Consider the following 144,179-nt stretch of genomic DNA (forward strand, 5'->3'; position numbering starts at 1 on the left):
TAATGCAGGTAACTTTGGTTTTGAAGGGACAGTTAATTAACTTCAAGAGAAGCTGCTGTATGTTAATATTTTGGAAGGTAAATGACAGCAGGCAGAGATCAGGTCATGAATGAGAAAGGCAGTCTAAAAAGGTAAAAAGAGTTACCAGGGAGTGAAGGTGAAACTAGAGAACTGAAAAGAATTAACATAGCTTTCAAAGTGCTGTATCTTGATGGCAAAAACCTCTCTTATTCCATTTCTTTAATCTTCTTCATTTCTTTCAACTCTCCCACATTCTTTCTTACTTCCTGTGGATATGAGGCACAGCTGCTGTCTTCTCTCTTCTGTTCTGGCTCCTCTTTTGGAAGATTATCCCCATCTGTGTTGCAGACAATCCTTTCCCTCCTAATTCCTATCTCATTTCCCCATAAGCTCATTTCCCCTATCTCATTTCCCCCCACTTCCCTATGAGATATCTTCAATGACTACATTTACTTCCTCTGCAGTAACCCCAGCACACAGTTCTTTGTGGCCATGCAGTGGAAAGGGGAGGAACATAGCACAACACTACAGGAGAGGCTTGGTTGGTGAAAGATCTATGGGAGCAAAGCTTTCTCTCTATCTCACTAAGGCTTAGGAGAGGTGGAGGGGATGTAAGGCCACATGGCCTTAATTCTCTCTTAAATTGAAAAAGAAGAGAAAACTCTGAGAAAGGGCTCTGCTCCTCTGATAGAACATGTTGGTTACCTAGCCTATATCTCATAGGGAACAGGATTAAAAATTAGCAGTTTCCTGTCCTGTGTGACTTTAGCTGTCGTACTTTTAGAACTGACTTTTTTGCAAATGCTTTTATGACAGTTAATATTGAGCTTTTCTGTTAGACATGCATGAAAAATCATGTTGTTGTGTTACAAGGAAATTACTAAATCCTGTTCAAATATATTAAAATTTGCTATGATTTGTTTTTTTCACTTGTTCTGTTTCATTTGTGTGCCCTTGTGGCTAAGAAGGCCAATGGCATCCTGGGGTGCATAAGAAAGGGGGTGGTTAGTAGGTCAAAAGAGGTTCTCCTCCCCCTCTATTCTGCCCTGGTGAGGCCGCATCTGGACTATTGTGTCCAGTTCTGGGCCCCTCAGTTCAGGAAGGACAGGGAAGTGCTTGAAAGAGTCCAGCGCAGAGCCACAAAGATGATGGAGTGGAACATCTCCCTTATGAGGAAAGGCTGAGGGAGCTGGGTCTCTTTAGTTTGGAGAAAAGGAGACTGAGGGGTGACCTCATCAATGTTTACAAATACGTAAAGGGTGAGTGTCAAGAAGATGGAGTTAAGCTTTTTTCAGTGATGACCAGTGATAGGACAAGGAGTAATGGATACAAATTGGAGCATAGGAGGTTTAAGGTGAATATCAGAATTTTTTTTTTTACTGAGAGAGTGACAGAGCACTGGAACAGGCTGCCCAGAGAGGTTGTGGAGTCTTCTTCACTGGAGACATTCAAGACCCGCCTGGACGCCTTCCTGTGTGATGTACTCTAGGTGACCCTGCTCTGGCACGGGGGTTGGACTAGATGATCTTTCGAGGTCCCTTCCAACCCCTATGATTCTATGATTCTATGATTCTATGATTAATTTCTATAATGCTCTAGAGTACTTGTGAAGAAATGTTGAATTTGAAAATAGTGCCATTTAAATAACGTTGCATAGGAATAAGCAAAATGAGAACTGGACAATAAAGATATTATATTGCTTAATCAGTAGTAAAGCAGTTTTTTCACTTGAGTGTTACATGTACTATCAAGATAAAAAGCAGCTACATCAGTGTTATCACTAATTTACAGCTCACTCCTTTCTCCCTCCATACATATTTTTTGTGCTGTGTCTGCCCTGAGAAACCATAATTTCACTGGCATTGTGCCTACTTTTTAATGGGGATGTGACTAATAACAATTATCTCTCCATAGAAGTGCAAAAGCAATGCTTAAAATTAGGTTTTCTTAATATTTTTCATCATTAAAGTTACTTAACACCAAATACCATAGACAACAGAAGTTTAAAAGATGAGTTTATCAGAAGGAAACCCATGAACAAGTACTCATTACAAAGTCACTATCTCTGTGAACTGCAAATTGTTGAAAGGTAATCAAATACTCAAGAATATTACTCCTGTGTTTTTTACTCATTATTAAATACTTTCCTTGAAATCTGTCTTGGGCATTTTAGGAGGCAGGATAATAGTTGAGCTAGACCTTCCTCCTAACCCAGTAGGGTTGTTATGTTCATGTTATGTCTCTATTTTAGTGGTGTTTTTCCCATGTGTGTATGCTTTCTTTTGCAGGAGGGAAGGTAGACCCAGCATCTGCTGTGTTTACAGCAAGCCTCTAAATCTTTGTATCCCCTGTGGTAAAGAAATACTTCTTTGCTACTTGTGAGTATGGTTTATCTGCATAAGATAATATTTTAAATTATTTTTCACCTTGACTTTATTGCTTAAAGCAATGTTTTGTTTTTATTTCCATAAAATCAGTTATCCAATAGTAGGCTGAAACAAATAAAATCTAGGGGATTCCAGATTTACAATAACTTGTGCAACATAAATTAGGCTGCAGAATACCCTTAACTATCTTTGTCTTTAGTTATATAACATATCATGTATTTCTGGTGTTCCTTTTTGTCATGTAATGCAACAACTGGCTTTCCAGTCAGTTGCAGATTTGCCTAAATAGCTACATATATGAACATAATTTAGGTGATTTGCAGCATTGTAGGCAGCACACTACATGTCAGAAACCTCCCTCAGTGAATAGTAGAGAGATAGGATCCTCCAGGGTGCCTTGCAAGGCACATATGCTAAAAGTAACATAGGAAGGCTTATTTGACTTATTTGACATGTGAAAAAGACATCTAAGAAAATTGCCTTGGTTCTCATTGTAGTCAGTGACTATAGAGGAGTAAAGTCTTCTCACTTAAATCTGGAATTAAGTGAAACGTGTCTGAATTTTTGTTTACACTTCAGTACTAACTTCTTCACTTTCATAGAATCATCCTGGTTGGAAGGGAACTTGAAGATCATCAAGTCCAACCATAAACTTTGCCCAACACAATTATTTTTCTTTGTGAATCTGCAGAATGGAATTCTGATTTGAAATTACTAGACTCCCTTTACAGTGGAGAAGCAGAGATTTCTCTGGTGTAATTCAACTATTTAAATGTGGAAGCCAAAAACATTACCCTGAGCTAACCAAAACAGGAGTCTGCAGAGTCTCCTGCACTTCTAGGTGTTTAGATTGCAATTACTAAAAAGTTATGCAACGTTAATTTCACTCTGAATACAAGATCAAAAATTTGTCTTAATTCCTCCCACTGGAGAATATTAGACTCAGTCTTTGACAGCATGATCCTACCATTAATATGAAATTTGACAAATGTGATACTGCAGAAACATATGCCTGGATCTTATTAAATTATAATATGTCTACATTTGTGAAAACCCAGCAAGAACTGAAGCTTGGTCAGTCCAGATTTGGCAAAAAGTTACAGAAAAGTTTATATGAAATGCAGCACTAAGAAAATGCTAAAATGATTCTAAATAACATACTGGATAAATGAAGAAAAGGAAAGGGAGGGGAAGGGAGGGGAAGGGAAGGAATAATTTGTTTCATTAAAATAGTCCACTGATGTGTAGTAATAGTTTGCCTACTCAAGCAGGATAGAGTTTTCTTTATCTCTTGCACTCAGATAATGTATTTTCAGATATTCTGATTAGACTGCTGACATGGCACTTGAAAGCCTCCCTCTGTGCCTTAGTTCTAGGCCTGTTGCTGCTCCCACCAGCTGTGCAGCAAAGAGCTTAGATTAAAACGTAGAAAGTTCTCATAATAACAGAGAACAGGCTATTCTTCCCTCCAGGAGCAGCTTGGCTATAGAGATGAATCTATTTTTCTAGAAGAAAAAGAGTAGTATTCTTTGTCCTTTCCCTTGAACAGAAGCCGGTAACTATAGTCTTAAAATCTTTGTGCAAGGATTATAACTATGTATCACAAATGCCATATAGCAGTCAGTTAATGGGAATACTTTAGCCGAGGTGGGAGCCGGTGAGTCTGGACTAGGACCAGCTTGACTGCTTCAACATTATTTACATAACTATCTGCATAGCCAACGAATAACACTGTCTGAGAACAAAACATATATAACCAGGTAGAATTCTGGCCTCAGTCTCTCAATGCCTTTTCTGCATTGTGAGGGAAAACAAGGTCTTACAGAGCAGATGGATTTTTTCACAACAGACAGGGACTGTAGGATGATATTGAATCAACATAAGCACATAGAAACCTAACAGGAGAGAGAGACAGTGTATTCTGTAGAACCCTGAGAGAAGGAGTATGTGTGTTGAACATATTTTCTCCCAGATATACTCAGCTGAATTTAGTGTCAGCTCAGTTCGGCTGAAAACTTTGAACCTTATCAGGGTCTCCTTTCTAAATGACAGTAATGTCATTAGGCAAATATTTTTCTATGTTTAAACTACAACATTATAATGTGTTACAAGAATGGAAGTTAGGTTTTTTGGCTCTTATTTTGGTTGCTTTTTAAACAAAGAAATAAACCCAATACAAATATGGAGAAATTTCCATGTTGCAGTATTTTTCTTCAAGCAAAACACCTGGTTCATCTTCCAATGAAAATGTTCTGCAAAATTATATGTTTATGTACTCTTGGTACTAAAAGCCTTATATATTTGTATTGTCTAAACCATGCTTTGTCCCTGAGGAATGTTCATGTGCCAGGATAATTCTGCATATGTGCTCCCAGTATTTTTCAGCTAAGTGTTCAGAGTTTTAGTCAGGTGATTCAATTTTTCAATTTTTTTTCTTTTTTTTTCTTATATTTTCTTTGTATTATTTTTTAAATTACTTTTGTTCCAAAATTATTCATATAAAGAACGGGAAGTTCCAATTGTCATGTATTTAAGCGACCCTGGGTTTTCTTTCTTTTTTAAAAAAATTAGTTTAATTTTTTTTTCTTTCTTAAAAAAGTAAACTTTCCAACATCCCAAATATTTTAACATTTGATTTAGGGAAACTATTTCTAGATGTGAAAATATCTTTAAAATGAACATTCTTAATAAATAAATTATATATAAATATACTTTATTCCTGCTCCTGCCGTAGTGCCTCAGTATGGCTCTTGACATGGAACTTACTTTGATAGTTTTGAGCTAGTCTGCTGCTGCAGATTCCTCTCATAGTCCTATTGCAGTGTGAGTCACTGGAGAGTCATTTACAGCTGGACAGACCTTTACATATTATAATGAAGTCTATTGGAGATGTACCTCTGTTTAAGGCAAGCACCTAAAGTCACAAGGCAAACACTCATTTCAAAATGATCATGTTTGCCTGCTTGCTTCAAAATGCTTATAGAAACAATTTTTTTTTAAGTTTAAAAAAATGTTAAGGTATTTACATACCCAGGGAAATAGCTGGAGATTTACCAAGTTAAAAGTATAAGACCACAACTGTTTTGAAGTAGTAACAATATATGAAGCACGTGGAAAAACATTATCTAAATTAATCACAAATAAAAATAACAATAAAATTATAGACAACACATTATGTTTAGATGAAGAAACTGAGAAAGTTGCCTGGTGAATCCTTCAACTGGGATGACTGCCAGTTTGTTAGGGACATGAATTTTCTCTGTATTTAGCCTCAGGTTTACTGCTCACTGGGCTAACATAAACAGGAGGCATTGCAAGGTGACCTTTTCAGTCTCTTGCAGTTTGCATCATTCTTGAGCAATTTGTGAAGGAGCAGCATTATCATTGGCCTCATCTCTCTTCATCAGGAAAGATGAAACAGTTCTACTTCTCCTCCCAGGTGAAGAAGATGTGGCTCTTTTTGTGCCTAATATCAGTATGATATCTGATGTATGAGATACCATTTCCTACCACCTTATGCACCTTATGTTTCTGATAGATCAGAAATCTTGAAAGGAATCTGACTAGGCTGCAAAAGGCCTGCTGCTTTCTCCTGATTGAAGATACCATTGATCAGCTTCTTAACGATAACTGCAAGATTCCCAGGAGAAAAGAAAGCCTTCAAATGCCCATACAGGAGGCTAACAAAGAAGTTCCAATTTCATTTGAGAAAAAATCTGGCAATGAAAGTTAATGGAAATAATTCTGGGACAGATTTTATAGGAAAGTAAGCAGATAAGTTATGTGCCAGCACAGTGTAAATAGAAGAGCATAAATGGTGACATGAATTAATGATATATAATGAAGTGCTAAGCACTGCCATTATCGCTCCTTCCCAGCATGTCTCAAGCAGCTGCAGCTGCTGCTGAAACGACTTGCAATAGGTCTTTTTTTAAGAGTTTACTAGAAATTGCACAGGATTTTACAATAAACTGACAGTTTATAAATTCTATTTCAATTCACCCATTATACAATATATACTCTTCATTTTACTGTTTGACGGCACATGTTCAATGAACGAAACCTCCCAGGATAAATAACCCACGGTGTGCTCATGTCATAGTTCTGTATCAAGGAATAAATCACTGTGCTTTGAAGCCATGTTGAATGAATAGGCAGTACCTGACTGAAAATTATCTTCACACCAAAATAAACCCAGAGCTCTGAGAGTCTAAATTGTTATAGTCCCATTTATGTTCAGATGATGAGAGATGAATTCACACTGATAATATTAGTGTGATGTATTATTGAAAAAAAATAAAAAAGGAAAAAAGATCGTTTTGGACTGCTACACAGTGTGATAGGAAGAAAGGCTTCTTTCACCATGAACAGCTATTTGATCAGATTTACAAGGAAACAGAAACCAAACCTGCACTTCTACCCGCTATGATGTACCGGAATGGCTGCTTATTGTTTTCTGATTAGCTAATGCTTAGAAACTATTAAAAAGAAAAAGAAAAAAAAAAAAAAGAGTAAAAATATTCTTTGTTTTTAAGCTCTAAGGGTAATGTAGGTCATTTTGAATACCTGCATACCAATTATGTAGTTGGAATGAAGTTAGCATCATTCTCTATAAATGTTTCCAAATATCTGAGCATTTTGATTACCTGCTGGATAATGTGATTAGTCTAAAATAGCATGGGAGAATGAAGATTTGGATCCAGGAATTAATAAATCAAAGAAATAAGCACGTAAGAAGAAAAAAAAGACTTGCACTATGCGTTAGGAAAAATAGTTCAGAGTATATGTTTATCCATTTCTGTAATCTGCTTTCCAATTTGCACAATTTTAACAACACAGTGGCTATAGGCTAACAAATCTGAATAAAGATGCTGATCATACAAAACTGTATTTTATTTCTCTATGTTTGAAGTTTTATACTTATCCAATGCAATTCCATAAATTATTCATTCTTCCTGACTTTTAACTGTCTAATCAAAGAGACTGAATATAAACAGCTAAAAAGTTCTCAGAAGTTTTCTAAAATGTGCATTGTGGCTTGTATTAAACATGCAGAATACATTTATATATCAAAAAAAAAGATAAATTATCTGTTGTACCTCCAAGTAAAAATCTAGATTTTTTAGGTATGAATTAAAAAAAAATAAAAATAAAATTGTTCAATTTAAAAATACAATAGTATGTTTCAGCTCTTGCTAATAATAGTTTTAAAAGTAATTTCAATGCAAAGAAACATAATTACTAAGTGAAAATTAACTGGCTTTTTTTTAATATAAATAATATTTTCCCTGTAAATAAATTATTGTTTTGATGAAAAAAATGTATTCAGCTGTAGAGTGAGGACATGTTGTCAGGTTTTGGTACTCAGTTCTCTTCAGACACATTAACTGATACTAAGTGCTGGTATACTGAACTGTCTGTGCTGATGATACTGCAGCAGCCCATCATCTTTGAGCATAAGTTTCAAGCAGAGTGTAAATCTACCAGTATACTACCTCAGCTTTGGTTTTATGTAACTTCCATAATTTTGGAAATAGTGCAATGAAATGTGTTTTTTTATGGACAAAGACAACTATTACTTACCAGCTTCAGAATGTAAAAGGCTAATGTACTATTGCCTGAATATTTTTTATTTTTTTTTTTTTAAAGCCTACTTCTTAATAGTTACAGGGTTTTCAACTTTTCTAAGTAACATTGGAAATCTCAAGCAAAGATTTCTGTGAAAACCTCTAGGTAATATCACTTCCTTGCACAAGAAAAATCTATAAACTGAACTCTTGACACAATATTTGTATTTCTGTGAGCCGGGTTCTCAGATTAAGTATCTAATTAAAAGCTCAGTCAGAAGCACTGATTTGTTGTATTATATATTTAAGACAGTGTAATATGCTAGGTTCAGAGATATAAGAACAATACAGTTACTCAGAATATAGTATTTTGAAACCTGTCTTACCCTAATACATGTATTTTATCCTTTGATCACCACACTTTTTTATCTAAAGCAAAATAAATTTTCAGTAGTTCTGTGGGTAGGGAAGTAGTCTGGAAATTATGAAATCACATATTTTTTTCATCACCTGAATAAAACTGCATTTTTAAATGTTGCTCTTCTGGTGGTAAATGCAAATCTAATACAGACTACTTTACATACAGAAGTCATATACATTATCCAGAACAATCATGCTGAGATTCCAGCTAGTGCGCTATTACCAGAGTACTGTCACAAGACAGCTCTCCCTCGTTCTCTCCTTCTCTCTCTCTCTCTCTCTCTCTCTCTCTCTCTTTCTCTCTCTCTCTCGAACTCCCCCTCTCTCCCTCCCTCCCTTCCTCCCTCCTTCCCTGCCCTTCACTTAATTCCTGTCATTCTTGCCTTGCTATGATGTTGGTACTGCTTGCATCTTGTGTTTAGCACTGAAGTCCTGTGAAAGGCAGGAAATGCTTATTCATAATTACATTTTCCTTACAACAGACTATCCTAGATTAAATGAAGAAGATGAGTAAAAGACAACTGATGGCTCTCATTTTCTATGGTGTACTGTTTAGTGTAGCCAGCTGCAATTTAATATTTATTCTTTCAACATGCTTATCACTGGAGTATGTAAGTACATCCCAGAAAGATGATTGACATATGTCATACATGGTGTGTTTTCACAATTTGTAGTGAAAGGGAAGCAGCTGAGCAGAGTTCTTTGTTTTGGTATGAGTCTGTGGACATTTGTTTGGAGTTTCCTTGTTCAGGAGTGTTCAACATTCACATTGCTGTTAAGTTATATCACAGGCTGCAAAGCCTTTAGAATGTGTACTTAAAGGGGAAGGTTGTAATGTTTCGTTTTTTAAGAGTACTTTTCACAAGCTTAGGTCACTGTGTGAAAAGGACAAGAATGACCTTTATGTCAAAGGGTCCATCTTAGGCTCTGTGATCCTAAAAGAGTGTAGCAAAAAGGAAAGTTCTCCAACTTGCTTTCTTCAGGCAGAGTCCCATTTACAGCATTATGCCTCCGTGCTTCACCAATGTGACAAGCCTGGGCTTGCAGTTCAAACCAGCTCTTCCTGCCAGTCCTTCTGATCAAGACACAGTCTCAGCACTTGTTTCTTGTTCAGAGCAATCCTCCTCTTCCTGGTTCTTGCCTGATTATCCTGTCAGATTTCAACTGCAGTTAGAGCAAGTAAAAAACTTCCCTCAATTACTTTCCTTCAGGAAATAGAATTTAATAAAAAAAAACAGATGCTGGAGCTGCCTTGACAAACTTTCAACATGTCTAGTCCTCTAGTCAGTGCTGAACTATTTCTTTTGGTGTCCCAGAAAATATGTAAGATATACAACAAGGAGGAAGAATATCAACACATTTTCAGATTCTTATTGTATTTCAGGGTGATGTTTAATTTTACAAGGTTCTGTTCTACTTTTTTTCATCAATAGAAATGCCTTGAAAAATAACTTTTTTTTCCCTTTTTTTTTTTAGCCTTGGGACCATATATTATTTTATCAGTTAGACAAATATAAGATTTTTTTTTTTTTTTAATGTAAGATTGAATTGTTTTCTGCCACTGTGTACTTAACAAATTTCATTTGTTTGGTTCCAGTTTCTACCAGAGAGGATAAAGAACTAGGCAACACAGAAGAGAAAGTAAAGAACCGCCTGTTCTTTCCATAGTTTGCTGACACTTTCTGCAGTCAATATAATTCAGAATTAGCCCTGGAATCTCCTGATTCAGTTAAATACTCAGAAAACTGTAGCTTTAATGTAAACAACAGGAATATCAGTAACCAGAAAATATTTTGAGAAAGGAAACAGGCCAGTGTGGATGATGCATATGTTTAACTTCCCTCCTTTCTTTATGAAATATTGTCTTTAACTGTAATTCCAGGTAACTTCAATATAACTGCAGAGAGTGAGATCTGAGGTTCTCCTAACCAGACTCTGTATGTTGAGAATCAGCAGCAATGTCCAGGAATATGCAAACTTATTTTCTGCAAAAAATTACTTACATAAAAATACAAAAAAGGATTTAAGACTTTGAGTAACAAAAGTCTATTTACTATAGAGGGTAAGACAAATTGTTGGGTTATTTTTAGAAGATTTCACCTGTAAGATATTTTGATTTATTTTGAGAATCACATAAAAAATGGGGAAACTTGTCAAAGAGTTCTTAATATTGATAAATTCAATTAAATTTAAAATTTAACTATGACTCAAGAAAATTAAATTATCTTGAGGACTTCTTATGTGGATTCATCTATATATTGTCATGCCTCTTCACAGTATAAAACTATTGTTCTGCCTTCACAGAATCACGGAATCACATAATTGTTTCCAATCCATTGCCCCTCGTCCTATCACAGGGCACAAGTGAAAAGAGCTTGCCCTTACCTTCTTTTGCCTTGTGTAAAATATTTAAATTACTGTGAAAAATTTTGCAGAAGGGAAGGGAAAGGTATTCAAAGATGGGAAGGGAAAGATATTAAACTGCATATGTGTCAACAATGCATATCAGATGACGCTGATTCACATAGCTGTATTTATTGTGAAATTATGTTCTAGTTCTTGTTTACCCTTAAAGCTTATCTTGTTATAGTGATGTACACATAAATTTAAAAATCTGTTCATTTAAAAATTAGCTGAATTAGTGTTTCAGTGATTCAGTGTCTTGGCACTGAGTTTTTCCTTGTTCAGAAGGTTTCTTTTATATGAAGGTGTGGCAAATGTGACTTCTAGGTCCTCTTTTTTAAGTATCTAATTTGTTTATTCTTGTCACAGATGCATAGGGTCTCCAGCTAGCATTTTGATACAAAGTACTTTCAAAGGTGAAATATCCAAGGACAGGAAAACATATTTTTTCTATGCGAACACTACCTGTTAAAAAATTCCAATCAAAGATAAGCTGGTTTTGATGTATGGAATGAGATTCAAAATGTATCTGTCACAAGGATTCTGTTTGAAAGTCCCATAAATATTTTTCCCATGAATACAGAAATAATAAGTCTTTGACTAATATGTCAATAGTATGAAGCATTTGTAGTCCTTTCCAAACACCACAGGAAACAGAGGACTTTTAAGATACACTCGCTCTTAACATTACTGATGCTCCGTCCTATATTTTAAACACCTTCAGTCCTTTTATTAGAAGAAACTTACCGACTTCTGTGCAAGTTTCTAGCATGTGGAGAAGTGTTTCCACCTCACTTTTAAACATTTATTTGTATCTGATGTGAAAATAGCATTGTTCTTCAGTTTATTTTTCTGGTTCTGTCTGCTAGTATAATGTTGACAGTTCTGATCTTAAACTGTTACTTTCTGTATGTGTTTTAAAACATAGCTCATATCAGAATACTTTTTTATTTTGTTCTGGTTTAATTTATTAATTTATGGGTTTTTTTCTTCAGTGCAGTGACTGTATGAGCAAAGTAAGTATTTTAGAGCACCCACTGTTGATTAAAATGTTCTGTATCATACCTTGCCTGTATCAGTGTCCATTAGAAGATGCTACTGGCTACAGGGTAGCAGACTGAACTATTCAATCTCTCAGGGTTTTCCTGAGCTGGATATTTTTTCTTTTTTATTGTGTAGCTCTCTTTCTTTCTTTCTTTCTTTCTTTCTTTCTTTCTTTCTTTCTTTCTTTCTTTCTTTCTTTCTTTCTTTCTTTCTTTCTTTCTTTCTTTCTTTCTTTCTTTCTTTCTTTCTTTCTTTCTTTCTTTCTTTCTTTCTTTCTTTCTTTCTTTCTTTCTTTCTTTCTTTCTTTCTTTCTTTCTTTCTTTCTTTCTTTCTCTCTTTCTCTCTTTCTCTCTTTCTCTCTTTCTCTCTTTCTCTCTTTCTCTCTCTCTCTTTCTCTCTCTCTCTTTCTCTTTCTCTCTCTCTCTCTCTTTCTCTCTTTCTCTCTTTCTTTCTCTATTCCATGGATTCGTTTTGCACTTTCAGAACCATACTACAACTGCAGCAGGTTATGACACACAACATCATAACATGACAGAATATGATATTCAGTGTGACTAAATACTCAGATCTCCCCCTTTATTCCAGCACCTAAATTCATACCTGCTATGTTATAGCTGCAGCATTTTCCACTAGGGAACGGGAGAGAAAAGAGGTATTGTGAGATATCTAAAACTGCAATTTGTTTGGAGGCTCCCTCTTGTTCACAGACATTAACTTCTAAAATTCTACAAGAAATAATCATTGAACAATTTACTTCAAAGTCTCCAGGTGCAATAGCAACTTTTCTTGTTATAGCAGCTCTTATATTTTCTTCAGTATTTCTGCTGTGAGCAACACAGCAGGTATCTTTTTTTTGTTTTCCGAAAGACACAAATGCCTACTCATTGGCAGAGAAATGAAACTAAAATCACAATTAACCCATTTGTGTTCATTTTAAAGGAAATAAAATTATTGGTACTAGATATTTCTGTAGAAATCCAGGGAAATAAAAGCTCAAAACAGTAATTTAGAAGAAACACTAGGCATATTTAGTACAAAAGGAAGTGTAGTATACCTTAATCAAATCTACCCAGAAGAAGACTAGATCATGAGAAACAGAAAACTTCAGCTAGTTTTCAATGCATGGGGCAGACAGAATTTTCTGGAGAACCTGAATCTGTGACTACTACAGACAGCTAAACGATATTTGGAAGTCACAAAAAATTCTGTCCTTAACTATGCTTTATAGTAATGGGTGTAAAAGGCTTTACAATGCACTTTTGAAAGGTTCAGTCTAGACATAGATTTTACATTCCTTTTTTTTTTTTTTTTTTTTTAATACTAATTTTCCTCTTATGCTATTCCTATATACCAATTTATTCCTCTACCCATGTGTCTCTACTCAAGGTTTCATGACAACTTTGACTATCCTCCTAGACCCAAAGTTGCTTCTGATTTTCTTAGGTTGTAGGATTTCCGTTGAAAAAACCCAGTTGAAGCATAGCTTTGGACGATACTGTTTCCAAATATCTGGGTACCTATAGATGCTTCAAGTTCTTCAAATGTATTTCAACCATTTACTGTTCTTAGTGCTGGCACTTGCTTTTTCTAAGTTCATCTTTTCCCATAAAATGCATGTTTAATGGCTTAATGCTTATCATTCACTCCATATCCCTTTTCAAAGCTCATGATCCTGCTTATAATCAAGTGGATCATAAAATATGGTTTGAAAGGGATCTAGATCTGAATTCAGACATTTTCATGCATACAAAAAAGTTGGTCTTCAGGTAGCCTCTTGTTTAACACAATGAGCAGATCTAATATTTTTATTAGAAAATAAAGCTGACTACAGTTATTACATATCAGACTTTAAAACTCCTGGTCTTTTGAAGCTTCTCCATTACCCAGTCATTCCTAAAGTTCTGTCTATGAGGAAGTATTAATAATTATCAATAGTTTACATTCACTACTAGTATATATGTGGTATATATTATTTAGACTATTTTGCTAATGTGCAATCCCCTCTCACTCTTTAGATTTTAATGTTGTAAAGCATGGTCTTCATGGCCCATAAGATGCAGCAATCCACTTCTGGCTGCATCCTGCTTCTGGTTGTGTTACCGTAGGATTGCATTTCTAGTTTGATTGTGAAGAATTTATCTGTGTATTCTTGAGATTGAGTCTTGAACTGAAATATCAATTTCTTGAAGAAAGTACATGCAATGTTTTCACATATTTTTCATTTAACATTCAGACAGCGGTTTGCATTCATCTCTTCCTAATCACTGTGTGTGAAAAAAACCCACACAACTTTGTATAGAATCAGTAGATACAGAGGTCCTAGTGACAATTTTGGAATTTAAGTAGACCCAGGTAGCCTTCAGTAAGACACAGAGAGAAGGACCATGCTGGCATACGTGAAGGAAATGATTTTTTTCTGAGTTTGATGACTCCTTTGTATATCCGATACTTTTTCATGATAGATGGCCATAACATAGAACCTTGTTTTTAGGGCACGACTCCAGATACTTGCACAAGCAATATGTTATCACGACAACATGTGATGATGAACCGTGTGGCCAGAATTTCCAGTGGGAGAAAAACTGTGAGTGATAGGTGATGTTTGCTTTGACATTTGGACCATCAAGATTACAGAGGACAACCAGTATCTAGAAGCATGTTCACAGTGATTTTTGAAAACTCTAATTCCAGATTTTTGTCAATTAGTTTTAGATTGAAAATCTATTATTGCAGAGAGAGTTATTCAGATTTTCAAAGGAATTAATATAGCACTATATTTTTTCCTGGGATATTAGACCAACAAATACTAATAAGTTACTGCAGAATTTGCATTTATGATCCTTCCAAATTGCTATAACAGTTTAAATTGCCACAGTTACACTGTTATCTGCCAGTAGCTCTGAAAATAACAGCTTTCTTGATGCTGTACCTAAGTAACACAGTATAGTCACAGAAATGAATGAGTGTATTATCAAATGGAAAAAATAATAATAAATGATTGAGCATGATATTAAAGCTTGGTGTAAAGACAGGATATTATGCAATTGTCATCACTTGCTTTGCATGCAAGACAAATTACCCATAATTATGACCTCTTTTTTAACTTCTGTTCTTCAAATTAATTTCGAGAGTCAGCTTTCTGATTTAAATTAAAAAAGAATAGGGAAAAAACTATCCTTCAGCATAACTGTAGATAGCACTTCATCGACTGCATTTCATAAATGAAAAATTCCTTTGTATCTGTAATTATTTTGAATGGACTAGTAAGGGAGTAATTTGAGATTATGAGCTGAGGATTCTAATTAAATGTGTAGACATAAAGATTCTTTAATTGAAATTGATTCTAAGTCCTATTAGCTTCATTTTTAATAAAGCAGGAGAGATACAGCGCTTTTAAGGATTATATACTCTTGCATTAATCACAAACTGTACAGCAATTAGGTTTCTTCTTGCTGAACTGAATTACGGAATCTTCTTTAACAGCATGAATTTCCCCCCTCACCTTAAGTCTTCATTTAACAACCATACCTACAAACAACTTCTCTGAACTATTCAGCAAAATATTCATGGTCAAAACATTACAACATTGGACAGAACTATTTCATATCCTGAAAATATAGTCTTCTTTTAACAGTAGTTTTAGAATAATATTATTTCAGTTGGCTTTTTAAGCAATGAAATTGCAGGAAAGGCCAAAATAAAAGTATCTTTTTTGTTTGTGTACATGTGAGACTTACACACATAATTATATTAATGACTGAATAGATAGCTTTACCAATACTTCCCTGAGCATAGCCACGGAGACAGCCACATACCTAGTAAAACTGTTTAAACCAGTAAAAGTGGGAAACCTTTTTCTTGAATTATTATCTCAGTTCATTGAGCTGTAAGGTTGGTGATAGAGAGATTTAATAGCCTGCAGAAATGCTGGCCCTCAAATATCCATAGATAAATGTGTGAGATTTTTGTTGTTGCAATGTGAAGGGACAAGGGTCGATGTGTGTGACAATTTCCCACTTCTGTTTGTATTGTGATGATTTTTTGTCCATGGTGTGTATAACTCATACTGATACAAGTGGAGTTTATGATGCAATATGTGCTATGACGGATATTCCTATCATCACTACGTAAAATATTTGGGTTCCCAGAGATGCAAGCCAAGGCTTAATTTTAGCCATTTGCTGTATAAGTTCTCATAGTGGAATTCTCTGATGAAAATGTGTCTTTACTCATATCATGGTTCTGGAGATACATAACACATTGAATGGAAAATTAGTAACAGTATAGTATGTACAGGCACTCTCTGTGTGTGGTAATACATTTAGAGATGTTTTCCAGTTAAAGTAGATTTTTCAGATAACAAGCTTCTACTTTCCCCACCTCTCCCTCCCCCTAGGTTTGTTACTCATAACATATCTGTATATTTGAAAAAAGGCAGCCAGTTTACTATAGCAAATTTGGAAGTAATGCTGTTGCCTCCTTCAGTATCTTTCCTGTTTCCATTCCAGGCTGAGAAATCAAGATTAATTTTCACTATGATCTATTGATTTATTGTAGACTACTGTAGCTTACTGAGAATGCTGAGAGGAGTGAATTCTCTAAATGTTGTTCCATGAAATTAAAGGAGATTGAAGGAGGCTTGCACATAGACTAAAATGAGCAAAACCTACCAAACACAAAATAACAAAAATGCACGGTTAGTTTCTCAGATTCCACTGAAAACAAGGAAAGCCAATGAAATAGTGGGGGAAACACTCCATCTGAATCAGGCAGTCTCAATGCCAGGATTCTGCTAGCAAGTGGAAAGCTCAGGCTATGATATATTCATTGTGGCATAGATGTTAGATTCTTGTGATGCATATGTGTTTGTGTATTATTTAATTAACTTCAGCCATATAATCTGAAAGGTTACCTACTGTAGGAAGAAACTCGTATTTCTCCTGTACAATTTGGATATACTTGCAGAGTTTTTGCCTTTTATTAAGAATATCATGCCTTGTGATAGATTAAAAAGTCTCCTGATTATAATTTACTAGGTTTGTGTATATTTCATTGATTGGAGAAAGCAATTTTTACAGCAGAAAAAAAAGAGTGTTCTCAGAACCAGAAGAAAACCCAGCAAAACAAACAGCTCCTCCTCCATGAGTCAATATTTTGCACAATAGGAACTTAGTGTGAGGTATTTCAGTTCAAGATGATATTATCTATTATCTATATCTTTCCAGACACCATAATATTCTCTAGTTGATAGGATTTTTTAAATGTTTGTTCCAGTTTTGACATGAGAAAAGCACATGTAGTTGGTAAAGAGAAATCCTTGAAGAGAAGAAAGAGCAATAGCTATCTCAAAGCACTAATATTGTAGTAGACACGCATTTAGCCTCAAGAACATTCAGAAAGTGAGAGTAAAAGGAGGGGGAGAGAAAGAGGAAATTTATTATTTCACAGACTTAGTAACTGTTTATGTTTTTCTGTTCATTCTTCCTGGCCTGAGGATTTCCCCAGTGATGATCAACCCACACCCCGCAGACTGAACAGCATTCCTATTTTCAGTATTTGTGAATTTCTGCAAGTAATACTTGAAGTAGCAAACGATTCCTGTCTAGTTTCTTTCTGCAGACTTTTGTCTTCCATTTTAAATAAACTTCTTTAGTATCTAAGCTAACATGTTTCATAACTTCAGTTATTTTGGTAATTCCTCTTTAGATTCCTAACATACAGAATGCAGATGATTTGGGGGTTAAGAAGATTGAAATAAAAATTAAAAATCAATTCAGATGTGTTTGTTGTTTGTTTTTTTTCTTGGTGAAAAAAGTCCTTGATTTTCCATTAAACCAGAGGAATCTTTAAGTATTCTAGGTTAAATCAGAATTTTTATCTGTCATCCTCTGTCACTATTGAAATTGTCCCTGCTGGAACTAGTATTATTGTTGCTCTGTCACTATTGAAATCACTATTGAAAAGTCCTACTTTGATACCAACCACTTTTGCTACACGCATGCAAAACACCCTCCTTTCTTTTCTTACATTGCATTATAGTTGCTTAATGCATTGAAAACATGCTGAAAATGACGTTCAGGCAGCTGTTTTATCATTACTTTACTGAACAAATATCAGCTATCCTTTTATTTTGGTATTTTACCTGCTAAGACTCCAGTGAAAATTTGCACAAAATGCTTCCAAAAGCATCTAAATGCTTTTAGAAACAGTGTGGATGCCTGTTGAAAAGGTTTTGTAGATTCCATCAGTAGACCAGGTAGTGTCTAAATTAGAGAAAGGAACTTGTAGGATTATTCAATTATCCTTAAAAGATTCTGCATACCTTTAATGTGAGCCCTAGGAAAGGGGTTTAATGTAAAACGGTCTTCCATGTTAAAGATTCAAGTATAGTGATCAATATGAATTTCAGATGCATTTTAAATTCAGTTCTATCATGGGAGATTCAGCTGCAAAATGCACAGAAGACAACAGAAGTAGAATTGACAACAACAGAATCTCATATGTGATCTCTGCAGGCACTGATGCTACAAGTGACTCAAATGCTACTTGTGTTCTTCTGTCCTAAGCTACAGTTTTACCATATTTATGAAACAATTAGAAAAAGATTTAGTTAGCAACAAAGAAGGACACATACTGATATTTTGGATATATTGACCTCCCTACTGTATGCTGTGTGGAATTCCAAAGAAAAAAATACCTTATTATGTGACAAGTCTGCTGAATCTTTTTGTTTCTGTTCCTGCAACAATGTTCTAGATTGACTGGAGTTTAATAGATGTATAGATCATCTTAGTGTATTTCAAACTGAAAATTTATAAGATCATGATTACTAAATCTGTTTGTGAAAAACAAATATGAAGAACCACTTTCATTCCTCAAGTCTTAGCATCATTCGTATGAGATTATTTCTTATATTTGTAGAGTTACAATTCTGACTTTCTGTGCAGGATCTCTATTAATTACAGGAACTCAGCTTCACCCAAGTCCACAAGTGAAATAAATCCTCCAGTGAGCAACAAGAATTTTAACAATTGACCTTAATTAAATGCTAACATCACTTAGTCACTGACAAACTTTTTTTGTGCTAGCAAAACCATGAAATATATAGGATTTTTAAATTACAAAAGGAAAAAACCTGAAATAGTTGTCAGATTTCTAATTAGCTGTCTCAATGGAAATAGTTTTTTAAAAGATCCTAATGAAGAGAGATGTGGTATATTATGATTTTGAAGCCAAAGAGTAAAATTAAATTTGAAAATTAATACTGCATAGTAACAATGCAAGGAGGTCACATCATTCTTCTGACATCTCTACTGTGATGCTGAAAGTAGAACAAATAAATCTTAGTACACTGATGTACATCCAAGAGGGTCTGCTGTTTTCTCACTACATGTTTGGCTGGTAAAACATGGAAAATTTCATAAAATATCAGGAACGCTTTTGTCTACAAAATTACATAAAATTCTCCATGTGCCATCTCTAGACATTATTGCAGAGAGATCTTGTGAATTAGATTCTTTTTGTAAGAAATTAAACCAGAATGAGTAACAGACCATAGGAAGAGGCTGCCCAGACAAGTTGTGGAAGCTCCTTCACTTGAGACATCCAAAACCTTCCTGGACGCGTTCCTGTGTGATGTGCTCTAGGTGACCCTGCTCTGGCCAAGGGGGTTGGACTAGATGATCTTTCAAGGTCCCTTCCAACCCCTAAGATTCTGTGATTCTGTGAAAAGATGTTTCTCAGCAATGCACCTTATGCACACTAGATTGTCATGAGCATTCAGATCACACTATACCAGATCAGACTAAAGCAAAATTCATAAGACGACAAAAATTATTATTCCATACCTTCAGCAGGAATTTTCACTGTATAAATCTTCTCCTCTTGAGCCAGATTACTTGATAATGTAGGAACAGTCAATGAAAACACGGGACATCTAGTAGAGATGTGGGCATCTTTATTTGTAAGGAATCTCTCCAGCTACCTCTGAGATATATTTACAGACATATCTACTAACTAAAGAGAGAAGAAATAAATCTTCATCTTGCTGTTAGTGTCTTTGCTAATGGTTTCTTTCTGTTTCTTACAGAGATGGCAAAATTAGATTAAATGCTAGGAGTCAAATTAGCATAAGATGATGTTTTAATTATGTTCCCAGGAACCTTTTCAAAATATCTTCCTCGCATTTCTGAAGGGTTGCTGAAAATCCATCTCATTCTTTCTTTTTTTTTTTTTCCTCTAAGTAGGTATTATTATGAAGCCATTCTTACCACCACTTACTAATCTTTATCTCTGTGAGTGTTTGGGTTTCTTTCTGTATTCTTACTGTAAGCATTCACAAAAACTTGTGTGTATAATAGGCAAACACAGGGTATTAGTCATTTCCTGGGCAGTGAAGTCTGGAAAAAAGAAACAGAAAGATTTCTGCTCTCCTGTTAGAAATTACCTGAGTGCCAGGGAGAAAGGAGCAGAGCAGTTAGTGAGAACTAGGATAAATCGTTCAGTTCTGTGATGCATACCACATACATCAACCTTACATAAAATTCTGTGATTGCTAGAAGTGTTTAACATAAATAATTCTCAGATGCTCATTTTGGTAGATTAGATGTTTCCTGCATTCTTCAGGAACAGAACTTGCTTTTCCCACTGATGTCAGTTTTAAGCGTAGCTGGCTATAAGAATGCTACAGCTGCATTTTCCAAGTGGTAACTGACTGCTAGTAGCAAATGATTACACAATACCTTTCCAAAAAAGATACGTCAAAGTCCACTGCTCGTATTTGAAAAAACGTGAAAATATTTTATGACACTTGTAACACTGAAGAATTGTTTTTTCAAACAGAAATTCATTATTGAAAATGAGGGGCACTACAGCTCCACTCAATCATATAGGCCACTGTTAAATGAATTTCCACTAATATGTCTGTTTTCAAAGGTCAAGATACGCCTCATCTTTTCCAATAGCATTATACAGTGTGGTATTATTTAAGTGGTGCTATACTTGTTCATTCTGCTGTATTGCATAGGCATTTCCCATGTGACATGTTAAACTGTGATTTTTTTCATAAAGGAGGCAAATCTGAGACTATGTTAAATACTGTAAACTGCTGTATGCCAGGGCACTTATTTTTATATATACTCCATCAAGGAAATAAGTGTAACGAAATAGTATCTTTATATTTGTACAATTAAATGGTTAGGATGTGGAAGATTCACTTACAATAACATTATCCAGTTAGCTGTAAAGGAGTTGCAGTACATGTGTAAGTACTGGACATTTAATTTTCATGCTGTTTTGAACTTTAATATTCCCTTTTTGCCTTCTTCCCAAAATGTTTGGGATGCCAGTTCTAAAACAGGGGAAAAACTACTTTTCATGTTAAATTGGCTAAACTCCAAATAAAGTTTGCTCTGTGGAGCCAACAGAAGTCTTCTGTACAGAAACATGAGCATTTGTTTTGAAAGAGGGTCTTATCTAACTCAAGTATTTGTATGTATAACATTTAAAAAATGCATACACATTCATATATATTAAAGTTCTAAGTTTTATATGCCACTTTTTTACTACCAGTAAAGTTGGCTTTTTAGGCTAGAAAATTGGGCCAAACATTGTCATTAAACTTTCATATTATTTGTTTGAATCCTTCATTCGATGTTGAAGAGAACATTTACATGGACTGATCATCTCAAAACCCACATAAATTCTACAATTCTTTAAAATGTCTGAGAATTGTAAAGGAGGGACAGAGCTTTTGGGGTAAGGAATTTTTTAAATTAAAAAGAAACAGCTCTGTAATTAGAATTTTGCATATTGAAGACAGAAGCTCTGAGGTGCTCTCAGATCATGAACATGTTGTCTGCGTTCAATGTTGTAGACATGTCTATTCTCTTTATTTAATATATTTTTTCAGGCTTTTTTAGTCTTTGAATTATGAATGGACTTTGTCACCCTTTAAGCTAAGGAATAGTTTTTCCTGATGAGTAAACCATTTAATTCAAATTAAATACAGTGGAATTGCAGATGATATAATGGAATAAAAGACCAGCTTATTGTTCCTATTTGTTTATTTATTTATTCACTAAACTACATTAAGTAACAGAAAATAAGTGGAAAAAATGTGAATGACTAAGTGGAAAGGCCTATTGAGCCCTTCCATAAGGGCTCAGCAAACTGGACCCATGCACAAATCTTTCTGATTCTATTACTTTCTGATTCTTTACATGGCTATTAAATACTGCAGTATTTAACAGTATTATTTTCAGAATAATGTCCTTAAAAACCTGAGAAGTTTTCCTGAGGAGGTATGCTAAGTTTCCACTGGTGTCCAGAACAAAATGAAAAATTATTTTCATTTGTAGAGTAGACGTATTTGAATATGGCTCTTGACATTTTTTTTTCTGATTTTCTTTGTGGTTTGTGAGTTATGATTTATGATTCACGCCTTCATGATTTTATTTTACAATAATTCATACAAGAAAAAAACACTTGACAAATTAGGGTATTTGATAACACTTTAACCGTATTTAAAGCTATTGCCTTCAACAACAGAGAACATACAAGAGAAGAGTTTTTTGTTGTTGTTTTCAATAGCAAAAAAAAATTTTTTTGAGAGGAATATTTGAATTTCTTTTCTGATTTTCTTGTCATCATGAAATGACAAAAAGTCAGTGTCATGTGCTGATTTCCCAGTGATTTTCTCTTAATTACGCATGCAGTTGTTAGGAACAAATTATTCCTCCCCTGCCCACCTGTGATAGTAGTTTCTTGTGAATTGCAACCAGAAAAAAACCACAACAAACTTAATGTTCATTTCTGCACAATGTGAGTATAAGTGTCATGATCTGGCTCACCTAAAGCATTTGCAATGTCACCAATTAATTTTTTTTTTAAACCTTTCTAAGGACAACTGCAAAACAGGAGCTTCATTTTTATATGTTTAGAAATAATCTTGATAAAATAGCAGAATTCCTTCTGATCAGGGCTCAGTACAAGTGCTCATTGCAACGTGGAAAAATTACAAACACGGTAGAGGGGAAAAAGAGAGCGGGGAGAGAGGATAATTTGGTATTTTTCCAAAGCCATTGACCTTTCAGCTACATTACAAAACATAACAAGTACAATAAAAACACAAAACAAAACCAAAAACCCCCACAACCAAAACCACCTCACTCTCCAACTGTAAGTATAAAACTACCCTCATTTCCTGCTTATAAAAACTAATTTTCTCTACCCCTTTGTGCTGAAGTTTAGGTGGAATACTTCTGTTTTCCTTCCAGTCCTCAAAGTTTCAACAGTTTTAACAATTACAAGTGCCCTGCCTATAAGGACAGGAGAGTGAAAACGTACCACTATCATCCAGAATCCCTATTTTTATTTGTCATAAGTGATTATTAACATGCTTTTGTTGGCACTGACTGTCCAATTTACTTATCTGCAGCTTCCAGCATCCTTTAATTAGGAACCTTTTGAGTATGTTTTCTTAATTCTTGTGTTCTGATGATTCAGATCTCTGATGTGCAATTGATGTATTAGTTAAACTTCTCCTTAACGTTTTTGTTGTTGTTGGCTTGTTTGTTGGTTTTGGTTTGTTTTTATTGTAAACACTATTGATTCTAAGCAAAATTCTATATAAAATGCAATTGGTAACACACTGAAGATTCAAAATATTGCTAACTTTCATATCCAGTTTGTAATTCTTAATTACTGTATTCAGGTTACCTTGAGGAACATACTTAATATTCTCCATTATTAGTTATGATTAGAAGTGTCTTAATCATTAGTGAGACGAAAAGCTAAAGACAACTTCCTCTGTATTGATTACACTTTTCTGATATCAGATTCTTCCAAACAGATAAGTTTTACCTAATTTAGATATGTTTAAGGCAGAGTACTTAACGATTTTAGCAACCATTCTAGTCAATTCAGAGATGGGCTTTTGTGGCTTACGTTTCTTTGACATAATACAGATGAAAAACAGATAATTACTCTCAAATCATATAGGAGAAATAATTATTTTTTCTCATTAATGGAGGGGGGAGGAGGGCAGGTGAGCTAGTTTATACATATACATAGTCGTTACTGAGGCTTCTCCTAGAGTCATTAGTATGATGTTCAAGCTTCTTCAGAACATGCTGGGAACAATCCTGTTTTAGATGGGGAGCAGAGGATCTTGTATACTTTTTGCAAAACAGTGTCAAATATAGGAGTCTAACTAAGGAGATTTACTTTGTGCTTGATGGCTTGCCAGATTTCCTAAGACTGTTGAATGTGTTGAGCAATAGGACTTTTTACCCAACCTATTAACTCCCTGTTTCTCAGCCATCACTGCAGCTCAGGCTTCCAAAGAGGTTAAGTTAACCACTTGCTAGCAGTGGGTCTCTAGAAAGAATTAAGTGTCTTACAGAGTTCTGTGCTTGTTTAGTTTGGTGGGTTTTTTGGTAGTGGGGGAAGGGCTCCAGGAGTGACTCCAGTAAGAAGCTGGGAAGCTTCCCCTGCTCCAAAACCCAGCCAAGGAGCCATTAGAGGGACAACAGATGTGCTTCTGCAATTAACATACGAAAGAACTGAAATAAAACCTGAGCGGAGCAGCACTTACAGAAAAAGAAGAGCTGTGCTGAAGAAGCAGAGCAGTGCTGGTGGTTGGTGAGGAAGAAGGGGAAGAAGGTGCCCAAGCAGAAGTTTCCCTGCAACCCATGGCGAGGTGGCAAATGTCCCCTTGCACTCGTAGAGGAACGTGGTGGAACAATCCCTGAAGGCACCAGGAGGGGTGAGCTTGGCCAATAGACTTGGATTTTGTGGACAGTAGATTTGTTGCCAGTGGACTCTGATTACGGAATTTTGGAAGACCCCGGCACCAGGGGAATTGGCAGTTCCCGAAGGAGCCCGTGACTCTGTGGGAAGCCCACGCTGGAGCAGCTCTGGACCTCGTGGGAAGGGCTAATGAAGAGGTTCATGGAGGACTCTCTGTCTCCCATGGGAGGGACCCCGTGGAGCAGCAGGGAAGAACTGTAAGGAATCGTTCCTGAGCAGGATGGCGCGGCAAGAACCACCAGCCTGTGAACTGACTCTAAACACCATCCTCTGTTCCCCTGTGCCGCTGAAGCCCCTTGACAACAGAATGCTGTTGTCCCCCCTGACACTGGGGGAAAGGAGGGAGAGAAACCGGGAACAAAGTAATTTGGACCTGGGAAGAAGGGAGGGGTGGGGTAACTTATGCAAGCACTTCTCTCTGTGTGGTCTGTGTCCTCTGTGTATGTTTGATTAGTGTGTTTGTTTATTGTTGTTTGTTGTTTTTTTTTCCCCCCAAGTTGAGTCTGTTTTGCCCGGGACTTTAATCGGTGAAGAACCTTCCTTGCCCTTTGTCTCTACCCATGAGCTTTGTCCTCCTTATCCCCGACTCTGTGTGTGTGCGGGGGGGAGTTGAGTGAGCGGCCATGGAGCTGCACCTTTGTTGTCATGTTGGGCCCAAACCACATTATTGGCGAGCCAGGCAGGAGAGAGACAAGGAACCACAAATTCCTCTTGACTGCAGGTCTCTAGCTGTCTCTTTGGGCATAGTTATTTATTTTCTTTAGGAATTATTTTATTTCACAAACAAAACCTTATTTTCCAGAATAGTTCCAGGATGCCACTCACAAAATGCTGCTCTGCACCATGGGGAGGTAATTTTTCAACCATCACTAAGCAGAGCACACAAGCCACTAATGAATTAAATGTACTGTCCTTCAGTTTCACTTAACACAAACTCATGGCACTTCTAAAATCTGATCCTAAATCTGCACTTACAAAAAATATGGAGTTAATGGCATAAAGAAAGAATTATTATGGTCCTGGCTGCAGCTAATGCAGTCAATTAACATTTTGCTGGTAGGAGCAGAGGATGGCTCCGAATCTGTGAAGTACCCTGCTTACTTGTATAACAAAACAAAAAAAATAATAATCTAGTATTTCAATGAAGCATGACACCAGTTCTCAAGTTGTTTTATGTTATAACTTTATTAAACACTGCTATGTTGTGAGACTTTACATATTTTTTTAAATGTCTTGTGAAATGAAGAATAATCAGCCTTTGGGAAACCAAATATTACATAGATTCTGCTGTGTCATTTGTATTCAGATGTGGGGATGCCAAAAAGCTCTGTAAGAAGTTCAGACATGAAAGCAGCTTTTTAATTCACATGCTGTGTTAGTAATAACCTCGGAGTTCTTGTACAATGTCACAATGAATACCTCAAATGGAGAAATAACCCTTAGAAAGAAGAGGCACCTATAAAAGTCAGAGGAACTTACTGTTTTTGAAAAGAGGACAGAAATAGAATGTGCCTTGTAAGCAAGATTATTTGTAGTATCCACAAGAAGGAATTATGATGGTAGGGTTCAATAATTTCTGTACATCTGTAGCATGGGTATTTCCCCAACAGAATTGAGTTTGCTTCTGTGACCAGAGTACTTCTGAGAAAAAATTAAGATACTTCTGAGGAATCTACTTCATTTATCTTTACATGCTGAAAATCTAAATGTCTCCATATGAGCAAGGCGTTTTATTCTTGTATAAAATGAAAAATTTGTTCTGCCCTATAATTTTTCAATGATATTAATTTCTGGCCCATTTTTGTGACCAGGAAATAATGCAGTAACAGATACATATGAAATTCTGACAAATGGATTTATTTTAAAGAACATTGTTATTTATATTGGTATCCCTGAAGGCAGATTTTTTTTTTTTTTTTTAATTCAACATTCAGTTTTGTAGTGAGAGCTGCCTGCAAAATGTTAAGACTACACAAATGCATTGAGTTTAGGATATTAGGAATTTGAAATGCAGGAAATATAAAATTTGAAGAAGCTTAAAATATAGGACTGAACAGTCAACAAATTTGCATTTTTTACTCTTTTTAGTATATTTAGTATTTATTGGTCTATTCCATATAAACATGTTAAACACTCCATTACTGTTGAGTTTCCTATTATTAACCTATTGTATTTATCCAGTTTTTGGAATCTTTCAAAATTCTGAAGTTCAAGCACATATCTTCCTTCTTTTACTTGATAGTTACAGTCTAAATATCTGAATTATAAGGTATGACATTTGAAGGCACGATTAATTAATAAATTAAAGGTTAAAGAACTTCCAATTTGTCTCCAGTTTACTTATGTTTATCAAATTGATGCTTGTTCTGGCAGCTGAAGTCTTTGCATGCCACTAAAAGCTCCTAGTTTTAAATGTGCTTTAATCATCAGTGCGCTTCCTCTCACAATCCAGAGGGGGTGATGAAATAAAATGCCTTTGTATAATGCTAAATCTGTTTTACTTCATATACATGCATATATATAAAGATCCATAGGAGTTATTAAGGATGTTTTCTTTAAAATGAGAGAAGATTAAAGAATGAGTATAAATAAACTCAGGCAGTAAATATCCACATTTATTTTTATTTAGGGAATTCAGATCAAAGCGAGTCACCTGAGAGATTAAGTACATTATTAACTAACTATACTTATTTCTATGTTGTTAACTTACATGTACTGAAAGTTACTTAATACTGAAAGTAACTGGTAAAATAAATAACAGAACACTATCCTTGGGGCAAAAGAGAGAGTATCACTCCTATCCATCATGAAAGCTCTGATATTAATGAGATTTAGGAGCTCCCATAGGTCATGTGTTTAGGGCAAAGAGACAGAAAGCTGAAGGGGAAAATAATTATAACCAAATAGACCTAATTCTTTATTTTCCTCAGAGATATTTAAAATGGAAGATTTCTATGACAATCTTAATAGATTAAGTACAGATAAAATCTTAAGCTTTTGCTGAATATTCTGAATGTAGTCTTACTAAATGCATCAAATTGTAGTGTTAAGTGAACCATTTGATGATAGACATTGAAGTATTGTAGGATTAAGAGTGACTAATTCTTGATCCTGCTGTGATATGGCAACATACTCCTGCTTGTGCTGAAAAGGTTGCATATATTTACCATATTTATTATCAGTAATTATTTAACTCTCTTTATTTCAAAGTACTTCAGGAATGTCAATCTAACCGTGCTGGTATAAACTAGATTAAGAAACAGTACCACATTTTGAGAAAAAAATGTTCGTGAACAGATTCTTACTCAGTGAAGACTCTGATATTTGATTAAACTATGGATGTCAGTGGTACATAAGCAGAGACTACCATTAAAATATTAATTTTGTTACTGCAATGGGATCTCTAATGCAAACAATGTACAGTGCATATCTGATAAAGAACGAGAAACATCAGTCTAAGTCAGCATATTAAAGAATCATTTAGATTAGACAATGATTATGCCTTTTGAGGCAGAACCTACAGGGGCAGTAACCACTGAATAAAGCTGATATTAGGAGTTCAATAATACTATTCACTATGTTAAGATAGTTCAAATTATGCCTGAGTTATACATCTGAGACTTTAACCTTGAATATTCTCTGTGATAGTATGAATCCTCTTCTTCATTCTTCCTCAGTATAATTTATTAAAATGTAATTTCAGATTATTTTTTCCTTTAATATCAAATTAATGGTTCCTACTTCTCCCTCTAAGTATTACTTTTTCTTTTGTTATTTCTAACAAAATAAAAGAATGTATTCCCATCTTCACAGTTCTCCTTCATGGATTTTTTTGTGAGATCCCATGTCTCTTTCCTCAAAAAATAACAAAGGAATGGTTCAAAACCAGTATTCCTAGCGTGTAGCTTTCTTCAAGTTTTTGTATAATTTCTCTTTTTTTCTTTTAATTCCCTGAGGGTTTATCCTTTTATTTGCTTCATTGCCTACCCCCCACCCCATTTTTTTTTTTCCAGATGTACTTCACTGTATTTTTCACAGTTGTTTTATTCTTTACAGAAACATCTGACCAACTGTTTCATTTTCAGTGAACTATAGATGTCTCTGGTTTTCATGGAATCATAGAATGGTTTGGGTTAGAAGGAACCTTAAAGATCATCTAGTTCCAACCCGCTTGCATGGGTGGAGACACCTTCCATTAGACCAGGTTGCACAAAGCCCCATCCAACCTGCCCCTGAACACTTCTAGGAAGGGGGCATCCACAATGTCCCTCAGCAACCCATTCCAGTGTCTCACCACCCTCACATTAAAAAAATGTCTTCCTAATGTCTGACCTAAATCTACCCTCTTCCACTTAAAACCATTACCCTCTTTCCTAACACTACATGCCATTGTAAAAAAGTCCCTCCTCAGCTCTCCTGCAGGCCCCCTTCCGATACTGGAAGGCTGCCAGAAGGTCTCCCTAGAGCCTTCATTTCTGCAGGCTGAACTGCCCCAACTCTCTTAGCCTGTCTTCATAGGAGAGGTGCTCCAGCCTTTGGATCATCTTTGTAACCCTCTTCTGGACTCTCTCCAAGACCTCCATATCCTTGTGCTGGGGGCTGCGAACTGAACACAGTACTCCAGGTGAGGTTGCACAAGAGGCAAGTAAAGGGGAAGAATCACCTCTCCTGATGTCCTGGCCAAGTTCCTTTTGATGCAGCCCAGGATACAGTAGGCTTTCTGAACTGCAAGCACACATTGCAGGCTCATGTTGGGCTTTTCATCAACCAGCACCCCCAAGTCCCTTTCCGCAGGGCTGTTCTCAATCTATTCTCTCCCTAGCCTGTAATTGTGTTTGGGATTGCCCCAGCCATTTCCTCCTATTGCTTGATAATAGAAGAGAATGACTTTATGTCATGACTAGCTTTGGCAGTGCCAAAATCAGGTGGGTGGTGCAGTTAAGACTCAAACCAGTTACCACTCTTACCTTACTATCATATCTTCTTGACAAATCCTCTCTCACAACTCTCTTCCTTGCCAGTGTCTTTGCTTATTCATCCACTTGTGAACATATGAGGCAGGCACACATGCACTACAAAACCCTTGTGCAGGCTAAGTACTTCTGCCTCTGAGTTATAAGGAGTTGAAACTAGATCTTTGAGGTCCCTTCAAAGAAGGTCAAGTAACTCAAATGGCAGAAAGTTTTCATGCTTAGTTATTTGTATTCAATAGCTTAATTTATTACCGTGGAAGCTTAGACTCATCCCTCACTTATAGAGACATTCAGGCAGATACATTTAAATATCTTAATCTGAATTGGAATTCCACTTATGATTTCTATTCCATTTGGCTGAAATAAATCCATTCTTATTGAATTCCTTTTTCTTAATAAAGTTACATTTCTGGCAGGGAACTCCAAACTTGAGGTAATTTGACCATCATTAGCTTTCAAAAGCTTCAGACATGTTATGAAAGAGACAGAACAGTAACCCTCATTTATTTCCTCTATCCCATCAAATATTTCATATTCTTCATACTATAGTCCTACCACCTCTCTTCCTTCTTTTTCAAAGGGAAGCAATTTCATTCTTTTAGGCTTTTGTATATTAAAATCTTCTCTGTTCCCAGTAGTGAATCTCTTAATGGGTTTTCTGTCAGATTTTTTAAGGTCTCAGTAGATTGTTTCACATAGATTTCAAGGTCTGAACATTATTTTGTCTTTAGAGTTTTCCTTTTCTCTCTTCCCATCTCAACTTTAAGTCCTTCACTCTTCTGGCACCAGATGAACACCAAACACATTCTTCAATGGGTTATCTGGGGCATCTCTTTCCTAAATTGATACAGTAGATAAAAAACACACAAAAATACATAAATACTCAAGTTTTTCCTTCATGGTTGTAGTTTAAATACATTTTACTTGAGAAAATGCCAGAACTGCAGAAATCACCTATTGATAATTTGTCTGTATGTGGAACATACACTTCCTATTTATGAGGAATGCAATTACTTTTCAAAAACTTACAATTGGCAATAAAAATATCATTTCAGGGAAATTAAAGCTTCTCCTGTAGTGTTTCGAGTTTAAACTTGATTTCTAATTTACCTTTCCTATATTCTTTTAAAACACAAACAATATATCACTAGTTAATTGTAGAACAACTACTGTGCACTATGGGGTATATTAGAATTAGACAGTTAAAGCAGACTCCCTAACAGCATGAACTAGGTCAGAATTAAGAAAATTATTATTCTTTCCTTTTAATCAACCAATTTAAAGGTGTAAGAGCTACAATAACATCAGGAATAGCAAAACGCTGGAAGAGGGAGAACTGGTTATAGAAGATAAAAATTCCAGCATACAATTTTTTCAAAACGTCAATTTTTTATGGCTGATACATAACTTACAAGGAAAGAAACATTTAACAGGAAACAAAGTTTAAACTTGACAAGTAGAATTTTCATCAATAACTATATGGTTAAAGTCGCATAATAAGATTATTAGTTGATTTTCTAGCCAACTGAGGAGTCTGTATAATATAAGAGATTAAGAGAAAAAAGTAGGAGCAGAGTTTCGTGATAGTGAATAAAATTTTAGTTAAGAGTCTAGTTTGGATAATGTCTGGGATGAAAAGGTGCTGGAAAGCTGGGGGACAGGAAAGAATCAATCATGTATAGAGATAAAAAATGAACAATTCCTGCAACAAAAACAAAGCTCTTATGAAAAATCAAACTGGCGGAGATATTGGTATTGGCAGGACAAAGAACAGAGAACTAGAGAAGATGAGAGCAAGAAGAGATTAATTTTGTTTTTTAAGAAGATTTTGAAAAATTGCACTGAGGAAGAGAGAAAAAAAAAAAATAGGAGTCAGAAGCAGAATAGGTTGGAGCTGATTTTGCAGAAAAGCTGGGAAAACTAGAAAATTTGAATAACCAGGACTGCAATGAGAGTTCTGTTCATCTTATGTAATTTTAGCTGTCTGTAATGAACATATCAATAGTTGAGCTACATAAACTACATTTCCCTAACAGATAAAGGTAAAAAAAATCTTTCATCAAAGGGATTCTCAGTGCCTTCATTACAACTGTATAGCTAACTATAACACACAAGAATGACAAAAATATCAGCCAAGGAGGACTCTGAATAAGAAAAAAACCCCCGCAACCAGAACCAACCAACCAAACCCTGAAACTAATGGCAATGCCTTTTCTTGAACAGAAAGAACTTAGGCCAAGGGAAAAGACTTTCTATTAAACTGTAGATGGAAATCTAATATTCAATCACTGTTCTTCAGCTAAAAGCCTCTGAATTCTTTTCCCTCTGGAAAAAAATGTCTTTTGTGTGTGTGTGCTGGTTTTCATCTCCTACCAGATATAAATCATAGTCATCCCTTAGCTTCACTGGGTTCATGCTTTGCAGTGACTGGTAAAGAATGCAGGATAATTGTGCAGAAAATGGTAAATAATTTGCTTGTATTGTTATAACTATTTTAAATTTAAGAATTCTGTAGTTCAGAAATACCTATGGAAAGATTTACTCCTTATCTATAATTAATTAACTCCTTTATACATTCTCAGCTAGTTTGCAATTATATTGCTGAATTTTATTGAAAATAGTTGTTGCTTTGCTCTTCTCAAAAAGAAAGAATTGTATAATGTGGTGTCAGTCATCTGGAAACTATTTAGGAACACAAAAATTTGAATCAGATTAAAAGAAACATGGTCTCCTGTTTTTTTTTTGTTGTGTTTTTTTTTTTTGTATTTTTTTTTGGGGGGGGGAGTAATTTTTTTTTGTTTGGTTGTTTTTTTCTCTCTTTCAGAAGAAACAACCAAAATCTAGTTGAGGTAGAATTCAGAAGACTTCCAGGGGATGAGCGACAACATGAAATTGTGGTGAACTAGCAATGACTGTGACAATATGCTTTTTATCCAGTAGCTTAATGGATAAATTTGATATCCAAGTTGTGGAAAAAGAAATGTAAAACACATACACACATATATATTTATAGATGTATTTTGTAAGCTGAATACTATTTGAATAATTTCTGAATTTATAGAGCTACTTGATTTGACAAACTCACCTCCAGCATTTACTCAAATGTTGTAAATATTTACCGTGGTGAGATACGTTATTACGCAGTATAAACAATTCCATAGCTAAAATTATTATTTGATGTAAATTAAAAATGTGACTTTGTAGGGGAACTGTATTTCATTAATAGCTTGCCCTATATTCATAAAGTAACATGCAACTAGCCTGTATTAAGTACTGTTACATGTCACTGAGCAATGAGAAACAGTTGAAGAGAGTGTGGTTTGCAAAAAAAGAGGAGAATATGAATTCTGTTTTTAAAAAGGGACAAAAGGAGCAAGACAGAAATTTTCCTACTGGAGAAAATTATAGGTAGATTTTTTTTATTCCTTTGTATTTGAAATTATAAATAGAATCTGAGAGTTAAACATCCATGACATGCATGTGTTTCAAGCATATATTTTGTGTTGTTTTATATTAAACAACATAAATGACAATATTGTAAAAAATAAACTGGAGGAAGCTTTATTTCAGGCTGTATGTGTTCACTGGAAGTCTAAGATTTTTATTCATGTGATTGACCTATGTTGAAATCTGTAGTGGGATATTTCAGAGGTATGTTTTATGTAGTTTTTATTGCTAGGCTACAGTTGGATTGTGCATTTGAATCAATGCTGCAAAGGCGAGACAACCTTAAAATACAAATCAGATAAATTAACAGCTTAACTAGCAATTGTGCCAATGTTTTGCTTTCTGTAGAAATCACCAGAGAACTACTAATATGGATTCAATACCTTCTGTTTTTTTTCCTTATTTTCCAAGATATTTCAAAGATAAAGTCCAACAGTGCATAAAGAAAAATAGAAAAAGCCACTAGTATTTTATTTTTCCTTTGAAATTCTTGAAAAAAACCACAAATTCCTGCCATAGTCCCACATAACATCTGTTTCATATTGTAGATTTAGTTTAAAACAATTTATTGGCTAATATGTCTCATTTAAACATTTGTCTTTTAAATCTTCAGCTAAAACAATAGTGTGCTGGGTTGGAAATGGTGGATGTATTTCTTAAATTCATACTGTGAAAGGAATTTAAAAGTATATTTCTTGTGACGTTTCAAATAAAAATTAAAAGTGTTTGTTTAAAGCATTCCAGATTTTATAACATAAAACTTGAAATCTCCATATAGAAAACTGGAAATCTCCATGTGGGTAATTTAGGAAGTTTTAACTGTATTCAGTGAAATTTAAACCTGTGGAAAAGACTAGTTGAAACTCACTTTTACCCTTTTGGAATGAAGAAAGGTGAAAAATGAATAAATTAATAAAACTGTCAGTAGCAGAATAAGTCTGGGATTAGTTGATGGCTGTAATCTAGTTTAATTCTTACATAAACAAATATTTTAGATGCTCTTGCCATCTGTGTGCCAAATCATAACAAATCTCCTTTTCTAGGTTACACTGAGTGTTGGACAATCTATTTGAAGAACACATTTGGAAAAAAGGCTTTCGTATGAGTAGTTCTGTAATAGCTCTTGATAGCTGTGGGTTAACTTTAATCTTCATTTTTTTCTGCAGTATTAAGGATTAAGAGAAGACACAAGATATACTTGATAAATAATTCACTCTCTGCTTCCTCCTCTTCCTGCCCTTCCCTTAAATCTGGAAATTTTTTCCTGAGTTTGCTTATTAACTGCCAAGGCAGATGCAAGCTCGTCTTCTCCATAGTAGTCCCACCACATTCAGTCATTATGTTTTTAAGTTAAGGTGGCATATAAAATGGGAGCAAAGAGTTATATTCATCACAGCACAAACATTTATAACAAAGGATAAATCTTGGTTTTTTTACAAAATGTTTATATCATCAGTCTAGGCAGCTCAGAGGAAAGCAATGAAGAAATGAAACCTAGGATGAAAATATTTAAGTTGGCACTACAGAAAATCGGGTAGTTTTAAATGAGAAAGGGCTTCTGGAGATCAGGAATGCAGGACTAAGTTCAGAGGTACATCAGTCAGGCTGAAGGCCTTAAATGGCTTTTATCATTAATGTTTTCCAATAATGAAAATTTTATTACCACTCTGGGCCCAACCATTTTCTTATTCTAATAATTAATCAGAATTTCTTTTGTATCCATTTTTTCTTGCACTGAATGCACCTGTGAGAAAAATTTGGCCCCGCCTCTCTTTTAACATCCCTCAATGTTCTGAAAGGAAACAAATCCTTCCCTGTGTCATTTTCAGGCTAAACAAACCCATCTCCTTCAGTCTCTCTTTGTATATTTTGTGCTCCAGGCCCTCTAAGTAGCACTCTTAAAACGCCTTTTTTCATTTTGTTGCCACTTCTCTGGCCTGGAAATATCAAATTTGGGCATATATGGCCACTGTCCAGGGAGAAGAATTACTCACTTCAGCCTGCTCTTGCTAGGGCCACACTTTATATCTGGAGGCACACTCCAATCATGTTCAAACTAACGTTTTTACTCACCCATTAACCCCAGGTGCTTCCTGCAAAATTTAGAAAGCCTTTCGTTCCCACTAAAACTAAGCCACTGTCCATATGTAGCTGACTGTATGACCTGGTCTACTTAGATTTAGCATTTATTCTCCCTACTTGGTTGGTAAGCATGAAATAAACCACTAGAATCTGATCACTAAATCTTACGAGGATATCTGTGTGAATAGCTTGCACAAATGAAAAGGAACAACAACTACCTCTAGCTCTGATGTAAAAATATAAACACTTAACAGAAGAGAGCTACCATCAAAGCACTGAAAATTAGCTCCCTGTAGATTTGAGAAATTTCTTAAATACATGTCATGTTGGGCCCAAAACAAGAATTTCTTCACTGAAAGGGTTATAAGGCACTTGAGCAGGCTGCCCAGGGCAGTGGTGGAGTCATCATCCCTAGAGGTAATTATGACTCGACATAGTACTTAAGTGTATGGTTTAGTTAAGAACTTGTCAGTGTTATGTTGGTGGTTGGACTTGGTGATCTTTAAGGTCTTTTCCAACCAAAATAATTCTGTGATTCTGTAATTTATGTAAAAAAAATTAAAAATTGAAACTCTTTCCTCTAATGCCAAATTAAGGTATATATAGGTAAAATTTCAGTATATGTGCCCCCAAACTTCCTATGTATTATACACCCGAATGCACATTTTTCTGAATTGTACGTACAACTGTCATTCAGATTTATAGAAATCCTATCACAGATTAACTTCTGTCTTAAGCTTAGGTAAACAAAAAGTTATTTTTGCCTTCTTAACCTGTCTAAGTCATTGGAAGAAAATAGATTAATAAGATCCCATGCCTGAATTGATTATGAACTAAGTAGAGAATGGTTAAATCTGTGCTAACACGTGTCATGGTTTGGGCTCAACACAACAACAAAGGAAACAGCCCCATGGCCACTCACTCAGCTCTCCCTCACACACACACACACACTCTGGGATGAGGAGGACAAAGCTTATGGGTCGAGAGAAAGGGCTAGGAAGGTTCTTCACTGATTAAAGTCTCGGGCAAAACAGACTCAACTTGGGGAAAAATTAATAATTTAATTTCACAATAATCAAACACACACAGGACACAGACAACACAAAGAGCAGTGCTTGCATGTTTTATCCCATCCCTCTCTTCTCCCCAGGCCCAAATCACTTTTTCCCAATTTCTCTCTGTCCTTCCCCCCAGCTGCACAGGGGGACAGGGGATGGGGCTTAGAGTCAGTTCACAGGCTGGTGGTTCTTGCCGCATCATCCTCCTCAGAAAGAAGGATTCTTTGCAGTGCTCCCCTCCTTCCCCACAGGTCCCTCCCATGGGAGAGTCCTCCATGAACTTCTCCTTCATGAGTCCTTCCCACAAGGTCCAGAGATGCTCCAGCATGGGCTTCTCACGGAGTCATGGGTTCCTTCGGGAACAAATTCCCCTAGCTCCAAGGTCTTCCAAAGCTGCGCAGTCACAGTCCACTGGCACCAAATCCACTGGCCACAAAATCGAAGTCCAGTGGCCAAGTTCACCCCTCCTGGCACCTTCAGGGAATGTTCCACCAAGTTCCTCCATGAGGGTAGGGGGACAGCCTGCCATCTGGCCTTGGCTTGCAGGGAAATTTCTGCTTGGACACTTTCTTCCCCTTCTTCCTCACCAACTACCAGCACTGCTCTCCTACCCCGGCACAGCTCTCCTCCAGCACAATTCTTCTCCCCCCAAGTGCCTCTCTGCTCAGGTATTATAGCCTTTCTTTCATATGTTAATCCCTGAGGCTCATCTGTTGTCCCTCTAATAGATCTCTGGCTGGGTTTTGGAGCAGGGTGAGCTTCTCAGCTTCTTACCGGAGCCACTCCTGGCACCCTTCCCTCATTACCAAAAAACCCACCAAACCAAACCAGAACATCTACGTTAAAAACCAACCAAACAGCTAACTCTGCTCCCCCAGCCACTCATAAGATGTGTTCCAAACCCTTCCTCTGCTTTGCTGCTCTTCTTCAGACATAACCTAATAGCTCAATGTCCTTTCTGTAGTGAGGGGGCCAAAACTGAACACAGTACTCAAGGTGCAGCCTCCCCAGTGCCGAGTTTAGGGGGTAAGACCACCTCCCTGGCCCTGCTGACCACAGTATTCCTTATGTAGGCCAGGAAGCCAATGGCCCTCTTGCCTGCCTTGGCACACTTGTGGCTCATGTTCAGCTGGCTGCCAATCAACACACCCAAGTCCCTCTCTGCTGGGCAACTCTCTAGCCACTCCTCCCCATGCCTGTAGTGCTGCGGGGGGTTGTTGTGGCTGAAGTGCAGTACCCTACATTTGGGTCTAGATCCCTCTGTAAAGCTGCCCTGCCCTCAGGCAGATCAACACTTCCACCCAGCTTAGTGTCATCCACAAATTTACCAGGTGTGTACTCTAAACCCTTGTGTAGAACATTGATAAAAATGTTAAACAGGAGTGGTCCCAGCACTGAGCCCTGGGGAACATCACTAGATGCCAACAGGATTTAATTCCATTCACCACAACTCTTTAGGCCCAGACATCCAACCAGTTTTTAGTGCAGAGAAGCCATAAGCAGCCATTTTCTCTAGGAGAATGCTGTGGGAAATTATGTTAAATGCTTTACTAAAGTCAAGACAGACAATATCCACAGTCTTTCCCTCATCCTCATCCCTGTCATAAAAGGAGATCAGATTTGTTAAACAGGACCTGCCTTTCATAAACCGATGCTGAGTGGGCCTGGTCACCTGCTTATCCTGCATGTGCTACATAACAGCACTCAAGATGATCTGCTCCATGACCTTCCCCAGCACAGAGGTCAGATTGGCAGGCCTGTGGTTCCCAATTTTTATTTCAATTTTATAAATGAACAGGGTAAAATAAAAAAGATCCTCAAAAACAACATTTATGATGTGTGGGTAATGATGACATGCAGCAAATACTAAGAATTTTCTCAGTTACATTACATAATAGCAGTAAGAAATTCTGTATATTGGCTGCATGAACACTGTAAGCTCATCTGCAAGGCTGAAAATTCTATTATCAGCTTCTAGCAGAAATGTTTTCCTATGAAAGATTATAGTCCTGAAGCAGCAGATGAAGATTCTCTTGAGAAAGGACATTCATCATCTAAAGGAGGCCAACCTTTTGTTTACAGATAATTTTTGGAAACTATTACTTGTAAATGATTCAGCTGTTTTGTGCTAACTACGGCATACTACAGAACTAGTGCTGTTAAAGTCAGTTAATTTTCAGAGAAAGTCATCAGTGGAAAAATTGATGTGCATTAGCTTTTCTGCTTGCTAGACTTATTTTACATGCCTACTACAAAGTTAGAAGCTACAATCTTAATGTCAGCTTTTCTTCTCCCTTTCTTTAACCTAAATACAGACTAGCACCTTGCTTCACTCACTGACTTTTGATTAGGAGCTATGAAGTAATTCCATTTTGTTCTCAGATCAAATGTTCCTCAGCTTAACTCTGCACTGAAACAGTACTGAAATTTTTCAAGTCCATATTTTTATTTTTTTCCCATTTAAATTCAAGTGCTAAGGGAAAGGAAATTATTCACAGACACTCAGTTCAAAGTGTGTAGCCGTATACAGAAGTAACCTTGGGGACAAAAAGAAAAAGGTTACATTATTATCTTACAACGATTTTAAAGTAATCCCCTGTATATGACTTGTTATAGATTTACACTCTGCTAGGGTTTATGTTACAACACTCTTACAATATTTTAATATTTTACATTTTTACAATATTTTTAGATTGTTATGGTTGGAAATATAATTTGTCTCAATAGTTATATATTTTTTTCCATTAAAGAAGTATGGACATAAATGTTAAGAACAACAAGAAAAGTTTCTACAGGTATGTCAATGGTAAGAGGAAGATGAGGGAAAATGTGGGCCAACTTCAGAAGGAAAGTGGAGACCTGGTCATGAAGGACATAGAGAAGGCTGAGGTACTCAATGACTACTTTGTCTCAGTCTTCAATGGCAAAGGCTTTGGTCACACCATCTAATTTAAAAAAAGACATGGATTGGAAAAAGGAACAGGAAAAGAGCAGGTTCGTGACCATCTGAAGGTGCACAAGTCCATGGGACCTTACGGGATTCAATCACAGCTCCTGAAGGAACTGAAGGATGAAGCTGCAAAGTCTCTGGCCATCACATATGAAAATCCTTGGCAGTCTGGCAAAGTTTCTACTGTCTAGAAAAGGGGAAACATAACCCCCATTTTCAAAAAAGGAAAAGAAGAAGACTCAGGGAACTATAGACCCATCAGTCTCACCTCTATGCCTGGCAAGATCATGGAGCAGAACTTCCCAAAGGCTCTCCTAAAGCATGTGGAAAAGGGGTGATTGGTGACAGCCAACATGGCTTCACCAAGGGCAAATTCTGCCTGACTAATTTGGTGGCTTTCTAAAATTCTGCCACGGCATTGTTGGACAAAGGAACAGCAACCAACATCATCTGTCTGGACCTGTGCAAAGCTTTTGACACTGTCCCACATGGCATCCTGGTACTGAAAGTAGAACAGTACATATTCAATGGATGGACCACTCATTGATTAAGGAGATGACCGGATGGTCACACTCAAAGAGTTGTGATCAACGACCTGATGTCCAGATGGAGACCTGTGATGAGTGGTGTTCCCCAAAGGTCAGTATTCACAGAATCACAGAATTGCCAGAATATTAGGGGTTGGAAGGGCTCTCAAAAGATCATCTAGTCCAACCCTTCTGCCAGAGCAGGATCACCTAGAGCACATCACACAGGAATGCGTCCAAGCGGGTTTTGAATGTCTCCAGTGAAGGAGACTCCACAACCTCTCTGGGCAGCCTGTTCCAGTGCTCTGTCACTCTCACAGTAAAGAAGTTTTTCTGATGTTTTTGTGTAACCTCCTATGTGCCAGTTTTCACCCATTGCCTTGTCCTATCACTGGACATCACTGTAAAAATCCCGACTTCATCCTCCAGACACTTGCCCTTAATGTATTTATAAACATTGATGAGGTTGCGCCTCAGTCTCCCTTTCTCTAAGCAAAAGAGGCCCAACTCCCTCAGCCTTTCCTCATAAGGGAGATGTTCCACTCCCTTAATCACCTTTGTGGCTCTGTGCTGGTCTCTTTCAAGCAGTTACTTGTCCTTCTTGAACTGAGCGGTCCAGAATTGGACACAATATTCCACATGCGGCCTCACCAAGGCAGAATAGAGGGGGAGGAGAACCTCCCTTGACCTACTAATCACACCCTTTCTAATACACCCCAGGATGTCATTGGCCTTCTTGGCTACAAGGGCACATTGCTGGCTCATGGTCATTCTCCTGTCCACCAGGACCCCCAGGTCCCTTTCTCCTACACTGCTCTCCAGCAGGTCAGCCCCCAGCCTGTACTGGTACATGGGGTTGTTCTTCCACAGATGCAAGAATCTACACTTGCCCGTATTGAATTTCATCAAGTTTCTCCCCACCCAACTCTCCAGCCTGTCCAGGTCTCCCTGAATGGCAGCACAGTCTTCTGGTGTGTCAGCCACTCCTCCCAGCTTGGTGTCATCAGCAAACTTGCTGAGGGCACACTCTGTTCCTTCATCCAGGCCGTTGATGAAAATATTGAATGGTTCCAGTCCTAGTACTGGCCCCTGAGGGACTCCACTAGTCACAGACCTCTAGCTTGATTCTATCCCATTGACCACAACTCTCTGGCTTCTTCCTTTCAACCAGTTCATGATCCACCTCACTACCTGACCGTCAAGAGCACACTTCCTCAATTTATCTATGAGGATGCTGTGGGAGACAGTGTCAAATGTTTTACTGAAATACAGATAAACCATGTCTACTGTCCTACCATCATCTATCCACCTAGTTACTTCCTCGTAATGTTTAACCTAAATCTCCCTTCTTCCAGTTTTGATCCATTACCCCTTGTCCTATCACTATATGCCCTTGTAAAAAGTCATTCCCCTGCTTTCCTGTAGGTCCTCTTGAGGTACTGAAATGCTTCTATGAGGTCTCTCAGGAGCCTCCCCTTCTCCGGGCTGAACAACCCAAAATCTTTTAGTATGACTTTGCAGAAGAGGTGCTCCAGCCCTCTGATCATCTTCATGACCCTTCTCTGGACTTTCCCCCGGGAGCTCCATGTCCTTCTTATGTTCTGGACTCCAGAACTGGTCAGTACTCCAGGTGGGGTCTCACAAGAACCAAGTAAAGGGTGAGAATCACCTTCCTTGGTCTGCCAAGGTCCCTCTGGGTGGTTTCCCTTCCCTCCAGCATGTTGACCTCACCACACACTTTGGTGTTGTCAGTAAACTTGCTGAGGGTGCACTCAACATCACTGTCCAGGTCGCTGACAAATAGCACCGGTCATGATCTATAGGACACTGTAAGTGCTGTTTTAAAGTAATATGACTGGATTTTTTGTCTTTTTTAAGAGGAAAAAAAAATCTAAAATATTCTAAAGGAGTAGATGCCTGAAGTTATGTGGAGCTGATTTTTTTCCTTATGTATGGCAGCATAAGCATAGTGTAAAAAGGAAGAACTTCCCCACAGCAGCAGTGCAGACAAAGAGATTTCTGCTGAGATTTCTGAGCATGTGGGTGGTGAGGAGAACAATGTGTGTGTCAGATATGGCTGGCATGACAGAAGTACAGTGCTTCGCACACAGTTTATAACCAGATTTTTCCTGTCATGTTGAAAATCAGTAATGTTGGCAAGATAGCTATTAAGAGACTTTGGTGTGCTTACAGGTGACATGTCTTCTATTCCAGTTCTAGGAAACGTGCATTTATTTATTTTTACCAAAGAAGAGGAAAGAGTAGATAAATATGTGTTAGACCAAGTACTTTGACTGCTATGAAGTTAGTTTTCAGTTATGTTCTTATTGCTACTAAATTGAATTCTAAACATAAATTTAAACACAATAAAATAAGGTATGGGAAGTGTGAAAACACTTTTCCCACTTTGCACAACTAGACATGTTACTTTTTTAGAATGGTTTTAACTTTTTTGAAAAATCTTCCATGAGAAGCAAGATTATAGATCAACAAAGGCCCATGTATTTTGCCAGTCCCAATATAGTTTTTGATAATCTATGTATGGATGAAGATCTCTTTTAGAGACCCTTTGTACTCTCCACAAAATAGTATATATTCATGCCCAGATTCCACAACAGAGTCATTTGTGATGACATTTTTCAGTTCTGTATTAATGGAATGCCTTTAATGAGCTTGCTGCATCCATTGAAAAAAGTGTAAATCAAATCATCATGCTACAGTTTTTAAAATTTTGTCTTGTAATTTGAAAAAAATAATACATATAAATCTTCATAAATTTTCAAAATAATAGAGTAACTCAGGGGATAAAATACTCTGCATGTGTATAACTGGTATGATTCTGTTTTTGCAGCCTCCACCCTAATCTCCCCCATGGCAAAAGTTCATACAGATTATCTGTCTGTCCTCTTTTGTGATGACTGAACTAATTCTGATGCAGTTGATAAGCATTCATCCTCTTCTAAACAAGCTTATTTTTCTATTCTCCTTCAAGCAGCAAGCTGCTACTTGAAAACTTTACTGAGAATAACCTTACTAGGGTCTTTTTGTTTGTTTGTTTGTTTTTTTATTTTGGAAATAACAAAGCACTTTTTTCTTGCCTTTTTTTTCCTAGCAAGAAAACAAAGATTTTTATAAAACCATTTATCTTTGTTTTCAAAACTTTAGGTTTTTCTTAAAATAGTGTTGGCTGCTCTCTCTTTAAAACATTCCTGACTCTCTCAAAGTAGATTAAATGAAATTATTAACCCATAGTAGATCCCAAATATGAAATAGAAAGTTCAAAGACAGATCGCTTTTTGAGAACCCGTTGTACTCCTGTATCCACCTATGGCTTAAAGGTTAAGAATTGTTTACTTTGCAAGCTTTTTCATGTTTTGTGGGTAAAAAATATATATAAAAGTCTTCAAGAAAACACCCTCACATTTTACTGATTTGTGATAAGAATTACATCCTTTGACACAATATTTTATTTCAAAAGTCAACTCATAGCAAAATGTTACTTTGATTTTAATCAAAAAGAAACAACTATGTCTTTTGTTAGTGTCATGATTTTCCTAATATTTTCTTACATTACTTAATATTTTGCAAGATTTTATTTTAAATTTTATATCAGTGACAGCAATATTAGACTATGCACTGTAGTTTTTTAGAACACATATTTGAATTTCAATATGTTACCTATATGCACTGAAATTCTTCATTTGACCAAAATTAGGTATCTATTTTGGGCAAACTGAATAACTTCCCAAATTCCTTTGCAAAATTTCAACTATAACTTAATTAAACTTGGTGGAGCTTAGCTATCCAGCTACCATAAAGATACATCATTCTAGACACACACACATAAATACATTCTACACTATGAAACAGAATCTAGGCTTTGGTGTGTGTTTTTCTGAAAAGCTTTCCTTTTGCAAACTGGAAATGTTCACTCTTTTTTACTTCAAAACCTCTTTCTGTTATGATAAAAATCTTGCTAAAAATCTTATGTGGCACTGTTATTGCAAGCAATAACATGACTCAAGTAAAAAATTTATGAAAAATGTAAGAAGGGTCAGATTTTGCAGTAATCTATGCTTTGTGTGGCATTTTCATCTATCATTATACTGATATCAAAGGGATTAGCACTAACAGATGTGGTTTTGTATACTTTACGGAGTCGGCTTGAAAAAACACAGTAGTCATCTTTCCTCCTATGCACACAGCAAAATAATTGTGATGAGCACCTTTGAAAAATGTTGTTAAATGATGATGCTGAGGACAGCTATTTTTCTCTGAAAGTTACTAGAAGTTACTACTTTGAAACAAAAATAGACTTCAAATATAGATTTAGATTTGCATTATGAAAGGATGAACCAGTTCCATTGCTGTTAAGTCATATGTAATTTCTTTCAGTATCACAGAATTTGAATTTTGTTGTAGGAGAATGACCCTATTGAGAAAATAATTGTGGGCTTGTAGTTTTTTGTGGTTTGGTTTTGTTTGTGTTTTTTTTTTTTTTCCTTTTTCCTTTTTCTGCTTCACTGTCTTTTTTTCTTCCAAGTTTAGGTCGAATGTGTTTAAAATACCATGTACAGGCTAACAAAAATATGTATCAAAAAGAAAGATGCTAACAAAAATACTTATTTTAAAATACAGAAGATGAAAATAATGAAATCACTTAAGTGTTTATAGACAAAAATAAAAAATGTGTTCATAAATTAGTACAAATCTCCCTCAGATTTTGTGTAAACATGCACATACCTGAACACTGAAATACATTGATTTTTCAAGTGTAGAATGATAATGAGTTCATCAGCAAATATGTCAAAATACTGATGTAAATGTTCCCCAAAACAATCCTAAAACATTGGAGTTGTGCCACAATATGATGTAATGAAAAATACATGCTATGCAACATGCAATTTTTCAGATGAGCGCAGTCTTATTTGATGAGTAAAAAGAAATAAAGAAAGGCTTTGTCAGATTTTATGAGATGGTGAAAATCATGGGTTTGGTCACATAAGTAAGAATGTCTCTTAATTCCATTGCTGTATCTCATAGTTTTTGACTAAGATGATGAGGAATATCAACAGAAATTTAGCTTTTTCTAAACGTTATAAATGGCAACTTTAGCATTTAAATACAACATGAAGATTTTGATAGAATAAACTCTAATTTAAGTGGGGTTTGGCTGAAGTTACTGTTCAGGAGACAGGTCTCCTTAGTATTATTTGAAAACTATATGCGTATGCTCGTTATTTCCTACAATGTCTGTGAACTTTTCAGTTGTTACTCTATTACACGATTCATGTGATGACAATATCCCTGACACTGTCTAGACAAATAAATCTAACTTTTCCAATGCTTATGGAAAAGTAAGATTTTTTTTTAATTCATAGCCAGAAAGGTATCAAATACATTTCTATATTTGTTTATTAAACACATCAACCTTAACTACTGATGTATTAGAATTAATGTTTACAAAACCAAATGAAATGCTCTTAAAGAGTCTGTTTTCAACCTAGGATATGTTTATATGATCTCCAAAGTCTTCCACTTCAAAGGCTAAATGAGTTCTTTGTAAATGGTATACTAAGGCAGGCAAATCATTTCATTATCTGGCTATTACATCACGACATCGGGATTCCTTCTGAATGCAGCCTGTTGATAATTTTCCTGTCTTCTTTCCAGATGGCAGTTTTCTGGCACTTCAGAGAATGTACCGTTCATAATAACCCCAACAATAGTGTCCATTCATAAGTTTACACTTTGAAAATCTTTCATATAGTGTAGGCCTAAATGCCATACATAAAAACAAATTCTCTCTACTAGGGTTCAAATAATATTTTTGACTGCTCACTAAGGGAGTTGTAATATGTTGTGTATTTACAATGCTTATCACATGTTAATTTTTTTTTCTTATTTACAGTATATACATCCAATCATGTATTCTATATAAAAATATTTTTTAAAGTATCATTTGATATAAATGTTTGGTATAAATTATTCATGCCTGATCATGCATAAGTTTCTGAGCTTCCTGAATTTCTTTACATTTTTCTTTGAGCTTACCTAATTTCTTCACATTTTTCTTCCTTTCTTTCTTTTATTCAGAAGACAAAATGCATGTTCTGTTATCTTCCAAACTTCACAATGTGGTATTTGGCTTGTGGCTGTTTCAAGTTCTATCTAAGCTGGAATATGTTTCTGCTGTGTGGTGACACTTGGCAAAACATGTAAAATGAAAGCCTGACCTGGCTGTGTCCCTCTTTCCTTGACAGATTCCCAGAGGCAGGACATCTGAGCAGCAACTTCTTTTTAAGCCAGCTTTCTAATTTTCTCTCGATGCCAAAGTTAAGGTCTTGAAGAAGATTCATCCAAACAACTATCTTGAATGTCTTCCCTGAAGGCTGTCTGCTGTAGTATCAGTTTTTAAGAGGCAGAGTTGATGAACTCTGCATTTTAAAAACCAATTATGTCATTATTTATAATGGAAAAAAGGGATTAATTGTAACAAGTGATGTTGTTTTGTTTTTTTTGTTTCTTCCCCTTCCCCCCCAAATTATTAAACTGTCTTTTAACACATACATCTTGCTTTAAACAAGTATTGTTCATTGCGCAGTATCTGATGATAATACCAGGAGTTTCCAGTATCTGAATGGTGCCTACAGGAAAGCAGGGGAGAGACTTTTTACAAGGGCTTGCATTGTAGCAAGAGGACAAGGGGTAATGGATTAAAACTGGAAGAGTGGAGATTTAGGTTAGACATTAGGAGGAAATGGTGAGACACTGGAACAGGTTGCCCAAGGAAGTTGTGGAAGCCCCATCCTTGGAAGTGTCCAAGGCCAGGTTAAATGGGACTCTGAGCAACCTCATCTAGTGGAAGGTGTCCCTGCCAATGCAGGAGTATTGAAACTTGGTGATATTTAAGGTCCCTTCCTACCCAAACCATTCTAGCATTCTATGATGATATGAAATTACTGGAAAAAAATTAATAGATTTCTGGGTTGGGTGTTTAGTGGGGACATGCACTTCAAAAGTACCTGTGTTTTCACTTACTGCTCATTTGGTATTTTACAGTTCAGAGTTAGAAATATAAATACTGGCAAAAGCATGAAAATTGGAAAATATAAGAGGAACTTGTACCCTATAATAATGAGAAAAGAATTTTAAAACACAGGAGTTACTAACAGTAAAAATACTGAGCATGACCTATTAGACACAGTTACATAAAACAGGCAGAGAACAGCATCAAAGTAAGAGGAAATTATTATGGTTACAGTCCCATAACCTCAGCTTTTAGGGAAATTGTTGTGTTGTTAGCTTCTAGGTTTTATCCCAGCCCATGGATTTGTCCCTGAAGAATATTTTTCCCAAAATTCAGTCCACTCTTTATCACTGGACTGCATATTACTTGGAAGAAAATATTTCCTAGAAAGACATATTTCTATATATTATTATATTATTAGATATTCTATATATGTATATTGTATGTTATTATCTTTGGAAAAGAGTAACTCTTACATCTTTTATGTAAGTAGATATATGGAGTTAAGAAAACATTTTACTCTTAAATTGTTGGAGATTCACAGAGTCACAGAATGGTTGAGTTTTGAAGGCATCTGCTCAAGCAGGATCACCTAGACCCAATTGCACAGGGCCGTGTCCAGACAGACTTTGAATTTGTACAAGGAAGTAGATTTCACAAACTCCCTGGACAACTTGTGTCAGTGCTCAGTCACACTCACAGTAAAGAAGTATTTCCTGATGCTCAGACAGACCTTCCTGTGTTCACTTTATGCCAATTTCCTGTCCTGTCACTGGGCACTACTGTAGAGAGCCTGGCTCTATCCTCTTTATATCCTTCCTCCAGATATTTGTATACACTGATGAGATCCCCCAAGACTTCTCCAGGCTGAACAGTCCCAGCCTTTCCTAACAGGAGAGATGTTCTGGTTCCTTAACCATCTTTGTGGCCCTAGTTGAATTCTCTCTGTCCAGTATGTCTATGTCTGTTTTATACTGGGGAGTCCAGAACTGACACAGGACTCAGGGTGTGGCCTAAACAGTGCTGAGAAGAGGGGATGAATCACCACCTTCCAAGTTTGGTGTCACTTGCAAACTCATTGAGGGTACACTCTGTCCTGTCATCCAGATGATGGGTCTTCTGGGCTTAGCCATTCATCCAGTTTTCCATCCATCTCATTGTCTGGTCATTAAGCCCATGCATCAATAGTTTATCTAGGAAGTGGGAAACAATGTCAAAGCCCTACTGGAGTTCAGGTGGACAATATCTACTGCTCTCCCTTCATCTACCAGAGCAGTCATTTCATCATAGAAGTTTATCAAGTTGCTCAAGCATGGCTTCTCCTTGATAAAGCTATGTAAACTAGTTTTGATTATTTTGGTGTCATTCATGCACCTGTAATCCAGAATTAGCTCTTCTTTCACCCCTTCATGCTACGGGCAATCTACATTTCTTCCTCTATGCTTGTTCTGTCAAATAAAGCTGAGTTTTTCCCTGTTATGCTAATTAAAAAAAAAAAAAAAAAAAAAAAAAAAAAAGACTAAGAAGCATTTAAAAAGTCAGTTATGAGTAATTCACATAATTTCAGAAAGATATACCGTGTTGGGAAAGATACAGCATACAATGCAAAATGGTGTAGAAGTACCTGAGGGAAAGTCCTAAGCTAACATAAGAACCCTGGGATGTGAAGTTGTATCAAAACCAGAAGAGCTAGTGGGAGATGTAGTGGTCAGAGTCTGTCTTGGGCTTAGCAATCACAAAATGGTTAATTTTTCAGTTCTTAGTGATGTAAGGAGAGGGGTTAGCAAAACCTCCACTGTGGACTTCTAGAGGGTAGACTTTGACCTGTTCAGGACACTAGTTAAAAAGAGTCCCTTGGGAGACAGTTCTGAAGGGTAAAGGAGTCCAGAAAGGCTGGACACGCTTCAAGAAGAAAATCTTAAAGGCCCAGGAACAGTCTATCCCCATGTGTTTCAAGATCAAAGGGTGGGGAAGATATATATACTGAAGGAGTGGTCAGGTGCTGGAGCAGCCTGCCCAAGGAGGAAGTTGAGCCACCATCCTTGGAGGTATTCACGAAGTGTGGCACTTCAGGGCATGCTCTAGTGGCCATGGTGGGCTTTCTTTGTGTATATTCTGCTTCTTGAACTTTTATGGTCCTGCATTATGTGGTATAGATTCAACATTTTTTGCAGAATTGGTTTGATGTTCCACTGGGCTGAGTACATATTTTACTGCAGACTAGCCATGTCCATACTAGACAAAACTTGTCCCTACCTCTTCTATGAATATTTTATTGTGCCTCTTGAGTGTAAGATCTTGTAATTTGGTATCTTTTTTATAGGTTAGTGCTTGTTATACATTTGCTTAGATATTTTGTATGTATACTTCAAAGGCATATATGTGGGATTTCAAAGGCAACAAAAAAAGCTTCTGTAAATAAACAAATAAATTAATAAATAAATGACAAAAGGAATACTAGAGAAAATGGAAACACATTGCTCAACTAGGCAGGGAGCCAAATTACATGGGACATGGAGAAGGAGGAGGTATTGAAAGACTTACTTGCTTCAACAAGACTAGCCTTTAAAAATCTCAGATCCCAAAGACCAGTGACAAAAGTTGAAGCAAGGAAGATCTATGACCTAACATCACCACAGTGGCTAGACCATGGCACTAAGTGCCACATCCAGTCTTTTCTTAAACACTTCCAGGGATGGTGACTCCACCACTTCCCTGGGCAGTCCATTCCAATGTCTGAACACCCTTTCCATGAGGAAATGCTTCCTAATATCCAACTTAAACCTCCCTTTGGTGCAGCTTCAGGCCATGTCTTCTTGTCCTGTCACTAGTTTCCTGGGAGAAGAGCCCGACTCCCACCTGACTACAGCCTCCCTTCAGGTAGTTGTAGAGGGTGATAAGGTCCCCCCTGAGTTTCCTCTTCTCCAGGCTAAACAACCCCAGCTCCCTCAGCCTCTCCTCATAAGACTTTCCCTCCAGTGCCTTCATCAGCCTTGTTGCTCTCCTCTGGACCTGCTCCAGCACCTCAATATCTTTCTTGAAGTGAGTGGCCCAGAACTGGACTCAGCAATTGAGGTGCGGCCTCATCAGTGCTGAGTACAGAGGCAGAATCACATCCCTAGTCCTGTTACTAGGACTACATTACTACTGCATTACTTCTCTTATAAATCTTTTCAACAAAACATCACTTCATTATTTTCCATCCCCCCCCAATGGAAACTCATAATAATAATAAAAATGTCTAATAAAAATTCTCACTATCATGCTAAGCCGTCTTTTTGTTTAAAAATTACAATTCAGCAACTTCCTCAATTTTTCTAAGACCCTTTCCAGCAGAGTATGAATGTAACTCCCTTCATTAGGAAGAATCATAGAATCATAGAATCATAGAATCATAGGGGTTGGAAGGGACCTCGAAAGATCATCTAGTCCAACCCCCCTGCCAGAGCAGGGTCACCTAGAGTACATCACACAGGAATGTGTCCAGGTGGGTTTTGAATGTCTCCAGTGAAGGAGACTCCACAACCTCTCTGGGCAGCCTGTTCCAGTGCTCTGTCACTCTCACAGTAAAAAAAAATAATTCTGATATTCACCTTAAACCTCCTATGCTCCAGTTTGCATCCATTACTCCTTGTCCTATGACTGGTCATCACTGAAAAAAGCCTGACTCCATCTTCTTGACACTCACCCTTTACGTATTTGTAAACATTGATGAGGTCACCCCTCAGTCTCCTTTTCTCCAAACTAAAGAGACCCAGCTCCCTCAGCCTTTCCTCATAAGGAGATGTTCCCTTAATCATCTTTGTGGCTCTGCGACTCCCTTAATCATCTTTCTCCATTCCATTTCACTTTATACCTTTGTGGTAATAACTGAAAAGTGTTTACTGAGGGAAAACAAAATAATTGAGCTGTATGTTTTGCTTAGAACATGGTGATGTTCGAGGACATTCTTACCAGATTTGTAAATTCCTTAATCATGTTTCCATTCCTGTTGGGTATGTGTTCTTTTTCTTAGAAGTCTGATGATGTGTAGTTATCAAGTGGACTGAAGACTGCAAAAAGAGAAGAAAAAAAAAATCAGTTAGCTAATTTGTCAGTCTCATGGAGGGCTTTGAAGTACAGGTGGAAATACTGAATAGAACTAAACATTAAATGTGAAAGCACTAGAAAGTGCTTAAGGCCCTGGAGACCTTAGTTTCTCTGAAATCAAGCTTCTAAAGCATGTGCAAATTTGAGGGGAAACTTTGGGTGTTTTGCTTTTCTAGTACATCATTTTACTTTCAGAGAAGATAAAAATAAGTCTGAAAATCATAAATATGCAAATCATTACAGCTCACACTGAGTCTTCACAGATGATCAAATCTTCCAGTCATTCACAGATCATACAGGACTGTTGATGAGGCTTGATGGCCCCCTCAGCACTTAAACCTCAATTGCTACAGGAGAAGATTTTTCTTCAAGTATTCCCATTTCTCCAGTGCTCTCAGCTTTGTAGCGGTAGCTAATTCCTTTTCATGAAGGATCTAATTCAGTGACATTCTCCAAAGAATGCATTGAAATAGTTGTGAAGCTGTAATAAATTTCAGATTCACTAGTCTTCCAGACAGGGAGCTCAAAAGACAACCTCAAAAATGGCTGTAGTACCTACGCCAGTAATACTGTTTAGCTGTGTTCACTCACTGCTTTGTTGCAAAGAAACCTTCAGATTGAAAAAATAGGGTAATTCAGAGCATGCTGTGCCTACAGCCTCTCTGAAACAGTAATCAAAATAGTTTAGACCTAGTCAGTTAAGTGCTGAATGAGATGAGTTCGTGTGGTTAACATTACATTTGTCTGCAAGAAGATGAGGAGCTAAACATCATTATCTTCATGCAGATGAAGTTTCATAACTGCTAAGTCAGTAATAGCTAGCAATATTGCTTAGAATTAAAGTGTTATTGGAACCATAAAACAATGTGGTTAGTAATATCTTAATTGCATTATTGCATTATTTAATTATCTCTGATGGGTAGAAGTCTTAAATTTTAAGTGACTTAAATTTGAATTCCAGTTGAGTCTCTTGATCTTCAAAAACCTAAAACAAGAAAAAACATTGTGTTATGTATAGATTTATATAACTAAGTATATATATATATATATAAAAGGCTAGGAAGTGTAGCCTATTGGCAACAAACACAGATGAAAAGTCTCCAGCTGTCAACACATCTAATTCAGTTAGATAGCTTGAAAAATGTCTTGTTACAGCATTACTTCATTATATTAGAGAAAGTTCCTTTTATTTTTCCTGTCTAAGGAGCCAGAATGTGGTGTCTTCTAAAATATTTCAACAGTATATTTGTACCTTTTTTTTTTTTTTTTTTACAAAGGAAAAATACAGCCTCCAACAGCTTACCTGATTTGTAATTTTGCCTCTTATTAAAGCCAATTAAACTGAAAAATCTTTAGTTCTTTAGAATAATTCTGCAATATGCTTATCTGTGGAAATTAAAGCCAGATTGAACCATTTTTATTTGCAGTAATTTATTTTTATTGCAGTATCTCACACAAACATCAACTAATGGTAGTATTTTGCAAACATAAAAGAAGTCTTGGACATATGCAGGGATGGATTTAATTTATATCACCATAAACAAACACAACATAACTGGAAGAATTTACAATTACCAAAAGTGATGCAATTATTTGAAGTATAACCAGCACGAATAAAAAACCACAAAGTACTTAATTTAAATTGTTTACATTTCACATATATACTTCAGGGTATGAAAAATAACAATGGCTAAGGAATTACTACTGTTATCTTCCTTTGGAAGATGACTTCTGTGGGAAAAAAAAAATCAACAAACCAAACAAAAAACAAAACACAAAACTTTCAGGAACTTGTATATAGATAAACAATCTGGGTTTTGATTTATGGATTTTGGTCAATGAAAAGTATGAATTGTATTTATAGCAATGCCTTTCCTGTTTACAAAGTATCCTTCTTTATTGCTATTTCCAAATGTACAGTGTTTTAAATTCTGAACCAGATGTTACTTTTTATTCTCAGGGAGATGACTCGTGGCTGTAAATAGCTACATTTGTATCAAAAAAAACTTAAGGGCTTTATTTAGATTTAAAAAAAAAAAAAAAAAAGAAGAAGAAAAAAAAAATACTGTGTGTATTTGCTTTTCCCCCTAAAGTAAAATGTACCATTATAACAACTTTTTAGTAGCTTGGCAATCTTCATGTGAGCAAAAGACCCAGCACAAGTACTATGTGCTTTTAAACCTAGTTAATTGTTACAATTTCATCCTGCTTTTTCATAAACATAGAGATTCAGATTAACTATTACAGACATTTGTTTGACATTTTGTTATTTTAGCAAAAATTTTATCTGGTTTATAGTGTTGCATAACTTCAGGTTTCTGGTTAATGTATCAGTTGGGAGACAGGACAACTAGAGTTTCCAGAAATCTTCCTTTGCTTTATTTTTATCCAACAACAATTACATGCAGCTGCTATCCAAAAGATTAGCATATCTCTAACTGTACTCTGCTATATCAGGAGGACATCATCCTTAAGGAATGGCAAGAAAAGCTTGATTTTGAGTGGTTGTAAAAAATGGAAAGATATAGAAGAGTTATAACTAGTTGTTTTCCAAAGTAATAATTTCATCATGCAGTGGCAGCCAGAAAAGTGAATAAGGTGCTCAGAACTAACTGGAAGGATATTAAGATGAAGACAGAAAACATAATTAGCTACCAAATAAAACACCAGCACCCTGAGAGCTGTGTTTAGTTTTAGTCTCTCCATCTCAAGAACTTTCTGATGGGTGTAGAGAAGGTATTGAGAAGGACAGTAATGCAATGATGATCAAGATGCAGTAGGAGCTGACTTAAAAGAAAGTCCTGGAACCCTTGGAAAAGAGCAGACTGAGAAGGAACACAGGATAATGGAAACAGCAGTTATGCTGAGCATGAATTGCTGTTCACTAAGGGGCAGTCAGTGTAACTTGAAGGACATGAGTTTCAGATACATAAAGCAGGTACTTTTTTAAATAGCAGTTAGGGAATATCACACGCACACTGCAGAGAAGAGAGTGGAGGTAGATATGGGCTATGAAAAGATACATCCAAAAGGGATTATACATCTTCTTCGAGAATAACTCCAAAACCAAGTTCCAAGCAGATTTTATTTGGCTTACATGGCAAAGTTTTGATAGCAGTGGAGCTGCAGAGGTGGTGAGACAGCTCCAGTCAGCTGCAAGACAGACACACTGCTGGCCAAAGTTGAGCCAGTCAGCAATTCTGGCAGCACTTCTGTGAGTACGTAGTAAAAAAGAGAAAAAAATTCTGAGCTGTAGCTATTTGAGAGAGGAGTGAGAAAAAAAGAGAGACCAGAATAAGGTACTTTCGGAGATGAACTGAAAATTTTTAAATTATGGAGAAAAATATGTTATTCACCTTCATTATTATAGGATGATAGGACAAAAGTTTGTAGTACTCTTATGTATCTATCATACATATTTAAATTTTAAAACTGATTTTAAATTTTATTTGTCTGCATACTATAATATAACTTAATATCTCATAGTTCTTGTAAAGAAAGGAAAAGTGAAACAATCCCATATACATAGACTGCATTCTATTCTGGCTAGATCTGCCAACACACTATCTTCTTTGGTACCAAACCAAAACCAATAAAAATGAAAAACCTAATATTTTGGGACCAAATAAACTTTCTGGGGTAAGAATTTGAGAGAAATTATTCACACACACTAAAGTTTTTTAATTGTCCCACAACTAAACAGTAGAGAAAAACCTTATATCTTGCTGTCTTTTATTTAATTTGGAAGTTGTTGTTTGTTTGTTTTTTTCTATACTATTTAAAATTCACAAGATTTACAGTCCTGAGAAATTAGGGAATTGAAAAGCTGATAGTTTGGATGTAGCAAGTAAATTTGCTCAAGGTAACACAGAGGGTGACTTTTAGTTAATCAGATTAATATATTTGCACTAAACAGCTCTCACTAATCTTTTAAAGATAATGAAGATAAAACTTTTTAGGGTACAGTTCATGTCATCCTTATGCAGGTGTCTACATTTTATCAAATTAATTGCACCCTAATAATGCTTCTTTCTCTATCACTGTTTATAAAGGGAGACTGGAGTGTCTACTTTAGTCATAAATATATATACCAGAGACCTCTAAGAATGATGATTCTTGTCACCGAGTCCTTTCTAGACTGATCAGTTATGTAATCATACTCTTAACAGGTCCAGTGTATGTCAGATAAATCTATACTTTTAAGGCTTGTGATAAGCCCAAATCTTCTATAAAATATTCAGATTTAGTCTAAATGGCATTACATCACAAAAACAAAGAACTGTGCAGTATCATTAGCCTTAAGTATAGGTTTAGAATCAGATGACTAGTATGTCCTGTCTGCTTATATTCATGCAGACTATCAGAAATTAAATATCTGAATGGAGCTGCTCTTGGCTGAAAGGTATAACAGACAGTGGAAGTTTAATGTATTACAGTAAATCTGGGGAACTTGTTGGCCTGGAAAACATATTCTGCATTCCTGTTAGAAATGTTATCACCTTACTGTGATTGCAATGCTCTGTTATATACAAAATTCCATAAGTTGAGTGAATGATGCAAACTTAGCTTTATTTTAGAGGATTTTCTTAACTTGCTCTTTTCATATTGGTTGACATATTTCCCTTCTTTTTTTATACTGAAAACCCCTGTGAATTTCTATCTTTTCACTTTCATAATTTGATTTTTTTTTTTTCTCCTGGAATGGTCTGTTTTATGAGTGTATACTCCTTCAGAAATTCAACCTAAAAAAATAATATTTAAGATGAAAGAAAGTTGATCATATCAAACTTTTCTATCAGAAAATGGTATATGGAGTAATTAATGTTCATCTCTGAAACCAGTCAGATCCTGAGCTGAAACATTTTAGAGTTACACTTTGAAGTAAAGCAATTAACATAAATTTGGAGATTTGGTTCATTTTTTTAAATGAAGTCGTGAACAAAGCATACATAACATTTTTTAAGGCTATTAAATGCCAAAGGGTGTGCAAAGAACTTGCATTTCCTCTAAAATTATTTATTATGGGTGCACTCTAACATTACCAACATCAGTCTTGTATGACAAGACAGAAGAAGATTCAATGCAAGCAAACTAAATAAAATAAGTTTCCTGACAAAATGGAAGTTCTTTCTCTAAGTTGCCCCTCTCAGCATTGTCAAAATCAAGCATAAATTAGTTACTATTTAAAGGTTATTTCAGAAGTTAACTCAGTATGTAAGAAATACTTGTGTATAAGTTATTTCTAAGAAGATTTTGTTTTCTTTTTCTGGCCTTTAGATAACTTTTTAAATTATTATTACCCTTTTGTGTAAATAACAGAGGAACAAGATAAATTTGAGTACAGCTACTAAAGAATACTTTTCTAAAAGAGCTATGCAGCTATGCTCAAAACATTGATGTCTACTGTACATGCTTATGGTGTAGTTATATTTAGAGGAAACTTCAGTATCAGTGATCTTCTGTGCTATGATGACAACTACAGCTCTACTGAGAACTACTACACTTTTAAAAACATTCACTATTAAATGGACTCCACCACTGCTAAAATGAAATTTTTATAGAATAGTATCTTCCTCTCTCCATTTTTCTTTGCAAAGTATAAAATCTTCTTATGGACTATATTAACCTTCTGAGAAAAGACAAAATCAATGACACAACAGTCTGTGCTGGTGACCTAATTCAACACTGCTTTCAAGGAATTACTTCTTCAGTACCATTGTGATAGGATTTCTGTAAAAGTGCTAATCCTTCCAGAATTATATTTTTAACAGAAGAAAAACCTGTGACCTCTGTGGTACTAATATGCAATAACATACTGCATTATCTCTGTGAAGATAACTCTCAGTCATGCATTTTAAAAAATTGGAATGTGTTCATTGATATTGAATGATCTGCTGAGGCTTTTTTCCACTGCATTCAGATAATAAGCTGAGGAACTTTCATGTGTTTCTGCAGTCAGTCTTTACAGTCTTTACAATTTATAGTTCTCAAAGAAACAATATATATGTGAGAGAATAAATTAAGATGAATCTTATGCAAAAACATTAAATAACTTACCAAGCCATTTTGCATTCTTTGGTTAATCCTTACTTTTACTTTAGACACTTAAAGCAACAGCTAATGAAAAAAAAAAAACACAAAACCCTTTTCTTATATAAGCTAAGTTTTGGCTGATCATAAGCTATTATGCAAGGAACTGGGAAAAAAAGAAGTTTTAAAAAAGATTGTCTGTACTATTCTTAAAGGTAAGAAAATTAACAGATTCTCACTTCTTGAGCAGTGGACAAGTAGTGTGACAATGAAATGTTTTGTCTTCTGACCTTTCATATAATTAAAATAAGTATTAAACCTAAGAACATATCCATCTGCTTTCTTATTAGATGTGCAATAAATAAACTTACAAATGTGTACCCTGATATAAGTTTAAGTATCCATATTCTTTCCTACTTTACTAAACACCTGTGTTTAAAAGAATTTCCACAATGTTTGTCGAATTAAGAATGTTCAGCATAATTCTGACTTGATTTCTTAAGGGTGAAAAAAGGGAAAATAACAAGAAAGGCTAAACAGCTTAAGGAGATGAAAAAATAACCAGAAATTAGTATGAATAATGATGATATAAGGATTAGAAGAGAAATTATGTAGTAACTAGTGACTTCTGAAAGGTTTTAGGATAATCTGCTTTTTTATTATACTGCTTTTAGGTAGAGGCCCAAACTGAAAATGAACAAGAGCAATTGGAGCAAGTGTTCAGGAATCCAGGACTACATCCACAGTTAAATGTCCTTGAATTTCAGAGGAATTCAAGTGAAGGTTTGAATTCTCTGCTGCAAGACACATTAGTGTCTGTGTCTCCCTACATCTTACCTCCAAGCATGATAGCTTCTTTCAGTCTCTTCTCTGGCATCCAGACAAGTTAATTGGTTCTCCACAGTCATTTGAACTCAACCAGCACAAAATTGAGCTTTCTTTTAGTATAAAACTTCTCAGGCATACTCATGGATCTCTTAGTGTTATCCTTGAATTCTTGGGCCAGTTCTGCAGCAATGTTCATCCAACTTGCACATCAGTTAGAAGTTTCCTGAATATATATTTTTGTGTTAGTGAAAGAAGGAACACTTTCTGCAAGGCATTAACTGAGACATCAAGTGGAATGTAAGGAGGTGAGATTTTTTTAATTATTATTTTGGACAATACTAAGTAGGAATTAAGTGGCTGATTGTCAGAAAGAATAGAGGAAACCTAAGTATTGATGTACTTTGTTCAACTTCTGTACCCAAAAAAATTTCCACTATTAATTTAACTTAAATATTTTTTCACAAAGCAGGTATTGTTAGCTAAATGTGTAAAGATCCTTTTCAATACGGTTAAAAGATGGCACTCATACTTAATTTTTAAGATGAAGAATTCATGTAAAACTTAGAAAAAAATCCCATACACCTCATACTGAAAATCAGCTGTCAGGTTCCAAGTCTTTCATAAAGCTTTATTTAGCCTTGGTTATCTAGCATAATGCAGCTCAAGATAGTAATCTAATCCACTGCCTTTCCTTCCTTTCTAAACTGGAAATTACAGACCACAGTTCAGTTGGATCTGATATTCTTGTATCTCATTGGAGAGGATAAAGAAAGTAGGTCATCCATAACAGTTTACAGTAACAAAGCACAGAAAAGAAAGCATAAATTGTCCAGGTATTTCAGCTAAATGGCTCAACCTGTTATCTTGCAGGAGGGCTGGGTTTTGAGTATTTCCTCTATTGGTTGACAAACAGAACTACATTATTATAGAGGTGAGCTGTCGACAGCTGCACTCACTTTGAAGGAGGAGAGAAAGATGGGAATAAAACAAGGAAATAAGCATGGCCTTCCAAATAAAAAGTAAATTTCTGCTGTATTTCAGAGGAAGACCAAGCCATAATACTTCTAAAATCTGGCAAATTTCAATGACATATTTTGTACCATATGTATAACCATTCTTTTCAAACTAGACACAATACAATTGGCAGCAATGTAGCTGAAAAACACAATTTGTTTTTCAATCAGAATTTTGAAGCTTGCTGGAGATTAAGCATGTCATTTAGATACAGCTCAATAGAAAAAGTATTGCAGAACTTCACTAGACTTGATCAGTATCCCACAGGTTTCTGCCCGGAGGGGATAGTTTTTTCTGGAGTCTCAAAGTATACAGCTGGTTGGTGAACAAAAAGGTCAGAGTAATTGTTGTCTTTTTCTTTTTTCACATGTCTATTTGCATTCACGAGTAGGGTGTAGAGTATAATAAAGAGATATATAGCTCCCTAAATATAGGCATCTGTAAACATTTGAAATGCCTTTGGGTATTCTACATATTCTAGATCTCACAGCTGCTTCTCCATAAGGACATAGAATCCCTGTAAAACTTGTATTTAGTAGCCTCCCTCCCTACCTTCCTCCCTTCCCTTCCTTTCATACTTCCTTCCCTTCCTACTCTTGTTCTAATCCACTCTGTTCTATCCTCTACACTATTTTGGTGGATTTAATACCTGCCACAATTTCAAACATCTGAATCCATAATTTCCATCCTATCTAGACATATGTGATTTTTGTTTGTACTTTCCTGCTGTGCTATTTTTGTATTCAACTGAAAACTTAATTCAGATGGCCATAGGCCAAACATCTATTGATATTTAACATGGCCTAATGCATTTCACATGACCTCCATGTGACCTTGAATAGACTAGAGATCCTGTGTCAGATATGTAAAGGGTTTCCATTGCTTTTATACACTTCATTATGGGCAAATAACTAGATCTTATATGACTGTGAATAAAAATTAGTTAGACGTTTATCTGACCTGCAACATCTGTGATATGAACAGAAGCTACCTTTTAATCTAAGGACAGTTGGAAACAAAGGGGAAAGGCTTTGCCTGTTGAATGCATAGAAGAATTCATATGAAATGTTCCATAATTCTTGCACAGCTATGCTGTTATAAAAGGGATTCACATGGTTTTATGTAAGAAGTGAAAACTTTGTAGTTAATATTTAGAGTGCAAATGTACCTAGATAGAAGTATCTGAATGAATCTAATATATATTAAAGAACAAAACAAAACAAAACATGCATTTTTTCTCTTTTTTTTTTTTTTTTTTTAATTTTCACACTCAACTGCATGTTTGAACAAACAGACTTCTTTTTTTTCCAATGTATATATATTGATTTTTTTATTAAAAAAGGTTTGTAAGGCCACCTACAAAAATGCTATTGTTTCTGACTTCAATTTAATTCTTCTTCAGGGATCTGGTTTGTGTTTCAGAAGCTTATAGAGGCAAGGAGTTCTTTCTAACTCACTGGCAACAGTCATCAGGCAAAAACTTATTAGTTTGTCATCTGGAACTGATTTTACCTGAATCAAAGCATAATCAGAAAACATTCCTGTATAAGACTCATCTCTGTTTTTCGTGTTTTGGTTTGGTTTGGCCTGGTTTATTGTGGGGGGGTTTCTTTTTTTTTTTTTTTTTTTTTTTTTTTTTCTTTCTTTCTTTTTTGTTTACCTCTACACAGCGTAGTGGGAACACTAAATTTTATTTACTTGGAGAGAGGGAAAAGAAACACAGGAGTTGAACCAAATTTCTAGGTGAGTTGAAGACATTCATTTATATGTGCAAGCTGAGCTATGTGAATTTTGAGATCAACAGAAAAAACAAACAAACAAACAAACAAAATTATTGATATCCAAAAAAACCACACACTGCAAATACTTGGGAAAATTTAAACCAGTAAAAAAAATAAATTAGACTCCATTCAGCTGCCATAATATACATGTCCAGTGTCTTTGGAGATATTCTGTGGTAAACAGGTTCTCTGTATATGGCTGATACAACATTAAGCTAAGAAAGACTGAAGCTGCCTCAGGTTCTTTGCTTAGCTTCAATCAGATTCCTTGAAGCAAGCTAACCACAGATTCACATATTTTATATGTACCTAACTTCATGCTTGATTTGCCATGGTTGAGGTCTACTCAAGGGGGAAAAATAAAGTTAAAAAATGGCTTACATTTCTTTTCACAACAGAATTTGAACATCTTCTGCTATTTGTGGCAGACTATTTAAATATTTCCATTTTTTCCCCCAGATTCTCATATTCCAGTATCTATCTCTTCCTACAAGGTTTGCAAAAAGTAATTGATTTATACATGACTGAATATTTATTGAACCTCCTGCATGATTCCTCCCTTAGGAGCTGTGTACACTGCACAGGGACACCAAGTTTGCTCAGCTTAGAGTGATGCTGCAGTGCCCACACAGAGAAACCCTCAGAATTGCTGGTTTACACCTGAAAGCAATGTAACAATGGGGGGAAGGCACAGGATCTCCTAATCCCCATATTACAGTGATGTCTACTGATAGGACTAGGGGCAATGGGTACAAACTGGAACATAGGAGGTTCCACAAAAACATCAGAAAAAACTTCTTTACTGTGAGAGTGACAGAGCACTGGAACAGGCTGCCCAGAGAGGTTGTGGAGTCTCCTTCTCTGGAGACATTCAAAACCCGCCTGGACAAGTCCCTGTGTGATGTGCTCTAGGTGACCCTGCCTGGCAGGGGGGTTGGACTAGATGATCTTTCGAGGTCCCTTCCAACCCCTAAGATTCTGTGATTCTGTGATTCTGTGATATTGAGATCTCTATTGGCTTTACTCCTTTCATTTTGAGTTTTACCTCTGGGAGACCTAGCAAATTCTTACTAAACATACATCTGTACCAAAAAGTTTCAACTGCTGTAGAGTTCAGAGACTGTATTTTCTAGTAGACAATTGGTTTCATAGCAAGACCCTCCCTACTTTTTCAGTTCAATGTTTTTACCATAATGTTTATTCTAATCATATGGTGAAGCTGCCTCACTAAGATTAATATTTCACATTTTTCTTGTACACAGAATTTCCACTTTTTTTATTCTTACTTTTTAATTACTTTCATATCAGAAAAAAAAAAAAAATAAAAAGGATTTTATTTTCATATTAAAAAAATATTGGGTTTGCATAGCAAGGTTTTGGTAGTGAGGGGGCTACAGAGGAGTTTTCTATCAAAAGATGCTGGAAGCTACTCCTATATCTAATAGAGATAACACCAGCCAGCTTCAGGAAAGACCCACTGCTGGTCAAGGCCAAGTCCACCAGAGATGTTGGTAGCACCTCTGTGATGACATATTTAAGAAAAAACTGCAATTGTTGCTAGAGAGAGGTGTGAGAATCTGACAGAAACAACTCTGTAGACACCAAGGTCGGTGAAGAAGGAGAAGGAGGAAGTGCTCCAGGAGCTGGAGCAGATTTTCCTGCAGCCTGTGGTGAATACCATGGTAGAGGCAGGCTGTGCTGCAGCAGTCCATGGAGGTTAATAGTGGAGCAGCTATCTTCCTGCAACCTGTGGAGCAGCCCCATGCCAAAGCAGGGGAATGCCTGAAGGAGGCTGTAACCCTGGGGAGAGCCTGCACTAGAGCAGGGTCCTGGCAGGACCTGTGGACGCATGGGAAGAGAGGAAGGAAGTTTGCTGGCAGGTGACTATGTCAATACCCATACTGAAAGGAGAATTTCATTCCGTGCTTATTAATTATGGTTTGGGTATTTTTGTGGGGTTATTTTTTGTTGCTTTGAGTTTGTTTTGTTTGGTTTGGTTTTGTTTCTTTCCTGTGGTGGTAGAGGGGATTAATATGGCTTTTAAAGACTATTAGTCCTTAGTGGAAGCCAGGCTATGCCCTTGAGATCAGTGTAATAATTGCTGTACAGGCTCATGGTCTTTCTCTGGTCCTCTCTATTCTGAGTTATTTGCTACTAAGGGGCTCAAAGGATAAGGAAGCCAGCTTTTTTCAGCTTCTTTTTCCACATTTTCTCCCAAAATACTTTCCCCAGAAATTACAGATTTCTGTTTCAGTTCTGTCAATCTAGGAGTCAAAATACATCTAACCATCTGCAGAAATGCTTTAGCAAGTTTATGTAAATAACACCGGCAATATTACTGTAAGTATACATTACAAGCCCATAAGCTTTATAATTAGATCAAGGTTTATTGAAGGAGATTCTGTAAACCTTTGTCATATATCTGTTTGCGTGAGCAGTGTTATCAATTCAGGATGGATGTTACTAATGTCTTGGCTTCCTTAGTGAGAAGTAGAAGGATAACACAATGAAAACCTTGCCAGGCTACAACTTTATTTTGTCTTTCCCTGTGGTTTTAGAACTGCATGTTTTAAAGCACTTTCATTATTTCAGACATAGAGTGGCATTCATCTTACCTAACATTAACTATTCTGTAGACATCTGCACCAGATCTGGTTGGCCAGACTTTGTAATTAATAGAAAAATAAGGGACTTCTTGAACTTAATTAACCCAAATTATTTTACAGATCTGTTTTAAGATGAATCACTCAGATATGCAGATCTACATATATACCACTCTTGTTTACTCATGTCAGTTCTCCTAAGTACTTAATCTTTTTTTTGCAAGACAGAAGCTCAGTGGGGTTATTTCATCACAACCTAAGACAAGTCAACTGAGATATAAATCAGATTTCTGTGTCCTTTTGTCACAATATCACAGAAGCTTCAGATGCATGGCCACTAGTCCTGGCACCATCTTGTCTGACTCCTCCCCTGCTGATCTGAAATTATGGGTGTCTGACTGGTGTCTATGACAACATGGGTCATGTCAGAAACAAATAATAACCAATACTTGAATCTTTCTGGTAGATTAAATTTCTAGCTTTAAAATACAACTCTGCCACTACAATTGTTTTCATAGAATCACAGAAACATAGAAACATTCAGGTTGGAAAAGACTCCAGGGATGACCAAGTCCAACTGTCATCCCTAGTCTACAAAGTTCTCCCTTAAACCATATCCACCAACACCACATCCAAACAACCCTTAAACACATCCAGGGATGGTGACTCAACCACCTCCCTGGGCAGCCTATTCCAGTGTCTAACCACTTTTTCTGTGAAAAAAGTTTTCCTATTGCCCAGTCTAAACCCACCCTGTTGCAGCTTGAAGCCATTCCCTCTTGTTCTGTCGCTAATTACCTGTGAAAAGAGATCAGCACCAACCTCTCTACAATGTCCTTTCAGGTAGTTGTAGAGACTGATGAGGTCTCCTCTTAGCCTTCTCTTCCTCAGACTAAATATTCCCAGCTCCTTCAAGTGTTCTTCACAAGATTTATTCTCTAGGCCCTTCACCAGCTTTGTTGCTCTCCTCTGTACTCGCTCCAGCACCTCGATATCTCTCTTGAATTGAGGGGCCCAAAACTGCATGAAATACTCCAGGTGTGGCCTCACCAGTGCTGAGTACAAGGGGGACAATCACCTCTCTACTTCTGCTGGTCACACTACTTCTAATACAGGCCAGGATGCCATTGGCTTTCCTGGCCACCTGGGCACCTGCTGGTTCATATTCAGCTGCTCGTCAATTAGAATCCCCAGGTCCTTTTCTGCCAGGCAGCTTTCCAGCCACACTTCCCCAAGCCTGTAGCGTTGCATGGGGTTGTTTTGCTGAATTACATACAATTTCAACAGTTCTTCTGTGAAGTCAAGTACCCTTATAGCTGTTATTGTGATGATAAAGTTATCAACCATCTGGGACTTTTATTTCCTGCAGTCAGTCTTAATGTAAGAGGCAGGGACAAAGGTAAGGATAAGAACTGGCAGTATGTGATAAGGAAAGTAAATTGATAAAATATTTCTTGATCCTAGAGGCCTGGATGTTAGATATCTTGAGTAGGCAATTGATGGGAAAATGAAATTAATTTTATAAACAGAAGTGTTTGACTACTATCTACTATTTTGACCTAGGGGTACTAAGCCTTGAATGTGATGGAACTCTCAGCCACTGGTCACTGAAGCCACTGTATATGCGCCTTCACTTTTTGATTTTTAATTTAAAACCTTTTTTGTTGACAGTCATATAAATACCTTGTAGGTTATAATTAAAAATTACCTTTCATTTGTATTCATGGCACTTTTCTTGCTGAGCTTTAAAAAATCTCATGATAGCCTTTAATATAATTATGGGTTACTGTAAATAAACCCTTGTGGTGTTCTTTGGTTTCTCCAAATTTAACTTAACGTGCAGCTACAGAGTTTTTGGGGTTGGAAGGGACCTCCAAAGATCACCAAGTTCAACCCCCAAAATAAAATGTCAAGACAGCTGGCATAGGGAGAACCTCAATGGGGTGTATAGGTAGGAGTGCTAAATCATCTGAGGAGCACAAAGATAGATTGCGAGAACAGTTACATCCACAAGCTCAGCAGAATATTCCAAGACATTATGATAACAAAAATCATGTTAATCTTATCTTGATAGCATTTATTCTTTGTCGGCTATCTGTGGTAAGACAGACACAAAGATTACTTCTGATTTAAGAGGCTCTAATTTTTCAGACTGTTAGGACCTAATAGAAAATATTTAACAGTATTACTCTAAATCCATTCCATTATTCTGCTCTTTCCTGGGCATTTGCTGTTGGATCCTGTCAGAAGTAGACCCTGATGGAATCTTGTCTAAACTACTATGTCTGGTCTTTGTAATTCATATAGAACAGACTACTGAGGAGGTCAATTCTACAGCAGTATGTTCCATCAAGGGCATTAAGAAAAGAGCAAACAGCAGCTCTGTCGCTCTCCCCTCTACAGCATGACCAACAATATCTAACCTCTGAGAGGAATCGATGTCTAAAACAATGAACAATGATTTATAGAATTGTTCTTGATGTTTTTGACCTAGTTTGTGAGTATCCTCTTCCTTACACAAAGCAACACAGAGTCTGCCAGGTGGCAAAAGAAAATAAAAAATGACAGCAGTAAATCCAGCACACACTAATTATATCTGTATCAATTTTAAAATCAGGTCATCTATCCAAACTCCAAAGGTACGCTGAGCAGCTTGTATCAGCAGTTACAAAACCTTGGCATTGCTATACTGAAGCTAAAGCCTGAAGAATAAAGGCTGAATTTAACACAGAAAAAAGTAAAGAAACAAATGTGAAAATTAATGAAAACAACAGTATGGTGAGAAATTACAGTGCAAACTGAGGAACAGATTTCAGACCCTGTTGGAAGTGACGAGAGGTGAGACATAGCATGGACATGAAGGAAAGTGATTGCTAACTGCTAGTGTGAGTCAACCTGTATCTTTCACAGTTGGATACTGACACAGATTAAGAACTGAAGAAGCCAAGAAATGCCACAATGATTAAAAAACTCCAACAAAAAACCAACCAACCAACCAAAAAACAACCACTGAAAGGAGAATCCCTAAATTCTAAGTCCAGTAAAACTGTAGGACATAAATTTGTAAGGAAAAACAGAAAAACAAAAGCTAAATATCAAATCAGAGAAACCATTAAAAAGGAAAAAAAATAAAAGGAAAATCACTATTAACAAACCAAACCAGTCTTTATATTAGAAATAATAAAAAATTATCATGGGTTATGGATGATCTCTGTGGCAATTTGTGCAAATTAAATTGGTTGAACAGAAGGTTATTTGTTAAAAGGACTACAGCTGTGTTAAAACAGATGGACAGAGGACCTCAAAAGTCTGTAATGTGCTTTACCTTGTCTCGGCATCATATTTAAGCAAAGTGTGAACTAGAAAAAATCTCACATTAACAGGAATGCCATAAAGCTTTTTTAAAAAAAATCTGCAGTCAAGATACTAAAAAACAAGGTGACTAGAACAATCAGATTGTAGTGAGCATCCTGAAAGCATCTTCTGCTTTTCTTCACTCCCAAATAATACATGAAAAAGGGCCAGAGTAACAAGCCTGGACACAGGGAACTGTGACTCTTTAACTCAGTAAATATCACACTGTTAGTGCTAGTAACAGGCTGGTCTTTGTACTAATTCTGTGAGGCCTGAGGACTAAGCTTAGGTAAACTTTCGGTGTCTGGGTTCGCTTTGGTGTTTTCTGGGTCTTCTTTTTACCTTGTTTGGCTGTAACAGCAATTGCCTATCAACCAGATGATTATTACCAAACTATTTAAATACAGCCTTATGTGTGTGATGGTGACATACTGTTAAAAATTTTTGGGGGGTCTATAACTAATAAGCAGTTATTATGTGTAAAATAAATTCTGCATAGCCCTCCAATTAAAAGACAACTCACAGAAGTGCAGACTTGGGATGTCAGCAAAGGCCTTGAAAGTGTGGGTACAATGCCAGAAGTCCCAGGATTATAAACAACCCGCTAATGGCCACTTATTTGTCATTAAAGGAATGTAACTTTGGAAGCCAAGCAAAATCCTATTTTAGCAGTAAAGAATGAACAAATTAACAAGTATCCAAAGTAAGTAAAACACAACATTTATAGTAAATACCTAAATAGTGAGGAATTGTGTAGCAATGATGAAACATCAAGGTATATGGAGTGTTAGAAAATGTATAGAAGTAACCTCAAATGGACTTACGGGGTTTGTTGTTTTTTGTTTGTTTGTTTGTTTGTTTGTTTCAAATCTATTTGAATTGCTTATTTTAATCTAATAATTGTACCTGAATTTAAAACAAATTGTTGAGTTATTAGTTAGATTAAACATTAATTCTTGGCTTTGAATGTAAGATATATTTATTTGGTCCACAAAAAATTGACAAGTTGCAGTGCAATAAATTGGTGGAGAATGCATGCATCCAAAGCTATCATTCAGATGCAATATGTCACAAACATAACCACAATGGGATCACATAGGGAATGCTACAATAACTTAGACTTTCTTTATCAGATTATACTGCAAAGCTAACCCTTTAAACGTTACTTCAATAGTAGAGTAGTGATTCTGAAAAGCATTAAAACATTGACACAATGCAGCAAGACTCTAGCAGAAGAAAGCAGCACACTAAAATATCTGAGTGGGCATGAAAGTCTTAAAGAAGAGAAAGTTAAAATAGGTCAGCTGCATCATGAGTAGGTATTGAAGACACTGAGTTAATACCTAACAGAAAAATCACTTTCACTGCTACCTTTCTGACCTCAGTTCTGTGAGTGGTACAGAAAAAAAAACAACACAACAACAACAACAAGAAGCTTCTAATTCTGTTGTTTTTCTCTACAGATTTTATTTTCTTTTATTGTTTTTGGGAAGAGACAAAATCAAACTTTTAGCAAAATATTTGTCTTTCAGTGCCCAGTTACCTACCAGAATTGAAATACCAGTACTAGTACTATACTGGTTTTGGCTGTTAAAGAGTTAATTTTTGTCATAGTAACTTGTATAGTACTGTGTTTCAGATTTGTAGCCAAATAATATTGATAATAAGGGGATGCCTTACCTGTTGCTGAATTGTGTTAAAACAGTCAAGGCTTCTTCCCCTTCTCACACCACTGCACCAGCAAGTAGCCCATGGGTGCATAAGAAGTTGGGAGGGGCATGGCTGGGACAACAGACCCCAACTCACCAAAGAGATACTCCATAACATATGATGTCATGCTCAGCAAGAAAAGGTGGGGAAAAAGAAGGAGGAAGTAGAGGCTGTTCAGGGTTATGGTGTTTGTCTTTCCACATAATTTATGCATGTTGGAGGCCTGATATCCTGGCGATGTGTCACAGTTTAAGACAGCTCAAATACAAACAAGATGTCTAAACAACTTTATTCTAATGTTAAGTAATTAATGAACTCCACATTTTGCTTTTCTTGCAAGTGCAGCTTTATCTATTAAACTCTTTTTATGTCAGCCCACAAGATTTCGCACTTTTGCCCCTCCAATTCTTTCCCCCATTACCCAGCTTAGGTGTGAGCAACGACTGTGTGGGGTACAGTTACCTACTGGCAAGCCACAACAGTTTAATGTTTGTGGGCCAAACACTTCAATTTTTCATGTGATAGCTATAGACCATCCAGTTCCACTGAGATCTGAAAGATGAAGGTTAAACTATACTGAAATCCACGTAATTTTGCAGTATTCAACTTGGAACTTTTAACACCACAACACACACACACACCCCTATTAGTCTTCAAGTGGTCATGTAAAAAACCTCACAATTTAAAAATACTGTTGTCATTTGGTGTCCCTTTAGTTATCCTTCTGAATAACACTATACACTGTGAGTCAGAAAGACAGGAATTATGTCAAACTTCAATCAACTTCATACATAGGAAGGACACAAATCCTTCATGAGAGCTAAGCTCTTTTAGCAACATGCATTTTCTTCGTGCTTATCTCTGAGAATTTAAAGCATTATAATATCATGTTCAGAAGGAAGTTTGGAAGAAATTGTGATGTTTTTTTAAGTAGAAAGACTCAATAGACTCCTTCTCCTCTCTTCATATTACAAACATCTTTTGTTCAGTGCACCTGGCTTTGAGTATTATTAGCCACTGAGGAATCCAAATAATATTTGTTAGGTAAATATTTGCTAAGTGAATATGAATAGCATTAGCATTGATTCACCTGACAATAACAATACATCACAAAACGCACTTTTACTGGGTTTGTGTTTGCTAACTTACCCCTTTGTAAATATGATAAAAGGCTAGGAGAACCTTTTATGTTTAAGTATTAATGGTGGAGAATGAAATATAAAGTTGGTCTCTAGTGTCTGCTTCTATTGCTCATAGACACAGCTAAGTGCATTAAAGAGTATCTCCACTGAAGGACCACTAAGAGACTGTGAACAGAACACACCCATTTATATCTAAACTACAAAATACAAGTGACTAAGGCCAACTGACACGATATAGCTCATGTCAATCCAGTTCCTTCTCTTTACTTCCCCAAACAGGATGGTCTTATCCACACCAACAGTCAAGAAGAACCCTTGACCCATATTTTGTTCCCAACAGCATGATGTTGTCTTAGAGAATGAACACAGACCAAGACTATACAAAGGAGTATGTTAACATTGTGTATTGTATATTTCATGCTGATGCTCAAACCTAATTGAGCTGCTCTTCCTTTTTAACTTTTAACAGCTTGGGAAGCTGGAATAAATTCCAGAGATTGTATCAACTAATAGGGCTTTTTAACTGTAACCTACCCATGCCTGTCTTGTACAATTTGAGATGCCTTAAGATACAATAGTTGTCACTCTGGTACCACACGAATAAGGTTTCCAACAGGTTATATGTCAGATTTGAAGTAGTGATATCTCTTAGATGTCTCAGCTACCTCCATGCTTAGGTAGACTAATTAAGCCTCTTGCCTGCATTGACTATGGTGGGAATTCAAACATCTAACTCATGAGTAAACTCTAGCATGTAGGCACTTACATTTGGTTGTTTAACCACAAACTGAATTCCAGCCATAGTTTGAATTTCTTTTCTGCCAAGTCATTCAAACCCATATGCCTCATGAAACTTCTCCTCCCATCAGATACTAACCTTGATATTATAGTTTATCAGTCACTTGGAACCTACAGTGTTGATATAATTGCTTTTACGTGTGCATTTTATTAATTTATTGATTTTGCAATATAGACTTCAATGACCTGATTATACTTCTCTTTCTTTTAGTTGGAGAACAGATGGTAATTTAATGATTTCCTTTGACTACGGATTGTTATTCTACTTGTTGTTTAATTTAAAATCTCTCAGTTTACTCATATATGAATATTGCCATGAAGAGAGAATTATAGAGTAATGTACCACCAAAGCACTGCATTGTCTAAACTAGTTTATATTTGCAACACTGGTAGAAGAAAAATCATACTGTTCCCTTTTCATAAAGGAAAAACTGAAGTTCCAATATTTTAGGTCAATCTGCCAGTTTTGAATGACCAATTAAAAATTAAATGCTCTGATGGTTTCTGGAGCACATAACATGAGGTATTAACTCTGTGTAGCACCTCATTCCTTCAAATCTTAGCTCCTATTGTTTTTTCAGTTACAGTTAAAGTATTCAGCAGTTCTGTAGCTCATATCAGTAAGTCAAATGGTGGATCCAGTAATGAGAAGCACCATTATTAACAGGTTCTTAAATGTCTTTTAGATAAATTAATTTCTATCAAATAGTAAGCAAAGCACAGACACAAAATATCTGAACTGGGACAAAAGCAGAATTTAGCTGTGTAAATCCCCCAAACATCTCAGACCACCCATTGCAAACTTCTAAGAACCTAGATACACGATAAAAGTAAAAATAGTAAAACAAATAATGGATTTGATTCTGACTCATTGAAGAAGTACTAGCTGAGGAGTTTGTGCTTTCAAAGAAAGGAGACAGAAAAAAGAAGTACTGTATAGAGCTGCACTGGGAGCTGGCCTTTCTCTGTTTAGGTTTGTCGAAGTTTTGGGAAATATAAATCATACACAGTTATACAGAACAAAACAGAGAACTAAAATCCAAAGCAAAAAGAAAGGACAGGTTTTCTTTCTCTAACTCATGGGAATGTGACATTATTTGCAATAGAAGGAACAGATCCTATGGCTCAGGAAAGTAGAAACTTTTTATTACAGTTGACCTAAATTTCACTACAGATACTCAGATGGAGAGAGAAAGGATATGTTACAGTCACATTGATATGTCAATTGGACAAAAGCTACTTAAGGTGCTTCTAGTGCTAAGTTGTATTGTGAACAGCCTAATAATAACAACTTCATAAAATATTTATTTTATTGACTTTTCAACAGAAAAAAAATATATATGCAAAGTATTAGAAAATAAACAGTTTTGGGCTTGACACTTGAAAAGATTTATTAATACAGGAATACAAATAAATTGCAAATTTATTTGACTTGGAATTTTGCCATTTCTGAAATTTCTAAGGTGTTAATATCTGGAGTCTGTTGCTCAAAAATGAAACTGAAGAGTGATATCTTGTAACAACAATCCTATTACTGAACCTTCAAAGAAAGCACATTATATCACTGGAAAGGTCATTCGCAAGAGAAGGGAAGACATGAGTAGCATCAGGGTAAAGGGTGGGATACCAACCTCTCAATATAAAAAGTAGTTAGAACCTATAATATTCAGTCTTATTACAGCTAGATATAGAATCTGACTCAGATTTTTTTAATTTGTTTTTATTATGCTGATCTATGTGTCAATCAAGCTAAACATCAATACAACAGATAACAGTATCTTGTCTTAAAATATTTAATTATTGGCATTTAAGCAAAACGTTTCAGAAAATAATGCAATAAGACTGATTTGTATAGTTCTACACACAATAAATGTTAAAGAGCTAGACTTTATCGAAGAGTTAGAACTCTCAGGTCTTTTCATTAAATTCTGATTAACCTGTATTGTTGCTCTGTATATAAAGAGGAGATTGAGTCATTAGGTGTATTAAAGGGTGAACTATTTTTGGACCCATAGCCATAAGAAGAACTGTACTATCATCCATTATGTTATTTTTTAAAGCAAGAAAACACTAGCAACTGCAGAATTAAAAAGTATCTAGTAACTCAGCATTAGAAATAACACAAATTCTGAACTATTCCATTAAGCCAATAGAGCGACATAAAAAAAAAAAAAAAATAAAAAATCACTTCAGCTACAATAGCAAGGTAAAACCAAATTAACTGGAATTTTCAGTAAATCCTAGTTGTGCACACATTTTTCTTTCTGCATCTTTGAATAAAATTAATATTATTCATATTAATATTGTGATGATTCTACAAAGATAAAACTTATTTTCTTTTCCCACTTCCTATACTCAGCAGCTGTGAAAGCAACTTCATCTCTGAAATGAAGCTGAAAAATAAAGCAGCAGGTGTAGGGTACCCATGTCCCACATCTGATCACATAGCCTTTTTTTTTTTTCCTTTCTCCAAGGTAGGTCTATGAGGGAGAGCAGTCAGCTTGCCATATGTCATTTTGTGCCAGGGGAGCAGGATAGAGTTTAGGTCTTGATTCACTGGCCTCTGTAATTGCTGGTAGTCATTTCACTGACCTTGGTTGGTGCAGGGCTGAACCTTTGAGTTATGTTCCATCAGTTAAGGCTAATGACCTAAATGGATTATCAGCAACAGTAAAACTTATGCACCTGCTTTCATAGACTACATGCCTGAATGTAGATCTCCAGCTACCCTTCTACTTAATATGTATGTTTAAATTTAGGTTTAGGGATGGTGATTTTTCTAAATCTATTGTACTCTTATCCTAGATATATCTCCTAACAAGAAATGTCAATCTACCCTGGTGAGGATTACCTGCAAAAGGTAGGTAATCAGTACTTCAGTAATTTACTGTAAGAAGTCCATATCTTACAATATTTCATATATGACTTAAATTATTTAGAGATAAACTTTTAGTTATCCTTGATAAAAATACATTTCTGACTAAGTATGTACAACATTCAGCTTGCAAGATTAGAAATTTCCTGCTGCACTGCCTGATCCAGCCTCACTAGAAGGAACAGACAAAGAGTAATTCAAAGCCATGAAATTCAGCTGTGCACACCTTCCCCAGACTCAAAACCTTCCTTTTGTCTATAACATACCAGTAGTGATGAGTCTGGGCTGCCACTGCCCGCTGCCAACATTATTCTGTGTACAAGAAAAATAGTACACTTGCACATCTTGTATGAACTGCGTATTGCTCCATTGCCTCCTGGCAAACAAATATTTTATTTTGTCAACTATTTTAATAGTTTATGTCCCTTAGGAAAACTCTCTCTCTTTGAGACAGTCTGCCTGTTTTCTTTCTAAATAGAAAATGTGTCACATATGCCTCAAACGCTAAGACAGATGACATTTAGTCTTGTTGAAGTGTCTTGATGAGAACAACCTTCTCAGAAGGATGAAATTGCAAATGAAGAGGACATGACATAGCTCTCTTCTAGCACACATTTTAGTGATTTAGTCAGGCTTTCGAGAAATGTGAAATGGAACTATAAAAGCCATATTTATGCTTGTTTATAAATAATAATAAAATCACTAGAGTTATGGGGTTTTTTCCCCTGAACTTTTGCAAGGGTTGAGTTGAATGTATGCTATTCACTGTTGGTACTGACATCCTTCTAGTTGTGTATGGATTTCAATAACTATTGTTTTCATGAAAGCTTATTTTTTATAACAGAATTTTTCCAGAGCTGATCGGATAAATCTCATCAATTGTATTGATATGATTTTTATCTTGCGTATTTTCACTTAATCTTTCAGTGCTCATTTACACATATTTGAAACTGTCAAAGGAAAATAATATTATTTTCCCAGATAGCATAATTTTAAAAGAGATAGAATAAACCACTTCAATGTCATGATTTTTAAAATATATATATTGATCTTTTCAAAAATTAATATAGGATCTTACATATTTTTTCAAAATTAATGAAACTCAACATAGAAGGATTCTTCTTTCCCCCTAAAAGTAACAAAAATTTATTTTTGATACTTCAGTGTTTTTAAATTATGTTATTCATATTTCTTTGTAATTAATAGATTTTGTACAAATAATGAACATATATGGATTCTTTTGTCAAAGTCTGTCTCTGAGTTAGACATCAATTTATATATAGTATAGCCTAAATATTAATAGTATATCTAGCAATCCTGGCTAAAAATATAAGATTATACTTGGTTATGTATTCCAAGATGAGTAGCATATAACAAAAGCAAAGTTTATATGTATGGGAGGTTTTGTGATATTATTTGGTGGAGCTCAATGTATAGAGCCAACATATATACTAGCTGGTTCTGCAGTGCAATAGGAGGGAATCTGCGAAGAGAAATGGTTCTGCCAAAGACTTAATGTCAACACTGTACAGGTTTTGAGGCCCCACTTATAACGAGCTGTAATCTTGTCACATGGACTGGACCATAATTCATCTGAACTAAAACCCTAATGAAGGTACTTATCGAGTACACCCGATGACAGCCTCACATCTACTACTGACTTCCTTGGTAACCTTATTTGAGTAATTTTATACCCTTATACTTCCTTTTAAACTCGAAAATAGAGGTAAGAATACAAACAGGGGGAGTATTACCAGTATTACGAGATCTCTGATGGTAATGATAGTTGAAGAGTGGAATGGTAGTATTCTCTATGTGTAGGAGAAAAAAAGGCAAACCAGGAACAGATTTTTACTCACCTCTGGTTTACTTTTTCAGTGGAAGTATATTAGTAATGAATCTGGCAAGTCTAGCATTTGTTGAAAGCTTTTCCATGTGGGAGAATGGCACCTTGCTATTCAGCCTTTTAAAATAAGTCAAAGATTGTAACTTTTCAATAAAGAGAAAAAAATAGACAAATGAAAGAGCAAGACTGCAAACTTTATCAGAAGAAAATTCTGCAGGAATCCCTTCACCAGGCAACTAATTCTTCCCTCCTCTGCTTAAGAGAGGAAGATCTTATTCTCTTTATAATCTTAATCAAATTTGTGGGAAAAGTCATGGCTCTGTTCCATGATATTAAGGGTTACAGAGTCACAGGCTTTGGAAGGTCAGAGTATTTTTTTTCTTGAAGGTGTTACTTCCTCCACGATGCTTCCATGGAGCTCATGCATCCCAACAGAGGGAACAAGGAATAGTAGGATGTATAGCAGCTCATCTTGCTGGTAACACTTTTGCTGTCATGCAGCCAGTCATGAGTGATCCCATGACAGTGGCAAGAGGCATGTGAAAACCAGATCCCGTCTGTCATTCACAGTTTAAATCTGGTAATAGTCAGGTTAAACGCAGCTGCCTCTTGTTTATAAAAAAAGTCAGCTCTAATTCTGCTTCAGTTCTGTGTGTTCTGTGGGGTTTTTTGTTTGTTTGTTTGTTTGTTTTTTGTTGGTGGTCTTATTATTATCTTCATTTATTTATTTATTTATTTAAGCTGTGCCTGTGCATATGGGATGCCTGCTGCTTTGTTCCTTCTGTAACTTGTAGTATGGATACTATGTATGTAGTAGCAGTAGTATGTAGTAGTATGGATAACCTGCATTCTGTTGGTCTCTGTAACCTCAAAACTATGGTAACAGCCAGCCATCTTTTTGTATCATACAGACAAACCCACTGATTTCCAGTGTATTGGTATTCTGCATGTTTATGGAAAACATATAAGCCTGACAATTTCCTTTTCCTTATTTTTGCACAGGCAAAAAAGGCAAAATAGTCACTTAAGGAAAATTTTGCACTGAGGAAATGGGCTGAGTAGTTTAGAAACATAATAATTTATCAGAAACTCCTTCATGGAGATGTAAACTTCAGTTTTGTTTTCTTCTAATTTCAAGTGTATTGACAGAAACTGGAGAAAAAAAAATAAATGATATTGTTTTTATGTTGAGTGACAACAGGATCCTTGCATAATAATTTTCTCTACAGTCAAAGAATGTCAAGTGATTGACCTTTTTGAGTCTGCAACCAGTTTACAAAATTTACACAAAAAACCCCAAGGAGATTTTGCCACAGGCAGAAGAGAATTTGCCTGGTAAGCCTGCTTTGCACAAATTAAATTTGAATATTTGGGAAATCCTATTAAATGCCTTGAAAGCACTGAGTTCAAAGCTTTTAAACTGTTCGTGTACCCCCAGGGAAATGTATCTACCCTTATTCATAGATAGAAAGAAAAGGTAAACAAAAATATAATTAAAACTCAACAACACAGTAGTATTTTGGTTTTTTTGCATAGGGTTATTAGTTATGTTTCTAGATCTGAAGCTTACTAGTGTATGTTTCTGACAATGTAAACATTCTGCAAGATATATTACAATTAACTTGAAATATGAGTTAATTATATTTGAAAATAAAATTATTCTCCAATTATCTTTGCAATCTGGTTACAAAAGGTCTGCATATAGCCTAATCAACCAAAATAACAATAGACATTTTTAAATTTTGTTTGAAAATCTTTGTATTTGTAAGCAGGTCATACAGCCTATATATAAAATATATATTTGCTAATATGCATAGAAACAGCGTCAAATGTCTAAAAACATGAAGTGAAACTGTCAGATGCTTATGTAATAACAGTGTTTGCCAGTTATCAAAGCAAAAACTAAACAAAAAGGAAATCCAAATCACTGTGCTTCTGACTATATTTAGGAGATTATTATATTTCATTTAGTGAAATTAACGTCTATATGTAGCTCAATCTAACAAATGCAAATCTCAGCTTCATCAGTATAAGAAATTCTTTATAGATGAGTTTTAAAAACCTTTACAGCTCAATTTCCCATGACGAAAATGTAAGAGATCGAAGAGCACAATTCTCGATATAGCAAATAAATATAAAAAGGGGTTTTTTTAGAAATTAGTAAAGAATAATTCAATATTCCCTGTTAAGTCCAATTACAGGTATTATTTATCTATTTTTATCTCTTGAGATGTAAAGAAAAGCAAAATTAAGGTTGACATCATCAAACGGTTGTGTGCAGCTCACTTGAAACTATTTTGATATGTTAATAAAACGGTTTATGGTTATTTACAATTATTAATCTGCAGTATTTTCCAGTCCTATGCCTCCAGACTGACCATTCAGAACACAGTCATATACTGATGTCCAGTTGAGCATTTGAATTTGGATGAGCCACAAATTTCTGATGCATGTCTCCCACTATGCTATGCTTCTGTACATTAGGTCATTTTGCAGCAGTCTCATGGAACACAAACCTGCACGAGTTTAGCAAAAAATAAATTACTGGGCTAATTGTATCTGAGTCCATGTAGGACTTAATAAATGCAGAAATTCCTTTCAAAATAAGCAGGCCTCTCTGCTCGTACCGTTTGGTCTAAGCTCCACTACAGTGTTCCAGTTCCAGCAAATATGCCACAGGAAACAATACAGCACTGACAGGGAAGATGTAACAGACAACAGGACTCTTCTAACTGTATGGAAAAGGAAAGGCAGAAGGAAAGGTGTATGTGTGGTTAACGAATAGCTGGGACTGGATACTGGTAGTTTTGCAAATAATTATTAGATAATAGATACTGTAGAGCTAAAAGCAGTATGGCTGTCTAGATGCTTAATGGTTGGAATTTATGAGCTTAAAAGGTCTTTTCCAATCAGAGCAATTCTGTGATTCTTTGAACTGAATCCCTTTTGATTAGCCTGAATTGGAAGATCTGCCACAAGAATGTCACTGCTGTCCTCCAGCTGCATAAGTTTTCATTCTCTGCACCAACTGCGAAGAAGTATTTTCTAACCATACGCAGAATACATGTTGAGGCATCAACACCAAATATCTGCCAGGCCCAGAGGCATGTTTCTCATGATATGCAGTGCCTGTACTGACAGAAGAAATGAGCCCTCCAGCAATACAAGCAGTGGAATCTTAAGAGCCGATCAAATGTCAGTATTTATACTAAGGTGAGAGGAATAGATTTTCTATGTTGTACACATTCTGGTTCCTGGAGTTCGCTTGATATCAAGCTGGACTGGTAGTCCTCTTGTCAAAACTGAAACTCTAAGCACGTTCTTCTCTTCTTCTAGTCCCCTAGCATATTCAATACTCAAATCCCAACTTCTTCAATAAGTAAAACAGGAGCCCTACTTACAAATAATTCCTTCCCTACAAAATTGCAATTTATTTTTAGAACACTAACTGGTTCTGTGAAGGAGTATCGTGGTTGGGGCCCAACACAACAACAAAGGAACAGCCACTCAAATCTCAACTGCCCCACTCCTTCCCCCAACACACACACACACTCTGGGATGAGTAGGACAAAACTCACGGGTTGAGACAAAGGACAAGGAGGGTTCTTCACTGATTAAAGTCCCGGGCAAAACAGACTCAACTTGGGGAAAATTTAATTTCACACCAAAACACACACAGGACACAGACAACACAAACAGCAGGGCTTACATATGTTACCCCACCCCTCCCTTCTTCCCAGGCCCAAATTACTTTGTTCCTGGGTTCTCTCCCTCCTTCCCCCCAGCTGCACAGTGAGACAGGGGATGCATTTTAAAGTCAGTTCACAGGCTGGTGGTTCTTGCCACTCCTTCCTCCTCAGGAAGGATTCCTTACAGTCCTTCCCTGCTTCCCCACGGGGTCCCTCCCATGGGAGAGAGTCTTCCATGAACCTCTCCTTCATTAGCCCTTCCCACGAGGTCCAGAGCTGCTCCAGCTTGGGCTTCCCACAGAGTCACGGGCTCCTTCGGGAACTGCCAGTTCCCCTGGTGCTGGGGTCTTCCAAAACTCCGTAATCAGAGTCCACTGGCAACAAATCTACTGTCCACAAAATCCAAGTCTATTGGCCAAGCTCACCCCTCTTGGTGCCTTCAGGGAATGTTCCACCACGTTCCTCCATGAGCGCAGGGGGACAGCCTGGCATCTTGCCATGGGTTGCAGGGAAACTTCTGCTTGGGCACCTTCTTCCTCATCTTCCTCACCAACGAACAGCAGATCTCTCCTTGTCCAGCACTGCTCTTCTCCCCCCTACCTCTCTTCTCAGGTTTTATTTCAGTTCTTTCGTATGTTAATTGCTGTGGCCCATCTGTTGTCCCTCTAATGGCTGCTTGGGTGGTTTTGGAGCAGGAGGAGATTCTCAGCTTCTTACTGGAGCCAGTCCTGGGGCCCTTTCCCCGTTACCAAAAAAACCACAAAACAAACCAGAACAAGGAATTGAGACCAAAGAAAATAAATAAATAAATAAATAAATAAATAAATAAATAAATAAATAACTTTTATTTAGCTTTAGTCATGTAAAAATGGAATATCTAGTCAAATTGTCAAAAAATAACAAATATCTCATAAATGCAAATAGTTCTTTCTATGTATCTTTTAGAATTGACTAGAGAAAGCACCTACATATCCAGTTTTGACTACAAACCTAGTATTTAGATGGCTGAACTTATGAAAAATAAATTCCAGTATATGTTACACTGCTGTTAAAAGACTTCTTAGAAATGCAGAGTTAATTATTCATGATAAATTTTGATTTAAGTATTTCAAATTACTGAACATTGTATTTCTTGAATTAATATATTCTTAATTATTAAAAAAATAATTTTGCAAAAAAAATATATATAGCATGCTAATGTAAACATTTAGACATTTAAATACCGACATGAGTTATTCTTTAAATCTGAATTTTAGCAAATGTGCCAAAGGAGGTTTACTTGTGTTGAGAGGAATTTTTCCTTTTTTTTCCTCTGGACTATGAATTGAATAAATTAGCTCAACAAGCAGTCAATATTTCATCAAAGTAACCAGGATTTTTTATATATTAGCAAACAAACAAACAAACAAACAAACAAACAAAATCTCAAGTAAAAAGTGATTAAATAATTTTGATATGTAGATCAGTAAATGTTATTGTTAATACATAGTATCTGCTTCATAAAAAATGTCGAAAAATAGGCAACCAGCTAAATCAAAGTATTTTCCATCTCCACAGTCTTCATTGCAGCTCCCAAAAAACCTGTTTTCAAAAAAAAAAAAAAAAAAAGTGTTCTGATCTATTCTGTCACATAACTTGTCCCACATTTCAAAAACCAGAGAAATCCTGTTAACACTGACTATATCTCCAGCCGTGCTAACAGGCACTTTGAAGATATATTGGTAAGTGGACAAGGCAATATAAAAGCACCTCCTGCCAAGGGTGCTTTAGCTTCTTTCACTCACTAAAAGAAAAAAAAAGGTGATTGGTCTTATTATTGACCACCTGCAGTATTCTTCAGAAGGGTGTCACAGAGTGCCTATTTATTTATTGGAGGCTAAACAATGTTGCTTGGAATAAGTATTCGCTCCTAATAAGCTCCTGTGTGTTTCTGGGTGCCTCTGTCACAAAGGGACTATTCTAACATGAGGCAAGTATGATGTATATATAATAATGTATCTATTATCAAGTTAATCATCGATTCAGATTAGTTTAAAACAAATGTTCCACAAGTATCTTCCTTGGGACTTTAAATATAGACTGTATTTTATTAATACATACAAATATATATTTGTATATACTGTAAACAGTCATATAAACTGTCCAGCCCCTTTTCTTGGTCTGAATTCTCCTGCTTACATATATGTAGGAGCTTGCTGCCTGAAACATTCAATATATAACTATCACAGTCAGATGTATGCTCCTTCTAAATACCTGCATATGGGATGCCCAGTGAAGATTGCATTTGTGAAAGACATTTTAAATTAATCACAAAAGCTCATTTGCATCTTGTAAGAGTATTCCATGGTTTTGACTTGCCATTTATTTTTTATTTTCAAAAGCAGGAATAATAGTATAGTACACAGTAATGTTGAATTGGATGTAGGCAGTGGGATATTTTGCCAAGTAATTTGTCCACATCAGTCCATAAGCATACAAAATTCACAATATAAACAGAGCAGTCATTCTCTGGTAATTTATGTGGAAACAAAAAAATCCCAAACCAACCAACCAAAAAAAAAATACAATTGCAAATCTAGGAAGAAATTAGTATGCTTGGTCAGGAATTCCCTTTTGACATTTAGCTAGCATGATTGACTGTGTGCTAACCTGTGCTTTCCCAGTTTTCTAGTACCCTTCAGTTAAAATTACTGTATTATTTGGGTACCTGAAAACATTTATTCTCTTTGGTTCTTAGATATTCCACCCATGGACTACTCTGCAGAGTAGTATTTCTTAAAATCCATTGTGAATTTCTTTCATTTAAAGCAATGTTCTTTATCTAAAAAAAACATGTCCTTTATCTAGTATAACAGGATACAACAGACCACCTAATTCAATTTTTTAGTAACCTTATCTAAAATAAATATTTCTGCCTTTTCAATCTGAAACTCCTCTTGACATTTTTAGAAAAATCAGTTTCTGTGGACTGGACCTTGAAACTTATGTCAGGAACTGTTCACTCTTTAAAGAAAAATACAACTGATTTGGAGACAATAAAGGTAAAATTATTTGAATGATCACTTGAATTTTTTTCTACATCCACATCTGTAAGAGTACACAAAATGCCTGTCACTGAGACCTGCTGGCATGGCACAGCTTGTGCCTAGGCTAACAATTGGCTTTACAAGGTCATGTTCACATCCCCACTGCAATCTACAAGGCACAGGCCCCAACATTGAACATATCCTACGGGCATTTTTAGGCATCCACCCCTATGTATCAGGAGCATGTAACACAACACATCCCTTCTATATCACATAACACACACAGCACACCTAGGGGATTTAAAGGGGCGCTAGGCTCACATTCTCAGGTAAGGGGTTTCTGTTAAATGGTCCCTCACCTTGTGTCTGTCACACAGGGACTCAAACACAAGATTATGAGTGTTCTTCTCCTTCTCCATCTCACTCCGATAGTCCTATATTCCTTGACAGCAAACACTGAAAACAAGCTTGATGCCCACCAGAGCTCTGCCAGGGATTGATTTCTTTACCCAATCTGATTGTGTTGGAATCATGGAGGAGTGCTCTTGTGGCATAGAAAGGCAAGAGTCTCATGGCTTGCATTAGGAAAAAAAAAAACTATCAACAGGTTGAGGGAAGAGACTTTTTTCATCGTGGGAATGAGGAAGATGATACTTCCCCTGGTGTGGCCACCTCTGCAGGGCTGACTCCAGATCCATGCTCTGCAGCAAAAGAGAAACATGGACATCCTTGAGCAGGTCTACTGAGATGACTGAGAACTTGAAGCAATAGCTGAGTAAGGAGAGACTGAGAGAGCTGTGAGTATTCATTCTGGAGAAGATGCAGACCCCATCAGTCTGCATAAACACTTGATGAGGAACAGCAAAGACTTGTAGCCAGACTCTTCTTACAGGTAACAGGACAAGGAGCAATGAAGACAAATTGAAATAAATGAAATCGCCTATAAACATATGAACATTTTTACTCTAAGAGGGGTCAAAGAGTGGAATGAATTGCTCTGAAATATTGCGGGGTCTCTGTCCCTGAAAATCAATAGGACAGGCCAATGAGTAAACCTGCAGTAACTGGCTCTGGTCTGAGCAGAAGAGGTCTGTCTGCATCATTTTCAAAAGTTCCTTCTCACCCAGAGTGATTCTGTGATTATGCAATTCCAAGCACAGAAATTACTCTGTAGGGCATGCCCTGGTTTTTTAACCTGCAGACAGTGGTCCAGAAAGAGTTGTCTGAGAGCTGGCAAGTCTGTAGTGGTCTCAAAGGGATAAATCTGAAATCCACAAACCCATGTGATAAACAATGAAGGACACAGGGCTAAAGAGTCAGTGCAACTAGACATAAAACTGAATATGCTGAGCTGTCTCAGCATGCTGACACTGATATCTAGCTAAAATGCATGTAATTTGTACTTTAAAAAAAATTATTAAAAAGTATCTCTCTCTGCAGTAATTTTTGAGCTGTTTTGTTTTGTTTTCCCTGAAGTGTCATTTTGTTGTTAGTAATGTGATAAACCTAGCCAAAGCACAATCTGCACCCCCAGTACACCCTTGACCATCAAACTTGAGCACAGCAACCAAAAACGGCTCACAGATGCAGAAGTTTGCACAGAACAGCATGTAGAAGGGAGCCAGCAACAACTGAAGACAGCATGGGACTACTCAACGTGTGATAATGTGCCACAGGGCATGAAACTCAAGTTCCAAAAAAGCAATTACCCAAGCACATCAGAAAAATCTTCCTCTCAGACAAAGCTTGGGCTGCAGGAAGTCTAGGTGTCTCCCACTGAATCAGAAGCAAGTGAACATGATGCCCATCCCTACATCTGTGCTCGGAATGAGAAGCTGTGTCACCTACTAGAGAAGCTGCAGGAGGAGGAGAGCAGACCGTGCAGCATCAGGAAAAATAAAAAAGAGGTTGACAGGATCCTTACAGAGACCCTGCAGAGACAAGAGTTCAAGCCTCCAGCTGCACAGAACAAAGAACAGCCAGAGACTGTGCTCATTCAGGTGGCAAATGGAGACTTGTGTGATGGTAAAATCTGGCAGCATGTGACTTCTGGCAATAGAACAACTCCTCCCCACCCAAACCTGCAACTACAAAATAGGTTTAATACCTTCATATCACACATGGAAGATAAATCTCTTCACACATAGAGTGGCCCAAGCATCAATTACTGATCTGCATAAGGAGGAAGCAGTGGGTAGTAGTTAACGGAGATTCCTGACTGTGAGAAATGGAAGTCCCCATCTGCCAAGCTGATCTGTTGCCAGGGGATTTGTTGCTTCATGCCAGCATCTTGGATCAGGAATGCTGTAGAGATTCTTGTCACTGGTCCATCTCTTGGACTAAATCTCCTTGCTGTTCATCTGTGTGGGCACCAACGACACTTCTGTAGTGACCTCAAGCATACCAAGGGTGACTATTTGACTCTGGATGCAAGGGTCAAGGGCACTGGAGTTCGGCTAGGGCTTTTGAGGACCAGTGGCTACTAGGAAGAGATGTACTGTGTCTGACCAAATGCATCAAAAGTACCTCTGACAACAGGTTGGTGAAGCTGGTGAGCACAACTTCGAACTGGGAATAAAGAGAGAGTGGGATAGAAGCAGAGTTAAGTGAAGAAATCATCGATGAGGGTGAAAAGCAAAGGGTGCGTAGAAACAGTTACAAGATACCTTAGGAATAGCATATTGGGGCAAAAAAAGACACCAGTCTCAAATGTAAATGCCCAAACGTGCACTGCCTGAGAAACAAAAAGGAGTTACTAGAGCAACTAATATGGTCATGTAGTATAATGCTGTTAGAATAGCTAAGACATAGGGGAACAGCTTGCATGACTGGAATATACAATGGATGGATAAATTCAGAGAAGATGAGGGTCAGGGGGTTGCCCTCTATCTGAAGAAGCAGGTTAAATGCACTGAGTTGTATGGGATGAATGACAGGCAGGTTGAAAGCTTTTTGGTCAGGATACAAATTTTGGAGGATGAAATTGTTAAGTCTCTGTCCATCATATTTGAGAGGTCGTGGCAGTCTGGTGAGGTTCTCACCAATTGGAAAAAAGGGAACATAGCCCCTATTTTTAAAAAGGGAAAAAAAGAAGACTCCGGGAACTACAGGCTTGTCAGTCTCACCTCTGTGCCTGGCAAGGTCATGGAGCAGATCCTCCTGGAAAGTCTGCTAAGGTACATGGAAAGTAAAGAGGTGATTGGTGACAGCCAACATGGCTTCACTAAGGGCAAGTCATGGCTGACAAATCTGTTGGCCTTCTACAACAAGGATACAGAGATAGTGGATGGTGGCAGAGCAAATGACATCATCTACCAGGATTTGTGTGTTTCACACTGTCCCACATGACATCCTGGTCTCTGAACCGACAAGGCATGGATTTGACAGATGGACTACGCGGTGGATAAGAGATTGGCTGGATGGCTGCACCCAGAGAGTTGTGGTCAATGGCTCAATGTCCAAATGGAGACAGGTGATGAGTGATGGCCCTCAGGGGTCAGTATTGGGACCTGTGCTGTTTAACATCTTTGTTGGAGACATGGACTGTGGGATTGAGTGTATCCTCAGCTAACTTGCAGATGATACCAAGCTGTGTGGTGTGGTTGACACCCAAGAGGGAAGGGTTGCCATCCAGAGGGACCTTGACAGGCTGGAGAGGTGGGCTAGTGCCAACCTCATGAAGTTCAACAAGGCCAAGCGCAGGGTCCTGCACCTGGGTCGGTGCACCTCCAGGAACAAATACAGGCTGGAGAAAGATTGGCTAGAGAGCAGTCCTGAGGAGAAGGACTCGGGGGTGGTAGTTGATGAGAAGCTTGACATGAGCTACCAGTGTGTGCTGGAGCCCAGAGATCCAACTGCATCCTGGGCTGCATCAAAATAAGTGTGGCCAGCAGGGCCAGGGAGGTGATTCTGCCTCTTTGCTCTGGTCAGACCCCACCTGGAATACTGTGTGCAGTTCTGGTGCAGTTCCTAGTCAAATAGGAAAGATGAAAAGGGATGAAAACTAATATTTTGGGCTGTGAAGTTTCTCTTACTCCTTGCAAAATCTGCAGTGTTTCTTTTTCTTCTTCTGGATTCTATCACTCCTATCCTAACACTTCAACTGTTAATTTAAATGAAGTTATTGTATCACTGTTTTCAAACCCATTAGACATGGTCAAAATTTGTTAGAATAATTTTTACTGTGCTTCAGGTTGAGATATGTTAAATATTAAGGTAAAGTGCCTCAAATGGGTTTGTTTTTTGTCATGATTATGGATAGTACCTTTATTAACAGTTGTCAATAAAACATAACTCAAAGCATGCTAAATTCATATATAGATATTATTAGTGATTGATTTTTACTGCATGCTACTGAACACTTAAACAAGAGTGCTATAGGAACATGATTAATATCTAGATTCTTCAGAATATTACTGTTGAAGCTTTTAAATATTAAAAAGGCACTACTTTATCTTGTAGAAAATTCAGCACAAGATTTGTTATGTAGCACACAGCCATTTGTAACACATTAGGAAAGCACACATCCTTCAAGAAAAGAAACTAAATGGAGGAATTTTGATACAACTTATTTTAAAAAGGTAATATGTCTTTGGCATTATTATGCAAATAAAAAAAAAAAAAAACCAAACCATAGGTTAATTATAAAAACCCCTATGTGTTCTATGGACAAAAATGCAAGTTTACAATGAGAATGTTAGTGTCATTGAAATGCCTCAAGTTCATTGCAATGAAACTGAACACGATTCTCTAGGTTGTGGCTTTTAATTAAATGTGAATTCAATTATGGTTCCATAGTTTTTATAGTCACTCCTGCTTCCTGATCAAAACCTTCAGTTAAAATATTTCTAGTCATTGTCATTTTAGGAAAGTAAAGAATACGCTCTATCTGAACTAACCTCATAGGTGCATTAAAACAGACCTTTCTTACCCTTAAATGTAACTGGTGACTGAATTAAAATTCTGGAGTATTTTGGACAGAAGTGGTTTCCCAGACTATTTCTTCTGCATATGAAGTCAAATTTTGCTGAAGAAATTGTCTTTAACTGTCCCTGTACTGAAACAATGGAAAGACAGGTGACACCGAAGTCTTAGATAGGATGTGTTTCTTGATGCAAATGCTTATTTTATTTCCTTAAATTTATTGGGAATTCAGAATGATTGTAATTATAATCTTACTTTAATTCATACAGTTAAAATTAAACCTTTTAGGGCACTCTTTGTGCATGTCAAAATTGAAAGTCTGAGACAGAAATACACTACATAATTACAGCTTCCATATTTCATATTCCTAGCATTTTGGACCACACCAGAAATAGGAAATGTCATGTGATTAATTCCACTTTATAATGCAATCACCCCAAAAATATTATTTTCTTTGATTTTTTTTACTTACTCATATTAGGCCATGTGTTTTTCCAAATTTGAAAAAAACTATATATAAATCAGAAATGATCCTCTGGAACACAATTTTTTCTTCCAGCTTCCAGATAAATGATAATAAAGATTCCACTTTGGCCCTATCAATTAAAAAAAACCCACACTTTTTATTTCTCTTTAATTGTTCCAAATTATCCATTTAATGGTGTAATTCTTCCAGTTTAACTTTAGCCATGAAAAATTACTGTCCAACTTACCCATCTAGGTAATGATAGGGGTGCAGCTGCACAACGTCAGGCTATGCATCCAGCCAAGTCTCACATCTCTAACATTATTAGAGTTTATTAGAGGAAGCAATTGTCAGAGCAATAATTAACTGTTTACATATACACACACACATATACTAATATATTAATATTGTGTGTGAAACAGGGAAATAACTGACAGCACTGCATATTCAAGAACATAATGTACCATAGATTTTAAAACAAATAATATTGATAAAGATAGAAGCAAAAATAGTTATAGTGAAGACAACTGCAAGCAGGCACTCTAGTGTTTGTTTTCATATAATTAAAATTAGATGCTTAATTTTTAAAACTATATGAAAATTCTGTAATGAAATATATGTCTTGTATGTTTTAAAGAGTTAGTATGTGTAGTAAATAGGGTTAGTATAAAGTGAAATTATTTCCAGTTTCTAAAATTTCTAAGTGAGCCTCATCAGAAATGTGGGTAAGCTTGCATCATTGTGGAGTCTCCAAGTAAAATGGAGAGGTTGTGGTACGTGTCAAATCAACATACGGCTTTTTACTTTGTTTTAGCTGTAAGTTTTCGAACTGGTACTTATCTGAAGAGTAAAAAGCATACTCCTGAAAATTCATGAAGTGAAAAGAAAAAAAGGGAACAGCTCCAGTGACATATTAAGTGGTACCATTGGATATTCTCTGACACCTTGTAACTGTGATATGCTAAAAATGCCAATTTACACACACTGAGTAAGTGACCCATTGTGCTTTTATAGATCTGCTGCATTGGTTATGTCATACAGACACAAAGCTGGTGCATGGATTTCTTTCTAAATTACTGTGGTTTTAGTACTGGGCATATCTACAAACACTTTCAAACATGTTGTCTAACGTACCAAGAGCCATTAGAATTTCTTTCATTCAGGCTATTTTGTATTCCAGTGCAAGTCCTATTAATACTATCAAGTATATCACTAGAAGCCCTATAGAGTTTTCCAGCCTTTCAAATGCTGCAGGATTTCCATCTGTCCAATGGACTTCTCTATTTACATTCTTAGATAAATGAAAGAGTCTAGCCTATTTTCTTTAACAAAGGCCAGGAATCATTTGCTATATAATTGTTAGGCTCAAATGAAGTGTAACAAAAGCTTCTCTTTAAAGATCTCTCACCACATGTTCTCTGCCTATCATTCCCTGTATTATTTACTATTTTGTCACTTTAATTGAGGCATTTCTTACACCCAGATGGCTTGTTAACCTCTGTTAGAGACTAAACCTGGATTTTCAGTATTAAGGTGATGTATTAAATACTTCTCTACTTACTGGATGTTTTGGCTCATACATCGTGTTGGTACTTCAAAACATCTCTCATCACATCTACTGATTTTTCAAACAAAGGTTGGATTCAGTGGATGTGAGTGCAACATAAATTTGACATCTTCTGAAACAAAATGTACAAAAATTTTCTGAGTCAAATATAAACAAATGTATGTGGTCTTGAATGAAATTTCCTATTCTGTAAGTTTCAAGAACAAGATATATGTAATTGGATGTAGTTTGCCTTTTATTTCTTTTCTTCATTTCCTTACATTGTAGCAATACCATAACATAGCAAAATGCTACAAGATCTTGCTGTTTATTTGCAAGTGTTTTCTCACTAAATAATTATAATTTGAATCCTACTGTATGTTCAGGACAAATAACATTTTTCACAGAAGAGCAGATCTGTAAACTAAATATCTATGGAAAGATATCACGTTTCTATGCATTAAAAAACCAAACCAAAACAAAACATAAAAAACCCAAAGAATTATTGTTTATTCATTCTTAATGTTTAATCTTTCTTATTGGAAGATCATTTGCCCTTCTATTCTCACTTATTCTCTGAAATTCATATACAACAAGAGACTATTCAATGTTATATTAAAAAGTGTTATTTTGACCATAAAAAATATATACTTCATTTTTAGACTATTTGATGCAACAAGAAGAGCAGAAGATATACTTTGCTCTCTCAAGAAAAAATAACACTTCTCAAGAATAAATTTTATATTCAGAAAAGTCGTTAGATTACTTTTTTTCAAAAGTTGTTTTTAATGACCACAGAATAAAAAAAAAAAAAGGAAAAAAGTCTAGTCTTTCACGATTGTGCTGGATCTGGCTGTGATAGAGTTAATTGTCTTCATAGCTGCCCAGATGGCTTTATTTTAGATTTGTGACAAAAACAGTGTTGTTAGTACAGGAAACTTTTAGCTATTGCTGAACAGGGCTTACAAAGTGTTAAGGCCTTACACTGCCCGCAAACAAGTAAGCTAAGGTAGGGCAAGAGGCTGAGAGGGGACACAGCTGGGACAGCTGACTCCAAGTGACCAAAGAGATTGCCTACAACATATATCATGACCAGCAATAAAACTGGGGGGAGTAAGCAAGCAACTGGGTGGGGACTTACCTGCCAGCTGGGTTCAAGCCACCACAATCATTATTTAAGCAAAATAAGAATTTTAGTAGTACTCATATATATACTCTTCTAATAGAATGATGTCAGACTCATTTATGTTAACACAAGATTCTGTCTGCATCCTTGATTTGCCGTACTCATATATGACCTGCATGGAATTCCATTAGTCTCTGGGAAGCTTATGATTTTATATGTAGTGATGTTTTCTCTATTATTTTGTAGAATTTCCATTTTCTTCAATGTGTTACATTGAAATATGCTCCCTTTCCCAAATTACCTTTTATATAACTGTACTGCTGAGGGGCCCTTGTTACAGACAAAGTCTCCCTTGAGCAGTACAAATACTGAACAAAAAGATGAACTTATCTTGGAAATTTGAAAAGCTAAGTGAAAAAGAAGATACTACAGACTGATGCAAGAACTCTGATTTGGAACACAAGGAAGCAGTGAGAGGATATTGTCCAGGATGTTAGGTATTTATTTTGGTGAACAATTTCAGGTTTTTAGTACTTAACAACATAAATCCAAAGAACAAAACCACAATGATACTGCTTTTCGGACATTTGTGGGGAGGGAAAGTGTTTTGAAGTGGTAAAAAATAAGAAACAACATATATAGCCTTCAATCTTTGTTTTTGTCCCTTACATGAACAGTTTTCACACAGTATGAAGCAATATGACCTAATAAAGGATCCACAAAAGAGTCAAATATCACTAGAAATTGCATATTTCTTTACTTTTAAAGCTGGTAAGGCTTTAGATTTCTACACTGACAAACTGCAGAAGGATTATGAAACTAAACAGAAAATTTAAAAAAGCTTTTATTCGGCATCAGAATCACTCTAGTGGATTCAAAGACTATTCTATTTAAAAAAAAAAAACAAACCAAAAACAAATAAAATAATAGAAATCATAATAGGAGGAGTTTGTAGTGTGAAGAGAAAATTGCACACCAAGCAATTAGGGATCATGAAAAGTCAAAAGTCACATTTTTGAGATGTGAGTGTATCTGAAAAAGGTAATGCAATCCACTTTTTTTTTTTTTCCTTTCTTTTTTTTATCACAGTGGGAAAATGTTGGAAGCTAATATAATGTGTCACATCCCTCTCATCCAGCACTGACAGCATAAGCTTGTGGCAGATGGATTATAGCACATGACCATCGTGAATGTTCCCAGTGTTCTTGGTTCTCACGTCCAGCTGAGACATGACGTAGAACTGATCTGTTTCCTTTTATTATTTATAAATGAGGCAGAATAGTAGAGGTTATACAAGTCTGTTAATACTATATAGAGTGGATGTGATCTATGAATTTGCATATTTATTAACATATATATTTTGAAAATTATTTATTTAACACTAGCATCGGGAGAATAGTGTCATGGCAAAAAGAAGTAGCTGCTGCCAAATTGACTTGTCATTTTGAACCAATAAAGACAAAACATATTTCTTGACAGGTAGAAAAACCATGCTTTTCCTATATTACATTACAAATGGCTGGGATAGCAAAACCTATTATAGTGCAAATACACATTATTCTGTATTTTTTTGAAAGTTGATTATTCAGACAGAAATTAATTTATTACTTTGATATATTCTTTGATTAATTCTTGCTGCAGTCTGCGTAACTAGAAATAAAGTATAAAATTCCTTATTAGATTTTTTTCTTTTGCTTTTTAATCAAAGGCAGATTCTTCAGTGCTTAAAATCAGATATTCAGACCACCACTGAGGACGGGTTTCACAAAAAAGTTCAGTTCCTACTATTTTCCCAAATAGTGACACAGTCTACAATTCTCAGTGTCTAAGTGTTTCTACTGTGTCATCACCTGGAAGATTTAAAAATAATAAAAATACAAAACCTTGCAAACCTCAATACTGATCCTGTTGAATTACTGATTTGGTGTATGTTTGTTCTATTTATGAAATACTTCAAAAATCCAGTCAGGAAAATGAAGACACTGAAAGCGCACTTGAAGCACCTGTGAAATATGACTTAGATAATGTAGTAGCTAGTGTTTAGAGACAGGATAGATATACGTCTTTAATTAAGTAGTGAAGTTCCATATAAGAAATAAGACTGTTCATAGAAAAGAAAGACCTGTATTTCAAATTACTTTTTACGTTTTTTTTTTCACATTTGCTTTGCATGTGCTTTCCTCTTGAGTATAAGTTTTCATTACCCTCAAACACATATTACCACAAGTTTTATTGCTTATTTGAAATGATACTTACTTATTAGTACTTTTGATATACTTCAATTTAGCTTCCTTGGTGTTTTAATTACTTGATGCAACTTTACACATATCTACATTTAGATAACCATAATTTGAAACTCAGATCTCAGTTCTATTTGCACAAAGAAAACACCATTTCTGCTGATTGGAAGGATGCTGATAATCCATTCTTGAAATGCTAATGTGCTAAGGAATCTAAGATTTGTAGCTATATCATACAACCTATTTCAAAGTCAAGCATCTGAAGCACTGTGTAATCAGTGTTTAGGTTTTAGCCAGCTTCCAACCCTTGAGTATCACTTAAGATTTCTTCAATATCATGTTTTTTAGACCAGGAAAATCAAGTAATTGTAGTTCTATATATAAAAAAAAAAAAAAAAAAAAATCCACAAAAAACCACACACACACACACAAAAAACACAATATGAATTTTTGAGTGAGAGCAGATATGCACCACTGAGTTCAATCTCTTTTCATTTTTACTGGGCTTAACAATTATAAATTTACATGTGTTTTCCTATATAAGCCATCATGCCCACACATCTGTTTCAAATTATAACTTCGTAAGACCACTCATGGACAGGCAAGAAGAATCACAAAGCAGAAGAAATCTTTGCTCCACACTGTCATGTATACATATCTTTGTTAGCACTCTGCTGATTTATGAATTCAAATTATCACAGATTTCTGATCTGATTCTGTGCTCTTTCTTAATTCAGTTTTTAAGATACATTCAGACATGGTGTTAGGTAATCTCATGTAGGGCCTCCTTTCCATGAAAGGTTGGACTAGATGATCTTTTGAGGTCCTTTCTAACCTGGGCTGTTGTATTATTTAATTGTTCTATATATTACTGTTTCACCCGCTTTTTTATGCTTTTGACACAGATATTGGTAAGTATTCATCTCAGCTAGCTGTAACCATCAAAAAATTAGATGTTTACATTTGAAGTACATATTTTCACAAGCACATGGAAATAAACAATCTAAAAGTGCAGTATGTGCCAAAAGAATGATGTCTGGGGCAACTATTAATTTAGTCAGGTCAGCTAAACCACAACATGCTGCTCTTCAGAAACACCTTAAGTTAGTGTATTTTTAATTTCATCTTTCTAAATCAAAACAGATTGATTACTTTTTCAATCTTTCTGTTTTTTTTCTAGAAAACCAAAGGACCAAAAAGACAGCTAATTTTTTTTTTTTAAATTTGTCTCTAGATGCTTTACTGAAACCTTCCTTCCTCAAATATTTACAGGTGTAAACAAAGTTTTTAAAACTATAGCTGTTTGCTGGTGTTATTTGGTATCTAGTAATACTTTTGTATTATGCCTTCTAATTAATATTATAATGTGAACATAGCTATTGTGTTAGATAAAAAGAATAAGCATATATTACAGAATTACAGAATAACATAATTGTCATGGTTGGAAAGGACCACTAAGATCATTGAGTCCAACTGTAACCCGCCCAAAAAACCCAACAACCCACAACCTTGGCCACTGGAGCATGTCCTGAACATGGCATTAGATAGTCAGTTTTATGTACCAGCCATAATTAAAAGTACTAGCATACACGAATGGTTGCAATTAAAACAAAAATCTATTTTAGATTTCTCACAATCAAAAAAGCAAATTCAAGCCTTACTGTGCTCTAAGATTTTGTGATGGAGCTGTAGCTCTGTATTACACAACTGATTGTCTTTTAAAAACAAATTTAATACTTATGAACACTCTTAGAATCACAGTATTGGTAAATTAATCTGTCTACCAACAGAACAGATACAGAAGGGGCACTGATGGAGTAGAGTCTTCAACTTGTCATCCAAGTAACTTTATATCCTCCTAACAAGTTCAAGGACAACAGTTATAAGCTGCTGATTATCTTAAACAAATGGCACAACACAGAGAATTGCAATTTCAAAAAGAACAGTTTTCTTGCATTAATAAACTCTGATTTTGTGTATTTCCCAGACATTCCTACTAAGTTATAAACAATAAACACATATACCAATATTCTTATATCTGTTTGTGTAACCTAAAACAAACAGGCAAACACCACCACCCCACAATCTGAAGTTGGCTGTAAAAGCATGTTTTCAGTTACAAGGAACTAGTTTCTTACCAAAACTGCTACATCTTAATGAAACAAAGTGTTAAATGAAAACAAGAAGAAATAGACTGTAACAGAAGTTTAGAAATATGTAGTATCTGCATCTTTTGGGTGACCTTCTCTTGCACCTAGTAGACTAAAAAAGAATAAGAAACATCACAATGCGTACTTAAACATCATGTCACTGGAAAAAGCACAATGTAGAAATCTGCATCATTCAGCATTCTCCTGATCTTCCCTAACATAATAAAATGAGGAGGATATTTTGTCTGAAGGAGCAATCAGTGTTCAGAGTGAAAGGTAACAAAGAAGCTCTAAGTATATAAAAGCTCATAATCTTTAGAAACCGAGTAGTCTTTTCATTGCTGTTAGCATTTCATCATAATTAATAGAAATGCATTATATATGGAACTGTGAAACCTTAGGAATAAACAGCTGGGGAAAAAAACAAACAAACAAACAACAAACAAACAAACAAACAAACAAACAAAAAAAAACAACAAAAAACCCACAAACCTGAAAGTTTACCAAGCTGAGCCTGAGGACAGATTAATTCAAATCAATGAGACTTTCAAAAGTAATCAAGTAAAAAATTAATAAGAGAGAGACTGTATTTTCAAATCAGCTTAAGAGGACCTGAAAGTCTTTGATGTCATTTCTGAAAAAAATTAAGTATTGAATTTTTTAACAACAGCAGTCACACCTCATAGGGATCATCTGAAATATAAGCAGGAGAACATCCATCAAAGAATCTCTACAATTCTTTATCTTTAAAATGGATTTCCTCATCTGGTGGCTCATTCTGTAAAAATGTCCTCGAGTATTTAACCATTTTAGATACTGAAATCAGTGTCACTAATGCTTTTTTGCACATAAGGATGTCTGCAGGGTTTTTTTCTGAACTGAGTGTCTACTAATTGGTCCTGCTTAAAATAACAAAAAGTCCTATCTTGTTCTTTTGGGATTTTTTTTTTGTTGTGGTTTTGTTTGTTTGTTTGTTTTCTTGTTTTTTATTGTTTTTAGCAGAGACACAAAGTTAAGTGTTACCTTGACATGCATAAACTCTGCTGTTTATTTCTTCACCTGCAAGCCAAGGGGCAGTAGCTTCTTCTGGAGGAGACAGAATCACCAAATGCTAGGGGTTGGAAGGGACCTTGAGAGATCATCTATTCCAACCCAACTGGCAGAGCAGGATCACCTGAGTAGGTTACAGAGGAACATGTCCATGTACGTTTTGAATGTCTCCACAGAAGGACACTCCACAACCTGTCTGGGCAGCCTGTTCCAGTGTTCTGTCACCCTCACAGTGACAAAGTTTTTCCTCATGTCTATGTGGAACCTCCTATACTCCAGCTTGCACCTGTTACCCTTTGTCCTATCATTGGACATCACTAAGAAGAGCCTGGCTCTGTCCTCCTGACACTCACCCTTTCCATATTTGTAAACCCCATCTGTGTTACAAATCACCTGACACTGGATCCCAGTCCAAACCCCACGTGGTGGGCTATAGCTCTAAGATGTGACTATAATATTTTATATGTTTATTTCACTATAAAATGGCTGAAATAATAGCACTGAGAAGTCCAAGTATTGTTCTTACAGTAGAAAAATAAGGACATCGTTTATATGACAAAGAGTGTTGTACAAGGGTGCCAGGATTACTAGAAAGGCACTGGTGGCTTGAAAAAGTGTAAGCATGATACAGTCTGGATCATAAGAACCATATTGAAGGTGTTTATTGGGATTTTTTTGTTGTTTTGTTTTGTGTTATTTTCCCCACTGGAAATCTGTTCTTTAACTTAAAAATGTAGTCTGGGAATAAACAAACACTCACACACTATGAATGACAAGGTGATCTGGGTATGAAGAACTAAGTTCTTTGGCAACACAAATAGATCTTTCGATGCTGAGTTATTCACTATAAATACGTGTTTGTTTCATTAGTTAATGGTTTGAGCCAGGACAGAACCAATTTTCTTTCTAGTGATTTTACTTTTTTCTTAAGTTCCTTCTAAGTAGCTACACATGCTGAAATTAATGACATATTTTTCAGTCAGTGTCTGCATCAAGGACTGACAATATTTGATGTTTATAGTTACTGCTAGAGAATGGTATGTGGAACGAAGGCCACTGCTTGGTTCTGAAAAACGACTTTTGCTGTAGAAACAAAAGGAAGGAAAGGGGTCACACCTGCAACCCTTCTTTGGGGAGGAGCAGACCAGACACGTGACCAAATTAACTAAGTGAATTATTCCATCTCGTATGCGTCATACTCAGTATAAATTTGAGAGATCAAAAGGGAAAATCTCTCTTTTTCCATGGCCTGCATCATGGAAGGACTCTGTCTGTTCATCTACCTTTGATTCCCACTTTTCCTGGGCCTGCCCTGCAGCCTTGTTGGTGATGTGTGTGTTACTGTGGGGGTGGAGGGGCAGGGAAATGTTGTATCACTTTTGTATATGTTTATACATGTTCCATTGTTTTCCTTTTAATCACTACTGCTTCATTAAAACTGTGTAGTTTAGTTTCCAACCCATAACTCTCTCTCTCATATTCTCTCTCCTTTCCTTATAGAGGAAGGGAGAGGGGCTAATAGAGAGCATCTATCATTTATTTAATTGCCACCCAGCATTAAACTGTGACAGGTAGAAATGAACCCTTTCAATTAATAGTTCCTAAATGTGAAAAAACAACAGGTAATGTATGATGCCTTCCAACCAAACTCAGACAGAATTACATACAAAAATTTGTGAGTTTATGCCAAAGAAGAACACCTCTTATTTAATTTTAAATTTGTAATAAATTAAGGATTCCCATAAACCAGTAAAATGTCCTTTCAAGTTTGCAATTCAAAATAATCTGGTGCTGTGACCTTAGACTGGCTCCAGTTATTTAACTGAATTTTCAGTACACTGGAAAGAACCATGGAAACGCACCAATTCCTGAGCTATTTGCTATAATTCTCACTTACATGCTGGTAAATAGGTTTGTGTCTTTTTCCAGCTGGTACTCAGTTGGTCGTAGGCTGTAGAACAAGTTCAACAAGAGTACATATAAAGAGAAGCCTGTTTTAGTAAGCAGATGAGTCTGTTCCTGAACAATATATTCTCAGAGCATGTGTGAAGGTGACTTCATATTCTACAACAAAACAGATGCAGGGAAAACCAAACAGTGCAGTTAATAAAATAAACAGGTTCCTTAAATGCCTTTTTTGTTTCTATATTAAAAAAAAATCCTTATAATTACAGTCATAAAAAATAGAAGAGATTAGAAAGGAGAAAAATTTTACTGAAAAAGAGGTGTCTTTTCCAGGGTCAATTGTTTTGTTTTTAGTAACTCTTTGAAAGATGAGACAATGTATGTAGAGACTCTGTCTACTCAAGTCAAATCACTTATTGGTCCCTTTTTTATTGTGGTCTGTGTCACAAAAAGTCTAGCAAAGACTTTTCCTGTAAAGTAATATAGTATTACTGACTTGCACAAGAGAAAGGAAACTATGTACTCTTTCAATATTCATAGTCTACAGAACAACATTTTTTATAATCCTTTGTGTTGTTTAAATTTTACAGTCTTGCAATTTCTCCTTGAGTTTTTTCTTTCAAATTAATTTAATTTCTCCATTTTTTTAAATCTGCACTTGACTTCAATATTAATAAATAAAAACATCAGATGCAAAATCTGCTAAAAGAAAGTTGAATGTATCTGCAAAAAAATGAGCATTGGAACAATAAAATCTGATATATAGAGAGCTATATAGAGTATAAGTATTATTTCTACCATTATTATTAAAAAAAAATGAGCCTTGTATTGACCTGGTGGTTCAGGCATGCAGGACTTCTCTATGCTTGTCTTGGCCTAACCTGGCTTTAGTGTGCAATAGCAGAAAAAGGGATTCATATTAACATTTTTAATACTATGACTGTATTATTAATGTGACTTCTCTGTATTAATTAGGACTATGGATGCTAGTTCTACTGTAACAGGATTAATAATAATTACTGCATTTTAATTATATTGGTAAAATATTAGTTAGACTGTGAATAAATTCTTAGTTTCTGTCCCATTTTCAGTTAGAATAGAGATAATTTTCTTCCTAATACCTGGCACAGTACTGTGTTTTGTATTAAGTATGAGAATAACGTTGGTAACACAGTGTTTTAGTTGTTGTTAAGCACCAAGTTATGGACTTTTGAGTTTCTCAAAACTGGTGGCAGGTGGGATGCACCTGTCCCAGAGGGGGAAATGGCTTTTGGGGCTGGACTTAGCAGGGCTCATTGAGAGAGCTTTAAACTAGATGTGAAGGGGGAAGGGGAGAAAACTGGGTCTGTTAGGGACAAGCCCAAGAGGAACATACCAGGGCCTGAAGGGGGGTGGTCTAAGGAGGATTTGGTCCCACCAGTGTGCTCTGCTTTCTTCCTGAAATGCCTGTACACCAATGCACGCAGCATGGGGAATAAACAGGAAGAGTTAGAGGTCTGTGTGCGGTCTAAGGGTTATGATCTGGTAGCAATAACAGAGACATGGTGGGACAGCTCACACGACTGGAATGTGGCCATGGATGGCTATGTGCTTTTTAGGAAAGGTCTGTCGGTGAAGCGAGGTGGTGGAGTTGCTCTTTATGTGAGAGATCAGCTAGAATGTATTGAGTTTTGTGCAGAGGCTGATGAGGGGCAAGTTGAAAGTCTGTGGGTAAGAATTAAAGGGCAGGGTGGTATAGGTGATACAGTTGTGGGGGTCTACTACAGACCTCCTGATCAAGATGAGGAAGTTGATGAGGCTTTCTACAGGCAGCTGAAAGCAGCCTCACAATTACAGTCCTTGGTCCTCATGGGAGATTTTAACTACCCCGATATCTGCTGGAAGACTTACACAGCCAGCCTTTCACAGTCCAGGAGGTTCCTCCAGTGCATTGACGACAGCTTCTTAATGCAAATGGTGGATAAGCCGACTAGAAGAGGAGCGCTGCTGGATCTTGTGCTCACCAACAAGGAGGGCCTTGTTGAAGCAGTGGTGGTCAATGGCAGCCTTGGCTGCAGTGACCACGAGATGGTGGAGTTCAGGATCCTGTGTGGGAGGAACAGAATACCCAGCAGGACCAGAACCCTGGACTTCCACAGAGCGAACTTTGGCCTCCTCAATCAATTGTTAAATTAAGTCCCATGGGACAGAGTGCTAGAAGGTAAAGGGGCTCATAATAGCTGGACAACATTCAAGGACCACTTCTTGCAAGCACAGGATCAGTGTGTCCCAATGGGTAGAAAATCTAGAAAGGGAGCTAGGAGACCAGCGTGGTTAAAAAAGGAACTGCTGGGCAAACTCAAATGGAAAAGGAAAATCTATAGATCATGGAAGGAGGGGCTGGTCACTTGGGAGGAATATAGGACTGTTGTCAGAGAATGTAGGGAGGCAACTAGGAAAGCTAAGGCCTCCTTGAAACTTAACCTTGCAAGTCAGGTTAAGGACAATAGAAAGGGCTTTTTCAAATACATAGCCAACAAAACTAATACCAGAGGCAATATAGGCCCACTGCTGAATGAGGTGGGTGCCCTGGTGACAGAGGATTTAAAGAAGGCAGAGGTGCTGAGTGCCTTCTTTGCCTCTGTCTTTACTCCTGCAGGCTTTCCCCATGAGCCCCAGTTTCATATAGCCCCAGTAGAAGTCAAGATAAAGGAGGAGTTTGCCCAGGTAGATGAGGATTGGGTTAGGGATCAGTTGCGTAATCTGGACATCCATAAATCGATGGGTCCGGATGAAATGCATCCAAGGGTGCTGAGGGAGCTGGCAGAGGTCATTGCTAGTCCACTCTCGATCATCTTTGGTAAGTCATGGGTAACTGGAGAGGTGCCTGAGGACTGGAGGATAGCAAATGTCACTCCAGTCTACAAGAAGGGCAAGAAGGAGGACCTGGGTAACTATAGACCGGTCAGCCTCACCTCCATCCCTGGAAAGGTGATGGAACAACTTGTCCTTGGCACTATCTCTAGACATATCAAGGAGATGGGGGTCATCAAGAGCAGTCAACATGGTTTTACCAAGGGTAAGTCATGTTTGACTAACCTCATAGCCTTCTATGAGGAAATTACTAGGTGGATAGATGATGGTAGAGCGGTGGATGTGGTCTATCTTGATTTCAGTAAAGCATTTGACACCGTCTCCCACAGCATCCTTGTAGATAAGTTGATCAAGTATGGGTTTGATGATCAGGCAGTGAGGTGGATCAAGAACTGGTTGAAAGGAAGAAGTCAGAGAGTTGTAGTCAATGGGGCAAAATCTAGTTGGAGGCCTGTGACTAGTGGAGTCCCTCAGGGGTCGGGACTGGGACCGGTGTTGTTCAACATCTTCATCAACGACCTGGATGAGGGCACAGAATGTACCCTCAGCAAGTTTGCTGATGACGCCAAGCTGGGAGGAGTGGCTGACACACCAGAAGGCTGTGCTGCCATTCAGAGAGACTTAGACAGGCTGGAGACTTGGGCGGGGAAAAACCTGATGAAGTTTAACAAGGGCAAGTGTAGAGTTTTGCATTTGGGGAAGAAAAATGTCATGCACCAGTACAGGTTGGGGGCTGACCTGCTGGAGAGCAGTGTAGGTGAAAGGGACCTGGGGGTCCTGGTAGACAGGAGGATGACCATGAGTCAGCAATGTGCCCTTGTGGCTAAGAAGGCCAATGGCATCCTGGGGTGTATTAGAAAGGGTGTGGGTAGTAGGTCAAGAGAGGTTCTCCTCCCCCTCTATTCTGCATTGGTGAGGCCACATCTGGAGTATTGTGTCCAGTTCTGGGCCCCTCAGTTCAAGAAGGACAGGGAAGTGCTTGAAAGAGTCCAGCGCAGAGCCACAAAGGTGATTAAGGGAGTGGAACATCTCCCTTATGAGGAAAGGCTGAGGGAGCTGGGTCTCTTTAGCTTGGAGAAAAGGAGACTGAGGGGTGACCTTATCAATGTTTACAAATACATAAAGGGTGAGTGTCAAGAAGATGGAGTTAAGCTTTTTTCAGTGATGACCAGTGATAGGACAAGGAGTAATGGATACAAATTGGAGCATAGGAGGTTTAAGGTGAATATCAGAAAATTTTTTTTTACTGTGAGAGTGACAGAGCACTGGAACAGGCTGCCTAGAGAGGTTGTGGAGTCTCCTTCTCTGGAGACATTCAAAACCCGCCTGGACGCCTTCCTGTATGATGTACTCTAGGTGACCCTGCTCTGCGGGGGGGTTGGACTAGATGATCTTTCGAGGTCCCTTCCAATCCCTATGATTCTATGATTCTATGATTCTATGATTCTATGATTCTATGATTCTATGATTCTATGATTCTCAGGCCTTGTTAGAGAGAAAGCTATGGGTGCACAAGAACCTGAAGCTACAACAAGGACAGCTGATCCAAACTGACCAAAGGTTTGTACCATACCATATGGTGTCACACTCAGTATATAAACTGGGTGGAGGTGACCAGGGAGTGATGACTGATGGCCTGAAGTTGTGCCAGGGGAGATTTACATTAGGTATTAGAAAGAATTTCTTTACCAAAAGAGTGGTTTTAGCACTGAAACAGGCTGCCCAGGGAGGTGGTGGAATCATCATTTCTGGAAGTGTTTAAAAGAAATATAGATGTAGTGCTTAGGGACATGATTTAAGCACTGAAAGGTTAGATTAGGTTATAGTTGGTAGATTCATCTAGGATTCAACATCATTCATCATTCAACATAATTCATCAGTGTTAGAACTTTACTTCACCGGTTCTTAAAATAAATATAAATAAAAATGCCACTAACCCTTCAGCAATCATAAAACTTGAGAATTTCTTAGATTTCAAGTATATGACATATTCCTTCTAAATTTCTAATGTTACTGTATTCTATATCAGAAAAGCATGTTACCAGCAATTTTAATATGAATATACTCAAGCACCTATAAACTAGACATGTACTATTATTTCTCTTTTACAAATGAGAAAGTAATGTGCAGAATTGCTAGGTGGGCTAACAGGGTCAGCTCTCTGAAATGAGAGATTAACTTCTAGTTGAGTCTTTGCATTCCTCTGCCTTATCAGTGGGCCATCAGATATATATGCAGAAATACTTATTAGAAGTAAACCATATTGATATCAGTAAATATGACTGAAACACAAACCTTTCCACAATAAACAGTTCTGTATCTGGCTATTAGAATAACAGGGATAAATTTAATAGAGATTAAATTAGTTGGAAGCCTGGTTTCTGGACATGGTGCTGAAACATCACAGAAAAAATAAATAAATACTACCTTCTAAAACACTTCTAACAGTTTATAAATGCTGTTTCTTTTGAACAAAGAACTATATATTTTACATAGTTGAAAATTCTCTAAATACATGTGTCCAATAGCAAAAGACATCCGATCCAGAAACATATTGTTCATTTATGATTTAAAGTCAAGTAATTATACTGTGTTATTAAATTCTGCCAAATTGTTTAACTTTACCTCATATCATATGCCCTTATATCCTATGTGTTATTACATGAAGAAACACATTAAAACTTGTAGCAGACAAATGAAAAAATTCATACAGACCTGTTCTTGCTGATATATATAGCCACAGAAATGGCTATCAAATACTGTTTGATAAAATTTAGTTTAATTTTTATTTTACATATCAGTAATACAAAAATGCTGATTTCTGTTTTGTGGATGTGCTTATATTTTTATATTTGTTTCAAGCTAATAATTCACCAAGTAGAATTTATGTCTATGGGAATATCTTTTTTTCTTTCACTGAAATTATTGGAAATTTTATCTGAAAAAATAATTCTTAAATACTCTGTATTTGTGTAACTATTTTCTTAAAATGTGAATGTATGCAAACAATTAAACACTAGATATCTAAATACTTAAGTAAATTAATTTTGATCCTGAGTAGCTTTATTAGTAGGACTATTGTATGCAAATGTTTTGTTTACAAAAAATATTAGAAGTATTTATTTTTAATATTGTTGTAAGGTATGGTGTGCCTGGAAATGCATACTAAGTGGCACTCCTCTAAATCAGAAGGTTGTATGTAAATGCATATTGTGTCCAAATCTTGGACTGGATATTTTTCTTCCAGTCTTACAAGCTATACTGCAGTTCATCATACAAGAAAGTGTACAAATTCACTGAGTGTTAGATACAAATACATTCCATCTTTCTCTCAAAATTTATTTCAAATAGTAACAAATCGACTGATTTTGTTTCACTGTGGTGTCCAGTCTATTCAATGAAAGGGTCACTGGATTTTACTGTGAGCAAGAGTAACCATAATATAATGAAAAGAACTTTCTTTTAAGTAATGGAATACAGAAAGTTCTTTGTTCAGTTTGAGTTGGGTTTTCCAGCAATAGAAACACTAATTCTCTGCACAGCAGAAAATAAACACGGATACGTCTAGTGTAAATGTGGTTGACAATCCTGGAGAATGATGGGATAGTACATATGGTTAGAAATCACTATAGACACAGTATAGCCCAGGGATTTAAAATGCTTATGAAGGACAAGCAAGGAAGTGGAAAGGGAATTTTCCTTTCTATTTGGGACATCTCTCACTGACTTCAAAATAAAAATGAGGATATGTCAGTTGAGAGCACCCTGTCAAGCTGTATTCTGCATAACATGGAGGGTGTCTATTACAGACTGTGTGACCAAAAGGACATAGTGGGTAAGACCTTATGAGCACCAAATAAAAGAAGCCTGACAATTGCTTTGAGGGCAACATAGTGTTGGGTATCTTGGAAGTTTCTAAACCATGCTAATAGCAATAGTTTCAGGGTTTTTTACTAGAAGGATTGACCAGGGGTAAAGCCTGGCCTGCTTGATCTGCTATTCACAAGCAGAAGTGGTGACAAATGAAATGCAACAGGACAACACTGAAGTGATCATGAAATAATTTCATTCATGACCCAAAGGGTCGTTTGAGATACAAGCAGTTAATTGGTCGTTATTTCTTGAAGCATATTAGTTGAAAGCTCAGGATAAAATAATTCTCTTGTAAACTGGAAGTTTTTGCAAAGGACCTCTTAGCTAAGCAGGGCACTTCCTCATCAACTAAGAGGCAAAAACAGCACATAGAGGAAGAGGAAAGACAGGCAATTAAAAAGTGCCAGTGTCCTGGCTGACGGGATTGCAAAACTGTTGTACTGAAGTCCCTGACACATGATGTAGAGAAAAATGTTAGGTTTATCCTTAAGAAAGGTAGAGAGGAGAACTTGAGACTTAAGATAGCTCTAGTATATACATAAAAAAAAAAAAAAAGCCAGATGAAACAGATTATTTTTAATGGATAATTGATTATGACTTAACTAAGTGTATAGGCCTGTTAATTTGATTAATGATTATTTACTTAAGAGATTTTCCCTTTTTGTTTGTTTTTATTTCCCTAGATGCTGTGCAGTATGGGTGGACAGTGTATGAAGAGGAAAATGAAACTTAAAGTTGAAATATTTCAGATACTCAGGCACTTCAGGAGACTTAAAACTGAAGGACAGTTCTACTTTTCTGACAGGATCACTGACTTTACTAACAAATAAGATTACATTAAGCCACGTGTTCATTGTCTAAAACTAGAATTAGGATATGCAATTTTTTATTTTATGTGGAGGAAAAAAAAAACACATTAAAATCTCAAAAAACAGTGGAGTTAAAATTCTGAATATCAGCCCGTAAGTCCTGATCTAATTACAAAACTGACAGGGTAAGCAATGATATTGTATCAAAAGTGTTGAGGAAGTTACTGTGTTTCAGGAGTCAGTGATCTTGAGCAAGCCATGTCTGCTCTACAGGGGCTTGTACTTAGATCTTGAAAAAGCCTGCATGAAGTGAGGAACCTCTATATATAACAATGTAAGGGAATGTGCTAGAATACCCTGCATAATTGCTGCTCCTATATACAGAACCTAGGCATGTGTAGCTACATATGCTCTGATAGGCATTGTGAAAGAGATAGCATTCCTACCTCTCAAGATAAGATGTATAGTTTGTTTGCTGTATCAGACGTAAGGAGCTATTGTAAAGGGGTGAAGATGAACCTCTCCACCAATGGGATGTGCACAGTGTGCAGTTGGAGAATTCATCTGTGCTTTGTATGATGTTGAGCAAAAGCAAGTTCTCAGTATCTGAAGGGAGGTAAAATTTACTTGCTCTCTGCATTTTTCTTTTAATTTCTATCTTATTGTTAAAGGCATTTTGCTGTAGTATTTCCTCTTGCACATCTTATTGAGAAAGAACCCTGCATCTTTTCCAATGCAGAATAGGCATGAACTAATATATACCTCCTGAAGCACATTTTGAGGCCTATATCTCTAAAAAAACCCCTATGCCTACATCCCTTATACATCAGAAAATATGGTCTCAATATAATCCAGTCAAATCACTCTACTGGTAAATACAAAATTGGAAAATCTTTTATTTTCTCTGCTTTTAATGGATTTCTCTTTCTGTTTCAGACATCTGGAAGTTCAGATGTTTTACTTCCATGAAGAAACAATACCTGGTTACTTCCTACTGCTGGCAGCAGAGAAGTGGGGGGAGGGGAGAGGAATAGGGAATATAACTATTAAGATCACTAGAATTACATTTTAAGCCTTGAAAACAACAAATCATTTAACTCCCTTTATGAACATGTTTTTATTTAAAGTTGGTGATGGTATATTTTTGGACTTTTTTTCCTATCTTGGACTTTTATTTGATGTTTTTCTAGTGCTATGGGTTAAACTTCCTGTGGAGCAAGTCTGAATTTTATAATTATTTGCTCCTAATTTAAAAAAGAAAAAAGTTATGCCGTATTCTGTATTTAATTATTTATTACAATGTTCTGTAAAGGGGTTGATCAATATGAAGATATTCAAACACATCTACCTACAGCTAGATGCACATATATATATATTTTTTATTTCTTCTGAGCTAAAATGAAAGGTTTCTGCTTTCTTCCAGTGCTATATGTGGCTCTAAAAACTTTATTGGAAATAAAGGAAGACAAACAAGAAAAAAGTGTTTATGATATCAGAGGGGAATGTGGCCTAATGTGTCATAATTTTACCAGCCTTAGCAAGAAAGGTCAAAGCCAGCACCATGACAAAGATTTAGCAGACTAATAAAACTGAAGCCCACAGTTTTGTATTGCTCATTGAGTGATAGAAGTCTTGACATTGGCACATTGCATTTTTCCTCAAGGCTAGCTCCTTTTATTACTTGCCATTTCAAGATATTGTCCAATGTGTATCAGGCAATATCAAAGTAAAGTTGTACACATCATCCCCATCTTACTTTCAGAAATCACATTTCTTGGAATTCTTATATGTCAATCACTTCACTGATATGTATGGATGTGGGTGTTGTAATGAGGTTTGAATTCAGTGTCACTCACTGCAGGAAAAATGCATTATGAATTTTTCATCCATACAAAAAGAGATTCTTATGTAGTTAATCACAAGAAGGGGGAAATAATTTTCTGTTTATTTTCTAAAAGAAAGAGCTTTCTAAAATTATACATCGCTGCTTTTGTGCTTAAAAAAATGTCTTTTGAGTTTGCCAGACTTGATTAATCTTTCAGAATCTTTTTCTTTTTGATACATCTTCCAGAATGCCACTTAGAGTGTTAATTTTCCCCTTCCCATGTTGCCCCTTTCTCTTTTTTTAATAATTCTCTGTTTGTTTGTTTGTTTTTTTTCTTGATCCAAAAATCTTATTTAAATTATATTAGGAAGATAGCCTTTCAACACAATTTTATTCCTAACAGAAAAAACAAAGCTACTTAACAGTAAAATAATAAAATCTTATAATTTAGTCTCATTTCTGTCTTGCCAGATGAGATACAAAAATATTTTATGACTAGATCTTTATTTAATGCATCTAGGAAACTATAATAGTTACTGAGAAACCAAATTCTATACCAAAAATTATTTACCCAGAAAAAATTGTTCTCTGTATTTACCATTACATCTCCATAAAATCATATATAGACTCATTAATTAAATTAGGACCCCATGGACATAGTACATTATGAATGTTAAGGGACAAGGAAAAATGTCTTGCCACAGAAAATACTACATTCTATTCCTCAGTTTCTTTATGACATGCAGTCTGCTAAGCCTGCTTTTAGCTCCAGCTCTTTGGTGAACACTTCCCATATGGCATGAAAACTGTGCTGGATACTGTCACGTGTCAGGAGATGATTCATATTTTCAATGATGATTCAATATTTTTAAGCTTACAATCTGTTACCTGAAACTTCGATTGTATTTAAGAAAAAAACAACAAACTAAAATCACACAAAAACCAAAACATAACAGCCTTCTGTTTCATCATTTTGACATCCAGCAACCCTGTAATGTTAACTCAGTTGTATCATAATTACCTTGGTTGCCTTCTTTGTTGCTCTCATTTTCCTTTTTCTAAATTAAACTCACCACTGGAACTCAGTCCAAATATAAAAAATTTAATTAATGAAGGGACTGGAAATCCAAATATCAGTTTCTGGACTCATCCACTAACTCTCTTCTTCTTCCTACACTGACTTCTAGAAACCTTGATTCAAAAGTGTATGGTCTAAATTCCACTTTCGGCAGTTGCAAACGTCTAAACCATAGTATAAGAAATCAGACATGAATAAAACTGAATTTGCATTCATGCCTAGTTCCTGAAGGAATCTTCCAGGAGGCCATGAGCCAGCAATATACCAAATGGAAAATACAGTGTTTTCATTATTAATTTCCAGGTCCAGAAGTTTAGTCACGGGATCTTGAGGGAATGGACAACAGGAGTTTAACACATTAAAAAAAAAAAATTAAAAAAAAAATATGATTGATAATACAGCATCTTTATATAGCAACATTACATAGACTGTCATAATCTACTCTAAAGTTGATCCCATGTTAATGGCACCCTATTCATCAGTAGATCAGGATGCAGTCTTTGAAATAATTAATTAATAGTAATGTTTCCCACAAGGAAAGTTCTCTTGTATTAACAGTAGCTAGCAACAGAATCGAGTTTATTAATTTGATGGAGTAAATTCTATCATCTGTACTGTTTTACAATCTGATGACTCAGTTCTATACTGTCTTTTTTGATACTTAGAACAGTGTAATATCTGATCCCAGAACTTTCTTAATCTAAGCAAGACTTCTCATCAGTCCTGACAGGAGCTAGAAATTTAAGACTTGGTTTAGGAATTTAACATCCTGGATGAGTTTCCTCCCTTTAGGATGTCTGGATATTTTTACACTTAAATAGAAGTGAGTAATACATGTGCAAGTTCATTTACTCCTTCACGAACTGCTGGAAAACAAAGTCACAGAAGACTATCTGTGTTCAAATGTGTATCAGCCAGGATGGATCTCAGCAAAAGTTCTCATGTTCTGCTATTTTACCTCATTAAGTACTTCAAGTAAGGCCAGCTATGTCTATGGACAGCAACCAGATTTGAACTATAGAACTACTTTTTTTTTTTTTTTTTTTTTTTGGGGGGGTGGGGGTGTGAGCATGCTAGTTTCTTTTTGGGAGTTTGCTTTTTTATTATTAGGCTAATTCAGTCTAATTGATCATTTGACTTACTTACTTTGACAAGGTGCGTAAACCAAAAAATCAGTTATTTACTCTAATCATTGCCATGGGGACATGAGGAAACTCCTATAGGTATATATGTCTACCAATTTCTCTAGTGAAAACTTTTTAGAAACTCAAACTCAGTGTCTCAGGAACACATGCAAAGTGACATTCAGATGGTGGTTTACCTCTCTTCCTTCTTTCAGAAGACAGATGGCATCTGTCTTCCTAAGTAATTGTTATTCATGATGGAGCTCTGCTTTCCTGGAGATGCTAAAACACCTGCCTACAGATGAGCAGTAGTTAATTAATTCCTTCTTCTGTTTTGCTTGCACACATGTTTTTTTGCTTTACTTATTAAGTTGTCTGTATCTCAACCCATGAGTTGTCTTGCCTCTTCCCTTTTGATTTTCTTCCCCGTTCCACTGGGAGATAGTGACTAGAGTGGTTATGTGAGGCTTAGTTACTGGCTGGGGTTAAACCATGACAGTGGCATTTTATAAATAATAGTGGCTTAATTTCCTAAACTTTTTTTTTTTTTTTTTTTTTTTTTTTTTTTTAATGCAGTAAAGAAGAGGAATTGTACTTTAAGGGTATGAATCAGCTACTTAGTTTTCTAATGGAATTCACTCCACTGGAATCCTAGCCAGGTTCAGCAAATAACCTGTTTATTACTTCAATAGTGCCTTGGAAAGTACAAAATGGGTTGCACAATGTGGGTGTGGTAATGAAAATACTTGTTTTACCTTTGTCTGAGAAGTTCAGTATACACAAAAAGGAGCTTGCCTAGTTATACTTTTTCTGATATTGCCTATGTCAACAGGGAGGAGTATCACAGCTCAGTCATACATCACAAGGATATATGTTTTTTTTCTTTCTGTCCAACACAAGAAATAATGAGTTCTGAAATATGAGAAGGCAAGTGTGACTCCTGAAGTTTACTGTGACAAAACAGACCGGACAGACTCTAAAAATACATTCTTTTCTCTGATCCTAACTTTTAAATTTTGTTCTACCTTTTTGATATTAGTGTAGAATTTTGCACTCTGCTGCTTTCTTCTGACAAAAGCCTAGCCAGCATTTGTAACCTGACAGTTTATCAAATATAAATACTTCTTTTCCAACTCCTAATATTATCAATGTAGACCATAAACCGTTTGGGTTTTTTTGTGTTGTTTGGTTTTTTTTTTCTTCTTCTCCTTCAGGAATACAGTTTCTGTCAGCTTCATTATATTCAATTAATACAAAGAAGTAAAGATATACCCTCCAGTCACTATCTCACAGAGTTTTCTAAAGTAAGCAGGTTTAATCACCAGTAGTAATTATGCAACTAAATGAAGAGATTGTAAGTATATAGCAAAAAGTACAGCTCAAGAAAACTGCAATCTGAACTGATCAAACTGTAAGTGATTTGAATTTAGTAAACTTTTATGTTTGAGTTTTTTAGATTTATTTATGAGCATTTAATAACAGTCATAGCTCTTGGATACATCTATCACTTTTTATATTTCTGATTATTGCAGCTTTTATCTGCAGAAAAATACTAATAATTGAACTCTTAGAGTTTTAGGTACAGAGTTAAATTTCATTTGGGTTATCTTCTGGTCTGAACTTGACACAATGTGAGTTTTTGTGCTGCAAAGAATATATGCATATAGAATTGTTGTTGTTGTTGTATAGATTAAGCCTTCACACACAATATCAACATTTGGGACTTTGGAAGCAAGTTTTAAAATTTAAATAATCTCTACCCTTTATTTTTATATTATACTGAACCAAACGTCCAACTTCAAACCTTTAACCTCAACCTACTTTTTATTTCAGGAATTGTTTTTTTCTCTACTAAGACTTCCTTTTAAAAAGCTTGCTGCTTTTTTTTTTTTTGCTTTTTTTTTTGTTTGCTTTTTTTCCCTTCACGTGACTTCTAAACTGAGATGAAATTTTCCTTCAAGTAGGGAAAAAACAAAGTTTGCTTGTTTATTTCATGGGAAACCACTGTGTTGGTCATTACCACATAAGAGGCTTATAAACACACTTTTGTAAAGCTGGTTTATGTTTTTAGTGACATATAAAAACCAAATAATTAGCTGGAGAAATTAAAGTAGTATATAAAAAGACATTTTTCTTCTTCAGTTTCTCCCAGTGTGGAATAGGCACAGAAGTAGTATACGAGTCTCTTAGCCATGTAGGAATCTTATGAATCATAATTTTAGACATGCAATATCTATTAAGAAACTGTGACAAGAACTGTGACATAAACTGATGTCTGATCAGTCAGTATTATCTATGTTCATACAACTGTAGAACAAGTTATGAATTGGAAATATTTCAAAACACAGTGACATAACTGAAGTGCTGATTTCAGTTTTTGACTTAGGTTGAATGAAGAAAACGTATTAAAGGCATACATAACAGAGGGATAGATAATACTTCCAATTTTCACATTCATAGTAACATTGTTACTGTGGGAGAAAATTCTTCAATAGTGCAGGGAATCCTGAATTACTTTGGAGACAGGAGTAGATTTTTGAAGGACTTGAGGAAAGGACATTGATGTATTTTATAATTTTGTTAAGTTAGGTGTATTTTTCATATTCAGTTAAGAGCACTGTGCTTAGTAAGCTGTCAAAAGGTTGGTTGCAAATGTTGACATTACCTTATGCACCTTAAAAATTTATCTGAAAAATGAGACCATAAACATAGTTTCAGATCTGAAAAAAATTGGTTGAAGAAGAATTTCCTGAGGTCCAACATTTTATATGGTAGAGTGCCAGCTTCCATAAAGAAGTGGTAGCCATAATATCTTTGCCATTTATATCTGGGAGTGAAATTCAGCGACTGGAAAGAAACCTCCCCAACACTACTAGATGGCAATGCTTTTGCCTAAGCCAGAGGAACAGATTCATTGCATTGGCAAAAAAAGATGTTAAGGAAGACAGTTCAGGGGAATCTGCATGAAGGCTGAGCTTGTCTTCTATATGACAGCATGTCTGATTACAGCTCTCAGTTGTAGTTCCTATAGCACGACAGACATACAGTGAATTTGATGTGTTTGTCTTCTCTCTCACGGTGTTTGTGGGTCTGAAGACACACACTCCTGCCTGAACAGATGTGTGTGATGTGACTGTTTCTCTCGCATTTCTCTGGGGATATGGTATATTATTTGTCACCTCCTAGTCAATTGCTGTTCTACCCTAACACGACCACCTCTGTCGTAAGGGTTTAGTTGACTGCAAAGTTGTATCTTACAGCTGCTCACAATTAAAAATAACTATTTCAGCCTGTTGATTATTATTTCTCTGTAATATCCCTGTAACTACCAGTACAACTAATGGGATAATGCAATGAGCCAAGTCTGCCAGAAGATCTGTTTCTCACATTATACTTTACCTAATCTGTTCAAAAACTAACCAGCTTTTACTCTAGACCAGCTTGATACATGCCATACACAAGACACCAGTAATACATGATCTTCAGGGAAATAGTGTTCAACAGTATCTCTATCATTTCAATTAGAACTTGTAAAGTTTCCTTTTGTTAGATGTAAAGAACAATGTGATTTATCTTACCATAAAACAGATTACTATAATAAATCACAGAAAGCACATCCTAATGTCTTTCCTAATAAGACCATCCTAATATGGCCTTTTTTCTTCATGGATTTTGAAAGAGGGCTAGGATTACCCACTCATATGTTGACTTCTACATTGTAGATATTTGGAAACAGCCCATAGAGACAAATCACATTTCAAGGTTTTCCTTTTTAATGCTCTTAACAATTGCCTCAAATAACTACCCAGTTACCAAAAAGCAGTTGTGGAGGTTTAACCTTGGCTAAAGACCAAAATCCCCACTAAGCTACTCCCTCCCTCTTTCTCTTCTGTGGGACAGAGGGAGAAAACTGGATGAGAAAACTCATGTCAAGATACAGGTAGCGAGATCTCTTAACAGTATTAGCTAAGTTAAATGTATTGCCACTTAAGACAGATGTAGGTACTAAGAATCAAAGACAAACACTTGAAAAACACCTTTCCTCTCCCCTCTCCCAGAATCAGCTTCACTCCATCACTGACAAAAGCTTCTCTCCACCTTGGAACAGTACAGGAGGGATGAAGAGAGGTATGGTCAGTATGTTGCAGTTTCTCTCCAATGCTCTCTTGCTCTTGTGTAGGCTCTCACTGTAGAATGCAGTTTCCTCAGGAGAAAATTCTGTTCCAGTGTGAACTTTCACTGGTCACATTTGCTTCAGGAAATATTGAGCTGCTCCTGCTTGGAGTCCTCTACAGACTGCAGTGATTATCTTCTCTATTGTGGGCTCTTCCAAGTGAGTATCTGCTCCATCACAGGCTTCTTCACAGAGTGCAAGGAACTATCTCCACTACCATCATCCCCTCCACAGACTGCAGGGAACTACCAGCTCCATTGTGGTTTCTTTCCATGGCATGCAGAGGAATGTTTGCTCCTGTGCCTTGAGCACCTCCTCCCCCTTCTTCTTCTCTGACTTTGTTTGCTTACTCTTGCTTTTCCTCCTTCTCTTTCTGTGTGGCACCATCTTGGCTGAGAGGCTCAGCTGTGCCCTGCAGTGGGTCTGTTGAAGCCAGCTGGAACAGGCTGTGTCTGGCATGGGGCAGCCCCTGGCCTCTTCCCAAAGAAGCCACTAGGTTTTCCTAGGTTTTCAGTTTTCACCAATCTATCAAGGAATAAAAAAACAAACAAACAAACAAACAAACAAAAAAAAAAATTAACCACCACCAAAAAACTCTAAACAGGATCTGAAAGAGAGACTGGAGAAGCCTTGATACTATCCAGGGTAGAATGCCAATTTGCATCTCTGATCAGATTAATTCTAAGAAACAAACTACAGCTTATTGCTATATATTGCAGTCTTAAGATAGTAGGAAATCAGATTACTAAAACATGATCCCAAGTTCCTGCTTTAAGTATATTGCATGAAGTGGAGAACAGCTGTGATTGCAGCTGCCTATCTCCAAAGAATGTATTTGCCACATCTGCTAGGAAGTGAAAAATAAACAAGATCAGGATCAGCTTAGAGGAAGAAAACTCTTAAAGTCTCTTTATTGAAAGAGTCTAACTAATCTTGATTGCAGTCAGTTTACATTTTCTAGTTTACAGTTTTTAGATCTTGGTTCTCACTGGTGGAAGAGAAGATTTTAATGAATTATCAACTAATTCACACATAGCATGTTTGATGATCTTTAAGGTCCCTTCCAACCTAAATCATTCTATGATTCTACGATTCTATGATGTTTTTCAAAATATATATGGTGCACCTCAGAATTAATTATTTAGAACCTTAAAGGTTTAACACACAAAATCATCAATTCATATTCTGCTGGAAAAGATATAAATTGTTCTGGTTTTAAAATGTTCCTCTATGTGATCATGCCTTCCATCTACATAGATGAGCAAGGACTAATACAGGAACAAAAATATTTTGTACAATAGTTAAGAGAAACTTATAAATTTTTAGTCTATTAATGACCTCCTTATGAGTCACTAGAAGCTTCTCTTAACTGTTGGCAAATAAAAATTCTAAGTCATGTCTAGTCATGTAGTAAAATAATGCAGCAATTATTTGTGGAGAAAGAAGAGACATAACCAGCTTCATGGGAACAAATATATGTTTTCTTATGAGGGTAAGAAAAAATAATGTAAAATCAGATGGTCTGTCTGGAGAAAATCTAAAGACAACTAGAGGAAGTTTTAAAATGTATATAGATTTTGATAAATACTCTAGACATTAATTTTATTTTGCCCTAAAACACATTGCACTGATTTGAATATCAGTAATGCCATGAGTAACGTTATCTGTATTAAAGGGCTGTAAAGTAAATAAGAGGAAAGATATCCAGGAAGGATTTACAGTCAGAATTCCAGTTTAGACAGAACTTGTTTACATCAGTACTGATGTATGTCTCAGACATTTTTTTCTTCTCCCTAATCCCTCTGTCTGTTTTCAAAGGAACAGAACTAAGGAAATTTCAACACTCAAAAGTGAGAGAGAAGGGAATATTACTACCATTCTGGGAAAAGAGATAGTGTCCTCTAGAATAAGCTTGTTAATTGTTGATTACTAGCTTCTGTAGAGACTACAGTCCTGTCATTTCCTGCAAAGGTCACAGAATCATTCTCATTGGAAAAGACCTTTAAGATCATTGAGTCCAACCATCAACCTAACTCTACTAAGTCCAGTGCTAAACCATATTCCTAAGCAGCACATCTACATGTCTCTTAAACACCTCCAGGGCTAGTGATTCAACTTCCCACGGCAGGCTTTTCCAGAGTTTAATAACCTCTTCAGTGAAGAAGTTTCTTCTAACATCAAATCTAAACCTCCCCTGGTGCAACTCTGGACCATTTCCTCTTGTCCTGTTGCTTGTTACTAGGGAGAAGAAACCAAGTCCACACCTCACTACAGTCACCTGCCAAGTAGTTGTGGAGAGAGATTAGGTCTCCCCTGAGCCTCCTCTTCTTCAGACTAAACAACCCCAGTTCCCTAGAGGCTTCTCATAAGACTTTTTCTCCAGACCCTTCACCAGCTATTTAACTTTTCTCTGGACTTGTTCTAGCACCTTGATGTCTTTCTTGTAGTGAGGGTGCCGAAAGTGAACACGCCGTTCAAGGTTCAGACTCACCACTGCAGAGTACATGAGGACAATCTCTTCCCTGGTTCTTCTGGGCACACTGCTTCTGACACAAGCCAGGATGCCATTGCACTTCATGTCCACCGGGGTGATATTGTGGCTCATAATCATCTAGCTGTCAATTAACACCCCTACATCCTTTTCCTCTGGGCAGTGTTTCAGCCATTCTTCCCTAAGCTTGTAGTGTTCCATGGAGCTGTTTTACTCCAAGTGCAGGTCTTAACACTTGGCCTTATTAAAACTCATAGAATTGACCTTGGCCCATCCATCCAGCCTGTCCAGGTCCCTCTGTAGAGCCTGCATACCCTCAAGCAGATCAACACTCCTACCCCACTTGGTACTGTCTGCAAACATACTGAAGGGGCACTTGATCCCTTCATCCAGCACATTGATAAAGATATTAAACAGAACCGGCCCCATGAGCAGTCACTTTCTCCAGGAGAATGCTGTGGGAAACTGTGGCAAAGTCTTTAGTAAAGTCTAGGTGGACAACAATCACAGCCTTTCCCTGGTCCATTAAGTGGATTAATTTATCATAGAACGAGAAGGTCTGTCAAGCAGGATCTGCCTTTGATGAACCCATGCTGACTGGGCCTGATCCGCACAAACTGCATAATGGCACTCAAGATGATCTGCTCCAGATAGCATTATGTCCAGAGTTGCTACTTAGAAGTCATAGAATCATAGAATGGTTTGGGTTGGAAGGACCACGAAGATCATCCAGTTCAAATCAATCTGCCATGGGCTGGGACACCTTCCACTACATCATGCTCAAAATCACAGAATCATAAAATCATAGAATGGTTTGAGTTGGGAGGCACATTAAAGACCATCTAGTTCCAACACCCCTGCATGGGCACTGACATCTCCCACTAGACCAGGCTGATCAAAGCCCCAGCCAACCTGCTCTTGAACATTTCCAGGGATAGGGTATCCACAACTTCTCTGGGTAATATCTTCCAATGTCTCACCATCCTCACAATGAAGAATTTCCTCCTAATCTATAACCTAAATCTATCCTCTTTCAGCTTTGAACCATTCCCCCTCATTTGCAAACCGGACATTACCTTGCCTGAATGAAGCAAATTCTTGGATGTAATAAGTAACAGATGCAAATAATTTCAAAATTGACATAGAAAGGAACAGTCATGGTTCATGACACTCAAGTGAGTCATCCATGCTCGCTACATAGCCTGTCATATTTTTCTTCAACATCCGTTTCGCTTAATTTTTTCTGGTTTATTTTTCATTTTTTTACTTTTTTCCTTTTCTTTTTAATATATGTATCACTTTGTGGCCCAAATAAATTTAAGTTGTGAGGTTTTAGGTGAAAACATTTTAAGTGTTTGTTACTTACCACTGGACAATGGTGCCGTCTCTATCCTGGGCTTTTAAAATAAAATATATGTCTAAAATACTAATAAACTTATTAGTGTGTAGTTCATTACCTACGTTCTTTTCACTTTTAGGGTAAAAAAATCACAACACAAAAAAGGTATAGCAATATTTAGACAGTGGAATGGGGAAAGAAAAGGAATTACAGCAGAAGCTAGCTAGGAATTTTCCATTAAGTACAGCTTGATGGAGAAAAAGTGTTTTGAAAACACCCTATATTTCACATAGGAGTATTTTTTTGTTTTTATTTTTTTGCCAAAAATAACACCTAATGTTTTTCAGCTGATTGAGGTTGTCAGTAATTAACTATTTCCATTTTTCAGACTGCTCTGTCTTGACATTAGCTAGTTCTAATACTTCATAAAACCTTATGGAAATTTTAAGAGGTGAGCCTATGATTTTTTTTTTTTTTTTTTTTTTTTTTCCCCTATTTAAAATGTTTGCTCATTGAGCAATACTTTCTGTTATACCTAGCTTGGTTGCTGGAAGGTCTGGCCAGGCAAAACAAGCAAGAGTGTGGAAATACATATTACAATATAGTGAAGTATTATGGTAGTTTTTGCTCTTTACTTATTTGAAGGAAAAAATACTGAATGCTTGAAAAAAAAAATGAATCAATATCAAGGTCTAAAACACATACGCATGAATAAACACTGCTGTATATTAGTATATATATTACATACAAATTTAAAAATCCTTGGATCCTTTGGTCCAGTATCAGTGGGTTGTTTTTTTTGTTTAAGGCAGAACAATAAGGTTTCTAAATACCAGCAGAAAAATATTATTAGATAGCAATTTTGCAAAAATGTACATTGTCATAGTGTATCATGAACTGAAAACTATTAAAGAAGACTACTTTTGCAAGGGAAACAGATGTGCAAAAAATAGTAATGCTTCCTGTTTATTCAAAACCAGAAAGGCCATATCTAAATTCCTATTGCCAAGTTTGTGCAGAATGATTTAGAACAGCTGGAAAAAGAACAGAGGACATCAAAAAGATAATCAGTGACTAGAAAATATAATTTCTATGAAAAACTGGAACTGTTTATGCTAACAAAGAGAAAAACATGGAATGAGCAAGGTGACCTTCTCTTTTGTTCTGGTTTCGTGTTAGTTTTTTTTCTTAGTGGGGGAAGGGTGCCAGGAGTGGCTCCCATAAGAAGCTGAGAAGCTCCCCTTGCTCCAAAACTGGCCAAGGCACCATTAGAGGGACAATAGATGCACCTCTGCAATTAACACCAAAGAACTGAAACGAGACCTGAGAAGAGCCAGTACTTAAAGAAAGAGAAGAGCTGTGCTGAGAAAGGAAAGCAGTGCTGGTGGTTGGTGAGGAAGAAGGGGAAGAAGGTGCCCAAGCAGAAGTTTCCCTGCAATCCATGGTGAGATGACAGGCTGTCCCCCTGCATTCATGGAGGAATGTGGTGGAACATTTCCTGAAAGTGCCAGGAGGGGTGAACTTGGCCAGTGGACATCAATTTTGTGGCTACTGGACTCTGATTATGCAACACTGGAAGACACCAGTGCCAGGGGAGGTGACTGTTCCCAAAGCAGCCCTTGACTCTGTGGGAAGCCCTGGCTGGAGCAGCTTGCTCTGGACCTTGTGGGAAGGACTCATGAAGGAGAGGTTCGTGGAGGACTCTCTCCCATGGGGGGGACCCCATGTGGGAGCAGGGAAACAATCTAAAGAATCCTTCTTCCTGAGGACAATGGCATGGCAAGAACCACCAGCCTGTGAACTGACTCTAAACCCCATTCACTGTCCCTCTGTGCCACTGGGGGGAAGGAAGGAGAGAAACCAGGAACACAGTAATTTGGGATGGGGCAGAAGGGGGGGTGGGGTAACATATGCAAGCCCTGCTCTTTGTGTTGTCTGTGTCCTGTGTATGTTTGATTAGTGTGAAATTAAATTATTATTTTTTCCCCAAGTTGAGTCTCTTTTTTGCCCGGGACCTTAACTGGTGAAGAACCCTCCTTTTCCTTTTTCTCAACCCACAAGCTTTGTCCTCATCCCAGAGTGTGTGTGTGAGTTGAGTGAGCAGCCAAGGGGCTGTTCCTTTGTTGTCATGTTGGGCCAAAACCACAACATTTTTTAAAACCAGAAGTATGGTGTAAAGAAGAAAGAAAAAATTTCTAAGATATGAAAATAATAATGGGCTTAAAATGTAATGGGAGGAAATGAGCATATATACAGCTAAAAAAAAAGCACATGGAATTTTATAATAAAGATAGCAGAACATGTAAATAGTCTGAAAGGCTGTTAAATCTTTGCTATGAGGTCTTTAAATGAAGCTGGACAAGCATCTATCAAGAATATTGTGATTATAACGAACACATCCTTGGAACAGGGGCTTTACTTCAGCCCCGGGATTCTAGGAACAATGGTGAGATCTTTTGTTTTACACAGCTAACAATTATAATTATTTGTATTTTTAAGGCATGGTAGGACCAGGAAAAGAAAAGTTCCTTTTTTCTCATAGCCATGGTGACTAAATATATTTAAATAATACTAATTAAATTCTAAAGTCTGGATAGTGACAGTATCATAGGTCAAGTACTATATATGCATAGTATTTTTTATTATTGTTATTACAGTAGGAGGGAATTTATGTCTTTCTTATGGGAGAAATCCACAACTCAGGACATGGTTGATTCTTTGAATCACTTTCAAAAATTGATCCATTTAATGTTATGTTTTGATGGAGTTGTTAGAATGTTGTTCATAGTATTTGGTGCTGGGTTTTTTAAGCCTCACGGTGTCCCCTGACATATGAGAAGTTTGAGACAGAACTTGTACTGCACAGAAACATTTGTTTGTATTATAATTAACATATCTTTTAAATTAAAAAAACACCTGTTTCAAAAGTTCTGTCTTTTTATATGGAGTGATATTCCCTTCACCTACCACCACTCAGAGGAGCAGTGATTTCTTATGAAATCAGTCATCATGTTAATTTGTCCCTCATGAAGAATTAATTTAAACAATCTAATCTGGAAATGGAAACATCTAGGGTAACTGTGAAAGGGTCTAAAACCATAAAAAAGTAACCAAAATTACTTTGTTTGAGGTATTTGTGAGTGGTGGGAATTATATTTTTGGATATGTAAGCTTGTTTACTGCAATCATAGTCATTCCCTGATTGCTATAATAACATTTTAGAAACCACAACTGTCAAGTTCAAATAGTTCTTCCATATGCAGTTGGCTGACACTGAGCTTATAATGTTAGCGACATTTGGTATTTAATCATAGATACCTGCTGCCATTGGAACAGTTTTTCCTGGAAAGGTACTATTTTGCAAATGATTTTATTTTCTGTTATGCTTAAATATAAAGGAGTGACTGATCATCATATTTGGACTTTGTGTCATTAACAAATTCTTATTCTTTGAGAGGAAACATATTCAAAAGTGATGGATGCTAAAGGTCATATATACAGTTCAGAATACATTTTGTGATAATCAACACTATTTTGTCCCAGAAGGAAAGCTCGCACACAGAGCATATTTATTGGAACGGAAATACAAAGCTTTCATGTAAGTTTCCTGAGAAAGTGAAAAATGGGCTAAACCAGACATGGTGGTTTGTACAGACTGTGTGTTTCCAAATCTTTTTGACATGCTGTCCAGAAGAATCAACTAGGCAACCAAAGGAATTGAGAGGAGACTTCTTCAGTCATTTGAAAAAGTAATACAGTTTCTTAATTCATCAACTGTTATTCAATTAGTGTGCTCCCTCAACTGTCATCTTGGGTTTCATTCAAACACAATTCTACAGTTATATCTAACCATAGGGCATGTATTCACAAACCATTTAAAATGTTTTTTTGTTTGGTTGTTTTTTTGTGTGGTTGGCTTTGGTTTTGTTTGTTTGTTTTTTTACATATGTCCTCTATGTATTGTTCCACACTGCGATTTCTTTAGAATAAATGCAGAACTGCAATACTGGTAAGAAAATAATATTTAATGCCATAAGTTAACTTTTTTTCTTATAAATCACCTGACATATAAAATAATAGGACATGTCTTTCTCCTTCAAAACAAGTGCTATTATAACAAATTTGTCTCTGAACGGAATTGAGTGAACAGTACATTTAAATAAATCTATATATATGTGTATATGTAGAATGTGTAAAAGATGCACAGGCATTAAAATGTACATCCATACACATGCATAACTATACACTGTTTTGCCCCTGATGTTTTCTGAAACATAACAAGTGTATATCACAGTCCCCACCGTCTTTCTCCTTTCGGTCATGTCTAAAATCCTATTCACCATTATTTCTTGAAAAGATTTTAAGACTGTCACTTTCACTTATGATTAGTAATCATCCCCATTTTTGTGGATTTAAACACATATACTTTGAAGGAAACCAGCTAAGATACAGGTAACTGGATAGGCAAAGCTCTTCTCCCTGTTTCTTTCTCAAGAACCAGTCACATAACCTAGGAGACCTTAACAAGTGAGGGACAGGAGATCGAATGTTCGTATCTACAAGTTCTCTCAGTTACCGTACATTTGTACATGATGCAGTGTTCTGTAAATAATATTACTTTGTATCTCATCAGTTGTTATGTCTTATTTCCCTGACAAAATTTAGAGATAATTATTTAAAGAAAAGTTTAGAACTTCAGATCACCACCATTACCATTCTAGAACAGGAGAGGAAGAAAGGAGTGGAAATCTGTAAATGCCATTAGGGATGTTGGAGCTCAGGGGATTTGGTATGAGTTTGGCATCCCAACAGAAGTAAGGATGCCACAGTACCATGCACACAGGTGAACCAGCAGTAAGGCTGAGCATATATACCTAGTAGGCACATGCACACACACATAGAACACATACATTTGTGTATATATGTATACATATGTATACACGTACACACACATAGCCAACACAGACAAGCACACTTAGTACTCAAACAAACACAAACAGCACCAGCAAATTCATCCTGTTTCCCTCTCTGGATGATTAGCTTGAAGGTCTGTTGGTGTACATACATGCTCATTAGCTACCCCTGAATCCCAGTCTCCCATTTCTGGCACTTGGACATAAAAGCCCCTGAGGCTAGTGCAGAACCACAAACATGCCACTGGCTGACCATGGGCACTCAGTCTTATACTCCATCTTAGATCCTCCCCAGGTGCCTCACAACTATACACATACAAAAAACCACACACATATACAAAGAAAAAAACTTGTCTCCCAGTTGACCCCCCAGACTCTAGACTGTCTCCAGAGGCTGGATGGTACATGCCTGGTCTCTCTAACAGCCAGCTCATACTTAGAGACAGGCTCACAACACTGGCTCCCAGGTGACTCACATGTTTTCTGGCTAGACCAGTCTGATCTTCAATAGCACTCACACATTCCTTTGCACACCTACACTCACTCCAGTTCCTGGCACAACAGACACACAGGCCCTTATGACCTCAGGTCCCACTTCAGTTGTTGGCACTTTAAATCACCTGCATTCCTCCCTTTTCCTGCCTTTGGTTCTTCTCCTAAACTTCCCATTGCAACTCTTGTGCAATCCCAAAATGTTCTTCCCCTGCATTCTGTGTGTCTCATACCCACATGCATCTTCAGTCCCAAAGGTGCTCTGGAGACCTGCTCCCCTTGACTCTTCTTGATGGGTTTCCAACCTGGACATTGGGGCAGAAGGTGACCTGGGACAGCCCCTTCCTCTGAGTTCTTAATTAGGGTTCCTGCCTGCCTTTGTGCTCCTGTGTTCATTTTAGCTAGTGTAGATGTAGTGTAGCCTTTGATGGGCTGATGGCTTCGTGATGGGCTCGACAATAGCTTGGCCAGACATTTAGGCTCATCTGCTTGTCATTACCTCTCTATGCTCCTTTCTGTGTGTGCAGGTGAGCTTATTTTAAGACAACCTAAGAAGGTGAAAGCCCTGATAGAATTAAATCTCTCCAGGAACATCCAGAGTAACAACAAAAGCTTCTATAGGTGTATGTCAGTGATAAGAAGAAAACTAGGGAAAATGTAGGAAATGGGAGACCTGGTCAAATGGAGTGTGGAGAAGTCTGAGGTACTCAGTGACTTTTTTACCTCAGCCTTCACCAGCAAGGGCTCTAGAAACACCTTCCAAGTCACAGAAGGTGAAGGTAGGCCCTGGAAGAATAAAGAACCACTCACAGTAGCATTCGGTCAGGTTTGAGACAATCTGTAGAACCTGAAGTTGCAAAAGTGCATGGGACTGGATAAGATATATAAATGGGTCATGTCAGTCTGGTGAAGTTCTCACTGACTGGAAAAGAGGAAACATAACACCCATTTTCAAAAATGGAAAATAAAGGAAGATCTTGGGGAACTGCAAGCCAGTCAGTCTCACCCCTGTGCTTGGTAAGATCATGGAGCAGATGCTCCTGGAAACTATGCTAAGGAACATGGAAAATAAGGAGGTAATTTCTGACAGATAACACAGTTTAATTAAGGGCAAATAGTGCCTGATTAATTTGCTGTCCTTCTATGATGGGGCTACAGTGTTGGTTGATAAGGGAAGAGCAACTGACATCATTTCCTTGGACTTATGCAAAGCATTTGATACTGTTCCACATTACATCTTTGTCTCTAAGTTGGAGAGACATGGAAATGATGGACGGACCACTCAGTGGATAAGGTATTGGCTGGATGGTCACACTCAAAGAATTTTGGCCAGTGGCTCGATGTCCAAATGGAGAACAATAACAAGTTGCATTCCTCAAGGGTTAGTACTTATTCTCTCTCCCTTCCCTACCTGGGTGGGTGGGGGAGGTGACTGAGAGCATTGTTGTCATTGGCTTAATTACCCATCTTCAGTCAAACCATGACAGTATTGTTGTTTAAGCTTTCTTAATTATGCTCCCAGTTTTATTTTCTTTCACCACATGATGTATTTATAAAATCTTGGGTTTATTTATGCATTGTCACAAGTGCTGTATCTTTCACAACAGTAGCATATCATTGAAAACACAGTCTTAATCCTGTATCTTTACATTTATTTCCAGAAAAGAAAAAACAGATATAATCCCAAGACAGACTCATAATTTGGATACAGTTTCAGGTTTTTTTTTTGTTAGTGTTTTTTTGTTTGTTTGTGGGGTTTTTTGTGGGTTTTTTGTTGTTCTTGTTGTTTGTTTGTTTGTTTGTTGTTGTGGGTTTTTTTCATTTTTTATTTGTTTTTCTGGCCCTATAAATCTGGCTTTTTGGTTGGTCTTTTTTAAGCTGTAGAAGTCTTTCTGTTATGGGTAATTCATTAGCAGGTTGTTATATTAGAATTCTTTGTTAATAATTGGATCTATTAATTCTATGTCAATGTCCAGACCTTAGTATTTATCTATAAATCCTGTGCAAATCACAGTGCTTTAGACTTAAATCATACGATTCTTGTTAAGCAGGTCTACATTCCATGATTAGCAATTGGCAAAAGAAAGTGATGTGAAATGGGATTCATCACAGGCCCTTTTTGTGAGTAAGAGAGACAGACATAGTCTCTTCACAATGCAGACATTTATCGTAAATCAAATTAATATGCCCTAAAAAAGCATTTTTCTCTATTGATTAGAATAGGTAACCTCATTATGTAGACACCTTTATCATAGCTCTCTCAAGCTGTATGGAGGGAACCTTGCCAGAGAGCTGTTAGAACTTATCCAAGTTCAAAGAAGACATCTTGCAAAGGAAATTCAGTGCAGGTCCCTCAGGTCTCATTTGTAGAAAATCTTTCCTGAATATAAAAAATTGATCTGACAGTCTATAAATATACAGTTTGTTGGACTTGGAGGAGAAAGTTTGAGGGTGCATTGCTTGGAGGTAAGAAGGCTTTATGTGGTTTTATGGTGAACTGAATTTATTTGTTTCTTGCATGCAATTTTTTCATACCTCTAATTAGTCATTAAGTTACTGGCTTCCTGATACATTGATCAAATGTATTTTATTGTTACTTATTTTGAAAAGAAAAATAAATTACTGGCCCTAAACATATCCATGAATTAAACTCTTCAAACTCATTTTGATTTAATGAATCAGAGTTTCTAGGTTTCCCTTTCCTTATTTACTGTAATACATTTTCTTTTTTATACTAATTTTCTAAACGGTTTACTAATTGTGTAAACCATTTCTACTTACCGTGCTTCTAAACTATATATACTGAATGTAAATATCTCCATTAAGTCTACATTTGCCCCTCAGAATTTTACTGCAAATAGAGGAAAATGAGTTGTTTATCAGAATCCAAGAGTTTCTTTAGCTTAATTCTGTACAGCCTTTCCAGAAGTGTAATTATTTTTTGTGTATGTACACAGAGCACAAAATAATTCAAAATAAATATTTATTATCCAATTTGCCTGACTGCACAGTGACCTAGAAATCAAAGAATCAAGACTGTTATGTTCATGAGAATCCTTTTTGAAATATAAAGCACTTTGGAAGACTGACTTTTTATATTTTTGGGGGGTTGGGTTTTTTTGTTGTTTGTTTTTTTTCTAAATACAGTACTTCATGTATTGAACCAAAACTTTAAGTATCAAATATATTCTTTTATAACTCTTACAAAATAAATTCAGGCAAATTACTTTATGTAAATACAATATAACAAGCATTACTTCATAATTATTATCTAAGTTAAACAGCTAAGGCTATCTTTATGTATCATCTAAATTATTAAGCTTGTCTTAACTCATGATAATCTCACCTTAAGGATAATGAAACCACATACTTTATATTAAAGTTTTCTATTAAAGCTGTAAGTGTCTTAAAATCTTCATCCCAAATTGACTACAGCTCTGGAGAGAAGGAATGTATGCATATGTATGCATAAGTCCAAGATTTTATATATAGGAATGTATAAATGTCCAGTTTTCTGTCTCTCCATAAGCTACATCACTACATTTCATGTAGCTGTTGTATTACATATGATAGGTTATGTTTTATTCTAGTTTAAGTATTATAAAAGTGGAAAATAGAAAACATAGGTCTTCTTATTAAAAAAAAAAATCAAAGAGCAATGCTATTAAAAGGGCCTGGAACCTAGGACCATATATTCAATTAATTATCCATACCAGCATATAAATAACAAATTATTAGAGCATATGTGTTTGTTAGAAATGGTGTATTATTTTCTCCTCTTTGCATATTATTATCCCAACTACCTATGCAGTGAATGTAATGCATATCTGCATAAAAAAGAAATAAAACATTTATACTTAAAATGCTGTAACTTCTTGGACTAGTTCAGGGAAGATCAAAATGCCAAATCACACGCAGAAATAAGGCTCAAAAAAATGCATAGGGAAAGTGTATAAAGAATCTGTTTTCCTCTCTTTGTGTAAGAGTATTTGTCATATACTTCAGAACAGTTTTGTGGCTAAGGGTAGGTGTGGAAAAGTAAGCCAGCCAAAGCTGGAAGGAAAAAAAAAATATACAGAACTTCTCTGAAAGTTTTAACTAATCCAAGGGCGAATCATCACATAATAATCAACACCTGAAACTTTATACATTTCTAGTGAATTATCTGAAATTCTCCTCTAAGCAAGAACAATGAGCAAAGACTAAAGGCCACGAACCAAGAGCAGCAAATTTACTACTGTGTCAGTAGCAGAAGATGGGCTGCAGGGACAGGCACACTCATTCTGCATGCCATAGTGTTGTCTGTGTTTCAGTAGGCAGAGCACATGTAATTTCAAAAAGCATTTTGAAATATTTTATAATGTTGGGCTATTCTATTTAATCTGTAGGCTCCCATCTATTAGATCTTTTATTATTTTTGTTCTCTCATACCTATCAAGATTCCAAAATTCTTCCTTTGGACCTTACAAGATGCAAGACCTTTCACCTTATAGAAATAAAAAAATCTTTTTTTTTTTAATGCAAAAGAATAAAGTATAATAAGGTACATTTTTTATCTTTTTAGTGCACACCAGACTACTTGAAAGTCAGAAGAAGGAAGAATACAGGTGAACAAGAATATGTGTAGATAATAAATTGAAAAATCTCTATGGGCATGCATTAGAGAAATCTATTACTGACAACTTGTAAATTTGACCAAAAAAACACCCAAAACCAGTGCTTGAAATTTTATCCCCACAATGATTCTGTGCAAGCGTGTCAATTGACAAAAGAAACATATTTTCCTCATCAGGAGGAAATCATTCCCCAATATACTCAGTGTTGAATAGGTTGTAACATAGTGGCCATGGGGCTAACTTAAAACGCTTTTCCTTGTCTTTGCAAGAAAGCATGTACTAAGGAAAAGGAAAGTACATAATTTCACAGTAATCATATGTATAGCCCCACCATATAATTAACATAGTAACAGCACGTAAGATATTCCAGTCTATAGACACACATTCACATTAGGCATACACACAGAATCACTCATGCTAAGTGGTATTTATGGTGTATTCACTTGGGTTTGATGCTACTAACAAAGGAAATACTGTCATTAGTCCCTATAATTATATGCGTATAGACTCTTAAATATGTACATGTGTGTTTTATACTTCAATTTTCTTTAATATAAAGAGTTTAGAAATACAGAAAACTCTATCTGGGATTGTGGTGACTGTATTTTAAATAAATATTCTAAACAAATATGCCTCCTTTTTCTACTTTTTTTTCCTTCTACTAGTTCCTTATGAATTAATAATCTTATAATAATAAGGCTTTAGAATCACTGAAGATGGATTCAGCTTTAGACTAGCAAGACACAAACTTAAATGTCTAAACTATCCATGAAGTTCAATGAAGATCTAGATAGCGAAGCCTGTTGAGCCCAGAGCCCAGTCAAATGTAGGTGACTACTTCAATGTGACATAGTTCCCTCATCTCTACTGCCTGAAATGGTTGACTATCCCCTAAATTTAAAGTAATCCTAGACAACTCTTGAGGCTGAACATCTTAACTGTCAGGTTACTGGTTACAGAATCCCTCTTTCTCTGGTACAGTGAATTTCAAATTATCTTCTGCCCGTAGTGCAACTTAAGCATCAAGTGTGAAGAAGATCACTATGTGAGGAAATTTTCATGACAAAACACAAAATTTACAATGTTCTTCAGGAAAGATGAGAAATAATTATGGAGAGCCTAGAAAGAAGTCCAGATGGATAGATGCAATGACTTGGAATTGTTAAGACTGAAGAAGAAATAACTGAAGATGAAGTGTTAATAATTCTTAAACAGATCACAGAATGCTTCAGTGCAAAGCAGATCAAGATTTCCTCCACTCTGTTATGTAGAAAGTAATAATGGGGTAGTACAGCTTAAAAATGATGATCTGACCAATGGCTTGAACAGTTTGAATTTAAACTTAATATTACCATGAACTTTTAATCACCTGAATTTGTTGGGGTGGGTTCAGTTTTAGTCTCTGCATTGATTACATTTATCTGGAGCTGAATCCCTTACTAAATCTACCTTAAATGAAAACAAAACAAAACAAAACAAAATACAACAAACAAACAAACCAAACAAAACCCCAAACAAACAAAACAACAACAACAAATAAACAACCAAACAAAAACAAAGAGTAGAGCTTACAAAAGTTACCCCCACCTCTCCCTTCTGCCCCATCCCAAATTACTTTGTTCCCGGTTTCTCTCCCTCCTTCCCCCCAGTGGCACAGGGGGACAGTGAATGGGGTTTAGAGTCAGTTCACTGGCTGGTGGTTCCTGCTGCTCCTTCCTCCTCAGGAAGAAGGATTCATTACAGTCCTTCCCTGCTCCCGCATGGGGTCCCCCCCATGGGAGACAGTCCTCCACGAACCTCTCCTTCATGAGTCCTGCCCATGAGGTGGGGCAAGCTGCTCCAGCCAGGGCTTCCCACAGAGTTACGGGCTGCTTTGGGAACAGTCACCTCCCCTGGCTTGGGGTCCCCCATGGCTGTAAGTCCACAGGCTGCAAGTCCAAATTTGCTCCTCCTGGCACCTTCAGGGAGTGTTTCACCATATTCCTCCATGAATACATGGAGACAGCCTGCCATCTCACCATGGGTTGCAGGGAAACCTCTCCTTGGCACCTTATTACCCCGTGATCCTCACCAACCTTGGGATCTCTGCTGTGGCACCTCTCCAGCACAGCTCATTTTGCTTGCTCTCTGCTCAGGTCTTAGAGCAGTTCGTTCATATGTTAAAAGCAGAGGCTACCTGAGCCAGGGAAGATTTTTGGTAGCTTCTTACAAGATCCACTCCTGGAGCCCCTACCCTGCTACTGAAGCCATACCAGAAACAAACCAGCACAGTACTGCATTTTAGTTACAGAAATAATTTATTCATTACAAGTTTGCATGATACAATAGTTTTGCTATAGACATTTTGAACTTTCACAAATATAGTTGACTCGACAGTCTAACTTTTACGTAAGTATGTACAATATAACATTGAATTAGTGTTTTCTTCTACATTTATAAAAATGAATATTGTAAATATTATAAGCTTCATAAAGGGATACATTTGAGATTCTAGAATACTCAGCAAAGTCACTATGAAAAACTTTCTTATTAATGTTTTTTAAGCTAGAATAGAGCAACAGGAAAATACATGAGAAAATACAGTTTTTTTAGTTTTTCACACCGACTGCACTTCAGTAACACATTTCAAATAAAAAGCCATCCAAGTTAAAACTAAAATTCTGAATTTGTACAATAGCCTGACTTTGCATTTGCATGCATGACCAAAGGTAAGATGTGTATTATTTTTTTGCTTCTAAAATGATGGTCATTATCAGCACTTAATTTTCACTGCAACGTTTTAACCTTTTATTATATGTGCCTTGGGAAAAGATTCCCATACAGGTGTCACATTCTAATAGCTTCCAAGCTTTCATGTTGCGTATTACACTGCTGTACTTGAACAAAATGTGTAACACATTATATCAAATATCTCTTTAGTGGTAAACATGACTAACCATTTTTATTGTATAGCTACATGATTTGATTTGCCTAAGGGGCCTCAAAAAGCTAGAGGTCATTCTGTTTTAACAATCACTGGATGACTGAAGAAAACAGAAAGAAGTCTCATTATGGACTGAAGTTCTGTATCAGAATTAATGTATTCAGAAAATTTTTGGTATGGACTCAGCTTTAAAAGGTAAAAATGCTAAATCATTACAAGATTGAGCACTTTCTTTGCAGTGCTGACATACCTTATTTTAGAGGAAAGGCTTAAACATCTTGTGGTACAAATCCATAATTTAAAATGGACTAACTTTCTAAAAGTTAGCTTCTACAATGGATATTTTCTCAAGTCATTGGAGACCAATAATCCCTCCAGCACGTCCTTTAATAATGGAATGAATTTCACCTAATTATTATGCCTGGCTTTTGAAGCCTTAGACATGGTAAAGTTGAAGCTTACGTTTTTTTATCCACCACTCAATGGTATCCAGCTTTCTTTAGCATATGCTCTGGTAATTATATGTATTTGTACAGTATATGTCACACTCAGAATTAGATTTAAAAAGGAATATTGGTGCCTCTGTGCTTGGTAGTATCCTTGGATGGGGACAGAGAATGCTGTGTTAGAAACCAAACCTGTCTACACAGTGCATATGGACCCAAAGAACCCATCAAAAAAGTTTTAGAAGCTAATAGCAGGTCCAGCTACGTGTTGTGTGTTATATTATTTCTTGTGGTTTTCAGTAGCAATTGGGCACATATTAAATTGTTCAGGGTTTATAACTTGGAAAATTTTAGTAACAGTAACTGTAGATTATGTTCTAGTAGAATCTCTTTTCAATATAATGGCAGATGACTAAGCATTACAGCTTTAGATTTAGGTACCTACTTTCCATTTAAATTCTGTCTCACTGGGTGACTCTCTGGAAGATTTTCCCACATTAAATTTCTCTGACACTTGCTTTTATGAATTTTTACTTTATGATGTAGTAATTAATTATAGTAATTGACCTTTTAAGTGCTTTGGTATATTCTGTATTTTTCTGTGATTTCAAAATACAAGTGTAACACACAGACTTTTCCCTAAAGCAGTGCTAAAGTTCTCTTTAAAGCTTTACAGACCTGACTTGAGTTGTTAACAAAATTCAAAAATAGTAAATTCTGTGTGATTTTGTTTTGACAATTCAACAATACACTTAGTGACTACAGCAAAATAAATAAGTTTTCAGTAGGCCTACTGTTATATTATGTTAGCACTGATAAGCTCTCTAAAATGATATAAAATTATGAAGTCTCAATATTAGAGGTCCAGATTTTAACAAAAAAAACCCAACAAACAAAACCAAAACAAAACCCAGCACTTTGGATTTACCTGCAAAATGTGCAATTCAAGTTTGGACATAAGTACATTAAAATAGCTTTCAGGATAAACTTTCTTCTTCCCAAATTTGAAATTAACATCTCTTTTTCTTATTCATAAAAATCAGGGAAGACACAATTCAGTTTCTTTCTAACTACTGCTCAGCTGCTGCCTTAAATTTCTTTAGAGCTGTGCAGTTCTGCCTCAGGGCTTCCTGGGGCTCAGCAGACATTTCTGCACCTGCCTGGGCTCCTCACGTTCTGACCTCCCACAGCCAAATCCTGCACTGCTGAACCAGATGGGTTCCCTGCAAGCAAGGACTTGCTTGCCTGAGAAAAATGGAGATGGAAAAACACGGGAATTTGAGCCTGTTCCAAAGCCTGCTGAAGTCAAGATATATCTAAAAAGGGGACTACATTTAGCTTTGGCTGAGCTGTTACCCTCCCATCTTGATCTGACCAGTGTCAGTGTCAGCGGTTTCACAACGCAGCTCTTCCTTTCATCAGACAAGACTATATGTGCAAATATTTACTGCTGTTAGCAGCAACAGATAAAAAATAAAGGTAAAACAACAAATGATGCAAAAAAATAAATTATGCAAGTATTGTCAACACACACATAAAATTTATTGTTCTTGACTAAAAATAATAAGGACAAGCAATAATTTTATGTGGAAATACAATGGAAAATATGGAGTGCTTAGCAAAAAGAAAATTTAACATGCAATCAAGAAAATGTTTAAAATTCAGTGTTCCTATTTAAAGTTAGGTGCAAATCTTTCTTGGTCCCTTCTAGACTAAAAACTTGAATTATCTCTGTTGTATTTGAAAAAAATAAATCAGATTGTAAACACATTAAAGTTAACCGTATATATTCCTTATCCTAGAAATGTTTAATTAATGCCGATAGTCTTGCCCTGAGTGGTTAAAGCTTGAAAAGTGTGGCAAACTGCAGTCTGAAATATATCTACTTTGTTTTCAAGATGATTTTTTTTTTTTTTCCTCAAAGAAGTCTTGTTACATCAAACTAAAGAGTTTAAATCCTTTGTTACACAACATTTAATGAGAAATAAATACAGGTGATTAATCATAGAATGGTTTGGGTTGGAAGGCACATGAAAGATCAACTAGTTCCAGCCCCCCTGACATAAGCAAGGACACATCCCACTAGACCAGGCTGATCAAAGCCCTTTCCAACCCGGTCTTGAATAGCTCCAGGGAGGAGGTATCCATGGTTTCTCTGGGCAACCTCTTCCAGTGTCTCACCACTCTCACAGTCAGGAATTTCTTACCAATGTCTAACTTAATTCTATCCTCTTTCAGCTTGAAGCCATTATCCCTTGTTCTGTCACTACCTGCCCTCATAAAAAGGTTTTCCCCATCTTTCATGACATGTATTTAGCATAACTATTTGGAGATTTAAAAAAATCACGTATTTTAGGCCCAGGTCATGATATTAACATTATTTAATGATAAAGAATTTATTACAGTTTTGGTCGCGTTACTGAACTTCCCAACCTCCGGAGGAGGAAGGAGAGACAATAAGTCACCGTTATGGATTGACCACGACCCCCACCCCCCTGCACTGCTCATGCTCTAGTTTTATCTTGACCCATGAGGTTTTTAATTTATTTTTTCTTCTCCAGTCCTGTTGAGGAGGGGTAGTGAAAGAACAACACATGCCTGAGAGAGGCTTGGTGGAGGTCTGGCAGCCTAACAAGGTCAACCCACCCCACAGGTCATGGTTTAAAACTAAAAAACTGAAGACATAACTATGTGTTACACAAGAGATAGTTTCAATACAAAGTACCTGAGAGTAAACCTCTGCTATCTCCACACAAATTAAAATATTGAATGAAAACTAATAGTGCATCTAAAGTAAATAGAAACATGTAGTAAGATTCAGAAATTATATCTGTGGCATTTTGTAACAATCTAAACTCCTGAGAATGTGATGATATCTGACTTTCTAAGCCAGACAGGACTAAATCTATTCACCATCTGAGATCAGAAGGGTGCTTAGGACAGGTTTCAGTTTGCCCAGTCTTAAAAAACTGAAAGCTGAATATTTGATTCTGAGTTGATTCCCAGAGGTTTCCTTGGCATACACTATAAAAAGAAAGCACATTGGTATGGTAACTTTTTTAATTCTGAAAAAAAGGTGTCTCATATTACCAGAATTATCGTACTCTGAATTCTTACATGAATGTAATGAAATGCACGCTAATGGCCAAATAAATCAATAATTTAGTATTTAGCCTTTGTGATTAAAAAATTGTAACAGGCACACACAGATTTAAGATTTTAAATCCATGGTAAAACCCATCTGTAAGTACTCAAAGATTAAATATTTTTCCAACTATGCAAAAATAATGAAAACTAATACATAAATTTAGATGTAAGTAAAAATATTTCTGTTTTAATTTTATGTTATGGAGAGGAAAATTCCTCATACTTCAGTTTTTAACTTCAACTGTGAAGCAACAATGATTTTGTCATCCAGACTCTTTTTTTCGTCTTAAGATAGAATCATAGAATCATAGAACAGCTTAGGTTGGAGGGGACCTTAGAAATCAACTAGCTCCAACCCCCCTGAGACAAGCAGGGACACCTCCCAGTAGACCAGGGGGATCAAAGTCCTATCCAGCCTGGTCTTGAATATTTCCTTGGAAGGGGTTTCCACATCCTCCCTGTTTATTTACAGTTTAGCCTGTATTCAGTAAATATTTCAGTGATTCTGAAGGGAAATGGAAGAAATTCATCATGGTAATCACTTGGAAATTATATCTGTTGAAAGTAGTCCTTATCTAGGGAATATACTCTAAAGAAGACTTAAATAACACAAGCCAATATGACCTAAAGAAAAAAGCTAATTATTGTTTTTCAGCCTTTATTTTAATGAAAAGTATTTCTATTGAAATGTGGGGTTTTTTCCCCAATAATGTTTCATTTAAAGGAAACATTTTTATTTTTTTTTCTTAAATGTTGTTTGACAAATATTAATGTTTTCTTTCAACAGTCTCCTGTCATACCTGTTAGAAATTATGATATGCTGATACTACACACCATCAAAAAGCAGCTGTCTTTGATCTTTAATGTGTTTGGACTGATCCCAGTATCAGTTTTCATACTGATCAAGATTAGCTTCTGGATGAAATAAGACATACAAAAAAATCAACATTGTAGATACAGATTTTTCACAAAAGATAGTATCAATACACCTAAGATTAACACTGGTTTGAAACGTGATATATTCTACAGTTTATCTCACAGTAAGTGTGACTGCATGTATTTAGCTGTAGTTTTACATTAAATTATTCTTATTTAAAAATTAAACTTCACAATTAGTCAAAAAGAGCTTCTGTCTTTCAAACGTCTATAATGTGGTGCTACTGAAAAATAGCTTTTTGTAATTGCAGCTTCACCTGTTGCGATTTGCATGCCTGTTCTGAAAAATGGCATTTGATGATACTCATGTGTTACTCTTACACAATGCCATACTTGCCAGTACGCATTCAGACTTCAGAGTATCTCTCTTTTCTATTCAGAAGATAAAGACAAGACACAAAGGTATCTAATTTCTGACAAAATGTCTATTTAAAAGTAAGCAATATTTGCATAAAAATACAAAGATTAAGTAAACTATAGAACATTTCATCTTAGAGGGTATTGTGTATAGCTCGAGCTTTTACAATGAATCTTTTCCCAAAAAAAGAACTTTTAATTTTTATTTTTTTTTTCTTTCACAGGACGTTGATTCTTTTTGCTGCAGCACTTTCATGTTCCATTTATAAAGAAAGGTTACATGTGTAATCCTGTAGAGTGCTTTCAGAATTTCAGAAAAAAAGACCCTTCTGTTCTTAAAAAAGAGCCATGGAAAGTTTGTCCTTGTTCTTCACATTGACACAGATGTCAGCTTGTAGCCACCTCTATTTAATTTTAACAAGTTTTGCTTCTTATTTGTGGGTGGAAGTGTTAGAAGAAACAGTAAGCTGTATCACTGCCATTAAAAAGGAAATCTAACACACAGTAGAAATCAATTATAAAAGGAGATCTCACTGAGGAAAAAAGATTTTTTTTTTTTTTTTCATGAAAAAAAAAGATAATTCAAAGCTGTAATCTTTATGAAAGCTTTCTATGGATATGAAAGTGTGTTACATTTTGTGTTGATTTTTGTACTGAGACCTGGCAGGTGGCTGGAAGAGGACTCGGGAGAGGTTAAGATCTGTCTTTTCATGGACCGAAGAATTCAGGTTTCATTTTTAACTCAATTTAACTCTTAGGATGCTGAAAGTATTAGAATTTTCCCAGATCTTTTTTGTGTTACAGCATTATGAGTGATTTATATGAACTGTGGTCCTTATCTGAGACCAAATTCTAATGAGAATCATGCATACACATGTACAACTTCTTCTTCCATTTAACTGCTCTCCATTTCAGTTAATTAATAATTTAAATTATTTAAAAGTATAACTTGTTTATCAGTTCTTATGGCAAAATTTCTCTCATAATATCTGTCCAGTTCTCTGTATTTTTTTGTTTCTTTTCATAATTTATTTATTTATTTTCTGTGAAGTGAAAGTAAGCTGAAGGCTTATCAGGAAGTATTTCTTTACTGAGAGTGTGGTCAAACACTGTAACAGGCTTCCTAGAGAGGTGGTTAATACCCCAAACCTATCAGTATGTAAGAGATATTTGAACTACATCCTTAATAACATGTTTTTGCTTCTGGTCAGCCTTGAACTGGTCTAGCAGATCATTGTAGGTCTCTTCCAAATAAAGAAGTTCTGTTCTGTTCTGTTCTGTTCTGTTCTTTTCTACTCTACTCTACTCTACTCTACTCTGCTCTACTCTACTCTACTCTACTCTACTCTACTCTACTCTACTCTACTCTATTCTACTTTACCCTATGCCGTGCTATGCTGTTAGCTATGTAATATACATACTGTATTCACTGTATAATATACTATCTCACACAATAGTAATTAAATGTATAGAAACAGATAAATTGCAGAAATGAACGATGAATGCCATTAATTTCCTGGATTTCAACTGGGCCCTGACTAAAAAAAATAAATAATAATAATTCCGTAATATGTATAAAGGATCTGTCTAATCTGCTCCCTAAAAACTGGGAAGGGATCTATCAGTGTTAAAATGACAAGTATCTCACATCTATATTGCTTAGAGATAGCCTAAACATTTTGTAGACATATGTTACTTGTAAAAAGCTACTTGAAGGGGCCTGGAACATAGGCAGTAAATGTGTAACCAGCTAGGCAGGGAAGATTATTGGACATCTCATGCTTTACTTTGTTTCCTGGCTCTGTTTTATTTACTACTGCAAATGTAGACAGAAGAATTTGTTATTTCACAGTCCTTCAAGGATACAGGAAAGAAAGACATTGTAAGAAAGACTTATTTCTAGGTGAGAAGTACTGAGGTATTTGGGTGTAGACACTAAAGCAGTGAAGCCTAGACCCCTGTACTGGCACCAGATTATATATCAGCCTTCCTCTTTAAAAATAACGATTTTTTTGTGTCTCTTATCTTTTTTTTTTTTTTTTCTCAACCTCTGTCTAGGAACCCTGTATCTTTACTCCTGCCTTAGCTTGTTTTCATTCCCTGTTTTGTGTCACATCCTATGCAAAAATTATGTAAATAAACTTTTATCTCTACAGAGACTCTGCAAGACAAAGGAATTACAGGTGGGCTTTTAAACACAAAGTCGCTTCTTCCTTCATCCTTTTCAAGGAGGAAACATATTACAACATATCACACTACAGCTTGTAAATCTCTAAAACTCCCAGAAATGGGTGGCACAGACAGGAAGATGGAGTTTCATTACTACTTAGAAATACTAATTTGTGAATACTCCAGGGAGGCCTTTGTGGGAGTAGAAAGTGAATGTAAAGACTATTTCTCCTCAGTAGCAGTGGGACTTGTGATTCCAGAGGAGGGCCATGAGGATGATCAGAGAGCTGAGGCACTTCTCCTATGAAGACACACTGAAAAAACTGGGTTGTTCAGCCTGGAGAGGACTCTAGAGAGACCATCTAGCAGCTTTCCAGTACTTGAAGGAGGCCTACAGGAAAGATGGGACAGGACTTTTTCTAAGGACATGTGGTGATAGGATGAGGGGAAACAGTTTCAAGCTGAAAGAGATTTAGGTTAGATATTAGGAGGGAGTTCTTTCATGTGAGGGTGCTAACACACTGGCACAAGTTGCATGAAGAAGCTGTGGATGCCCCATTCCTGGAAATGTTAAAGACCAGGTTTGATGGGGCTTTGAGCAACCTGTTCTACCGGGAGGTGTCCCTCTTTGTGTCAAGGGGGCTACAAGTAGATGATCTTTAAGGTCCCTTCCAATGCCAACCATCCTATGATTTTATTATTCCAGTAGTTAGAAACTCTCCCATCCTTCAGATATAGAGAATTTTCTCTTCACCGAGGGGAGATAATGTTTGACTGATCTATTAGCCTTCTGTGATGGTGTGGCTGGATGGATAGATGCAGGGAGAGCAGTGGATGTAGTCTACCTTGACCTTAGAAATCTCCCATTACATCCTCATGAGCAAACTCGGGAAATGTGGTGTAGAAGAATGGAAAGTGAAATGGATTGAGAACTGGCTAAACAATAGAGCCCAGAGGGTAGTGATCAATGGTCCAGCTGGAGTCATGTAACTAGTGAAGTACTGCAGGGAGCAGCGCTGGGTCCAGTCCTGTTCAACCTTTTCGTCAGTGATCAGGATGAGGAGACAGAGTGTATTCTCAGCAAGTTTGCTTATGAAATGAAGCTGGGAGGATTGGCTGATTCACCTGAAGGCTGTGCAGCCATTCAGTGAGAGCTGGACAGACTGGAGAGCTGGGCAAATGGGAACCTAATGAGGTTCAACAAAAATAAGTGCAGAGTCCTGCACCTGGGGAGAAAAAACATCATGCACCGGTATAGATTAGGGGCTGACCTGATGGAAAGCAGCTTTATGGAAAAGGACCTTGGAATCCTGTTGGACAATAAGTTACCAATGGGACAGCAATGTGCCCTCAAAGCCAAGAATTCCAATGGTATTCTGGGGTGACTTAGGAAGAGTGTGTCCAGCAGGTCAAGGGAGATTCTCCTACCCCTCTACTCTGCCTTAGTGAGACCCCACCTGGAGTATTGTGTCCAGTTTCAGGTCCCCAGTTCAAGAGGGACAGGGAACTGTTTGAAAGAGTCCAACAGAGAGCTGCAAGGATAATTAAGGGACTGGAATATCTTCTTTTATGAGAAAGGCCTGAGATATCTGGGGCTGTTTAATCTGGAGAAGACTGAGAAGGGATCTTCTTAATGTTTACAAATAACTGAAGGGTGGGTGTCAAGAAGAAGGGGCTAGTAACTTTTCAGTGGTTCCCTGTGATAGGACAAGGAGTAATGGATGCAAACTAGAACACAGGAAGTTCCACTTCAACATGAGGGAAAACTTCTTTACTGTAAGGGTGATAGAGCACTGGAACAGGCTGCCCAGAGAGGTTGTGGAGTCTTTCAAGACCTATCTGGATGTGTTTCTGTGTGACTTGCCCTGGGTGATCCTGCTTTTCCAGGGGGGTTGGACTCAATGATCTCCAGGGATCCCCTGCAACTCTACCATTCTATGATTCTATGATTCATCAGCACACAACAGAAAGAAAAAAAATATTCAATGTTATTGTTTCACCCTTCCAGAAGCTGCAGTTTAAACACAAAGAAAGCACTGGAGTTTTGTAGCTGTCTGGTACATCCAATATAGTATTTCTACACACTTTTTCACATTTCTTTTTGACTAGATGACAAGTATGAACAGTCTTAGTTTCAATTTATAAAACATAAAACAGTTCTGTTGTCACAAGTGGAAGTGCCAATGAAAACATCTAAACTGGGGATATAAGATTGTCTGAAACTGTTTATACAGAAAAGAGACATGACCATTGTATCTGGCTTGTATCTCACTCACCTACATAAACATTGACAATCTGTGTATACACAGATGTCAGTAAGAGGGGGAATAAAATCCAACCTGCATTTTCAAGTGCTACTAATTAGTGCATTTAATGTGAGCATCGTGGACTAAGCTTTTAGTAACTGCTGGCAATATTATTAGACTATAACTAGGTTTGTAGAAAAACCTTTGTTGCATTACACAGGGAAAAAGAAATAAGATGGTTTAGGGATGAATTAATTTTGAGAAGTAAACTAGAAAAAAAAATGACAACACAGTAATTCAATGGAAAACCCACAGGATATACCATTCTATTTTGTATTCTACAGTTACTACCTATTAGCTAAAATAAAAATCTTATGTCTGAAAGGTTTGGCTTTTAATTAGTACTTTTCACCATCTATTTTATTCTCCTTAACTTCCAAGATTTATTTATTTCTGTTTTCACTTTTTTTCCATTAATTATTTCCTTCCAGTAACAAATGCTATATTTTTTAACTTTGCCATGTCAAAGTTAAAGAACAGACTATATAATAGTCAGTTTAGTTAATCCTTTTGTAGTTCATCTAGCTTGCTGAAATACACTTCCTCTGTTACTCATAAAAAAGCATGATAAATAAAATATGTCAACTATCAAAGAGATAGATGTCTATATACAAATGGTATAAGATTCATCAGCAAATTCTTTCTGGTATTCTGTGCTTGTTCAGTCACTCTTTTACAACATCAGAAAATTGTTGTAGTGGGAATAATTTCTAATAGTGATTGTTTTCCAATTTCTATTTCTATTTAGTCAATTGTGTCTCTGCAAGTTCATAAATATCCATTGATAATTCTTTAATGGATTTCAATATGAAACTTGATTATGTGATACTCAAAGCAAGTGTCAATCATGGTGACAATACATTAAAAGATAATCAATAAAAAGGATATCTGAAATAAGGCAGAACCTTCAAATTATTACCTTAGGAAAGGTGAGAGTACAGAAGAAGAGATAAAATGCAGTTGGATTGTGCCTCTTCTTATGTGGTCAGTGGGTGTCATGGTTTATCCCCAGCAGACAGCTAAGAACCACAAAATTGCACACTTTTTTTTTTTTTAGGGCAAGAATCAAAAATCCTGAAGGCATAATTTTCTTCACAGGATTGCTTTTATATAGAAAAATAATAAAGATTCTATTTTTCTGTGGTTATTTTTATGAATGCAAATAATAAAGGAAACTGACCCTGCAGAGAGTCCAGTTGACTTTGGATGATACTTCAGTGCTTACAGCGGTGATAGATTTCAACTTATAATACACGATTACTTTATAATCTGTAGAACATGCATCAACCTTCATAATATCATGTATGGCAACATGAAGATAGCTATCTTCAGCACAGCATTTTTCTTCAGGAAATCTGAATGCATGAGTGGTCAATATACAGCAATGCCACCTCCCCTCATCTCTCCTGAAGTGATACATTTCTTAAAGACACTTAAGTAACACATGAGGCAGTTAAAATCTCCGTATCTTAATTTTCATTTCATGATATCTCATTTACCTTTTGCAGACAGTAGCACCTGAATGCTATATTTCTTGTTGTCCTGGTTTGAGCAAGGATGAAACTAAATTTCTTTTTTATGATTTAATGTTTCAGATAAGTGCCAAAACAAGAAAATTTGTTTTATCCTGGGTCAAACCAGGACACTGATTATTTCGTTTTACATTCATTACTTCATCATATGATACAATGCTGCAGTATATTGCACACCTCAGGCCAGGTGAAAAGAGCAATCTATATCTGAGACTGTTGCTCAAAAACTGTTCCTCTGTAACAGAGGACATTAGAGGTTTTCACTGTCCTCCAAGTACCCAAAGATCCATCTGGATAACCATAAACTAAACCAGAAGTGTCAGTTTGGAACCTTGCATCTTAATAAGTTCCATAAAGATTTGAGAGGAGCTTTGGGGTCTGATCTAGCAGTTACATTCAAAGGATATTTGACTCACTGAATCTTTTTTAAAAGTGCGGTTGCAATAACCTTCCACGTACAAAACATGAGTGCAAAGAGTTAGGCCTTTACCTTCTATTAAGAATGTCATGCATTTAATTGTTTTAAGTCTGAACTTATTAGATAATTACATCTTATATGAAATGTATGAACATACTGCATGACAGGGATGGGCACCTAGTGCATAAAACAAAGATATAAAATAACTGATCTTCTTGTTTATCTTCTTGACCAGGAAATGTGCATTTTTTGTACAGAACATTACATAGTTTGAGCAGAGAAAAATGAGGGTAGTATCATTCAGATACTAGTAGAATTTAAATTCATCATTTAAATTTTTTAATGTCTCAGTATAGAACCATTTAATATATATTTAATTTGAATGTGTCATTATGAAAACGTTATGTTGGATTTGAATTTTTAAAAATGCAAAAATGCTGTCTCTTAATCTACAACTAAAAATAATGCTAACTTCTGTGAGATAACAAAACAAATTTCATAGTTAATTTTAATAGGCAATGGTAACATTCCATAAGGTTTTTTGCATATATAAAATATTTCAGATTTCTTTCTGTTTGAACGATTAATTATCTACTCTTCTGTAGCTTATTTGGTAATCAATTACAACTGAAAGAATTTATAAAATTCTTAACTTGTAAAGCTATCTCAAAATTACATAACCTGGATGAATTTATCCATAAAAGCAGACAGCTGAAGTTGCAATAAACATTTACCCTTGAAATACAAAACCTAAGTTTTTCTTCTTTTCTGTGTTCCATGACTCCATTGCATGGACTAAAATAAGTAGTAGGAGTATTCGTAATCCTTCCAGTAGTCATAGGAGGAATATTTTTGAGGTTAATGTCTTAAAAACCAAAACTTTGGTAAACGTTTTATGAAATGTGCTGTGCACATGTACTTGCACTTCATCTTAGTAAAGCTGACTGAAAAGAAACCAAACCAACAAATAGTTTTTCATTGCATCTTGCTTTCATAGAGCTGAACAGCATCTGTTGCTTTATTTTCTTCCATGAGGTTAGCTGCTTTCCATTAGACTGTAGTTCTTACAGATTTGTTCTGTTGTGTCAAAAAGCCAAAGCTGACTGTCAGACGTGCATGAAAGAAAACACCATGCTGTATCTTTTCGTTATGGCAATTAACTTCTCCATATTGATTCCAGTATAGTTCACTTCTGTTTCAGGAAACAAAAGGATTTGTTGCCAACTCCTTAACCAAGATCAAGAATATATTTTTGGAAAATCAGTAAAAGACAAATCTTTTAATTTATAATACAAGAAGAGTAATGTATCCACCTTCCCTGTCTCAAATGCAACAGGGTACACCAAACATCAAGTCCCAGAGGAACTGACTCCTGAAAGTAATGCATGTGCTGCAAAGCCTCTCCAAGCAGTATGTTTCAACTGTAACAGAAGATTGTACTGTCAGAGGACTCTCCATGGTTGAGAAGGAAACTAATTAATAGAAATGAAGGTATTCTGTGTTAGGGAGCATAAGAGAAGATAAATGTGCCAGTCCTAGGAAAGTTTCTCAGCTGTTTTGAACCTTTTGAATTAAGAAAATTGCTTGATTGATTCTTTCCCTCATGATGATTTTAGTACATCTATGTGAAACTTGCAAATTTTGTTGGTGTGGCTGATAAATTACATTGCAGTAGACAATGGTATCCTCAGAATGATAATCCAGAATTCCTTCTGATGATGATCTTGAGATTCAGTCTCCATTCTTTCCTTGCAATTTCTACTTTTTCATGTGAAATAATGTTTTATTTGGTATTTTACATTTATTTTGGAATAGTAAATACCTTTTTTTTTAAACATACCAGAAAGGGATCTTTATATGATCATCTGCCATAACAGTCAAACTTAAGTTTTCAGTTTAGCATACTAAATCTTTTTGATGGTAAGTGGCACATAACATGGCACATTGTCTACATCCTTTGTTTATGGTCATACTAGGGCCTTCTTTGTCATGCAAAGAGAGGGCAAAAGCTGATCTTCAGATTCCAACAAGAAAAACATGACTGCAGGTGAAAAAGATTTGGATTTTAATCTAATAGCTTTGCCACAACATTTACAAAAATATGAACTCATTTTCAGTCTGGAATTTGGTTACAGAAAGGTTGATCTGTCATTCTAACAGAAAGGAATGGGTGGAAACACTGGATGATTTCTGAATAGGAAAATACTCTAATTTACGTGGAAATTAACATGTTTTGTTGGAAGGGGGCTCTGGAGTGAGGTTTTTTTTGTGTTTTTTTTCTCTTCAGAAGCTTGGAGAGGCATCACTGCAGATAATATATTCAAGTATCAGTACTAAAAGTCTGTGTGAAAAATACCTGTAGCAGGAAGAAAAACAAAGAGAAATACATTTGACTTTCATGATGTTGAAAAATAAAATCAATTCAAAACAAAAAAAATAAAATTCAATAATTTTTTAATATCTGTTTATTTAGGTAACAGATCTATAGTGTTATTTAGTATCTTTTCTTCGCTCAAATGTGAGGAGAAAAATGGTAGTGTTCATTACCTTGAGGTGCTCTAACATCAACAACATAGCTGACACATACACCATTGTGCTTGACAAATCACTGTTCTCCCACTCAATTAAACTATCTTGCTGACAGGAGAAAAACAAATCCACTTTGTTGCAGACTGTCAAACATACTTTGCCTTCCAACCTCCATTATTCTAGCTAAGTGAAATGTATCAAACCACTTAACTGTGACTGTCACTGGAGGGGAAAGAAAAAAAAAATACAGTTTTAACAAAAAAAAATAATCTGAATACTCCTCCCAAATTTCCACAGACACCAATAACATTAAATACACATTTCTAACTGTTATAACAAAAATGTTCTAAGGAACTTTTAGAAACAGATACTGCACCCTTCTCTCTTTGTACATGATACCTTTCTTACCTTATGATTTTATTTTTATCAGCAGATATCAATATTCTTCAGCTGAAGAATAATTGTATAAGGCCAAATCCTTATCAATTTTTGTTATGGCAGTATGAAGTTTCCTCATAGCTGGAAAGTCACTGTCTGAAAAAGTTAAGAGGTAAGGTAGTAGGCAGACCCCTCTATCCTCATCATGCACACTTTTATTACATGGCATTCCAGTAGGGACAGATGATAGGCAAGTGGATGATGTGCCACACTATATTGATTCCTGGATACTGCAAAACCACTTGGAGTCTTACATACTGCCACAGAGCATGATTGCTCTTATATAATGAATGATGTGGATCTCCTTGATGAGGAAAAGCTAAAAGCTAAAGGCCTATTTAATTCTGCTGAGTGATGCTCTGATACAGCTGTACAACTGAGTTGCTTTGACATTAATTTACCTCACTATTCTTTCTGGTACTTTGAAAGTACAAGGAAGAACAATGTTTTGCCACACAGTTGTCCTCAACATTCTGCCAAG

At 36.3% G+C, this 144,179-nt stretch overlaps 1 protein-coding gene across 1 annotated transcript in view; it reads right to left on the reverse strand.

Annotated features, from left to right (window-relative positions):
* Nucleotides 1–142,707: 142,707 nt before the first annotated feature.
* Nucleotides 142,708–144,179, reverse strand: part of SLITRK6 (SLIT and NTRK like family member 6) — a 10,595-nt gene continuing 9,123 nt past the window's right edge. Inside the window, exon 3 of the transcript XR_007888388.1 lies at nucleotides 142,708–143,087. The gene's annotated coding sequence lies outside the window, so the exon portion shown is untranslated. The remainder of the gene's footprint in view (nucleotides 143,088–144,179) is intronic.

The sequence above is a fragment of the Apus apus genome, chromosome 1 (genome assembly GCF_020740795.1).
Source record: "Apus apus isolate bApuApu2 chromosome 1, bApuApu2.pri.cur, whole genome shotgun sequence".
NCBI classification, from domain to species: Eukaryota; Metazoa; Chordata; class Aves; order Apodiformes; family Apodidae; genus Apus; species Apus apus.